Source organism: Kogia breviceps, chromosome 1 (genome assembly GCF_026419965.1).
Source record: "Kogia breviceps isolate mKogBre1 chromosome 1, mKogBre1 haplotype 1, whole genome shotgun sequence".
Taxonomy (NCBI): domain Eukaryota; kingdom Metazoa; phylum Chordata; class Mammalia; order Artiodactyla; family Physeteridae; genus Kogia; species Kogia breviceps.
The window spans coordinates 90,322,212-90,464,483 of NC_081310.1; the positions used below are offsets into that span (position 1 = coordinate 90,322,212).

At 42.0% G+C, this 142,272-nt stretch overlaps 2 protein-coding genes and 2 pseudogenes across 4 annotated transcripts; 2 read left to right on the plus strand and 2 right to left on the minus strand.

The window, feature by feature from the left end:
- Window positions 1-23,342: 23,342 nt before the first annotated feature.
- On the minus strand, window positions 23,343-48,310 carry CD48 (CD48 molecule). The gene is made up of 4 exons (XM_059067474.2): window positions 48,116-48,310; window positions 31,719-32,012; window positions 28,282-28,539; window positions 23,343-25,561 (listed from the first exon to the last, which is right to left on the minus strand). The coding sequence occupies exons 1-4, from the start codon at window positions 48,195-48,197 to the stop codon at window positions 25,482-25,484; spliced, it is 714 nt and encodes a 237-aa protein (XP_058923457.1). The 5' UTR covers window positions 48,198-48,310; the 3' UTR covers window positions 23,343-25,481.
- Window positions 48,311-78,700: 30,390 nt separating this feature from the next.
- On the plus strand, window positions 78,701-80,398 carry LOC131758885 (small ribosomal subunit protein eS1-like; annotated as a pseudogene).
- A 1,876-nt stretch (window positions 80,399-82,274) lies between these two features.
- Window positions 82,275-103,893, plus strand: SLAMF7 (SLAM family member 7). 3 transcript variants are annotated; one of them, XM_067039506.1, is made up of 7 exons: window positions 82,275-82,363; window positions 89,628-89,960; window positions 91,481-91,753; window positions 91,971-92,087; window positions 93,359-93,459; window positions 95,514-95,576; window positions 96,403-99,153. In XM_067039506.1, the coding sequence occupies exons 1-7, from the start codon at window positions 82,309-82,311 to the stop codon at window positions 96,448-96,450; spliced, it is 990 nt and encodes a 329-aa protein (XP_066895607.1). In that variant the 5' UTR covers window positions 82,275-82,308; the 3' UTR covers window positions 96,451-99,153. The 3 variants fall into 3 exon arrangements, with proteins under 3 accessions (XP_066895607.1, XP_066895606.1, XP_066895609.1); XM_067039505.1 differs by having other exon boundaries at window positions 82,276-82,363; window positions 96,400-99,153; XM_067039508.1 differs by lacking the exon at window positions 96,403-99,153 and adding an exon at window positions 103,729-103,893 and having other exon boundaries at window positions 82,302-82,363.
- Window positions 103,894-131,834: 27,941 nt separating this feature from the next.
- On the minus strand, window positions 131,835-138,969 carry LOC131759549 (T-lymphocyte surface antigen Ly-9-like; annotated as a pseudogene).
- Between the last annotated feature and the right edge of the window lie 3,303 nt (window positions 138,970-142,272).

The window sequence follows — 142,272 nt, forward strand, 5'->3', positions numbered from 1 at the left end:
ACCTTTTCTGTGCACTAAAAACTGCCTCCCATAACTTTGATCTACCTTCTTAGACAAGAGTGGTAAATATGACAATAATTTACGCAGTACCCTAGAAACCCTGACTAACCACATTCAGCCTTGTTCTTCCCTCTGTACAAACCTCAAACCAAGGCTGCATCTTTGGCCATTCTAGAAGACTCTTTGGTATATCCACTGAGCACTTTTCCTGCAAAGGCTGGCACAGAGCTGGATTCTCCTCTGTCTCTGAATAGTTCCAGTCCCCAACCAACTAAGGCTTCCCTGGGAGACAGAGACAGCTGGGGAATGAGGGTTGCATGCTCCACGAAGTCATTCAATGATACTCTGAGATGCTCATGGATCATGTATGCAGCCCAGAACAGTGATTCCTGTGCTGTCATGCCAAAGAAGTGGGCTGACTTGAAGTGAGTCCAGGGAAGAGGGAGAAGCTAGGATACTGAGTTCTGAGAAAGTCAGACTCTTTCCTCTTAGCCCCCAGAAATACAGATGTTGGCTGGCCCACTTATTTGACTCTGTATTTATTTCCCAATAAAAGAAGGGCTCTTAAAGGCAAAAAAAAAAAAAAAAAAAAAAAAAAAAAAAAAAAAAAAAAACCCACCAAAACAGAACAAAAAACCAAACAAAACCAAAACAACAAGCTATAGACTAATAAGCTTCAGTGAAGAACTCTACCTGGGATCACTGGAGAGTGCAATGAATTGTGGGGACAGCACCAGATGAAGCATGGTAGAGGAAGTCCAGTAGCTTCCTTTTCTCCATCCACTTGCCTGCCCCAACACTACCCTGAGAAAACCATTCGGTTGGCTTAAAACATAATGACTCCAAACATCCTTTAATGATGTAATCATACAAGGACTAACACATTTAATTATCCACCACTCGAATTACTTTATCAGATATCATTTTTAGTTAAGAGCAGGACATTTAGGATATGGGATTTTTAAATATTAGGGTTCTGTCTCCTCTTTTAAAAATTTCAAATGTAATACAGCAGTGAAAAAAAATTTTAAAGAAAGAAAATAAAATCTTCCATAGTTTTCTAATCTTGTCACAACTGTTTTCAAGTTTGCAAATCTCACGTAAATCTTTGTTTATAAGGTACTAGAGTGACTGGTTCAGAACTCTGGCTCTGTGGTCAGGGAGACCTGGGTTTAAGTCCCCAGTCTGTTATTTATAGATCATGTGACCTTGGCAAGTTATTTAATCTCTCTAAGCCTTTCTTTCTTCAGCAGTAACAGAGTTAAGATGAACCATCTCATAGGGTTGTTGGGAGAAGTAAATGACACTAATGCAAGTAAGGTGTTCAGTGCAGTGTCTGGAGTATGGTGGCCATACTGCATTTGGCATCTGTCATTTTCATTATTTCTGGAAAGTAGGCATAAGTGATTAAATGACAAACCTCATATAGCTGCAGCAGGTGATGCACAGGAAGTACTACCTGTGGTCAAGATCAAGGGCAATACACAGACACCTGGAACAGAATGCCTCAGGCACCCCAGAAAGAGATGTCATTCCTGGGTTTCTTCATAAGACCAATGGTAAATCTGCAACATAAATTAGAGACAAAGCACATCATGGACCATTAAGAACTTTTAGCAATTGAAGACAGAAAGGTAGATCTTCTGCAATCAGTATTTAAAAGCCCTGTTATAAAACAATTGAAAATTCTCAGCACAGACCATCACATTTGATAAAGAAAAATATCAGTGTATAAAACAGAATAAGAACAATAAAATAAAATATGAATCAGAACTGAAAATGTAAAATAGAATGAAAATATGAACTGAACCCTTAGCCACACCTGATTCAGTTTTGCAAAATTCATGTGTGAGAGGATTTGAAGTCAGTATCAAAATCAACAGTATAATAATTGCATTTAGTTTTTATTTTAACTGTAACTGTATAAAATACCTATAGGGTTCTCATTGTAGTGTGGGTTGGTCACCTCAATTTATTCTTTTGCTGTATTAAGAAATGTCAAGTCAAAAATGCCTTTGGGTATCATCATAAGTAAACGTCTGATAATTGGGCTACTTCCAAATAATTACAATCAAGACAGGGTGGAGACAGTGGGAGCGATACTCCTTACTGTGTAGTGACTTAAGTTAAGTACTTTCTTGCCTCAGTGGACTATTTATTCTATAAGCACATATGTAACTAAAACGACTGGTGTGCAAACAGTTTTGTGGTTTTTTAATTTAACGTAATACATAAAATGTATAGTTATATGTGTTGCTTAGTTTATGAACAGAGACTTATTAAAGAATTTCATGTTAATTATCTTGCCTTGAAAAGAGAGCAAAGGAAGAGCAAAGAATTGTTTAAATTGTTAGGTTTTAGAAGGCATTCTATGGGGTAAAAGAAGTACAGACTGTACCCCAAGACAGAGGTTGCCTTCTTTAGTTTTGCTGTTTCTAAACTTTGTGCTCTTAAGCAAGATAACAGAGTTAAAACAGTAAGGAACAATTCCCATCCTATGATATTTTTCTGGACATGAATAAGTCAATTAAGAGGAGGCCTCTAAAAAAAAAGAAAAGGAGGCCTCTATCTATGTTGTCTTATCTTTAAGAAGCCTGGCTCATAGCTCCCAGTTCTGATGACAGAGCAGGAAAACAGACATTAAAATCCTGAATCTTGGTCTCATTGGGCCTCAAGTGGCTGAGATATTAAGTACTACTTGCTCAGATGGCAACCTGAGCTCCAGCTGTCTTTCTCAAATTTCCCACCAGCTAGAGTAGACAGCAGGAACTTCTGCAGATGTTTCCCCCTGAATCCCAAAGTGTCCACTCCTCCCCCTTGGGGAGACTCCCACACTTTCTGGGAGAAAGACAGGCAATCATATTGCTTCCTGTGTTGTTTACTGAACTCTTTAAAGTATAAGAATCTACTTTAAGAGCCTGGGTTCTAAATTTGGTTTGTCCACACAGGTGTGTTAGGTCATGGGCGTGGAAGAATATGAGAATTCTAAAATAGAAACAGCTTATTTCTCCCATGAGCTCTGCACCAGGCCTAGACATTACAATTATTATCCCCAATTGACAGATGAGGAAATTGAAGCTTAGAGAGTTAAGTAACATGCTTGAGGTCACACAGTAAATAAGTAGCAAGTACAGCACTTGAATATAAGTTCTATCACCTCCTGCCACACTGGCTTGGAATACATGCTTCCTAGCAAAGCCATTATAAAAGCCCTTAATGTCTAGGGACAAGAAGGCCACATAAGGAGAGATCAGGGGACGAGAATGGCTATGACCCTATGCCCTCATTCTATCACATTCTTTCTGGGCTCTGTACCCTGTATTCTATATATTTATCCATAAGTATCTATGACTCTTGACTTCTTTAAGACTTCCAGTCCTCTTCGTAGGAACTGCCTCCATTTTGACCTTAGGCTCCCTCTTTCTTCCCCTCCCTCTGTCCCACTCCCATTAACCCTTTGAGCTCTCTAGCTCCCAGGACATTTCTGGCCACTGGTCCAGGTCTGTGATTGCTGCCTTGCTAGCATTTTCAGCTGCCAGTTTTCTACAAAGACTCATTCTGGGCATGCCATAAGCATGGTTCTGCTTTCCTTGTCCTCAGTTTTACATCGAGTCTCCACAGGTCCTGATTCTTACTCTGTCTTTTCTCAGAAATCTCTATCTAGGACTTTCTTTTTTTCAATTGAATTTTTATTTTATTTTGGGGTATAGTTGATTTACAATGTTGTGTTAGTTTCAGGTGCACAGCTAAGTGATTCAATTATACATATACATATATCCATTCTTTTTTAGATTCTTTTCCCATGTAGGTTTTTACAGAATATTGAGTAGAGTTCCCTGTGCTATACAGTATGTCCCTGTTGATTATTTTATATATAGTAGTGTATATATGTTAATCTCAAACTCCTAATTTATCCCTCTACTCCAAGTTTCCCCTTTGGTAAACATACATTTGTTTTCAAAGTCTGTGAGTCTGTTTCTGTTTTGTAAATAAGTTCATTTGTATCATTTTTTTAGATTCCACATGTAAGTGATATCATATGATATTTGTATCTAGGACTTTCAATACTTGACCTCACTATTGCTCAAATTCTTCCTCAAAGAATTAATGTGTGTGACAGCTTATACTGCCACCCAAGTACCTGAGGGTTTGAGTTTGACTTTATGCTAGTGGAAATTTTTTTCCAAATTGCAAAGGTGTATGTAGTCAAAGGAGGATGGAATCAGAAAAATATGAATTTGAACCACAGAGTTTTCACTCACTACTTGTATAACCTCTAGGATAAGTCACCTTGTTGGTGAAACATGGCTTTTCTACCTATAAAATAGTGCACTACAAGTTACTTAGTATATACTGTGATGTACTGCTCAGACCTCCTCAGAACGAAAGCAATCATTCCCCAGTTGCTGGAAGCATTGATGACTGACAGCTCTCAGCTGAGTCCCACTTCTGGAGCTGCCCTCAGCCAGTCCCTTCCCTGAGAGCCACTCACAAGTAACTACTGGTCAGTTGGTCAATGAAAGGATATAGAAGTCCAGTCCCTCTGCCTCAGTGTAGAGCAGCCCTCAGGAGCATCCCAGGTCAAGAGTTCCTCATGGAGCCAGATGAGGTTTTTGCTGTAACTGCATTCAGAGTTCAACTCCTTTGTCTGCTCAGTCCTACATCCTTTGCTTGCCACAGGTGTTGATTTCACAAGTACTCCCCAATAAACTTCCTGCACACACATCTCCATCTCAGTCTATGTTGGGAAGAACTGACGACCTAAGATACAGCATATATTTTTTGAATGTTAAAACAACATAGGGTATATAAAGCACAGTATTTGATATAGCATGGGCACTCAAGAGTTGCTACTTCCCTCCCCTTCCTATCATTCTTTTCTCTCACTGATTCCTAATGATACTTGACCTAGTGGACCTAGTCCTTCTAACAGGAGGCAATGTCCCTCCTCCCACCTGATCAAAACTCCTTTTCACATACAAAGAGTTAAAAACATTCTTGGAAAGTCTTTCATCCTCTTGATGGGAGCCACCAAAAGTTTTAAGTTGGCAGTGACCAGGTCATATTTCTGTTTAGAAAGCTTACTTTGGCCATAGTGTGGGAGAAATTTAGGTAAAACTAGAGCCTGGGAAATGATTAGCAGAAACAATGGTCTCCACTAAGAAGTGGCAATGAGGTGGGAGAGAAGGAGGTCTGTTGGAGACATTTTATAGTTGGGTTTGGTAGCGTTTGGTGACTGTTAAGATATGGGGTCTAAAGGAGAAGGACCTCTAAAATGATATTTAGATTTATGGTGTAGTTTCCAGGCATATAGCAATGTCATTCTCTAAGATAGGAAGTATAAGAGATGGAGATATCTTTGGATTAAAATTGGGAGCAAGGGCATAAGATTACTTTGTTGGCTTGGGATATGTACAGTTGAAGTAGTTTGGGTTCATCCAGATGGAGATTTCCAGGGAGTACTTGAATATATAGAGCTGAATTTCAGAGGAGAGGTATAAGCTGGAGAAAAACGGCAACAACAAAACCAAAAAAACCTTAGAAGCCACCTTTCAAAGTTCCTCATCTCACCCTCAGAAAGCTGAGGTTTAGAGGTTACCACCTCTGAGTGATTTGCCAGAAGCCACCTGGACAGTTTTTGTAAAGCCATGACCAGAAATCAGGTCTCTTGGGTCAGTGTACCCATTCCCTAACTGAGTTTCATTTTGCTCTATTTATATTTCTGTTTCCCCAATCTAATAATGCCTACTATACAGTAAGTGTTAAAAGTGTTTGTGGAATGAACATACTAATTGCAACCATTCTTTGAGGTAGGGCTGGCCTCTCCTTTCCACATCATCACTGAAATTACACCTCAGTGGCATCTTGGAAATCATCAGACCCAGAGAAGTCCTATTTAGCCACCAAATTAGCATTTCCCCAGGTACCTCCTGACCCCTCTTCACTTCCTCTGAGAGCCAAATCTCTGTTGTGCAGGTCACACCCATGGGCAGGGTTTCTGTGGAGTCCACAGACCTGAATGGGAAAATTGATAAAAGCAAGAATAGAAAGAAGATATTATTTGGGGGCACAGAGATCATGTAAACAATTCCTTTTTATTCTGCATTTGGAAAAACTTAGGCTAAGACCTTGTTCTGGATGATTTATTCAGGTTATCTTATTTAATCCTGGTGAAAAGATCATCCACTTTTTTTACCTGAGGAAACTGAGACTAGAAAGTTTACTTTTCCTGAAGTTCTAAAACTGGTGGATTTGGAACTCAAACCCAATACTGTATGGCTCCAAAGGTTATGCTCTTTCCCTTATACCATGCAGCCTTCCAGAGGCTTCCATCGTGTGTGGTTCCATGTCTTAAGTATAAGCATGGATACCAAACATGTCCATTCCAGTGCTTTCTCTAGGTACCAATAGGCCCTTTAATTTTGCCATCTTAGCAGATCCTGCAGAATTCAGTGCTCTGGGGTCTGGGAGAATCCGGGAGACCCTTATGAACATAAAATAGGTAATGGGTCAAGACCAAGGGAGTGCCTAGTGGGCATCAGCAAATCCCAAAGGAAGGAGAGAACATTTTTGACTTCTAACATCAACTCTGCTGGTAACTTGTTACGTGGCCTTGGGCATATCACTTCCCTCTCTTGGTCTTCTAAGATAGAAGAAAATATGGGGAAATGCAAATTTTCTGGGCTTCCCTGCTGATGATTTCCAAGTCTTCTGTGTAATAATCATCTCCATCACACAGGGTATGGAAAGAGGAGATGTATGGGGAAAGAGAGAAACTCATCCTTAAGAAGTGGTTTGGGGGCTTTGGAGAAGCAACAATTAGTTTGAATCTTAACAAATGAGTAGGAGTTTGTTAGGCAAACAAGGAGTGGGAGGGGAGATTCCAGGAAATACAAAAGATTGAGCAAAGGTGCTGAGTGAGTTTGGGGAAATGCAAGTAGTTCAGGAAGGTTACAGCACTTGCTGCAAGGGAGGAGCCAGGTTAGAAATTACACAAGAGACATCCACAGAAGCCAAGTCATGCAGATATTAATTAGTAACCTTGAGGCCCTCTAAACAGTTTATCCTTGAAGATTGTAAGCATGGAGATGTCACAGTCAAACTTATGTTCTAAAAGACCCTTCTGCTCTGATTTCTGCCCTCTACCAGAGAATAGCACAGCAAAGAAAGGAGCTGCTCCTGTTGCCTGGGAACTGGAATGGAAACATATTTGTGGGACAGACCTTCCAGAGCCACAGACAACCTGTAGCCCCTACTTATCTGTTATTCATGACAGCCCTCTTCTCTTCTTGATTGATTTGACAGAAAAATGGTAAGAAGAACACTTTTATCCACACCTCATAGAACTGCAGAATTAATTAATTACCTCTATTGTTTTTGACAAACACCCCCAGGGGAAAGAATTTCACACTGTGTGATTTTATAGCCAGGTTTAATAAAGACAACCTTGCAGGTGGGGTCTTTCAAGGAGCCACCAGACAGATCAAATAATGACAGTTCTCTGGGAATGAGGTTTTGAAAGAGTTCCAATCCCTTTCTACCCCTCCAGTGGCTTCCAGGCTGTTAATTTTCACCATGATTGTGGGCTTTGGGTTTTAAAGGCAAGAGAGAGGCTAGAGAGAGTGGAGTGGGAAGAGGGCAGGTTAAAATGCCACAAAGCTCACTGTTCTTACTGGGATTCAGCCATTTTTCTTGAATAAACATTCCTTGAATTGTTGTAAGCCTTTGGTTAATTTCTAGAATTCTGAAAAAGTTGATTCTGATAATTCCCCCCCCCCCCAGTTTTCTCATTGCTTTTACAGATGAGAGAGTTTTTGGAGATCCATACTCTGCCATTTTTGCTAACATCTACTATTCGGGGGTGTGTGGAATTCTCTTTCTATTAAGGGAATTCTCATCTACTAGGTTGATTTTTTAAATTGTCATAAAATTTTTACATCTTTTCTTTGTTTATTCAAGTGATTGTATGCTTTTTCCCCTTTAATGAGCCATTGTGATTAACTGCATAAATAGATTGTTCAAAGTGAAACCATCTTTGCATTCCTGGGATAAACCTATAGTATATCTTATTGGGTTAAGGAATTCCATTTGTTATTATTTTATTTAGAATTTCTATCTACAAGTGACATCGGCCTATAATACAGAGAAGTAAAAGAAGAGTAACTATCATTTGGACAATTGAACTCAGAAAAGTCAGTAACCATGACGTGACTTCTGTGTACAAGAATTGGCTGTAACTTTTAGTTGGTTCCTCTTGGGAGGTAGGTAAATCCGTTTAGGCTACACATGGCGAATCAGTTAGGGTTAGGATTAGATGAGTTGAAGAAGGCTGAAAAAGAGTGCTTTAAGCAAGATACATGTTTATTATTCCCTCAACTAAACTAAAAGAAGACAAGAGGTAGGCAGTTTATTTTAGTATGGTGATTCTTTGGATATCTCTAGAATATCTGGGATAGCTCTAGGATATGGTGGCTCTACTATCCTTATGTTGTAACCCTTGTTCTCATGGTCCAAAATGGCTACTGAAGCTCCATCCATCCATTTTTGTCCCAGGCAGCAGGATGAAGGAAGAAATGAAAAATACCTTCCCATTCATTCTCAGAAATCCCACACAATTTCTGCTTATATAGCAATGGCTAAAACTTAGCTATGTGTAAAGGAGTTGGAAAATGCACCCTTTGGATGAACGGAACACATTCAACTAAACATCAGTGTTTGTTAGTTTGAGAAAAAAAGGAAGATAAATATTTATTTAATAAGCAATTAGGAGTCTCTGCCACCCAGAGAATGGTTTGATCATGGAAGAGAGGACATATTTGTAATCGGATATATGGGAAGAAGGTGAAGGTGTATGTGCTTGCATGAACATTTGCTTGGCAGTCAAGGAGAATGGGGAGGACATCTACCAACATTACGTGCTCATCTTATTTTCTCTGAGACAGTGTCACAATAGAATTTATCCCTCACATTTATTACAAGTTAAATGTAAGTTTCTTGGTCTAGATGCTAATTTTACAGGTATGTTTACTTTGTAGAAATTTACCAAGCACTTTTCAGAACATATGTAATATTCCAATAAAGAAAGATAATGAGAAATAGTGACTGGGAGAAAATACTGACTTTTAAAGTTTTGTTTCAAATCCTTCCCTAATTTTATCCATTTGAGCCACAACACTTTGAACCTATTTTCTCTCCCCTTTGTATAGAAATATACTATTATTTAGCATATAAATATATTTATATTATTTTATCATATATAAATACATAATAAAATTTATATAAGTATATATATTTATCAGGATCATTTCTGAGGCCCACAGGTCTACCTATAAAACCTTGGTATTGCATTACATTAATTATCCCATATCTAGAAAAAAATTTATAAAATAAAACCAAATTAATATTCAGAATTTTTCAATGAAATATTTCAAATTTCACAATTTTCTAACTTGCCAACTCACCCTGCAGAAAGTTCACATAGAAACACTTCTATCAATACCTGTAACATCCTTGAAATTTCCCATACATCAGCGAGAGCAACCTATCAAAGCACAAATCTGGCTGTGCAACTTTTTGCTCAAAGCCAAGAAATGGCTTGCCAATGTTTTTAGGAGAAAATTCCCAAGACCCTGCATGATAGGGTCCCTGTTACCCCATCAGTCTTGTCTCCTGCTACACTTTCTCTAGCTTTGCCAGACACACTGGTCTTCTCTCAATCTGAATCTCAGGAGTGGCAAGCTTCTCCTGAATTATGGTTTCCTGAATTCAGTTTTGTATCTTTGGTGCTGATGCAAGGCAGGAGGAGGTAGCAACTGGAACAGTGTCTCTATAGGTGCTGGTCTATGGATCTGTCCGATGGTACCAATAACTAACTCCGACTCTACTTGGAAATTCATAAGAGGATGGGGCTGATTCTCCTCCGGCCTCACCTCTCCAGAGCCCTCAAGAGATTGGAGGGGGATCACTGTCTCTTCAGAGTACCTTCTGCCTTTCCAGTTTTTCTCCTAAAAAGAACACCCCAGCCTACTATGGATGTATATAAATTTCTTTACTGATTTGTCCACAGGATCTCAAAAGCCCAGGGAACTTTAGCAAAAACAGCGGTCATAGGAATTTACATATAAAGCAGAATGTCACAAGTCTGCAAACGAAGCTGATTCACCTTGGTGGGGAACCCTAAAATTTTGCCCATTAAATCTTGCCACCTAGATGCCAGTGTTTAGCTTTTCTTTTGATTCTTCAATTTACTCCAAAACCCTTCAGTGAGATTCTCTCCCACCTTTTTTGTTTGGGTATCTTGCGTATAACCAGCTGATACATGAGGCACAGTTTCTGCCCTTTCAATCCTTTCTCATCTTTTGCAAATACAAATGCCCTGGCTTTGCCCTGACATTGCTTGAAATTCTCATTTGCTCAATCAAAGTTGATTTTGAAGTGGAGAAAGGTAAATTCTAGTCTAAAGGGTGAGGGAGAAAATGGGTCCACTCCATTCTGATTGAGTCGCCTTGTCAGTGAAATTTTGCAGCTGATTTTCTCACTAGTATTCCTAAGAAATAAGCAGACAACAGTCACATTAAGAAAATGAGATTTTTTTTGAGGGGGGTGCTGTGTGGCATATGGGATCTTAGTTCCCCACCAGGGATCGTACCTGCACCCCGTGCACTGGAAGTGTGAGTCCCTACCTCTGGACCGCCAGGGAAGTCCCAGGAAAATAAGACTTTTCTTATTGATCTGACCCTGACTTTTGTGAAATTAAAGTCCCAGAATTATTGTGCTAAGGAACAATTGATTCTTTGAGAACTGGTTTATTTTTCAAGAGCCACCGCCCAAGATGGCTCTCTATTTTCCACCTAGAAATGAGGCAATAGTTTATTTTAGATACTTTTAAATTCAGACCTCTCCAGCAACCAGGTTGGTTTTTTTTCTTCCAGAGCATCTCTGCTTCATGCTCCTTTCCTCTTTCTTAAAGTCTCCTCCACACACTCGTCCCTGACCTATCTAATGTCTGCTCATTTTTCAGCTTCTGATTCCAAGGGGAAGTTCGCTCTGAAGCCTCAAAACCAGATCCAGTCTTCCTGGTTTGCATATGCTCAGCTCTCACAAGCTCATCTGTCTAGCAGTTGTCATATCTGACACCTGTCGCATTGTCATAATTGAAATTAAATTACCAATTTTCCTTTGTGCTGTCTTCCAGAGTAGAATATAACCTGCATGAAGGCAAGAACTGTGTCTGTCTTTCTACATGCTATATCTAGAATGGTGTTTGAGCCGTAGCAGCTGCTCTATAAATACATATAACCACTTTTTTAAATAGTCTGAACTTGGTTGTTTGGACACTAACATCAAAGAATGAGCTTTTCCCCCCATTTACATCAGGACTATGTCAAACTGCCTTCTGTCACTTAAGGATGTTTTGGGAAAATCCCTCAGTTTCATTTTTATCACTTCTAGTAACTTAAAAGTACAATTCAATGTAAAACTCCCCTTTAACCTCTTCCTGTCACTCCAGCTCAGGCTTGCCTCATGGTCCAAAAAGTCTATAATAGGGAGGGGGGTATGGTTTAAACTTCCCCGCACCCCTCCTATTTTACCTCGCCCATTTCCAGCTTCTCAAGTGGTTTTAGGTCAGGGAGGAAAGGGCCAAACTCTTTCTTAGTTACTTGGCTTCTGTTGGTTATCTCTGTTTCTCTGGATAATACTAATCCACTGTAGATGCCTTCTCTGACAGATATCTGAATATTGGCTCTTTGGTGGAGCATGGGTTTGAGTGTCTTGGCAGTGGTGGGGGTGAGGAGTTCTCCACTGAAGAGTGCTGATGTGGAAGATGTTCTCTGGCTTTGCCTCTTCCTGCCCTCCCCCGACTCAACTCCCACTGATTATGTACCATACTACCTCCTGCTTCTGAGACCTACCTTCCTGGTGGCCAAGGTGGCAAGACAACTGAAACCTGGTACTGTCTGTAGAGTCCACTGTGGAAACTCATACATGTCAAGCAGTGAGTGTACAGGCTGCTTCCTCATCTAGCTCCAATGTCGTGTTTCTACCTCAGGGAAGATCAATGGACCTACTGCCCAACTAGAGAGTAAGATGTTCATCTACACTTCCTTTGCACATCTTAAATCTCTCATGTAGTATTTTCAGGGCCCCCTTCATCTGGCATTGTGGAAAGGGGACCACACTCCTGACGAGGGGAGGAGAAAGTCACAGGTCTCTCCAAACTCCAACAGTCTTGATCCTAATGATTTTCTCCTCTTTCCCTAGTCTTCTGCTTATATAGAAGGGGGATGAAGAGTGCTGGGGTGATTGCTGGGGTAGCAAAGTCAATTCAGTCACCCCTGACTAAACCTAGACATTGTGCTATCCCAGCTCTATTTAGAACGTGAGGTCTCTTTCTTGTAGCTCTAAATGATAGGCATATGGAAAAGTCCTGCCAGGAACTCCATTACAAATATCTGTTGAGCCAGCCTCCACGGAGGGCAGAGGGGCAGGGGATTGAGCTGCTACCGATGGAAAAGGATTTAATCAGTAGTGCCTAATGGAAGCTCCATAAAAACCCTAAATAAAGGGGTTCCAAGAACTTCTGGGTTGGGGAACCCGTCCACAGTTTGGGAGAGTGGCGGACCCTAAACTCCACGGAGACAGAAGCTCCTGGACTCAGGACCCTCCCGGACCTCGCCCTCCACCTATTTCTCTGGCTGTTCATCCCTTTATCATAAATGGAAAGACCTTCAAGATGGCGGAAGAGTAAGACATGGAGATCACCTCCCTCCGCACAAATATATCAGAAATACATCTGCATGTGGAACAACTCCTACAGAACACCTACTGAAAGCTGGCAGAAGACCTCAGACATCCCAAAAGGCAAGAAACTCCCCCACGTACCTGGGTAGGGCAAAAGAAAAAAGAAAAAACAAGGACAAAAGAATAGGGACGGGACCTGCACCTCTGGGAGGGAGCTGTGAAGGAGGAAAGGTTTCCACACACTAGGAAGCCCCTTCACTGGCGGAGACGGGGTGGTGGTGGGGGGAAGCTTCGGAGCCGCTGAGGAGAGTGCAGCAACAGGGGTGCGCAGGACAAAGCGGAGAGATTCCCACAGAGGATCGGTGCCGACCGGCACGCACCAGCCCGAGAGGCTTGTCCGCTCACCCGCCGGGACGGGCAGGGGCTGGGAGCTGAGGCTCGGGCTTCGGAGGTTGGATCCCAGGGAGAGGACTGGGGTTAGCTGCATGAACACAGCCTGAAGGGGGCTAGTGTGCCACGGCTAGCTGGGAGGGAGTCCGGGAAAAGGTCTGGACCTGCCGAAGAGGCAAGAGACCGTTGTTTCGGGGTGCGCAAGCGGAGGGTATTCATTGTTTCGGGGTGCACCGCCTAAACAAGTTCCAGAGATGGGTGCGAGCCATGGCTATCAGCGCAGACACCAGACACGGGCATAAAACGCTTAAGGCTGCTGCTGCCGCCACCAAGAAGCCTGTGTGCAAGCAGAGGTCACTATCCACACCTCCCCTCCTGGGACCCTGTGCAGCCCACCATTGCCAGGGTCCCATGATCCGGGGACAACTTCCCCGAGAGAACACATGGCGGGCCTCAGGCTGTTGCAACATCACGCTGGCCTCTGCCGCCGCAGGCTCGCCCCGCATTCCATACCCCTCCCTCCCCCCAGCCTGAGTGAGCCAGAGCCCCCTAAACAGCTGCTACTTTAACCCCGTCCTGTCTGGGCGGGAACAGATGTCCTCAGGCGACCTACACTCAGAGGCGGGGCCAAACCTAAAGCTGAACCCAGGAGCTGTACAAACAAAGAAGAGAAAGGGAAATTACTCCCAGCAGCCTCAGGAGCAATGGATTAAATCTCCACAATCAACTTGATGTACCTTGAATCTGTGGAATACCTGAATAGACAACGGATCACCCCAAAATTGAGGCAGTGACTTTGGAAGCAATGATATATATTTTTTCCTTTTTCTCTTTTTGTGACTGTGTATGTGTATGCTTCTTTGTGTGATTTTGTCTGTATAGTTTTCCTTTTACCATTTGTCCTAGGGTTCTGTCTGTCCGTTTTTTTGTTCTTGTTTGTGTTTGTTTTTTTTTTAGGATAGTTTTTAGTACTTGTTATCATTGGTGGATTTGTTTTTTTGGTTTGGTTCCTCTCCTCTTTCTTTCCTTTTTTAATTTTTATTACTATTTAATTTTTTTATATTTTTAATAATTATTTTTTATTTTAATAACTTTTTTATTTTATTTATTTCTTTTTTTTCCCCCTCCCTTTTCTTCTGCACCATGTGGCTGACAAGGTCTTGGTGCTCTGGGTGGGTGTCAGTCCTGTGCCTTTGAGGTGGGAGAGCTGAGTTCAGAACTTTGATCACACCACTGGCTCCACATAATATCAAACGGTGAAAGCTCTCCCAGAGATCTCCATCTCTGTACTAAGACCCAGTTCCATTCAACGACCAGCAAGTTACAGTGCTGGACACCCCATGTCAAACAGCTAGCAAAACAGGAACACTACCCCACCCATTAGTGAAGAGGCTGCCTAAAATCATAAGGTCACAAGCACCCCAAAACACACCACTGGATGTGGTCGTGCCCACCAGAAAGACAAGATCCAGCCTTATCCACCAGAACACAGGCACTAGTCCCCTCCACCAGGAAGCCTACACAACCCACTGAACCAACCTTACCCACTGGGGACAGACACCAAAAACAATGGGAACTACAAACCTGCAGCCTATGAAAAGGGGACCCCAAACATAATAGGTTAAGCAAAATGAGAAGGCAGAGAAACACACAGCAGAAGAAAGAACAAGGTAAAAACCCACCACACCAAATAAATGAAGAGGAAATAGGCAGTCTACCTGAAAAAGAATTCAGAGTAATGATAGTAAAGATGATCCAAAATCTTGGAAATAGAATGAAGAAAATACAAGAAACGTTTAACAAGGACCTAGGAGAACTAAAGAGCAAACAAACAATGGTAAACAACACAATAACTGAAATTAAAAATTCTCTAGAAGGAATAAATAGCAGAATAATTGAGGCAAAAGAATGGACAAGTGACCTGGAAGATAAAATAGTGGAAATAACCACTGCAGAGCAGAATAAAGAAAAAAACAATGAAAAGAAATGAGGACAGTCTCAGAGACTTCTGGGACCAAATTAAACGCACCTACATTTGAATTATAGGGGTCCCAGAAGAAGAAGAGAAAAAGAAAGGGATTGAGAAAATATTTGAAGATATTATAGCTGAAAACTTCCCTAATATGGGAAAGGAAATAGTTAATCAAGTCCAGGAAGCACACAGAGTCCCATACAGGATAAATCCGAGGAGAAACACGCCAAGACACAAAAATAAATATAATAAATAAATAAAATAAAAACTATTACAAGAGACAAAGAAGGACACTACATAATGATCAAGGGATCTATCCAAGAAGAAGATATAACAATTGTAAATATTTATGCAACCAACATAGGAGCACCTCAATACATAAGACAAATGCTAACAGCCATAAAAGGGGAAATCGACAGTACCACAATCATAGTAGGGCACATTAACACCCCATTTTCACCAATGGACAGATCATCCAAAATGAAAATAAATAAAGAAACACAAGCTTTAAATGATACATTAAACAAGATGGACTTAATTGATATTTATAGGAGATTCCATCCAAAAACAACAGAATACACTTTCTTCTCAAATGCTCATGGAACATTCTCCAGTATAGATCATATCTCTTGGGTCACAAATCAAGTCTTGGTAAATTTAAGAAAATTAAAATCATATCAAATATCTTTTCCAACCACAATGCTATGAGACTAGATATCAATTACAGGAAAAAATCTGTTAAAAATACAAACACATGGAGGCTAAACAATAGACTACTTAATAACCAAGAGATCACTGAAGAAATTAAAAAATACCTAGAAACAAATGACAATGAAAACACAATGACCTAAAACTATGGGATGCAACAAAAGTAGTTCTAAGAGGGAAGATTATAGCAGTACAATCCTACCTTAAGAAACAAGAAACATCTCAAATAAACAACCTAACATTACACCTAAAGCAATTAGAGAAAGAAGTACAAAAAAAACCCCAAAGTTAGCAGAAGGAAAAAAATCATAAAGATCAGATCAGAAATAAATGAAAAAGAAATGAATGAAACAATAGCAAAGATCAATAAAACTGAAAGCTGGTTCTTTGAGAAGATATACAAAACTGATAAACCATTGGCCAGACTCTCATCAAGAAAAAAAGGGAAAAGATTCAAATCAATAGAATTAGAAATGAAAAAGGAGAAGTAACAACTGACACTGCAGAAATACAAAGGATCATGAGAGAGTATCACAAGCAACTTTAAGCCAATAAAATGGACACCCTGGAAGAAATGGACAAATTCTTAGAAAAGCACAACCTTCTGAGACTGAACCAGGAAGTAATAGAAAATATAAACAGACCAATCACAAGCATTGAAATTGAGACTGTGATTTAAAATCTTGCAACAGGGTTTCCCTGGTGGTGCAGTGGTTGAGAGTCCGCCTGCCAATGCAGGGCATATGAGTTGGTGCCCCAGTCCGGGAAGATCCCACATGCCGCGGGCGGCTGGACCCGTGAGCCATGGCCGCTGAGCCTGCGCGTTCGGAGCCTGCATGTCTGGAGCCTGTGCTCCACAACGGGAGAAGCCACAACAGTGAGAGGCCCACATACTGCAAATAAATAAATAAATAAATAAAAATCTTGCAACAACCAGAATCCCAGGACCAGATGGCTTCACAGGCGAATTCTATCAAACATTTAGAGAAGAGCTAACACCTATCCTTCTCAAATTCTTCCAAAATATAACAGAGGGAGGAATCTCCCAAACTCATTCTATGAGGCCACCATCACCCTGATACCAAAACCAGACAAAGATGTCACAAAGAAAGAAAACTACAGGCCAATATCACTGATGAACATAGATGCAAAAATCCTCAACAAAATACTAGCAAACAGAATCCAACAGCACATTAAAAGAATCATACACCATGATCACATGGGGTTTATCCCAGGAATATAAGGATCCTTCAATATAGGCAAATCAATCAATGTGATAAACCATATTAACTAATTGAAGGAGAAAAACCATAGGATCATCTCGATAGATGCAGAAAAAGCTTTCGACAAAATTCAACACCCACTTATGATAAAAACCCTCCAGAATGCAGGCATAGAGGGAATTTACCTCAACATAATAAAGGCCATGTATGACAAACCCACAACCAACATCGTTCTCAATAGTGAAAAACTGAAACCATTTCCACTAAGATCAGGAACAAGACAAGGTTGCCCACTCTCACCAGCATTATTCAACATAGTTTTGGAAGTCCTAGCCACTGCATTCAGAGAAGAAAAAGAAATAAAAGTAATCCAAATCGGAAAAGAAGAAGTAAAGCTGTCACTGTTTGCAGATGACATGATACTATACATAGAGAATCCTAAAGATGCAACCAGAAAACTACTAGATCTCATCAATGAATTTGGTAAAGTAGAAGGAAACAAAATTAATGCACAGAAATTTTTTGCATACCTATACACTAATGATAAAAAATCTGAAAGAGAAATTACGGAAACACTCCCATTTACCACTGCATCCAAAAGAATACAAAACCTAGGAATAAAGTGACCTAGGGAGACAAAAGACCTGTAGGCAGAAAACTATAAGACACTGATGAAAGAAATTAAAGATGATACAAACAGATGGGGAGATATACCATGTTCTTGGATTGGAAGAATCAACATTGTGAAAATGACTCTACTATGCAATGCAATCTACAGATTCAATACAATCCCTATCAAACTACCCATGGCATTTTTCACAGACCTAGGACAAAAAATTTCACAATTTGTATGGAAACACAAAAGACCCCGAGTAGCCAAAGCAATCTTGAGAAAGAAAAATGGAGCTGGAGGAATCAGACTCCCAGACTTCAGACTATACTACAAAGCTACAGTAATCAAGACAGTATGGTCCTGGCAGAAAAACAGAATTGTAGATCAATGGAACAGGATAGAAAGCACAGAGATAAACCCACGCACATATGGTCACCTTATTTTTGATAAAGGAGGCAAGAATATACAATGGAGAAAAGACAACCTCTTCAATAAGTGGTGCTGGGAAAACTGGACAGCTTCATGTAAAAGAATGAAATTAGAACACTCACTAACACCATACACTAAAATAAACTGAAAATTGATTAAAGACCTAAATGTAAGGCCAGACACTATCAAACTCTTAGAGGAAAATATAAGCAGAACACTCTATGGCATACACAGCAAGATCCTTTTTGACCCACCTGCTAGAGAAATGGAAATAAAAACAAAAATAAACAAATGCGACCTAATGAAACTTAAAAGCTTTTGCACTGCAAAGGAAACCATAAACAAGAAGAAAAGACAACCTCAGAATGGGAGAAAATATTTGCAAATGAAGCAATTGACAAAGGATTAATCTCCAAAATTTACAAGCAGCTCATGCAGCTCAATGTCAAAAGCACAAACAACCCAATCCAAAAATGGGCAGAAGACCTAAATAGACATTTCTCCAAAGAAGATATACAGATTGCCAACAAACAAATGAAATTATGCTCAACATCACTAATCATTGGAGAAATGCAAATCAAAACCACAATGAGGTATCACCTCACACCAGTCAAAATGGCCGTCATCAAGAAATCTACAGGGCTTCCCTGGTGGCACAGTGGTTGAGAGTCTGCCTGCCAATGTAGGGGATATGGGTTCGTGCCCCGGTCTGGGAAGATCCCACATGCCGCGGAGCTGCTGGGCCCGTGAGCCATGGCCGCTGAGCCTGCGTGTCCAGAGCCTGTGCTCCACAACAGGAGAGGCCACAACAGTGAGAGGCCCACGTACCACAAAAAAAAAAAACTAAAAGTAGAACTACCACAAGACCCAGCAATCCCACTACTGGGCATAAACCCTGGGAAAACCATAATTCAAAAATAGTCTTGTACCCCAGTGTTCATTGTGGCTCTATTTACAGTAGCCAGGACATGGAAGCAACCTAGGTGTCCATTGACAGATGAACAGATAAAGAAGACGTGGCACATATATACAATGGAATATTATTCAGCCATAAAAAGAAATGAAATTGAGGTATTTGTAGTGAGGCGGATGGACCTAGAGTCTGTCATACAGAGTGAAGTAAGTCAGAAAGAGAAAAACAAATACTGTATGCTAACATATATATATAGAATCTAAAAAAAGAAATTTCTGAGGAACCTCGGGCAGGACAGGAATAAAGACGCAGATGTAGAGAATGGACTTGAGGACACGCGGAGGGGGAAGGGTAAGCTGAGATGGAGTGAGAGAGTGGCATGGACATATATACACTACCAAATGTAAAACCGATAGCTAGTGCAAAGTGGCCACATAGCCCAGGGAGATCAGCCCGGTGCTTTGTGTCCACCTAGAGGGGTGGGATCGGGAGGGTGGGAGGGAGATGCAAGAGGGAGGAGATATGGGGACATATGTATACATATAGCTGATTCTCTTGTTATACAGCAGCAACTAACACACCATTGTAAAGCAATTATACTACAATAAAGGTGTTTAAAAAACAAACAAACAAACAGACAAATATTTGTTGAGGGAATGAGTCAATGGGTTTGTTGTGCTGTCTGCTCCATAGGGAGCCTCTGCCCAAGCTGGACTCCCAGGCACAGAGGTTACTGTCCTGGGAGGGATTCATTCAGGAGATCACATTTCTCATTTCATTAAGGAAGGAAAGAAACTATCCAAGGTACTGCCTATCAGGAACTGTACAGACCCTCATTGGCAGATGGTACATCAGAGGCAGAAATGTCTGGGTAAAAAGCAGGAGTGGTGAAAGAAATAATCAGTAGGGTGAGGTTGAACAGAGGAATGAAAAATTAAGAGATGGGAAGATAGTGGCATAGAAAATGAGGGTGACAGAAATCTGGAAAGAGAGAAGATGGAGGAGAGAGGAGAGAAGACTAAGAGGTGGGTGTGATCGGGAGGGGACTGGGCAAAGGGACTGTGCTATAGCTTGCCCAGCTGGAGCATTGGGGGATAGGTAGAGCAGCTGGTGAAAGAGGAAAAGGTCCTGTGGTTACACTTTCCAGCTGGCACAGGTGTCTCTGGGCTAAATCTGTCCCCTCCCCCACCATGCAATCTTCTGAGAAGGTGGGGGGAGTGCGGGAGAAAAGCAGGAGGTTGGGAGGAGAGGAAAACACACCTCTCCAGGTGCAGGGGCTGCGACTTTAACAAATGCACTTAAATATAACCCAAAGGTACTGGAGGAGGTTGATCCTCTTATTCCTGGACAAGAAGTAAGGATAAAGGATGGAACATTTCTACGACTGGTTTGCTCTCAGCAAGAGTTGTGTAAATACACATGGTCAAAGAAGCCATTTAAATCTAAAACCCAATGAAGAATTTGGAAAGACTTCTTCTGCCAACACCCAGCATTTCTTCCTTAAGAAGAGTGTTCAGGAAAAGAGCTTGACACAGAGCCAGAAATATAGACAACCTCCATCAGTGTTAGTTCTTATTAAGCAGCTCCCAACACAGAGCCTCAGTACCCAGCATGACCAGGCACTTTCTAAATATGGGCAGGGAATGAATGAACTCATTGATCCAAGGGTCCAGGTTTAATTTGCCTGGTCCCACCTCCAGGACCAATCCAAGCTGTTCGTGCAGAGTCAGATATGAAAGCTGCATTCTCTCAGTTCACAGGAGCTCCTGGCCTTGCAAACAGTCCATGTGTCACCTTGTGCTGCCTGTTGGAACAAGCTGGCCCCTGGTGGCATATCCGATGCACCAGAGGACTATGGGAACCCGGGAGGGACCAATGGAAATTTTAACTTGAGAAGGGAAGGAGTGTGGTATCCAGGAGCAGAGTAGGGCAGGCAGTGAGGAGAGAACCAAGTCCCATGGACAGACCTAGAATCATGAAGCTAGGTTCAGAACAAGGAAGCTTAGAGACATTTTCTTGTGCCTTGAGGCTCAGAAAGTGGTCCATGGACAGCAGCGTTAGCATCCTGTGGGGGTCTTGTTAGAAATGCAGAGTCTTGGTCTCCACCCCAGACCTACTGATTCAGAGCTTGCATTTTAACAAGATCTCAAGGTGATTTGCTACTGTTAAAGTGAAGGTTAGAGAAGCACTGGACTAATCCAAGACTTTTTAAACTTAAGCTTGGTGCCGTGGAGCCAGCAGAGGGCAGTGCTGCAGAGCTCCCCAGAGCTGACTGAAGGATGACAGGAAACTTGTCTTCAGACTTCAGTTCACATGAGGCTATTCATGGTAAGAACTTTGGGCCAATGCTGGAATATCTTCTTTGCACAAAGACAAATGGCTTGAGTTCACTGATAATCATCCCACTAACTTTTGAAATATATGAGGGTCTGGGGAACACATGAGAATCAGGTTTGATCCCTGTACTAGAACTCTCAGAGAAGCAATTGTCTTGGCCATAGGGTATGAGGCACCCTCGAGGCAAACCTGGCTTCATGGGCATGTGACCTAAGCAATCAAACAGGGCTCTATGCCCAGAAGGGTGCTGCACTTGGTTTAGTACTCTGCTGTCACCATCTTGAAGTTCTTTTTTTTCCCCCTTTTTTGTAATTTAATTTTTATTTTATATTGGAGTATAGTTGATTTACAATGTTGTGTTAGTTTCAGGTGTACTGCAAAGTGAATCAGTTATACATAGAAGTATATCCATTCTTTTCCAGATTCTTTTCCCATATAGATTATTACAGAATGTTGAGTAGAGTTCCATGTGCTCTACAGTAGGTCACTGTTGATTATCTTTTTTATATATAGTAGTGAGTATATGTTACTATATGTAACATAGTGAGTATATGTTATTCCCAAACTTCTAAATTATCTCTCTCCCCCACTTTTCCACCCCGGCAACCACAAGTCTGCTCTCGAAGTCTATGAGTCTTTCTGTTTTGCAAGTAAGTTCATTTGTATCATATTTTTTTAGATTCCACATATAAGTAATAACATATGATATTTGGAGTTGAAATTCTTAATAATTTTCTTTCAACTTGTGTTTTAAGTGAAGTCCATTGAGACAAGGGAGCACACACATGAGCAGGAGATGTGTGCACTCTGCATGTCAATCACTGTTCCTCGTGGCCTCATTCATGGTACCGCATGAGTGCAGAATCCAGTGGATGCACGATGCACAGGGGTTCAGTGAGACTCAAAACAAGTACAAAGGAATTGTGTTACAGAGGCCACTGGCTTCCATAGAGTGCTGGTAGAATGTGTGTGGATGTATGAGCTATGAAATATGAACGGAGTAATTTCAATGATTCTACATACAAAGTAAATATTCTTGTATTTCTTTCAAAACTGACATTGTCCAATATAAACAGGAAAATTCATAGTAATAATTTAAGATTTTAATTTTCCTTTACTTAGAACATCTTTAAATAGCAAGTTAAAAAATACCATCCCAAGTAGAGAGAGTCTGTGGAAGAAAGGAAAAAGCGTCATTTTGGTACATTTAATGTCACTCTTTTCCTGCTTTTTGAACAAGCGGTCCTTCATTTTCATTTTGTATGGAGCCCCACATATTTTGTATCTGGCACTGCCTCAAGGGATGGGAGAGGCAGAGAAGAGTTGCTGCTTGTGACCTAAGCTATCTAAGGTGGGATTTGCTACAAGTTTTTAAGTAACTAGAACCAATAGAAACGTGATGCCTGGAGAGGTGTGCCTGTTCCTTAGCAGCCCAGAAATATGCTGATTTGTGATATAAAGTGACATTTCTTTCCTCTTACTACTTTCCCCAGAAATGCTCTTTTATACCATTCATGTGTATGTGTGCATGTGTGTGTGTGTGTGTGTGTGTTTCTCCCAACAAAACCTCCTCCTCTCCCAAAATAAAGTGAAGGAAGAGGGGAGGTCACTGTTTACAGAAAATAGATCTAGACAACCTGATTGGAGGATGCCAGCTGATCAGAGGTCAATTTGAGATGGGACTGCAGGCTGGGCTGAGAGAGAAGAGAGAGGGTGTCTTAGGGAGCCCAGGCTATCTTGCTGTAACAAACCCAAACTTTCTTGTCATGCATGTCCAATACAGATCAGACAGCCAGCTTCCAAGCAATGGCTTGAACAGAGGCTCGTTGCATTATGTGGTTCCACTTCTGAGTCCCTCACTTTCTGTTACATCAATTCCACCCACATTCTATTGGCTAAAACCAGGTACAGGGCCCCAGTTAGATGAAAAGGGAGCTGGGAAAAAGAGTTTTTCTATTGGCTGATGTATTAGTCAGGGTTTTCCAGAGAAACAGAACCAGTAGCACACCACACACACACATTTAAAGAGATTTATCATGAGGAATTGGCTCATGCAATTATGGAGGTTTACAAGTCCCAAGATCTGAGTTAACAAGCTGGAGACCCAGGAGAGCTGATGGCGTAGTTCCAGTCCAAGTCCAAAGGCAGGAAAAACCAAATGTCCCAGCTTGAAGTCAGTCAGTTAGGAGGAGTTCTCCCATACCTGTGGGAGCGTAAGCCTTTTTGTTCTATTCAAGCCTTCAACTGATTGGATAAGGCCCACCCACACTGGAGAGGATAATCTGCTTTACTCAGTCTACTGATTCAAATGCTAACCTCACCCAGTAACACCCTCAGAGACACACCCAGAATCATGTTTGACACATAAAATTAGTAACTATCAAAGTCAAGAAAGAAAATGAAAGGGTTTGATGAACATACAGTATTATCTCTGCCACAGAGGTGATGAGGGGAAGGGGAGGTAAGGTTGATTTGGTGTAAAGAGAAAGTGGTCTGTGGTGGGACAGTTCATTGAAAGGGAAGCACATCCTTTAGTGACCCTCTCAGTTCCAGGCCCATGGAGAACCTTAGAGGAGGAGAACATACAGCAAAAAATCCAGGTGTTATTTTGATGATGGGCCTGGTAGCTCTTACCTTCCTATAATGAAAGACCCTGGTGACAGTATTTAGTCTATTTGATGGTTTTTTGGATCTCAGGACACAACTAGGACTTGAAGAGCTGCGCACACAGCAACAATGGTGAAAAGAGGAGGAGAGGAAACTCAGCTCCCAATAAGAGGCTTGGGAAGGACCCTCTTTATGTGGTAAAGCTGCATACTCAATATATATGGAATCTAGAAAAATGGTACTGATGAATGTAGTGGCAGGGCTGGAATAGAGACTCAGACATAGAGAATGGACTTGTGGACACAGGAAGGGAAGGCGAGGCTGGGATGAAGTGAGAGTAGCATTGGCAGATATCACTGCCCTGTGTTAAATAGATAGCTAGTGAGAAGCTACTGCACAGAACAGGGAGATCAGCTCAGTGCTTTGTGATGACCTAGAGGGGTGGGATGGGAAGGGTGGCAGGGAGGGAGACGGAAGAGGGAAGAGATATGGGAACATATGTATATGTATAACTGATTCACTTTGTTGTAAAGCAGAAACTAACACACTATTGTAAAGCAATTATACTCCAATAAAGATGTTAAAAAAAAAGAGGGGGGGATATATGTATACGTAGAACTGATTCACTTTGTTATACAACAGAAACTAACACAACATTGTAAAGCAATTATACTCCAATAAAGATGTAAAAAAGGGCTTCCCTAGTGGGGCAGTGGTTGAGAGTCCGCCTGCTGATGCAGGGGACACGGGTTCGTGCGCCGGTCCGGGAAGATCCCACATGCCGCGGAGTGGCTGGGCCCGTGAGCCATGGCCGCTGAGCCTGCGCGTCCGGAGCCTGTGCTCCGCAACGGGAGAGGCCACAACAGTGAGAGGCCCGCGTACCGCAAAAAAAAAAAAAAAAAAAAAAAAAGATGTAAAAAAAATCAGGGCAAAAAAAAAGCTGCATACTCAGTTCTGGGGGAGTAAGCCTGACCCCACATTCCCAGGAAACCTAATAAGTATGTTCCTCACAGAGGCTAGAACAAGGCAAACCACTGAGAAGGAGACCAGAACTTGGTGGGGGAGGAGTTTGAGAGCTGGAACCCCAGGAGGTTTGGCAAGGATATGGAAGCGAGAGTTAGAGACAGCACAAATTACCTCCCAGCCATGTAGGCACACAGGAGACAGTGGTCCCAGGTGCTCCCCTTTGTATCTGTTTGTCTAGGCTAATGGAGCAGGCATTGTCCAACAAATCTGGGGTAACTTTAGGAATCCACTTTGGCAATCATATCAAATATTTATTCCAACAAGAAAACATTGCACAATACATTCTGCCCATTTTTTGGTGGGAAGAATGCATGTGTATATGTATGTTAAAAAACAACTAGAGGATATAAAATAAAATATTACTGTGGTTTAAAAAAGTTAATTTGAAAATCCTTGTAGACATCTCAATACTTTCCCCCATCCTATATAGCCAGAACTTCTGTCCTGGTTAATAGTATGATTACTGATGAGGGCAAGATCTTGCATTCTTGAAGTTTCACTCTTGAGTTAGAAGAGCTTATCTCAGATCCATAGAAGGCCAAGAACAGTGGTTACCATGATCACTAGCCAAGTTGCAGTCCAAGCTACTCCACAGGATGGGGCTGAAAGAGCAAGAAAACACAAAACATTTAGGTGTCTTGATTAATGTGTTGAGAAGGGATAAGGGTACTGGACATTGGCATGGGAGCTTATAGAGCAGGGGAATTGTTTCCTCCCTGAATCCAGACCCAGTGTGCCTAGGACATCCTTTTCCCAGATTGAGCAAAGCTCAAACTCTCAGATGTAAAGCATAAAGAGTACAGAAATCCCTTAAATATCACTGGCTTAGCTGAGTCCTGTACATGAAGGTTACCTTGGCACATCTGTGGACCTGGGAAAGAATCACTCTCCTACACTGGTTAAGTAGGGCAGAGCTTCAGGTGCAGTTGATAATATAATGCTATGCACTAACTTTAGGGAAGGAAGTATTACTTCCCTTCCCTTTTTCTCTACACTACTAACCATCAGTACCAAATAGGAGGAAAAAGGGGGTAGGAAAAAAAAAAAGAAAGGGAAATAAAGAGGTACAGAACGGGAAGGCAAGAGAGGGGAGGAGAGGATACTGATAAATTAGGGAAGAAGAATTAGGGATACTTTTCTAGGATAATTTGGATAGCTAAAAAGTGACAAGTTGGGCTTAGCCCTTCAAAATATAGATGTATTATTGCTTTCATCCTCTCTGTGAATGAGCAGCCACCTTCATTCTATAAAGGATAGGGATTGTTTCTCTTCGTTTTTCTGGATCTCAGGATATGGTGGTGATGTAAAGGTGGTGTTAGAACCACCCAGCCAACTGGTGGTCTTATGGTCAGACACCAAAGTGTCATACTGGGTCTATGGTGGCAGAAAAGCAGGGCATATCAGGAAAGACTAGAAGAGACATGACCAGTTAGTTGGGAAGAATACTGAACATATAGTTTCCATAGCTCATGTGTGGGAGCAGAGGTAAAGAAATCAGCACAGGTGGGCAGAGTAGACTGGATCCAAGAAAACCGTGAAAGAGCCATGTCTCCAGGGGCCATGATCCCTGATTGGGTATGACAGGGATCTCAGGTAAATGTTGGCACCACAGGTATGAGTTATTCTGGAGGGATTTGTACACCAGGGCTTGGGGATATGATTTCAGGTGCGTGGAAAGTACAGGGCCTGGAATGCTGAAGAGGGTGATCCAAATTTATTAAGTGGTTCCCAAATCCTAGTGTCTCTAGAATTAAAAGGATTGGGCCTAAGTTAACTACCATTCATGGAGGATTTGTTAGATACTGTGCTAGGTAGTTATCTGTATTGTCTCATTTAATCCTTATAACAATATGAGATAAGAACTATTATTTTGTCTTATTTAAGAAGGACATGGGGCTTCCCTGGTGGCGCGGTGGTTGAGAGTCCGCCTGCCGATGCAGGGGACGCGGGTTCGTGCCCCGGTCCGGGAAGATCCCACATGCCGCGGAGCGGCTGGGCCCGTGAGTCATGGCCGCTGAGCCTGCACGTCCCGAGCCTGCGCTCCGCAGCGGGAGAGGCCACGGCAGTGAGAGGCCCGCGTACCACAAAAAAAAAAAAAAAAAAAAAAAAAAAAGAAGGACATGACTTGATACATGGTGAAGAAAGTCAGAAAGAGAAAAACAAATACCCTATGCTAATGCATATATATGGAATCTAGAAAAATGGTACTGCTGAACCTACTGGCAGGGCAGGAATAGAGACGCAGACGTAGAGAAAGGACTTGAGGACACTGTGAGGGAAGGGGAGGCTGAGATGACGTGAGATAGTAACTGACATATATACACTACCAAATGTAAAATAGATAGCTAGTGGGAAGCGGCTGCATAGCACAGGGAGATCAGTTTGGTGCTTTGTGACCACCTAGAGGGGTGGGATAGGGAGGGTGGGAGGGAGGCTCAAGAGGGAAAGGATATGGGGATATATGTATACATACAGTTATTCACTTTGTTGTACAGCAGAAACTAACAAAACATCGTAAAGCAATTATACTCCAATAAATATGTAAAAAAAAAAAAAAAAAGGACATGACTTGGAGAAGCTAAGTAACTGATTTAGCTAGTAAGTGACAGTCCCAGGATTAATCCCAGGTGTAACTGACTCTAAAACCTATGCTCATAGCTACCCCACTATGGGACCTGTGTAGGCTTGAGAGAGAACCAGGAGTGATGCTCTAATGAGTGGATCCTCCCAGGAGTCAGAGAAATCTGAAACATGAAACCCAGAGTTTGCTTTTCCAACTTCATCAAGGAGCATACACCTGGGGAAGAACAGAAAGTCTCTACCTTAGGATCAGGCTCTCCTGTTCACCACTTGTTCTTGCTCATGCTCGTCCACTTGGCCCTTTTTTCCTTCACTGCCTACCAGAAATGCCTCTGTGTTGCTGCCCAACAGTATCTGGACTGTTCCCCTACTTGCTCTTTTTCTCCCTGTTCACCCTGAAATCTCAGATTATCCTGCAAGGACACTGGCCTCAGATTCCAGGACCATGCACTGTTAGAGCACAGCAGGAGAAGGGGAAATCAGAGCCCCTGTGCCAACTGCCCTTTGCAGATGAGGACACCGAGCTCCACAAAGCCGAGGTGAGCTGCTGAGAGGCGGTGAACCCTCTCAGCAAGGCAGTGAAACCTTAGAGAACACAAGTCTTCCATGCCTCACAGATGCCTTTGGTATTCTCCACTAATGTCTGTGCCAGGAGGCTGAATAAGATCTCCACACTTTTCTTCCTTCAAGAGGAAACTAGTTACCCTGTGCCCACCTCAGCTCCCCTGGCAGTATCTCTTACCCTGTACACAGGGTGAAGTGAAGTTGACTGTGTCATTTTGGCTGCTCACAGGATTGCTGACTTGGCAGGTATAAGACCTGGAGTAGTTTTGTGGTACATGGATCACTTCAAGCACACTGCTGTGGAACTCTTTTGAAAGGGATTCTGCATACCAGGTGTAGTTTACAGGTTGGTCCTGGGTCACACAGGACAGGGTCAGGTAACACTTGTTCACTTCCTGTGTCCTCTTGACTTTTATGACAGGCTTTGATACAGGGTCTAAAAATGAATACGTTAAGATGAGGCAATGGGTTTATGCATTTAGGAAGCATTTATGCTGGGAGGGTTTAGCCAACAAAGTACAAAAGGAGCCCCAGAGGGCTGCAGGAGCCGTCATGGAGAAGAGGCCCCTGCAGAGAGAGCCAGTGAGCAGCTTTGACCTCTGGAGGCTTCAGACTGAAAGAGCTACTCCTTGGAGTGAAGCTAAGCTGGATCCAGAAGGGGGAGCCATGCACCCAGAAACAAAAATGGGGTTATGGCTTCCCGGGTGGCACAGTGGATAAGAATCTGCCTGCCAGTGCAGGGGACACAGGTTTGATCCCTGGTCTGGGAAGGTCCCACATGCCGTGGAACAATTAAGCCCGCGTGCCACAACTACTGAGCCTGCGCTCTAGAGCCCGCGAGCCACAGCTACTGAAGCCTGTGTGCCTAGAGCCCATGCTCTGCAACAAGAGAAGCCACTGCAATGAGAAGCCCATGCACTGCAACAAAGAGTAGCCCCCACTCACCGCAACTAGAGAAAGCCCGCGTGCAAAAACGAAGACCCAACACAGCCCAAAATAAATAAATAAATAAATAATTTTTTTTTAAAAATGGGGTTATGACCATCTGTGGGCCAGAAAGAACAGCAGAGGTTTAGCATAGAGATCAGCGGGGTTGGACTTGATATCCCAACTGTCTGAGCTGCTCAGGGCCCCTTCTCTAGCAATGGCCCACACTTGGCACCTTGGCCTATCAGTCCTTCAAGAGTTCTTGGGATCAGATTCAGCAAGAGTCCTGGGGTAAGAGGTACCACCCTATACCTTTCCTGGACGCTGGCAGAAATACAGAGAAGAACCTCATGGAATTCCCAGCAAAAGTCAGTAGTGATGAACAGCACTGCGTCAGTTAACTTTGGTATCTCAGTGCCAGCCATAGAGCAGGTATCCTATAAGTATCTGATGAAAGGGATAGGTGGATGGATGGATGGATGGATGGATGAATCAGTTATGCGATACAAAAGACAGAACACTTGCTTTACAGTGAGACCAGCCTGGGTACTGGACTTCGCCCTGGTAGAGTAACATTAGGCAAGATAATTAACCCCTTGAACTTCCTTCTTGCATGTAAGATGACTCTGCTTCACAGCACAATGTTAGTAAGATACAATGCCATTGTCCATGAGGAAGTGCTTTTGCAGGGTGTAAGTGTTACATGCATTTTGGAGGTCACAGCATCATCACTGCTGTCATCCTGCAGCCAGGTTTGTTGAGAGGTAATCCCATCATCTGCTCCTTCCTTGACTAGGACTGCTTGACCTGAAATCCTCTGGGGTCTTTTCCTTCTGGTCAAGGGTAAAACACTTACAGAATCAATGCAGCTCAGATGTCATAGGATTAAAATGTGGCAGAGAATTGACCCAATCATTGCTGGCTTTTGAGTAGTATGTCTGTGAGGGGCAATGGAGACTCTGCCATCTGACCTCTTAACTCTAGATCCATCTCCTCCGTGAAACCCTATCAGATTGCTGGACTCCTCCTGCATACTTTACATGAGCAATCTTCATACTGCTTTTCATCATTTCCTGTGGTCTGGCCTCAAGTCTTGCATACATTCCTCATTTCCCATGGTGAGCAGCACAGCCCTGAGCACATTGTGGACAGAGCCAGCTAGGGCAGACTGGCTCCAAGATGACCCCTTTGAGCTGTCAGAAATTCCTGGGCTGGACTGAAGGATGATTCTTCTGCTAATCACATCCTCAGGGTCTTATCCCTAGGCAAGTGTGCTAAAGCCAAGTCAGCTTGTGGATTTTAAGATACTCAAGGGCTTCCCTGGTGATGCAGTGGTTGAGAGTCTGCCTGCCGATGCAGGGGACACGGGTTCGTGCCCCAGTCCGGGAAGACCCCACATGCCGTGGAGCGGCTGGGCCCGTGAGGCATGGTCGCTGAACCTGCGCGTCCGGACGGAGCCTGTGCTCCGCAACGGGAGAGGCCACAACAATGAGAGGCCCGCGTACAAAAGATATTCAGAAATTTTGCAAACTGGTTGTGAAACCGTTAGCAGTTTGGAGGTGGCTGTGGTGGGAGTATTTACCACAGAATTTGGTAAATGATATAAATTTGGGATTTTTTAAAAAACCACTGTAAGAGTCTTTGAATCTTTCCTGTTCCCAGTACGTCTTGAATTTTCAGGCCATATGACATGGAGGAAGTGAGTGAGAAGGGGATTTTAGCCTCTTAGACCATTCTTCCTCCTCTTCAGCCCTTCTGGACTCTTCTAAACTCCTTGCATTGCTTTAAATAGTCCTAGTTTTCTTTTTTAAAAGAAATTCTCCTTTTTTTTGCTAAAGGTACATCAAATTGATCTCCATCACTTGCCATCAACAGAATCTTACCTAATGGGGCAGAGATGGCAAGATCTTTCTCCAAGTCCACACAGCTAGTAAGTTACTCACCAGGGTTTTAAACCCAGGTCTGTCTGACTCCAAGTATAATGTTCTAGCCCTTACTTCACATATACTGATTAGGCTGGTGCTAGGAGTGGAAGTTTTTTGTTTGTTTGTTTAGGTTTTTTTGTGGTACGCGGGCCTCTCACTGTTGTGGCCTCTCCTGTTGTGGAGCACAGGCTCCGGACGCACAGGCTCAGCGGCCATGGCTCACAGGCCCAGCCGCTCCGCGGCATGTGGGATCTTCCTGGACCAGGGCACGAACTCTCATCCCCTGCATCGGCAGGCAGACTCCCAACCACTGTGCCACCAGGGAAGCCCGGAGTGGAAGTTTATGTCCCACCCATTCTGAAGGGTAAAAACACTATTGAACAGCTCTTGCCCAATCCTTTATCTCTTCTATCTTTTTCCTTATGTTTGATGAAGTCTTTGCTCAGTTATATTATTAAGAAGAGCTCAGAACTGATTTGGGTTGATCACAGGAGAGCATGAAGAGAATAGAGAGGACCATCCTTACTGTTTTCTTTATCTTCAAATCTTAGACTCCTTAATTTCATAAGAGGTTTTAAATGTCCCAGAGTAATCTACTTTGAGTCTGGCTGGCCCAGCCTCACTTCCAAGTGGAACTGGCTCCAGGAGAAATGAATTAAGCCTATCCTGAGGTTTATCACTCCCCCTTCCAGGAAGAGTCCCCTCCCAGTGGTCCATCCAGGGCCCTGGAGTGGGGACTTGCCCTTTGGTTCCCGTAACTCACCAAGCACCACCAGTGAGATCTTCCATTCATCCTCGTCCCCAGTGTCCTTCAGCACCATCAGGAGGTAAGTGCTGCTGTCCTCCTTCTGGACATTATGGATGTGCAGTGTGCCACTTTGAAGATCAAGCCTGGCCCTGTCCTTAAATTTACCATTGAAGTATTTAGGCTGACCGGATTCCCATTCTACAATCTTCTGGTCAGTAGTATAAAACCAGGTTAGTGATTTGTAGTTCCTCGGCAAACTGGAGATTGACAGACTCACATTGCTGCTGGAGATGGCATATTTTGGATAACCTGCCAACGAGAGTCAGAGTGAGTGAGACCTATTTTAGAGAAGACAGAGCTGCCCAGTGGCCCAGGCTTTGGCCTGGGCTGGTGGAACAAAGAAGAAGGAAGAGCCTTTTGCTTGGGAGCAGTGAGTATGATATTTATCAGAGGGCCTGACCCCTGATCAGGAGTTCAATGATAGTCAGAGCTTGAGAAGTGGGCATGAGGACAGGAGATGTGCTTATAATCCATCTAATTCTGTCCTAGATGATAGAGAAAAAGGACACTGAGCCAGCCCTGGCTCTCTCCCTTACTCTCATAACAGGACATTTTCAAAGAAAATGATGACGAGTCACGTCTCCTCTCTGTGCTTGTGTTCCTTGTGGTTCAATTTAGTTCTCCAGCAGTAGGTAAGAAGTAAAGGAGAAACAAGGTTAGAAATGAAAGGGAACCAGAGTTAGTCAGTGGCAAAATATTATAGGAGAGTGAAAGCATTTTACTAATAAAAAATATTGTGCTATTTTTCTGGCTTTTGTGATTTTTGTATTTGTCAGCTTTTTAAAAACCTTTGATACACTGGGCTTTCTTTTCTCATTCTAACTACATTCTTTTTTTTTTTTTTTTTTTTTTGTGGTATGCGGGCCTCTCACTGTTGTGGCCTCTCTCATTGCGGAGCACAGGCTCCGGACGCACAGGCTCAGCAGCCATGGCTCACGGGCCTAGCTGCTCCGCGGCATGTGGGATCTTTCCGGACCGGGGCACGAACCCGCGTCCCCTGCATAGGCAGGCAGACCCTCAACCACTGTGCCACCAGGGAAGCCCTACATTCATTTTTGTTCCTATTTGTATTTACAGTTCTGTTCTCTTTCTCATGAGGGCACCCCAAATTGTATAAGCCTCAGTTCTAAAAAACCTGGTTTCTTGAATGCAAGGAGAAAGAAAAGGTGATAGCCAGAAGACATAAGATGAAGGGAGGTCTGCTAACTCTCTCCGTGGAGGGAGGAAAACTAAGTGTAAATGTATAGGCTGAGAAAGAGCAGTAGAAAAAAGCTAATGGTAGAGGAAAGAAGAAATATGATCTATATCGCTCTTACCTCATATACTGTCACACAAAACTTCATATTGTTTAACATCGTATCTATACCTATTTACTTTCCACATGTCTATCATTTCCAAAAACATTCTTTTCAATAAAGATTCAAAATGCCTGTGTCCCCAGGTCTTTCAAGTTCCTAGTCACTAATCCTTCCAACCATCCATCTATCCATTCAGCAACCAGTTATGGAGCATTTAATCTATTCCTGGTGTGTTCACAGACACACACAGGCATTTATTTCCACAGTGTTTCTGATTGATCCATTCCATACTTTATAATCTCTGTGACATAATCAGTTCAGTCCAAACAACAGTGTTTGAACAATGACTATGTGCCAGGTCCTGTTCTAAGCTCTGACACCAGCAATGCAGAGTCTCTGGCCTCTTGGACCATACAGCCTCTTCAGGAGCATACATTCTCTTCAAGATTTAAAAATTACTAGACACATATTCTAGACTCGTTCTCATTCTGTTACTTGTTTCCATGTGAATTAATAAAAGTGGTGACAATAGACAGCCTAGGTCAGTGTTTTTCAACCTTGGCATTATTGACTTTTGGGGCCAGAGAATTCCTTGTTATGAAGGGCTGTCCTTGTGCATTGTAGGATATTTAGCAGCCTCCCTGGCCTCTGCCCACTAGATGCCAGTAGCATCATTCCAGTTGTGACCATCAAAAATATCTCCAGACAGTGCCAAATGCCCCCTGGGAGGAAAAATATTCCTAACTTCATTCTGGTTGAGAACTGCTGGCCTAGGTCATCCTTGGTAGACTCTCCAACAAGTCTCAGACATATGCTTAGGAAGATAGCACAACCCACAATTAACCTCTTTATTTCTCAGTAAGAAGTCAAAGCCAACCACCAGGATGGCTTTTTTTGAATCATTACACATAGGTGGTGAAGGAAGGAGGAAGGAAAGCCTCAATATCCTGTGCATGTCTATATCTTAGAACTCACATCATATTAAAGTGATCCATTTAATGTCTATTACTTGCCTTTATCACCAGACCACATGCTTCCTAAGGACAAAAAATGAGTCATATGAGTTTAACTCATTTTCCATTGTAGTATGATGGTTAAGTTCATGGGCTCTGGGGACTTCCCTGGTGGTGCAGTGGTTAGGAATCCGCATGCCAATGCAGGGGACACGGGCTCGAGCCCTGGTCCAGGAAGATCCCACATGCTGCGGAGCAACTAAGCCCGTGTGCCACAACTACTGAGCCTGTGCTCTAGAGCCCACGAGCCACAACTACTGAAGCCCACGTGCCTAGAGCCCGTGCTCCACAACAAGAGAAGCCACTGAAATGAGAAGCCTCTACACTGCAACAAAGAGTAACCTCAGCTCGCCATAACTAGAGAAAAGCTGCGTGTGGCAACAAAGACCCAATACAGCCAAAAGTAACTAACTAACTAAATAAATAAATAAATAAAATTCAAAAAGAAAAAGAAAAGATCATGGATTCTGGAATTAGACTATTCAAATCCTGGCCCACTTATTAGCTGTATAACCTTGAGCATTTTACCTAACCTCTCTACCTTTGCTTTAGTATTTATCTTACAGAGTTTGTGAAGGTGAAGTTCATGTGTCAAGTTTACTGAGTTAAAGGATGCCCATATAGCTGGTAAAACATTATTTCTGGATCATCTATAAGGGTTTTTCTGGAAGAGATTAGCATTTGAATCAGTAGACTGAGTAAGACGATCACCCTCACCAATGTGTGAGCGTCATCCAATCTACTGAGGGCCAGAATAGGACAAAAAGGCAGAAAAAAAGGCAAATTTCCTTTCTACCTTGAGCTGGGATATCCATCTTCTCCTACCCTTGGACATCAGTGCTCCTGGTCCTTGGACCTTAGGACTTGGACTAGGAATTAGACAACTGGCTCCCCTGAAGCCTCTTTGTGGAAGGATGAATGAACATGAGTCCACTGAGACTGAAGAACACAGAGCATATAGACTCAAATCATGAGTCTATATATTCTCAGGCCTGTGGATTTGTACTGGAACTACACCTGTAGCTTTCCTGGCCTCCATCTTGAAGACTGCAGATCATGGGGCTTCTCCAAAGAAGTACATAATATGGGTTATGCTTCCATAACTGCATGGGCCTCATAATAAATCTCTTTCTATATATTCATATATATCCTATTGGTTCTTTTTCTCTAAAAAACCCTGACCCAGAGTTACACAAATAAATGCTTAGAATACAATTAAATTAATACAAATAATCAATACACATAAAGTACTTAGACTAATACTTGGAAGATTAGTAAGTATTCAATAAATGTCATGTATTGTTTTATTATTATTACCTACGTTAATTTTGTATCCATAACATCTAGTGCTATGCATTAAGTACTGAGATGTTTAACAACTGCCTGTTGAACTTACTTTAGTGTATCAAAACTGTGGTAAAATAAGGACTAGACTAATGATATATTTTTTTAGGAATGAATGCCTATATGTGAATCTGGAAGAGTGAAGAATGTTGAAGTAGGGGCCAAAAATCCAAAAACCTGTAGCAGCTCCTGAAGAAGCTTTCACTTGTAGGCTAGGTCTAAAAGTAAAAGACATCAGCATGCACAAAAGAAAAACAAAACCAGGTCTTTGGCTAGGACATGTGATGATAAGAAAGAGGCCCCAGCACCATGGTAAGACCAGAGAACTTACCTGAAACTTCCTTGGGGAATGAGGAATGAAGATGAACCCAATGAGGAATGAAGAATACAGAGCATATAGACTCAAGTCATGATCCAGTCCCAGTTATAATACACATCATTTCTCCTTGTGAGAATGGAGTCTGCTTTATAACAATAAGATCTTGTTTGTCCAGGGTATACCCAACATGCTCAAAAGAACTTCAAACTAAAGTGGGAGGGGGAGGGAGAAACTATAACAGACACATAGTCACTAAGATTGTGAGCTTCTCAAAGTCAAAGACCATGTCTTACTCAATTTTCAATCCCCACAATACATGGCTCACATTTGTTGTTTAGTATAGAATGAAAGAATGAATTAATGAATGGCAGGGACAAAAATGCATACATAAGTGTTCCCAGTCATCTCCTCATGACCTCCTACTAGTCACATTTTTCTTATTTTTATTCCCACTTAGCTTTTTTTTGCTTACTTCTTAAGATTGGTTTGGACTGAAAAGGCAGAGAGGAAAGGAGAAGATAAACAGGGGTCACTCAGGTTGGTTTAGGAAATAGGGGTGCTATAGTATTAAGGCTCAAAAGAGTGAGAATCTCTGGGCAGCAGATGAATGAGATGGTTTGAGAAGACTGAAGAGGACAGAAGAGGATATGGTAGGAAATATCACTATAGCTTATAAATTGGATTCCCTTTAACATGCTTTGAGAGACTTCAAGTAGAAATTTGAGTTACTATTTAATTACTTATGACCAATGAACTGTGTTTCTTAAGTATCATAATGTGCCTAAACTGGGCCAGTGAAGCAGCTCTGTCTTATGGTTGGGTCCTGAATAAATGAATAAAAGATGACTATTATGACATAGACAGCAGAGGAGCAATGGAGAAGCTGCCCAGAAACTCTCAAAAGAAACAACAGAAAAGAGAGTTGAGGAGACAGGAGAAGACGGCGGCGGAAGAGTAGGACGCAGAGATCACCTTCCTCCCCACAAATACATTAGAAATACATCTACACGTGGAACTGCTCCTATAGAACACCCACTGAACGCTGGCAGAAGACCTCAGACCTCCCCAAAGGCAAGAAACTCCCCCACGTACCTGGGTAGGGCAAAAGAGAAAAGAAAAAACAGAGACAAAAGAATAGGGATGGGACCTGCACCAGTGGGAGGGAGCTGTGAAGGAGGAAAGGTTCCCACACACTAGAAGCCCCTTCGCAGGTGGAGACTGCAGGTGGTGGAGGGGGGAAGCTTCGGAGCCACGGAGGAGAGCGCAGCCACAGGGTGCGGAGGGCAAAGCAGAGAGATTCCGCAGAGGATCGGTGCCGACCAGCACTCACCAGCCCGAGAGGCTTGTCTGCTCACCCGCTGGGATGGGTGGGGGCTGGGAGCTGAGGCTCGGGCTTCAGAGGTCGGATCCCAGGGAGAGGTCTGGGGCTGGCGGCGTGAACACAGCCTGAAGGGGTTAGTGGACCACGGCTGGCCGGGAGGGAGTCCAGGAGAAGTCTGGAGCTGCCGAAGAGACAAGAGACTCCTGCCTCTTTGTTTCCTGGTGCGCGAGGAGAGGGGATTAAGAGCGCTGCTTAAAAAAAAAAAAAAAAAAAAAAAAAAAAGCGCTGCTTAAAGGAGCTCCAGAGTCGGGCGCGAGCCGCGGCTATCAGCGCGGACCCCAGAGACAGGCATGAGACGCTAAGGCTACTGCTGCAGCCACCAAGAAACCTGTGTGCGAGCACAGGTCACTATCCACACCTCCCCTCCCCAGAGCCTGTGCAGCCCGCCACTGCCAGGGTCCTGTGATCCAGGGACAACTTCCCCAGGAGCACGGCACGCCTCAAGCTGGTGCAACATCATGCTGACCTCTGCCGCCTCAGGCTCGCCCCACACTCCGTACCCCTCCCTCCCCCTGGCCTGAGTGAGCCAGAGCCCCTGAATCAGCTGCTCCTTTAACTCCGTCCTGTCTGAGCGAAGAATAGACACCCTCAGGTGACCTACATGCAGGGGCGGGGCCAAACCTCAAGCTGAATCCCGGGAGCTGTGTGAGCAAAGAAGAGAAAGGGAAGTCTCTCCCAGCAGCCTCAGGAGCTCAGGAGCAGCGGATTAAATCTCCACAATCAACTTGATGTACCCTGCATCTGTGGAATACCTGAATAGACAACGAATCATCCCAAACTGAGGAGGTGGACTTTGGGAGCAAGATAGATTATTTTTTCCCCTTTTGCTCTTTTTGTGAGTGTGTATGTGTATGCTTCTGTGTGAGATTTTGTCTGTATAGCTTTGCTTTCACCATTTGTCCTAGGGTTCTGTCCGTTTTTTGTTTTGTTTGTTTGTTTGGGGGTTTTTTTTTACTTTTTAAAATTTTTTTCTTAATAATTATTTTTTATTTTAATAACTATTTTATTTCATTTTACTTTATTTTATTTTATACTCTTTCTTTCTTTCTATTTTATCTTCTTTTTATTCTGAGTCGTGTGGAGGACAGTCGCTTGGTGCTCCAGCCAGGCGTCAGGGCTGTGCCAGTGAGGTGGGACAGCCAACTTCAGGACACTGGTCCACAAGAGACCTCCCAGCTCCACATAATATCAAACGGCAAAAATCTCCCAGAGATCTCCATCTCAGCACCAACACCCAGCTTCACTCAACGACCAGCAAGCTACAGTGCTGGACACCCCATGCCAAACAACTAGGAAGATGGGAACACAGCCCCCTCCATTAGCAGAGAGGCTGCTTAAAATAATAATAAGGCCACAGACACCCCAAAACACACCACCAGAAGTGGACCTGCCCACCAGAAAGACAAGATGAGCCTCATCCACCAGAACACAGGCACTAGTCCCCTCCAACAGGAAACCTACACAACCCACTGAACCAACCTTAGCCACTGGGGACAGACACCAAAAACAAGGGGAACTATGAACTGGCAGCCTGCGAAAAGGAGACCCCAAACACAGTAAGATAAGCAAAATGAAAAGACAGGAAAATCACACAGCAAATGAAGGAGCAAGGTAAAAACCCACCAGACCTAACAAATGAAGAGGAAATAGGCAGTCTACCTGAAAAAGAATTCAGAATAATGATAGTAAAGATGATTCAAAAACTTGGAAATAGAATAGAGAAAATGTAAGAAACATTTAACAAGGACCTAGAAGAACTAAAGAGGAAACAAACAATGATGAACAATACAATAAATGAAATAAAAAATACTCTAGGTGGGATCAATAGCAGAATAACTGAGGCAGAAGAACAGATAAGTGACCTGGAAAATAAAATAGTGGAAATAACTACTGCAGAGCAGAATAAAGAAAAAAGAATGAAAAGAACTGAGGACAGTCTCAGAGACTTCTGGGACAACATTAAATGCACCAACATTCGAATTATAGGGGTCCCAGAAGAAGAAGAGAAAAAGAAAGGGACTGAGAAAATATTTGAAGAGATTATAGTTGAAAACTTCCCTAATATGGGAAAGGAAATAGTTAATCAAGTCCAGGAAGCACACAGAGTCCCATACAGGATAAATCCAAGGAGAAACATGCCAAGACACATATTAATCAAACTATCAAAAATTAAATACAAAGAAAACATATTAAAAGCAGCAAGGGTAAAACAACAAATAACACACAAGGGAATCCCCATAAGGTTAACAGCTGATCTTTCAGCAGAAACTCTGCAAGCCAGAAGGGAGTGGCAGGACATATTTAAAGTGATGAAGGAAAAAAACCTACAACCAAGATTATTCTACCCAGCAAGGATCTCATTCAGATTTGATGGAGAAATTAAAACCTTTACAGACAAGCAAAAGCTGAGACAGTTCAGCACCACCAAACCAGCTTTACAACAAATGCTAAAGGAACTTCTCTAAGCAAGAAACACAAGAGAAGGAAAAGACCTACAATAAAAAACGCAAAACAATTCAGAAAACGGGAATAGGAACATACATATCGATAATTACCTTAAATGTAAATGGATTAAATGCTCCCACCAAAAGACACAGACTGGCTGAATGGATACAAAAACAAGCCCCGTATATATGCTGTCTACAAGAGACCCACTTCAGACCTAGGGACACAAACAGACAGAAAGTGAGGGGATGGAAAAAGATATTCCATGCAAATGGAAATCAGAAGAAAGCTGGAGTAGCAATTCTCATATCAGACAAAATAGACTTTAAAATAAAGACTATTACAAGAGAAAAAGAAGGACACTACATAATGATCAAGGGATTGATCCAAGAAGAAGATATAACAATTGCAAATATTTATGCACCCAACATAGGAGCACCTCCATACATAAGGCAAATACTAAGAGCCATAAAAGGGAAAATCAACAGTAACACAATCATAGTATGGGACTTTAACACCCCACTGTCACCAATGGACAGATCATCTAAAATGAAAATAAATAAGGAAACACAAGCTTTAAATGATACATTAAACAAGATGGACTTAATTGATAGTTATAAGACATTCCATCCAAAAACAACAGAATACACATTTTTCTCAAGTGCTCATGGAACATTCTCCAGGATAGATCATATCTTGGGTCACAAATCTAGCCTTGGCAAGTTTAAGAAAATTGAAATCGTATCAAGTATCTTTTCTGACCACAACGCTATGAGACTAGATATCAATTACAGGAAAAGATCTGTAAAAAATACAAACATATGGAGGATAAACAATACACTACTTAATAACGAAGTGATCACTGAAGAAATCAAAGAGGAAATCAAAAAGCACTTAGAAACAAATGACAATGGAGACATTACGACCCAAAACCTATGGGATACAGCAAAAGCAGTTCTAAGAGGGAAGTTTATAGCAATACAATCATACCTTAAGAAACAGGAAACATCTCGAATAAACAACCTAACTTTGCACCTGAAGCAATTAGAGAAGGAAGAACAAAATACTGCAAATTTAGCAGAAGGAAAGAAATCATAAAATCAGATCAGAAATAAATGAAAAAGAAATGAAGGAAACAATAGCAAAGATCAATAAAAGTAAAAGCTGGTTCTTTGAGAAGATAAATAAAATTGATAAACCATTAGCCAGACTCATCAAGAAAAAAAGGCAGAAGACTCAAATCAATAGAATTAGAAATGAAAAAGGAGATGTAACAACTGACTCTGCAGAAATACAAAAGATTATTAGAGATTACTACAAGCAACTCTATGCCAATAAAATGGACAACCTGGAAGAAATGGACAAATTCTTAGAAATGCACAAGCTGCCGATACTGAACCAGGAAGAAATAGAAAATATGAACAGACCAATCACAAGCACTGAAATTGAAACTGTGATTAAAAATCTTCCAACAAACAAAAGCCGAGGACCAGATGGCTTCACAGGCAAATTCTATCAAACACTTAGAGAGGAGCTAAAACCTATCCTTCTCAAACTATTCCAAAATATAGCAGAGGGAGGGACAATCCCAAACTCATTCAATGAGGCCACGATCACCCTGATACCAAAACCAGACAAAGATGTCACAAAGAAAGAAAACTACAGGCCAATATCACTGATGAGCATAGATGCAAAAATCCTCAACAAAATCCTAGCAAACAGAATCCAACAGCACATTAAAAGAATCATGCACCATGATCAAGTGGGGTTTATTCCAAGAATGCAAGGATTCTTCTATATACGCAAATCAATCAATGTGATACACCATATTAACAAATTGAAGGAGAAAAGCCATAGGATCATCTCAATAGATGCAGAGAAAGCTTTCAACAAAATTCAACACACATTTATGATAAAAACCCTGCAGAAAGTAGTATAGAGGGAACTTTCCTCAACATAATAAAGGCCATATATGACAAATCTACAGCCAACATCGTCCTCAATGGTGAAAAACTGAAACTAAGATCAGGAACAAGACAAGGTTGCCCACTCTCACCAGTCTTATTCAACATAGTTTTGGAAATTTTAGCCACATCAATCAGAGAAGAAAAAGAAATACAGGGAATCCAAATTGGAAAAGAAGAAGTAAAGCTGTCACTGTTTGCAGATGACATGATACTATATAGAGAGAATCCTAAAGATGCTACCAGAAAACTGCTAGAGCTAATCAATGAATTTGGCAAAGTAACAGGATACAAAATTAATGCACAGAAATCTCTGGCATTCTTATACACTAGTGGTGAAAAATATGGAAGTAAAATTAAGAAAACACTCCCATTTACCATTGCAACAAAAAAAATAAAATATCTAAGAATAAATCTACCTAAGGAGACAAAAGACCTGTATGCAGAAAATTATAAGACACTGATGAAAGAAATTAAAGATGATACAAATAGATGGAGAGATATACCATGTTCTTGGATTGGAAGAATCAACATTGTGAAAATGACTCTACTTCCCAAAGCAATCTACATATTCAATGCAATCCCTATCAAACTACCACTGGCATTTTTTACAGAACTAGAACAAAAAATTTCACAATTTGTATGGAAACACAAAAGACTCCGAATAGCCAAAGCAATCTTGAGACCAAAAACGGTAGCTGGATGAATCAGGCTCCCTGGCTTCAGATTATACTACAAAGCTACAGTAATCAAGACAGTATGGTACTGGCAGAAAAACAGAAATATAGATCAATGGAACAGGATAGAAATCCCAGAGATAAACCCACGCAGATATGGTCACCTTATTTTTGATAAAGGAGGTGAGAATATACAGTGGAGAAAAGACAGCCTCTTCAATAAGTGGTGCTGGGAAAACTGGACAGGTACATGTAAAAGTATGAAATTAGAACACTCCCTAACACCATACACAAAAATCAACTCAAAATGGATTAAATACCTAAATGTAAGGCCAGACACTATCAAACTCTTAGAGGAAAACATAGGCAGAACACTCTATGACATAAATCACAGCAAGGTCCTTTTTGACCCACTTCCTAGAGAAATGGAAATAAAAACAAAAATAAACAAATGGGACATAATGAAACTTAAAAGGTTTTTCACAGTAAAGGATACCATAAACAAGACCAAAAGAGAGCCCTCAGAATGGGAGAAAATATTTGCAAATGAATCAACTGACAAAGGATTAATCTCCAAAATTTACAAGCAGCTCATGCAGCTCAATTACAAAAAAACAAACAACCCAATTCAAAAATGGGCAGAAGACCTAAAAAGACATTTCTCCAGAGAAGATATACAGATTGCCAACAAACACATGAAAGAATGTTCAACATCATTAATCATTGGAGAAATGCAAATCAAAACTGCAATGAGATATCATCTCACACTGGTCAGAATGGCTATCATCAAAAAATTTAGAAACAACAAATGCTGGAGAGGGTGTGGAGAAAAGGGAACACTCTTGCACTGTTGGTGAGAATGTATATTGATACAGCTGCTATGGAGAACAGTATGGAGATTCCTTAAAAAACTAAAAATGGAACTACCATATGACCCAGCAATCCCACTATTGGGCATATATCCTGAGAAAACCATAATTCAAAAAGTGTCATGCACCAAAATGTTCATTGCAGCTTTATTTACAATAGCCAGGACATGGAAGCAACTTAAGTGTCCATCGACAGATGAATGGATAAAGAAGATGTGGCACATTTATACAATGGAATATTACTCAGCCGTAAAAAGAAAGGAAATTGAGTTATTTGTAGTGAGGTGGATGGACCTAGAGTCTGTCATACAGAGTGAAGGAAGTCAGAAAGAGAAAAACAAATACCGTATGCTAACACATATATATGGAATCTAAGAAAAAAAAAAAAGGTCATGAAGAACCTAGGGGTAAGATGGGAATATAGACAGAGACCTACTAGAGCATGGCCTTGAGGATATGGGGAGGGGGAAGGGCAAGCTGTGACAAAGTGAGAGAGTGGCATGGACATATATACACTACCAAACATAAAATAGATAGGTAGTGGGAAGTAGCCGCATAGCACAGAGAGATCAGCTAGGTTGTTTGTGACCACCTAGAAGGGTGGGATAGGGAGGGTGAGAGGGAGGGAGATGCAAGAGGGAAGAGATATGGGAACATATGTATATGTATTACTGATTCACTTTGTTATAAAGTAGAAACTAACATACCATTGTAAAGCAATTATACTCCAATAAAGATATTGTTTTTTTAAAAAGAGTGTTGAGTAGAGCATTCATGGTTTCAGTATCAACAAATCAATAAAAAGCAGCTAAGCGAAAACCTTGAAATATAAACCCAGCAACCTCTCATAGGCTGAGACTCATGCTTGAGAATAGCAAAGGAAAAGTGAGTTTGGGGAAAAGAATCTGAAAAAGAATGAATATATGTTTACGTATAAATGAAACACTTTGCTGTACACCTGAAACTAAAACAATATTGTAAATCAACTACACTCCAATATAAAATAAAAATTAATTTAATAAAAGAAAAGTGAGTTTTGTTATGAAATATCTAATGAAAGGGTGGGCTTAAAAAGCAACATGAACCTAAAGATAGAAATAGTAGAAAGAATGATTGCTTAACCATAAAAAAGGGGAACAAAAAATATTCTAGTCTTCTAGAAGCATTCTTTAATCTAATCACAAGTTGAAGAAAGATGCATTAATATTACTAATATAGATTGCAAAAATTAATGCACAGCCATTGTAGTACAATTTGGGATATCAAGGTAGTGGTTTAGTCTGTTACAGAGGATTGTCTAATATTTTCTTATATATATTTATGTATTTTTTCAATTTTTAAAGTAAATTGAAAAAAATCTTGATTTGCCTTCCTAAAAATTCCATGTTTTTTTTTTTTTTTTTTCTCGCGGTACGAGGGCCTCTCACTGCTGTGGCCTCTCCCGTTGCGGAGCACAGACTCCGGACGTGCAGGCTCAGCGGCCATGGCTCACGGGCTCAGCCGCTCTGCGGCATGTGGGATCTTCCCGGACCGGGGGACGAACCTGTGTCCCCTGCATCGGCAGGCGGACTCTCAACTACTGCGCCACCAGGGAAAATTCCATGTTTTAGAAGTAGAAAACTACTTAAAGAAAAGTACTATTTTGATTTAATTCTATCAAGAAGTAGTAGTTGGTTAGGTGTGTGGATGGTTAGGATAAAGTAACTGTGTTTACCTGTAGTTTATAACAGAAAATGAAGCCGATCTTTCCTGTGCTTACCCATGTTTCTTGTCTGTAGAGAAGCAAAACTAAAACGGGGGGAGGGGGAATTCAGAATAAAGGAAGCTGTAATTTCATACAAAAAGTGTTAACCCAGGAAGGAGAAAGAGGTCGTAAAGGGGAAATTCTGATTACTCTAAAAACAAGTCATGTGATTTCTAGTAAAACTTTGTAGAACTGAAAGAGGTGAGTTTTAAAGATATTGATATAGAGTTACCTGGAGCTCTCTAATGAGATCAACTATTTAACAAACCTGTACAAACCTTTCAAGGAAGTAATTTGTCAATAGATATCAAGACTCCAAATGTGTGTCATGGGGGACAAGATGAACAGAGAGAGTGCCATTTCCTGAGATGTGAAGTCTAATTAGTTTAATCGGCCAGATTGCAAGGACTAAATGGAAGGTGAGGAAGTCCCAGTGTTGTGATGGCTTGTTATGCAGCAGTAGATAGCTGGAACAAAGATGAGGAGTTAGATTTTGGAAATGTGTTTGGATAGTCTGGAGATGTTTAAAAAGCAGTTAGAAATTCAGGTCTGTGGCTCAGGAGAGACTGCTGGGCATTGGAGTTTCCTTATGTTCTTCTCAGCTCTTATCTACCTCAAATTGTATGTGATCACAGAGTTCACATTCTTTATTTCTTTTGATCTTAACAAAAACCCCTTGAAAAAATGGTGAGCATATTGTTATACCCATAAAAGAGTGGAGAAAATTGAGGCTCAGGAAGCTTTCACAATTTATAGAAAGTCCCATGGCATGGAACTCAGAATATAGGTCTTCTGATTCCCAGTTCAAGCTGTTTCCTCCACACTCTGTTGTACTGAAGGTAGACAGGGAAGATGCCTATTAGTGATGACGGGGCCCTGAGGTCAGAGAGCTGAGAAACTCAAGTCTGAGGAGGGATTAAGGAGAAGATTTAAAACTACTTCTTAAATTTCTTCACAAGAGCATCCCTTACTGGGGAGGAGAGAACTACTATACCCCTCGGAAGATCTGGACAGATAACCTGAAAGGAATTTCTTTGATGTCATTCATTCATAGGATTAACAATTATTTATTGAGCTCATGCCATGTTCTAGGCACTGTGCCAGGTTCAGCACTGCACAAGGCCCCTGTCCTCACAGGACTCAAGGAAACCGACTATCAAGCAGTTCACCAACCATAACGTGGATCCTGAGGTTTCCAGGAGGAAGTCACATGAAAATGGAAGGCTAAGGGAAGAGCTGGAAAGAAGAGAGTGAAGGAAATTTTAGGCAGAAGGAAAGGCATTTATACAGACCTAGAGGTAAGAGAGACAGAACCTCCTTCAAGGCAAACAGCAAAGTTAACTTTAGATGAAATGTGGTTATGGGGTGAGGGAGTCATAAATTGGAGATAAAAGGACCATCTGTAGGCATAATCTAGACATAAAAAGATTTAGACTCATTAACCTAAGTCTAGAAAAGTCCTGAAATATTCCAGTTCTCTTGGCATCTCTATCTTTCCCAACAATTGGATGAATACTTCATGCCAGCCCCCACTCGCAAAGTCATATCAGTGTCCTATGAGTAGACTCAGTCCCATGAAGCCCACACAGCCATGAATACCCTGAAGAAATCATGTCTCGGGCTTCCCTGGTGGCGCAGTGGTTGAGAATCCGCCTGCCGATGCAGGGGACACGGGTTGGTGCCCCGATCCGGGAAGATCCCACATGCTGCGGAGCGGCTGGGCCCATGAGCCATGGCCGCTGAGCCTGCGCGTCGGAGCCTGTGCTCCGCAATGGGAGAGGCCATAACAGTGAGAGGCCCGCGTACCACAAAAAAAAAAAAAAAAAAAAAAAAAAAAAATCATGTCTCTAGGCTTACACAGCCTAAGGGAGCAGAATTTGCCACCCTAATATATGTTTCTTTGGCATATTAATTGTTTTAAGCTGGTTATTTTCTAAGGAAAGAGAAGACGTGGTAAACATTCTGAAAACCATGTAGGAGTTACCCTTTTGTAAGAAACATTTATATTTGTAAGGGAAATTTTCATTTGTAAGGGTGTCTCCCTTTCTGTACGGGAAGAGGACAGAGAGGGAGACCAAACCTCTACAAACTCTTATCAACGGAGAAGGCGCTAACTTAAATCTGCCTAACAACCTTACCCTTGTTTACTGTGCTTTTCCTAATAATCTCCCAGAACTGTCACCCTCAACATCCTCTTTTGTCTTTAGCTGAGGATGGTATTTAAGGTGAGGGCTTCAGCCATTATGGCAAGTTACTCAGGTTTTCTGGGTTTCTCCCATGTATACAATATTAAACTCTGATTTTCTCCAGACGTATAAACTCTGTTAATATGTCTCATGTCAATTTAATTCTTAGACCAGCCAGAAGAACTTAGAAGGATAGAGAAAAATATCTTCTCCTAAACCAGTCATAAACCAGATCCAATGTATTACCACCCTGAGAGGCCTTGCATGAGTGGCCAACAGGGTTTCCTTTAAGCATTGCTATCTCATCTCCCTAAAAGTTACATACTGTCATAATTCTATGATGTTATATTTGCTTCCCATATGAACATTCACTTTTACTCATTTTTTTCCATAGTGGTGAGCATTAAAGCCCCTTAAGTGAAAGAGACCTGAGTATTTATTAGGGGAAATACTGAGAAAGACAATAGCTTAGCTCTCAATTCTCAGACAGGTACTGGAGGGCTGGGCAGCTATAATAGGGAAAGGAAAGTTAGCACAGGAGGGGACCAGAACAAGCCCATGGCAGAAGAACGAACCTGAACTCTTAATCAGATGTTTGGGGGTTCCTCTGATACAGAGTCCTCTGCTCAGACTCTCACTCAGAGACCCTAGACAAGTTTCCTTTCCCACAGTTTTGATCTCTCTGGGACAATGACAATATCATTTACCTTTGCTCACGACACAACTCCTTGCATAGACAAAGGTATCAAAGAATGCCTCAAGGAGCACAACAAACCTAAGCATAAAATGTGGTGGCTATCAGAGTAGCTTCCTGTTATTCACAATGCAAGGAGACTTTACAGAGGACAAACCACAGCACTAAATATGAGGGACCTTCTTCCCCATCTCACCAAGGTCCTAATTTTGCCACATCCCCTTGGGGAAAGAGATGGAGTCTGATTCTCCAGGCTAAGGAAGGCTCCCCAACTCACCACAGCCCTGCTACCAGGATGAAAATACCTGCTGCCTGGAGCCCCTACTCCACTTCCAGGTGGAGCCACACCCCATATTCCTGTTTCCGTCTGACAGGGCTTTCAGTGCACAATTAGAGGCAGACAATTTGTGGAAAGTACCTTGTATGCTGGTTACCAGGAACAAATGAGGCAGCAGTAGAAGTTCCAGAGCCAGAGACAGTTCCCACCTTCTGGAGCACATGCTATTCTCCAGAACTTCCCAGGAACTCTGGAGACAGGCCAGAACCAAGCTAGAAAGGGACCGAGGGCTCTCTTGAATTCGTGTCTTAAGGTTAGAGAAGAAAAGCACTAAGCTCTTCTCATGGGTGGGGCCTGGGCACCAGAAACAGGAAGCCCCAATGTTGTTGTTGGGTTTTGTTTTTTTTTTTAATGCGAGCACAACGGAAACGAACCATTTTGTTTGAATGTTTGTTTTGTTTTCTGGTGAGAGGATCCATAGCTTCTACTGGTTTTCAGAAGTGTCAGTGCTCAGAAAAGATTAAAGACCCCTGATAGAGAATATCTGCTTTTGGTTTCCCAGTTAGGAATCACCCTGATTAATCCAGAGGTTAAAATTTGCAGGTACCCACACAAGGGGATTTCTGGCCTGAGCCAACTTTAAATCATGTGAGGAGTAGATCATACGTGGGTAGGTTGAGAGCACAAAGTGTGGGAAATCAGATCTACACAGTTTGAATACTGGTCTCCCACCCCCAGGCTCTTCCTCCCTTATGATAAATTCACTGTATGAACCTTTACATTGGCCTATCCACTGAACAGTAGTAGAAAAGCAAGGTTATTTGACCCAAATGAATGGATTCCACACCCTTGTGATCTAAGAAATTTCAGGCCCATCCCTCTTGTATCTAAATGAATTATTTGCCCACCCAGGATAATTTGGAGACCCATAAGGTAGCCACAGTCCCTGATACAGCATATTAGTAGCTATTTCCAAATTGGGGACATTTCTGATTCTCAAAATGGAGATGACAAATTAAAAACACTGCTCTCCTCAATCTCTGAACTCTTGTCTTGGAAGTAGTTACCCTCCCCAAAGGATCAGCATGGGGAAATGGAGTCAGCTAAATACCGGAAATTTTATATGACACTTGATCATATTGGAGCCCTGTGAGGTGAGAAGGACAGGTATTACTACCTGCATTTCTGAACTGAAACTCAGGGTCAGACTTGCCTGAGGTCATGCTTCAGCTCCAGTCAACCCCAGTTTTCACTCAGCTCTTCCCCCAACATGGACTACTGTAAATACTTGGACTAGAAGATAAGATGAGACAGGAGTAGAATGAGCAATGTTGAAGTGGAGTTAACTAAGGAAAACTTTAACGTGAACCATGAAAAAGAAGCTGAGGAGGAGTAGGTGGAGTCAAATGACAGAACAGACTAAGGGATGGAAGTCAAGTTCATGGGATTCGCTCAGACTGACTCCTCTGAGGATTTTTCAAAAGGGCTGTTGCCCAGTGGGTTGTTTTTGTTTTTTGTTTCTTTCTTGATCTTTATTTTATTTTAATTTTTGAATTTTATTTTACTTATTTTTTTATAAAGCAGGTTCTAATTAGTTATCCATTTTATACATATTAGTGTATACATGTCAATCCCAATCTCCCAATTCATCACACAACCACCACCACCGCCCCACTGCTTTCCCCCCTTGGTGTCCATAGGTTTGTTCTCTACATCTGTGTCTCAATTTCTGCCCTGCAAACCGTTTCATCTGTACCATTTTTGTAGGTTTCACATATATGTATTAATATATGACATGTCTTTCTCTTTCTGACTTACTTCACTCTGTATGACAGTCTCTAGATTCAGCCACATCTCTACAAATGACTGGATTTCATTCCTTTTTATGGCTGAGTAATAATCCATTGTATATATGTACCACATCTTCTTTATCCATTCATCTGTTGATGAGCATTTAGGTTGCTTCCATGACCTGGCTATTGTAAATAGTGCTGTTATGAACATTGGGGTGCTTGTGTCTTTCTGAATTATGGTTTTCTCTGGGTATATGCACAGTACTGGGATTGCTGTGTCATATGGTAATTCTATTTTTAGTTTTTTAAGGAACTTCCATACTGTTCTCCCTAGTGGCTGTATCAACTTACATTCTCACCAACAGTGCAAGAGAATTCCCTTTTCTCCACACCCTCTCCAGCATTTGTAGTTTGTAGATTTTCTGATGATGCCCATTCTAACTGGTGTGAGGTGGTACCTCATTGTACTTTTGATTTGCATTTCTCTAATAATTAGTGATGTTGAGCAGCTTTTCATGTGCTTCTTGGCCATCTGTATATCTTCTTTGGAGAACTGTCTACTTAGGTCTTCGGCCCATTTTTGGATTGGGTTGTTTGTTTTTTTAATACTGAGCTGCATGAGCTGTTTATATGTTTGGGAGATTAATCCTTTGTCAGTTACTTCATTTGCAAATATTTTCTCCCATTCTGAGGGTTGTCTTTTCATCTTGTTTATGGTTTCCTTGGCTGCGCAAAAGCTTTTAAGTTTCATTAGGTCCCATTTGTTTATTTTTGTTTTTATTTCCATTTTTCTAGCAGGTGGGTCAAAAAGGATCTTGCTGTGATGTATGTCATAGAGTGTTCTGCCTACATTTTCCTCTAAGAGTTTTATAGTGCCTGGCCTTATATTTAGGTCTTTAATCCCTTTTGAGTTTATCTTTGTGTATGTTGTTAGGGAGTGTCCTAATTTCATTCTTTTACATGTAGCTGTCCAGTTTTCCCAGCACCACTTATTGAAGAGATTATCTTTTCTCCATTGAATACCCTTGCCTCCTTTGTCATAGATTACTTGATATATATAGGTGCATGAGTTTATCTCTGGGCTTTCTATCCTGTTCCAATGATCTACATTTCTGTTTTTGTGCCAGTGCCATATTGTCTTGATTACTGTAGCTTTGTAGTATAGTCTGAAGTCAGGGAGTCTGATTCCTCTAGCTCCGTTTTTTTCCCTCAAGACTGCTTTGGTATTCAGGGTCTTTTGTGTCTCCATACAAATTTTAAGATTTTTTGTTCTAGTTCCATAAAAACTGCCATTTGATGGGGGTTGCATTGAATCTGCAGATTGCTTTGGGTAGTATAGTCATTCTCACAATATTGATTCTTCCAGTCCAAGAACATGGTATATCTCTCCATCTGTTTGTGTCATCTGATTTCTTTCATCAGTATCTTATAGTTTTCTGAGTACAGGTCTTTTACCTCCTTAGGTAGGTTTATTCCTAGGTATTTTATTCTTTTTGTTGCAATGTTAAATGGGAGGGTTTCCTTAATTTCTCTTTCTGATCTTTCATTGTTAGTGTACAGGAATGCAAGAGATTTCTGTGAGTTAATTTTGTATCCTGCTACTTTACCAAATTCACTGATTATCTCTACTAATTTTCTGGTGGCATCTCTCTCAGATTCTGTATGTATAGTATCATGTCATCTGCAAACAGTGACAGTTTTACTTCTTTTCCAATTTGTATTCATTTTATTTCTTTTTCTTCTCTGATTGCCATGGCTAGGACTTCCAAAACTATGTTGAATAATAGTGGTGAGAGTGGACATCCTTGTCTTACTCCTGATCTTAGATGAAACACTTTCAGTTTTTTACCATTGAGAATGATGTTTGCTGTGGGTTTGTCATATATGGCCTTTATTATGTTGAGGTAGGTTCCCTCTATGACCACTTTCTGGAGAGTTTTTGTCATAAATCAGTGTTGAATTTTGTCAAAAGCTTTTTCTGCATCTATTGAGTTGATCATATTCTTTTCATTCTTCAATTTGTTAATATGGTGTATCACATTGATTGATTTGTGTATATTGAACAATCCTTTCATCCCTGGGATGAATCCCACTTGATTGTGGTGTATGATCCTTTTAATGTGTTGCTGGATTCTGTTTGCTAGTATTTTGTTGAGGATTTTTGCATCTATATTCATGAGTGATATTGGTCTATAATTTTCTTTTTTTGTAATATCTTTCTCTGCTTTTGGTATCAGGGTGATTGTGGCCTCATAGAATGAGTTTGGGAGTGTTCCTTTCCTCTGCAATTTTTTGGAAGGGTTTGAGAAGGATGGGTGTTATCTCTTCTCTAAATGTTTGACAGAATTCACCTGTGAAGCCATCTGGTCCTGGACTTTTGTTTGTGGGAAGATTTTTAATCACAGTTTCAATTTCAGTACTTGTGATTGATCTGTTCATATTTTCAGTTTCTTCCTGGTTCAGTCTTGGAAGGTTATACTTTTCTAAGAATTTGTCCATTTCTTCCAGGTTGTCCATTTTATTGACATAGAGTTGCTTGTAGTAGTCTCTTAGGATGCTTTGTATTTCTGTGGTGTCTTTTATAACTTCTCCTTTTTCATTTCTAATTTTATTGATTTGAGTCCTCTCTCTCTTTTTCTTAATGAGTCTGACTAATGGTTTATCAATTTTGTTTATCTTCTCAAAGAATCAGTTTTTAGTTTTATTGATCTTTACTATTGTTTTCTTTGTTTCTATTTCATGTATTTCTGCTCTTATCTTTATGATTTCTTTCCTTCTGATAACTTTGGGTTTTGTTTGTTCTTCTTTCTCTAATTCCTTTAGGTGTAAGGTTAGATTGTTTATTTGAGATTTTTCTTGTTTCTTGAGGTAGGCTTTTATAGCTATAAACTTCCCTCTTAGAACTGCTTTTGCTGCATCCCACAGGCTTTGGATCATCGTGTTTTCATTGTCATTTCTCTCTAGGTATTTTTTAATTTCCTCTTTGAGTTATTCAGTGATCTCTTGGTTATTTAGTAACATATTGTTTAGCCTCCATGTGTTTGTGTTTTTTACGTTCTTTTCCCTGTAATTCATTTCTAATCTCATAGCGTTGTGGTCAGAAAAGATGCTTGATACGATTTCAATTTTCTTAAATTTACTGAGGCTTGATTTGTGACCCAAGATGTGATCTGTCCTGGAGAATGTTCTGTGCACACTTGAGAATAAAGTATAATCTGATATTTTTGAATGGAATGTCCTATAAATATCAATTAAATCTATCTGGTCTATTGCGTCATTTAAAGCTTCTGTTTAGGGCTTCCCTGGTGGCGCAGTGGTTGAGAATCCGCCTGCCGATGCAGGGGGCGCGGGTTCGTGCCCCGGTCTGGGAAGATCCCACATGCCGCGGAGCGGCTGGGCCCGTGAGCCATGGCCACTGAGCCTGCGCATCCGGAGCCTGTGCTCCACAACGGGAGAGGCCACAACAGTGAGAGGCCCGCGTACCACAAAAAAAAAAAAAAAAAGCTTCTGTTTCCTTATTTATTTTCATTTTGGATGATCTGTCCATTGGTGTAAATGAGGTGTTAAAGTCACCCACTATTACTGTGTTAGTGTCGATTTCCTCTTTTATAGCTGTTAGCAGTTGCCTTAGGTATTGAGGTGCTCCTATGTTGGGTGCATATATATTTATAATTGTTATACCTTCTTCTTGGATCAATCCCTTGATCATTATGTAGTGTCCTTCCTTGTCTCTTGTATCATTCTTTATTTTAAAATGTATTTTATCTGATATGAGTATTGCTCCTCCAGCTTTCTTTTGATTTCCATTTGTATGGAATATCTTTTTTCCATCCCCTCACTTTCAGTCTGTATGTGTCCCTAGATCTGAAGTGGGTCTCTTGTAGACATCATATATATAGGTCTTGTTTTTGTATCCATTTAGAGAGCCTGTGTCTTTTGGTTGGAACATTTAGTCCATTCACGTTTATGGTAATTATTGATATGTATGTTCCTATTACCATTTTCTTAATTGTTATGGGTTTGTTGTAGGTCCTTTTCTTCTCCTGTGTTTCCCACTTAGAGTAGTTCCTTTAGCATTTGTTGTGGAGATGGTTTGGTGGTGTGAATTCTTTTAGTTTTTGCTTGTTTGTAAAGCTTTTGATTTCTCCATCAAGTCTTAATGGGATCCTTGCCGGCTAGAGTAATCTTGGTTGTAGTTTCTTCCCTTTCATCACTTTAAATATGTCATGCCACTCCCTTCTGACTTGTAGAGTTTCTGCTGAGAAATCAACTGTTAACCTTATGGGAGTTCCCTTGTGTGTTATTTGTCATTTTTCCCTTGCTGCTTTTAATATAATTTTTATTTGTCTTTAATTTTTTCCAATTTGATTATGATGTGTCATGGCATGTTTCTCCTTGGGTTTATCCTATATGGGACTCTTTGCACTTTCTAGATTTGGGTGGCTATTTCCTTTCCCATGTTACAGAAGTTTTTGACTATAATCTCTTCAAATATTTTCTCTTGTCCTTTCTCTCTCTCTTCTCCTTCTGAGACCCCTATAATGCAAATGCTGTTGCATTTAATGTTGTCCCAGAGGTCTCTTAGTCTGTCTTCATTTCTTTCCATTCTTTTTTCTTTATTATGTTCTTCAGCACTGAATTCCACCATTCTGTCTTCCAGGTCACTTATCTGTTCTTCTGCCTCAGTTATTCTGCTACTGATTCCTTCTAGTGTAGTTTTCATTTCAGTTATTGTATTGTTCATCTCTGTTCGTTTGTTCTTTAATTCTTCTAGATCTTTGTTAAGCATTTCTTGCATCTTCTTGATCTTTGCCTCCATTCTTTTTCCAAGGTCCCAGATCACCTTCACTATCATTATTCTGAATTCTTTTTCTGGAAAGTTGTCTATCTGCACATCATTTAGTTATTTTTCTGTAGTTTTATCTTGTTCTTTCATGTGGAACATAGCCCTCTGCCCTTTCATCTTGTCTATCTTTCTGTGAACGTGGTTTTCATTCCACAGGCTGCAGGATTGTACTTTTTCTTGCTTCTGCTCTCTGTCCTCTAGTGAATGAAGCTATCTGAAAGGCTTGAGCAAGTTTCCTGATGGGAGAGACTGGTGGTGGGTAGAGCTGAGTGTTCCTCTGGTGGACAGAGCTCAGTAAAACTTTAATCCACTTGTCTGCTGATGGTTGGGTCTGGGTTCCCTCCTTGTTGGTCGTTTGGCCTAAGGAGACCCAACACTGGAGCCTACTCAGGCTCTTTGGTGTGGCTAATGGTGTACTCTGGGAGGTCTCACTCCAAGGAGTACTTCCCAGAACTTCTGCTGCCAGTGTCCTTGGCCTCATGGTGAGACACAGCCATCCCCCACCTCTGAGGAGACCATCCAACACTAACAGGTAGGTCTGGTTCAGTCTCCTATGGGGTCACTGCTCCTTCCCCTGGGTCCAATGCACACACTACTTTTTGTGTGCCCTCCAAACGTGGAGTCTTGTTTCTCCCAGTCCTGTCAAAGTCCTGCATCAAATCCCACTAGGCTTCAAAGTCTGATTCTCTAGGAATTCCTCCTCCCATTGCCAGACTCCCAGTTTGGGAGTGGGGCTCAGAACCTTCTCTCCAGTTGGTGGACTTCTGTGGTTAAGTGTTCTGCAGTTTGTGAGTCACCCACCCAGCAGTTAGGGAATTTGATTTCATTGTGATTGCGCCCCTCCTACCATCTCATTGTGACTTCGCCTTTGTCTTTGGATATGGGGTATCTTTTTTGGTGAGTTCCAGTGCTTTCCTGTTGATGATTGTTCAGTAGTTAGTTGTGATTCTGGTGCTCTTGCAAGAGGGAGTGAGAGCACATCCTTCTACTCCGCCATCTTGAACCAATCTCCCTGTTGCCCAGTGTTTTGCTGAAGCATTTGATGTCTTAGCCAGCAGAGAATAGCAAAACCTATTTGCAACACCCTAGGATGAGGGAGTCTACTTTTGCTGGCTGGCCTGTTACTGGTTCCAGTAGGTGGCAGTAGGTGTCTGAGTAAACTCCAGCTTGGACCTCGGTCTCCAGCGAAACTTAAAGAACTGGAGACCCAGGACGCTATCCTGAGGTAGGTAGGAGGTAAGCTTAATATTTAAGAAACAAGCAGAAGAAAAGGATCCTGAAGAGGAAAATGAGAAAGATCCATCTTATAGACAGGAGTCTAAGAGAAAGCAATGTCTCAAAAAACAATACAAAGAAACAAGGAAAAGATTTTCAAAACTGTATCCATATTAGCAAAAAGTATGTCCAATGCATTTAGTAATTGTGTGGTCACTGGTAACGTTGACCTTGGTGAGCACTATTTTAGTGGAGGTAAATGCCAGATTCTCCTTTCCTCTTCTCCTTCTTCCTTCTATCTATTGGATATTTCTTGAGCTACATCTGAGGATGTAGAAATAAAAACTACACTCTTGTCTGCTCTTAAGCAGTTCACAGTCTCATTGAAGAACCAGCTAGAGAAGCAAAGCATTAAAATGTGGTTGTGAAACTATGGGGTCACTTAGAATGACTGCATAATATAGCTCTGTGTTATCAGAGGAGGCTGCTGAGAGAGAAGTTAATAGGTGTGGTTCCTTTGAAGAACAGGGGAAATATGTTACATAATGAGAATGAACAAGGGTAATATCTGAGAAGCCAGAGAACTTAGCTAGTTCAAGAAACTGAGGATATTTTAATGTGGTTGAAAGAAAAGGAAAGAAAACCAGGTCCATAGTGCTAAGGTTTTAGTGTCCAAGATTAGGAGTTCGGATTTTATCCTGAAGGCTTTCAAGGACATGTAAAGAAAGGATTTGGGCAGGGGAGTGTTATACTTCAATTAACAGGTTAGAAACAAAACTGTTGAAGAGGAGAATGAGACTAGAAGCAAGGAGATATTCCAAGGCTATTGGAAGAAGCCAGCTAAGCAATAATGAAGGCCTTAGTTGAAGCGGGGCAGGGAGGGGGGTGGATAAATGGAAGAAGTCAGATTCAGCAAAACTTGATACCTGGTTTTATATGTGAGTTGAAGGAGAGGGAAAAGAAAGAGTCTGGTTGCTGACTTGGGTGATCAAACCCAAGATAAGAGAAGGGACAAGTTGGGACATGAGAGATAAGTTCAGTTTGGGACATGTTAAGATTAAAATATCTATGACAGAATTTAATATATGGATGTGGGACTAAAAAGAGTCACCTGAGCTACATACCAGATACATGTATAAGCAGCACACAAATTGTGGTTGAAGTCCTGCCATGTACTAGAAGGATCTTTCTTGGAAAGGAAATGTAAGGTGAAAAGGGGGTTGAGGAGGAACATCCCCTGTGGCTTAGTCCATGCCAGCCACTATGTCAAAAATACCATTATCTATATGGCTTAAACAACACACATTATTTTTCTCACAGTTCAGGAGGCTGGGAAATCCAGGATGAGGGAACCAACGGACTCAGTGTCTAGTGAGAGTCCACTTACTGGTTCATAGACAGGCATTTTCACACTGTGTTCTTACATGGTAGAATAGAGGAGGGAGCTCTCTGAGGTCTCTTTTTAAAACGTATTAATCTAGGGCAGGGCCAAGAGAGTGGAGTTGGAAGACCCTGAGCTCATGGACATAATAAAATTATAACTATTTACAGAGCAACTATTGATGTGAAAAACTGGAAGACTAGAAGAAAAGATCTCCTACAACTAGAGATATAAAGAAGGACCCACAATGAGACAAGTAGAAGAGTGAAGACACGGTATAGACAAGACCCATAACCCAAGGTGGGTGACCCACAAATGGGACGACTATTATAATTGTAGAGGTTCTTCCCAAGGAGCAAGGGGTCTGAGCCCCACATTGGGCTCCCCTGCCCTGGGGTCCTGCATCAGAAATATGAACCCCCAGAATGTTTGACTTTGAAAGCCAATGGGGCTTACTTTCAGGGGTGTGAGAGGGTTGTGGGAAGTAGACATTCCAGTCTTAAAAGGTGGCACAAAATTCCCTGTACTCAGGGACCCAGGGAAGAGGCAGTAATTTGAAAGGAGCCTGGATCAGACCCACCTGCTGATCTTGGGGAACTTCATGGAGAAGCAGGAGGCAACTGCAGCTCACCCTGGGGATATAGACACTGGAGGCAGCCATTCTGAGGAACTCATTCTACCATGTGGGAACTGGTGCTGGCAATCACCATTTTAGAATCCTTCCTCTAGCTTATTAGTGCAGGGACCTGGCCCCACCCACCAGCCTTTCAGCACCAGTACTGGGATGTCTCAAGCCAAGCAGCAAGCTGGTCGAGAACACAGTCCCAGACACTAGCAGGGCTTCTGCCTTAAGGCCTCCTGAGCCCACAGCCATCCCAGGACCAGACCCTGCCCATCAGAGGGCCCAGGACCACACCTCATACACCAGTGCACCAACACTAGCCCTGGGAACACCAGGGCCCTGCAATCAGAGGCCCTGGGATCTGGTTGTGCCCACCAATGAACTGGTACTAGCCCCAGGACCAGCCTCATCCACCAGTGAGTAGGCACAAACCCCACGACCTGCTGGCCTTGGCCCTAGCAGGCCAACCCCAGCTTCAAGACACCTTGGACCCCTCACTCAGCTGCCCTAGGATCAGCCCCACTCATCATAGGTCAACACTAATCTTGGGACAACTTAGACCCCAGAGCCAGTTGTGTCAGGAACTGGCTCTGCTCACCAGTAGACTGACAATAGATTTGGAACCCCTGGCCTCACAACTACCCATGCCAGACCTGGCTCTGCCTACCAGTGGGCCAGCACTAGATCCAAAACCCCCTGGGGTCCTGCAGCTATCAGCTTCATGACTCAGCTCTGACAACCAGTGGCCAGCAGCTTCCACAAAAGGCAGGACCTGACAACCAACTGGACTGGGGGCCAGCCACATCTACCAGATTTCCCACTGTAGTCAGCCTGCCACAACAGAAGCACCCACATAGCCCAAATAGGGAGCAACCCTAGAGCATAGAGCTCTGGTGACCAGAGGGGAATACGCTACTGGGAGGCATAAGAGGTCTCCGCCAAAACATCACTTCTCCAAGCACAGGAAACATAACCAACCTACAGATACATAGAAATAGAAACAGCAAATTAAGCAAAATGAGGTAACAGAGGAATATCTTCCAAATGAAGGAATAAGATAAAACCACAGAAGAAGAGCTAAGTGAAGTGGAGATAGGCAATCTACCCTATAGAGAGTTCAAGTTAATTATCATAAAGATGTTCAAAGAACACAGAAGAAGACTGGATGAACAGAATGAGAAGTTAGAAGTTTTTAACAGTTAGAAAATATGAAAAAGACCAGAGATGAAGAATACAATCATTGAAATGAAAAATACACTAGAAGTAATCAACAGTAGATTAGATGATTCAGAGGAATAGATCAGCAAACTGGAAGACAGACTAAGGGAAATCAGTGTAAAGGAACAGAAAAAAAAGAATAAAGAATAAAAAGAAATGAGGGCAGTTTAAGATACCTCTGGGACAACATCAAGCATACTAACATTCACATTATAGGGGTCTCAGAAGGAGAAGTGAGAGAGCAAGGGGCAGAGAACAAGTTTCATACAAGGGATCTCCCATAAGTCTATTAGCTGACTTTTCAGCAGAAACTCTGTAGGCCAAAATGGAGTGGCCTGATATATTTAAAGTGATGAAAGGGAAAAACCACAACCAAGAACACTCTACCCAGCAAGGCTTTCAATCAGATTTGTTGGAGAAATCAAAAGTGTTACAGAAAAGCAAAAGCTAAAAGAGTTCACACCACACCAGCTTTACAAGAAATGTTAAAGGGACTTCTCTAAGTGAAAAAGAAAGGCCACAACTAGAAACACAAAAATTATGAAAGGAAAAATCTCATTAGTAAAGGCAAATATACAGTAAATCAGCCATGTATAAAGTTAAGAGGGAGGGTAAAAGACAAAGGTAATAAAATCGTGTATATCTGCAATAAGTAATTAAGAGATACACAAAACAAAAAGATGTAAAATATGACATCAAGAACAGTTAGTGTGTTGGGGGGAGTGAGAATGCAGAGTTGTCAAATGCATTTGAATTTAAGAGATCAGCAACTTAAAATAACTATATGTGTGTGTGTGTGTATACAGATAGATACAGATAGATAGTTATCTACAATGAGGAGAATATAGTCAATAACTAATATCTTTGTATGCTAGATTTATCGTGGTGATCATTTTAAAATGTATAGAAATACCAAATTGCTGTGTTGTGGCACAGGAACTAACACAGTGTTGTAGGTCGATTACACTTCAAAAACAAAGAAACAAATCATAGAAAAAGATCGGATTTGTGGTTACCAGAGGCTGGGGTTGGGGGGAGGGGAATTGGATGAAGGTGGTCAAAAGCTACAAACTACCAGTTATAAGATAAATAAGTTCTAGGAATGTAATGTTCAACATGATAAATATAATGACCACTGCTGTATGTTAAATATGAAAATTGCTAAGAGAGTAAATCATAAGAGTTTTCATCACTAGAAAAAAATATTTTTTCTATTTCTTTAATTTTGTTTCTTTATGAGATGATGGGGGTTCCCTAAACTTGTAATAATCATTCATGATGTATGAAATTCAAATCATTATGATGTACACCTTAAACTTACACAGTGCTGTATGTCATTTATATCTCAATGAAACTAGAAGGAAAAAAAGAACACTAATCCCATTCATGAGGGCTCCACCCTCCTGAGCTAATCATCTCCCAAAGGCCCCACCTTCTAATGCTATCTCACTGGAGATTAAGTTTCAACAGAAGACTTACGGTGTTGGAAGGGGAGGGGCACACAAACATCCAGTCTATCGCATCCCGGCAATACTAACATTTAAAGAATTGTAAAGGAAGAGACATACACAGAGGAGATTGACAACAACTCACTAGAAGAGTGGGAAGAAAATTAAAGCATTTTAAAGGAGGTCAGTAGGAAATTAGAGAATTTGAAGAACTGGGATATTAACAATGTCAAATAATGCAGTAATGAAATACAATAATGTTATAGGGATGTGTTCATTGCAACGTATATAAACAGGAAATTTATAGAATAAGAAAATGCTTAATAAACATGAAAAATGCACATTCATTGTAAATTAAACAGATATTGATAATATTCTCTATCAAATTGGAAAAAAATAATTAATAGATTCCAGTGATGACAAAATTAGAGGAAACCAGGCACATACACTGTTTATGGAAGTATAAATTGGTTCAGACTTTTTGGAGAAAAATTTGGTGTTACCTGTCAAAATTTTAACTGTTTGATACCCTTGGTACTCTGTTCTACTTGTAACAATCTGTATACACACATACTGGCACAATTGCACAAGGATAAGTGAGGCATAAAACAATGTTCATTACAACATAATTCACAATGAAAAAAGTTGGAAATAATTTACAAATACCAATCAATAGGAGATTGGGTGAATAAACTATGGTATAGACATACTATGGAACAATATGGATCTGTAATACAGAATGAGACAAAACAGAAGGTATTGATCTAAAAGAAATCTGTTATATATTGTTGAAGAAAAAAATTGTAGACAAATACACATGTGAGACTCCTATTTTTAAAATTTTATTTTATAGAAATAAAGTTAATTTACAATGTTGTGTTAATTTCTGCTGTACAGCAAGGTGATTCAGTTATATATATACTTTTTAATATTTTTTTCCTTATGGCTTATCACAGGATATTAAATATAGTTCCCTGTGCTATACAGTAGGACCTTGTTTTTTATCCATCCTATATATACTAGTTTGCATCTGCTAATCCCAAACTCCACTCCTGTTTTATTTCTACCTCTCTGATTCTATTTCTTGTGTTCATTTTTATTACTGGCAGTTCCCAGAATTGTGTCCTTCATCCTTTCTCTTCTCACATATGGTCCCTGAATGATTTACTCTTTTTCTGTTGCTTCATCTATCCCCTGTCATGTTATTTATGATGGAATTTTTCTAATATCAAGAAGATAAAGTTGATATCAGTATAAGCAATTGGCATACCAGTCTAAACATGCATTGACTCTAGCTCAGTCAGTTAAAACTTCACAAGGGTGGCATATTTTTTGTGCATCTGAGAATGTTCCTTCTTTTCCCTTGTACTAAATGATGACTTGAAGTGGAAATAGAGTTCTTGGGTCATCATCTGCACCTTCCTCAACTCTGTAGATGTTATTCAAGTCTTTTATGACATTTTTGCAGCAGAAAGCAGAATTTTCAGGTCGGGTGGTGCTGGTGGTTCTCTCCTATCCAGCTATCTGACGGTGGAAATCACCACCATTTACCTCCTGTATGTATAGTTCCCTCACAGGAGAGTGAGTCTCAAGGCAGGCCTCACCCTTCCCTCACTCTTGTCTGGTCTACACACACAGCTTTATCACTCTAATAAACAAGCTCAGCCAAAGATGGTTTTCCTCCAAGTCTGAGAGGTAATCTCTAAACCCTTGGAATGTCAAGCCTGATAAGAGTGGCTTTGTTTGCCAGGGGAGATTGCACCTGCCAGATAGTAACAATGTGATTTAGGTTAGGGGATTTGAGTCATATCAAAAGTTTGATTCATCGTGGGGACTTCGGGTCATATATATCAACTCAACTTCCTGAAGGGTTGAAAATTGAGATCAGCAATATCGGAGGCTGAATGATGAACCAACACTGACTCTGGACACCAAGACTGGAGTAAGCATCCCTGACTGACAATACTTCGTGTATATTGTCATTCATCACTGCCAGGAAGAGTTAATGCTGCTCATGACTCCATAGGAAGAGGACAATTGGAAGATCCATGTTTAAAACCCTCCTGGACTCTACCACAAGCATCCCTTCCTTTGGGTTATTTTAATCTGTATCCTTTCCCTATAACAAATCATAACCATGAGTATAGATTTTGGTGAATTTTTTTTTACAAATGGAGAGAGAGACCCAGAGAGGTCAGCACAGCAAAGAGCTCACACAGTGGCCAAGTGGCAGAACCAGGATTCAAACCCAAGCCCTGCCATGTGCACTAATCCCCTGGGTCAACTCTGTTCTTGTTTACAGGGCCCTGTGAGGGTGAGGCTCATTTTGCTGCTCTCCAGAACTGCCTGGAGAGCCTGGTATTTCCACCTGGTTACAAATCTCGAACCTTTCACATGAGAGGTGAATTCTAGTGAGTTATCAAAATAGAGTGTGGGACTTCCCTGGTGGCGCAGTGGTTGGGAGTCCGCGTGCCGATTCAGGGGACGCGGGTTCGTGCCCCGGTCCGGGAAGATCCCACATGCCGCGGAGCGGCTGGGCCCGTGAGCCATGGCCGCTAAGCCTGCGCGTCCGGAGCCTGTGCTCCGCAACAGGAGAGGCCACAGCAGTGAGAAGCCCGCGTACCACAAAAAAAAAAAAAAAAAAAAAAATAGAGTGTGGTTTGGGGAAGCCCCTGAGCTTGTAATTAGTGTCAGAAGTGAGGGAGTTCTTAGGAACTGCCCCTAACTTCACAGTTGGCTAACCTTCACACAGAGTCTTTCTGGAGGTTAAGTATAGACTGAAGTACCAAGACCTTCTCCCCATTAGGAGAAAACAGTGGTTTTCTACTTTTCTGTGAATGTTCTGGAAGGCATTAAATTCCATTCATTTATCACACTATTCTCTAGTCACCCTCCACTGCTCCCATTATTTGAGTAGAACAGTTTATAACTGTGTGCTATTATATTCTCAGGAGGTAAATTTCTTGCATGTTCCAGTAAACATGCCATCTCCCTTTAAGATAAAATTGACAAACCTTTATCTAGACTAAGAATAAAAGAGAGAAGACTCAAATAAATAAAAACAGAAATGAAGGAGGAGACATTACAACTCACACCACAGAAATACAAAACATCACAAGAGACTACTATAAACTACAATATGACAACAAACTAGATAACCCAGAAGAAATGGATCAATTCCCAGAAATGTGCAACCTGTCAAGACTGAATAATGAAGAGATAGAAAATTTGAACAGACCAATGACAAGAAAGGAGGTTGAATCAGTAATCAGAAACTTCTCAACAAAGAAAAAGCCAGGACCAGATGGTTTCACTGGTGAATTCTATCAAACATTTAAAAAAGAATTAACACCAATCCTTCTCAAACTCTTCCAAAAAAATTGAAGAGGAGAGAACATCTCTAAACTCATTTTATTACGCTAACATTACCCTGATACCAAAGCCAAATAAGGAAATACAGGAAAAGAAAACTATAGGCCAATATCCTTGATGAATATAGATGCAAAGATTCTCAACAAAATACTAGCACACTGGGGGGAAGCTTCGGAGCCGCGGAGGAGAGCGCAGCCACAGGGTGCGGAGGGCAAAGCGGAGAGATTCCTGCAGAGAATCGGTGCCTACCGGCACTCACCAGCCCGACAGGCTTGTCTGCTCCCCCGCCGGGGCGGGCGGGGCTGGGAGCTGAGCCTCGGGCTTCAGTCGGATCCCAGGGAAAGGTCTGGAGTTGGCAGAGTGAAAACAGCCTGAAGGGGTTAGTGCACCACGGCTGGCCGGGAGGGAGTCCGGTTGAAGTATGGAGCTGCCGAAGAGGCAAGAGACCTTTTCCTCCCTCTTTGCTTCCTGGGTACGAGGAGAGGGGATTAAGCGCGCCGCTTAAAGGAGCCCCAGAAACGGGCGCAGAGCTGCCGAAGAGACAAAGAGACTTTTTCTTGCCTCTTCGCTTCCTGGGGAGAGAGGAGAGGGGATTAAGGGCACCGCGTAAAGGAGCTCCAGAAACGGGCGCGAGCCGCGGCTGTCGGCACGGACAACAGAGACGGGTGTGGGACGCTAGGGTTGCTACTGCCGCCACCAAGAGGCCTGTGTGCGAGCACAGGTCACTCTCCACACCGCCCCTCCCGGGAGCCTGGGCAGCTGGCCACTGCCGGGGTCCCGGGATCCAGGGACAGCTTCCCCGGGAAAACGCACGGTGCGCCTCGGGCCGGTGCAGCGTCACGCCGGCCTCTGCCACCGAGGACTCGCCCCACATCCGTGCCCCTCCCTTCCCCCCGGCCTGTGCCAGAGCCCCCGAATCAGCTGCTCCTTTAACCCCATCCTGTCTGAGTGAAGGGCAGACGCCCTCAGATGACCTACACGCAGAGGCGGGACCAAGTCCAAAGCTGAACCCCAGGAGCTGTGCGAACAAAGAGGAGAGGTGGAGATATCTCCCAGCAGCCTCAGAAGCAGCGGATTAAAGCTCCACAGTCAACTTGAAGTGCCCTGCGTCTGTGGAAAACCTGAATAGACAGCGAAATATCCCAAGTTGAGGAGGTGGACTTTGGGAGCAAGATATACTATTATTTTCCCTTTTTTCTTTTTGTGAGTGTGTATGTGTGTGCTGCTGTGTGAGATTTTGTCTGTATAACTTTGTTTTCACCATTCGTCCTAGCGTTAGACCGACCCGTTTTTTTGTTTGTTTTTCCTTTAATAGAAATTTTTCTTCTTAATAATTATTTTTTATTTTAATAACTATTTTACCCTACTATATTTTGTCTTCTCCTTTTCTTTCTTCCTTTCTTCCCTCCTTTCTTTCCTACTTCCCTCCTTCCTTCCTTCCTTCCTCCCCTCCTTCCTCCCTTCCTTCCTTTCTTTCTTCCTTCCTCCCTTCCTTTCTTCCTCCCTCCCTTCCTTTCTTCCTTCCTTCCCTCCCTTCCTCCTTCCTTCCTTCCTTTCTTTCCTTTCTATTTTTTTCTCCCTTTTATTTTGAGCCGTGTGGATTAAAGGCTCTTGGCACTCCAGCCAGGTGTCAAGGACGTGTCTCTGAGGTGGGAGAACCAACCTCAGGACACTGGTCCACAAGAGACCTCCCAGCTCCACGCAATATCAAATGGCAAAAATCTCCCAGAGATCTCCATCTCAACACCAAGACCCAGCTTCACTCAAGGACCAGCAATGAACAGTGCTGGACACCCTATGCCCAACAAAGAGCAAGACAGGTCTACAGCCCCATCCATTAGCAGAGAGGCTGCCTAAAATCATAATAAGGCTACCAACATCCCCATACACACCACCAGATGTGGACCTGCCCACCAGAAAGACAAGATCCAGCCTCATCCACCAGAACAGAGGCACTAGTCCCCCCAACCAGGAAACCTGCTCAACCAACTGAACCAACCTCAGCCACTGGGGACAGCCACCAAAAACAGAGGGAACTACGAACCTGCAGCCTGCAAAAAGGAGACCCCAAACACAGTAAGATAAGCGAAATGAGAAGACAGAAAAACACACAGTAGATGAAGGAGCAAGATAAAAACACACCAAACATAACAAATCAAGAGGTAATAGCCAGTCTACCTGAAAAAGAATTCAGAATAATGATAGTAAAGGTGATTCAAAATCTTGGAAATAGAATAGACAAATTGCAAGAAACAGTTAACAAGGACCTATAAGAAATAAAGAGGAAGCAAGTAACGATGAGCAACACAATAAATGAAATGAAAAATACTCTAGATGGGATCAATAGCAGAATAACTGAGGCAGAAGGACGGATAAGTGACCTGGAAGATAAAATAGTGGAAATAACTACTACAGAGCAGAAGAAAGAAAAAAGAATGAAAAGAACTGAGGACAGTCTCAGAGACCTCTGGGACAACATTAAATGCACCAACATTCGAATTATAGGGGTCCCAGAAGAAGAAGAGAAAAAGAAAGGGACTGAGAAAATATTTGAAGAGATTATAGTTGAAAACTTCCCTAATATGGGAAAGGAAATAGTTAATCAAGTCCAGGAAGCACACAGAGTCCCATACAAGATAAATCCAAGGAGAAACATGCCAAGACACATATTAATCAAACTATCAAAAATTAAATACAAAGAAAACATATTAAAAGCAGCAAGGGAACAATAACACACAAGGGAATCCCCAAAAGGTTAACATCTGATCTTTCAGCAGAAACTCTGCAAGCCAGAAGGGAGTGGCAGGACATATTTAAAGTGATGAAGGAAAAAAAACCTACAACCAAGATTACTCTACCCAGCAAGGATCTCATTCAGATTTGATGGAGAAATTAAAACCTTTACAGACAAGCAAAAGCTGAGACAGTTCAGCACCACCAAACCAGCTTTACAACAAATGCTAAAGGAACTTCTCTAAGCAAGAAACACAAGAGAAGGAAAAGACCTACAATAAAAAACGCAAAACAATTCAGAAAACGGGAATAGGAACATACATATCGATAATTACCTTAAATGTAAATGGATTAAATGCTCCCACCAAAAGACACAGACTGGCTGAATGGATACAAAAACAAGCCCCGTATATATGCTGTCTACAAGAGACCCACTTCAGACCTAGGGACACAAACAGACAGAAAGTGAGGGGATGGAAAAAGATATTCCATGCAAATGGAAATCAGAAGAAAGCTGGAGTAGCAATTCTCATATCAGACAAAATAGACTTTAAAATAAAGACTATTACAAGAGAAAAAGAAGGACACTACATAATGATCAAGGGATTGATCCATGAAGAAGATATAACAATTGTAAATATTTATGCACCCAACATAGGAGCACCTCCATACATAAGGCAAATACTAAGAGCCATAAAAGGGAAAATCGACAGTAACACAATCATAGTATGGGACTTTAACACCCCACTGTCACCAATGGACAGATCATCCAAAATGAAAATAAATAAGGAAACACAAGCTTTAAATGATACATTAAACAAGATGGACTTAATTGATAGTTATAAGACATTCCATCCTAAAACAACAGAATACACATTTTTCTCAAGTGCTCATGGAACATTCTCCAGGATAGATCATATCTTGGGTCACAAATCTAGCCTTGGCAAGTTTAAGAAAATTGAAATCGTATCAAGTATCTTTTCTGACCACAACGCTATGAGACTAGATATCAATTACAGGAAAAGATCTGTAAAAAATACAAACATATGGAGGCTAAACAATACACTACTTAATAACGAAGTGATCACTGAAGAAATCAAAGAGGAAATCAAAAAGCACTTAGAAACAAATGACAATGGAGACATTACGACCCAAAACCTATGGGATACAGCAAAAGCAGTTCTAAGAGGGAAGTTTATAGCAATACAATCATACCTTAAGAAACAGGAAACATCTCGAATAAACAACCTAACTTTGCACCTGAAGCAATTAGAGAAGGAAGAACAAAATACTGCAAATTTAGCAGAAGGAAAGAAATCATAAAATCAGATCAGAAATAAATGAAAAAGAAATGAAGGAAACAATAGCAAAGATCAATAAAAGTAAAAGCTGGTTCTTTGAGAAGATAAGTAAAATTGATAAACCATTAGCCAGACTCATCAAGAAAAAAAGGCAGAAGACTCAAATCAATAGAATTAGAAATGAAAAAGGAGATGTAACAACTGACACTGCAGAAATACAAAAGATTATTAGAGATTACTACAAGCAACTCTATGCCAATAAAATGGACAACCTGGAAGAAATGGACAAATTCTTAGAAATGCACAAGCTGCCGATACTGAACCAGGAAGAAATAGAAAATATGAACAGACCAATCACAAGCACTGAAATTGAAACTGTGATTAAAAATCTTCCAACAAACAAAAGCCGAGGACCAGATGGCTTCACAGGCAAATTCTATCAAACACTTAGAGAGGAGCTAAAACCTATCCTTCTCAAACTATTCCAAAATATAGCAGAGGGAGGGACAGTCCCAAACTCATTCAATGAGGCCACGATCACCCTGGTACCAAAACCAGACAAAGATGTCACAAAGAAAGAAAACTACAGGCCAATATCACTGATGAGCATAGATGCAAAAATCCTCAACAAAATCCTAGCAAACAGAATCCAACAGCACATTAAAAGAATCATGCACCATGATCAAGTGGGGTTTATTCCAAGAATGCAAGGATTCTTCTATATACACAAGTAAATCAATGTGATACACCATATTAACAAATTGAAGGAGAAAAGCCATAGGATCATCTCAATAGATGCAGAGAAAGCTTTTGACAAAATTCAACACCCATTTTTGATAAAAACCCTGCAGAAAGTAGGCATACAGGGAACTTTCCTCAACATAATAAAAGCCATATATGACAAACCCACAGCCAGCATTGTTCTCAATGGTGAAAAACTGAAACCATTTCCACTAAGATCAGGAACAAGACAAGGTTGCCCACTCTCACCACTCTTATTCAACCTAGTTTTGGAAGTTCTAGCCACAGCAATCAGAGAAAAAAAAAGAAATAAAAGGAATCCAAATAGGAAAAGAAGAAGTAAAGCTGTCACTGTTTGAAGATGACATGATACTATACATAGAGAATACTAAGGATGGTACCAGACTAGAACTAATCAATGAATTTGTTAAAGTAGCAGGATACAAAATTAATGCACAGAAATCTCTGGCATTCTTATATACTAGTGATGAAAAATCTGAAAGTAAAATTAAGAAAACACTCCCATTTACCATTGCAACAAAAAAAATAAAATATCTAAGAATAAATCTACCTAAGGAGACAAAAGACCTGTATGCAGAAAATTATAAGACACTGATGTAATAAATTAAAGATGATACAAATAGGTGGAGAAATATACCATGTTCTTGGATTGGAAGTATCAACATTGTGAAAATGACTCTATTACCTAAAGCAATCTACAGATTCAATGCAATCCCTATCAAACTACCACTGGCATTTTTTACAGAGCTAGAACAAAAAATTTCACAATTTGTATGGAAACACAAAAGACCCTGAATAGCCAAAGCAATCTTGAGAACGAAAAATGGAGCTGGAGGAATCAGGCTCCTGACTTCAGCCTATACTACAAAGCCACAGTAATCAAGAGAGTATGGTACTGGCACCAAAACAGAAATATAGATCAATGGAACAGGATAGAAAGCACAGAGATAAACCCACACACTTATGGTCACCTTATCTTTGATAAAGGAGGGAAGGATATACAGTGGAGACAAGACAGCCTCTTCAATAAGTGGTGCTGGGAAAACTGGACAGCTACCTGTAAAAGTATGAAATTAGAACACTCCCTAACACCACACACAAAAATAAACTCAAAATGGGTTAAAGACCTAAATGTAAGACCAGACACTATCAAACTCTTAGAGGAAAACATAGGCAAAACACTCTATGACATAAATCACAGTAAGATCCTTTTTGACCCATCTCCTAGAGAAATGGAAATAAAAACAAAAATAAACAAATGAGATCTAATGAAACTTAAAAGCTTTTGCACACCAAAGGATACCATAAACAAGACCAAAAGACAACCCTTAGAATGGGAGAAAATATTTGCAAATGAAGCAACTGACAAAGGATTAATATCCAAAATTTATAAGCAACTCAGGCAGCTCAATAACAAAAAAACAAACAATGCAATCCAAAAATGGGCAGAAGAACTAAATAGACATTTCTCCAAAGAAGATATACAGATTGCCAACAAACACATGAAAGAATGCTCAACATCATTAATCATAAGAGAAATGCAAATCAAAACTACAATGAGATATCATCTCACACTGGTCAGATTGGCCATCATCAAAAACTCGAGAAACAATAAATGCTGGAGAGGGTGTGGAGAAAAGGGAACCCTCTTGCACTGCTGGTAGGAATGTAAATTGATACAGCCACTATGGAGAACAGTATGGAGGTTCCTTAAAAACTACAAATAGAACTACCATATGACCCCACCATCCCACTACTAGGCATATACCCTGAGAAAACCATAATTCAAAAAGAGTCATGTACCAAAATATTTATTGCAGCTCTATTTACAATAGCCAGGACATGGAAGCAACCTAAGTGTCCATCGACAGATGAATGGATAAAGAAGATGTGACACATATATACAATGGAATATTACTCAGCCATAAAAAGAAATGAAACTGAGTTATTTGTAATGAGGTGGATAGACCTGGAGTCTGTCATACAGAATGAAGTAAGTCAGGAGAAAAACAAATACCGTATGCTAACACATATATATGGAATCTAAGAAAAAATGTCATGAAGAGATTAGTGGTAGGATGGGAATAAAACACAGGCCTACTAGAGCATGGACTTGAGGATATGGGGAGTGGGAAGGGTAAGCTGTGACGATGTGAGAGAGTGGCAGGGACATATACACACTACCAAACGTAAATTAGATAGCTAGTGGGAAGCTGCCACATAGCACAGGTAGTTCACCTCTGTGCTTTGTGACCACCTAGAGGGGTGGGATAGGGAGGTGGGAGGGAGGGTGATGCAAGAGGGAAGAGATATGGGAACATATGTATATGTATAACTTATTCACTTTGTTGTAAAGGAGAAACTAACACACTATTGTAAAAGAGTTATACTCAAATAAAGATGTTTTAAAAATAAATAAATAAATAAAAATTTTTAAAAAAATACTAGCACACCAAATTCCACAACATATTCAAAGGATTATACATCGTGATCAAGCAGAACTTATTCATGCAATTTCAACACAGGCAAATAAATAAATGTGATAAGCCATATTAAAAGCATGAAAGATAAAAATCATATGATCATCTTCATAGATACAGAAAAAGCATTTTTAAAAATTCTGCATCTTTTATAATAAAAATTCAGCAAATGGGGTATAAAAGGAATGTACCTCAACATAGTAAAGGCCATATATGACAAAACCATAACTAACGATATACTCAGTGGTGAAAGGTTGAATGTTTTCCTCCTAACATTAAGAAAGCGGGCACAGGGCTTCCCTGGTGGCGCAGTGGTTGAGAGTCCACCTGCCGATGCAGGAGACATGGGTTCGTGCCCCGGTCTGGCAAGATCCCACATGCCACGAAGCGGCTGGGCCCATGAGCCATGGCTGCTGAGCCTGCACGTCCAGAGCCTGTGCTCTGCAAAGGGAGAGGCCACAGCAGTGAGAGGCCCGCGTACAGCAAAAAAAAAACCCCAAAAAACAAACAAACAAACAAAAAAGAAAGTGGGCACAAATGTGCCACCTCACCACTCTCATTCAACGTAGAGCTGAAAGTCCTAGCCAGAGCCATTAAACAAGAAGAAATAAAGGCATCCAATTAGAAAGCAAGAAGTAAACTTGTCTAAATAGTTGTAAAGACTCCACCAAAAAACTGTTAGAACTAATAAAGGAATTTAGTAACGTTGCAGGATACAAAATCAACATACAAAAATCAACAGCATTTTTTTAACTAGCCACAAGATTTTATTGTAGGGATCAATACATATATCTTTCTGAGAAATAGTTTGAGCTATTCACTTGATGGTTATGAACACAACAGGATCTGTTTTATTGGTATATTTTTGGTTTGCCTGGCAAGGGAAAATCATGAGTCATTTTTATATATTAACAATGAACTAGCTGAAAAATAAAGAAAACAATCTTATTTGTAATAGTATCAAAAATAGTAAACTATTTAGGAATAAATTTAACCAAGGAGTTGAAAGATTTGTATACTGAAAATCTCAAGGCTTTGATGAAAGAAACTGAAGACACAAATAAGTGAAAAAATATCCTGTGTTCATGAATTGGAAGATTTAATATTGTTAAAATATTCATACTACCTAAAACCATCTATGGATTCAGTACAAACTCTATCAAATTTCCAATGGCATTTTTCATAGAAATAGAAAAATTTATATGGAACCCCAAAAGACCAAAAGTAGTCATAGCAATTCTGAGAAAGAACAAACCTGGAGGCATCACATGTTCTGATTTGAAACTTTATTTCAAAGCTATAGTAATCAAAACAGTGTGGTACTGGCATAAAGACAGGCACATAGACCAGTGGAACAGAATTGAGAGCCCAGGAATAAACATATGTATATACAGTCAAATAATATTTGACAAGGGAGCCAAGAATACTCAATGGGAAAAGTGTAGTCTTCAATAAATGGTGCTGGGAAAACTGGTTATTTACATGCAAAAGAATGAAATTAGATCTCTATCTTATACCAGTCACAAAAACTAAATGGATTAAAGATTTAAGTGTGAGACCCAAAACTGTGATACTCCCAGAAGAAAACATAGCTGAAAAACTCCTTGACACTGGTGTTGGTAATGATTTTTTGAATATGACACCAATAGCACAAACAACAAAAGCAAAAATAAACAAGTGGGGTTACATCAAACTAAAAAGCTTCTGCACAGCAAAAGAAACAATTGAAAAGGTGACCTACTGAATTGGAGAAAGTATTTGCAAACCATCTGATAAAGGGTTAACATCCAAAATATATAAGAAACTCATGCAACCTGCACCCCAATGTTCATTGCAGCACTATTTACAATAGCCCAGATATGGAAGCAACCTAAATGTTTATTGACAGGGGAAAGGATAAAGAAGATGTGGTACATATATACAATGGAATATTACTCAGCCCTAAAAAAGAATGAGATCATTCCATTTGCAGCAACGTGGATGGACCAAAGATTGTCATACTGAGTAAAGTATGAAGTAAGTAAGTCAGAGAAGAACAAATATCATATGATATCGCTTATATGTGAAATCTAAAAAAATGGTACAAACGAACTAATTTACAAAACAAATAGAGTCACAGAAGTAGAAAACAATCTTATGGTTACAAGGAGGAAAGGGGGGAGGGTTAAACTGGGAAATTGGGATTGACATATACACACCACTATATATAAAATAGATAACTAATAAGGACCTACTGTATAGCACAGGAACTCTACTCAATACTATGTAATGACCTACATGGGCAAAGAATCTAATAAAGAGTAGATATCTGTATATGTATAACTGATTCACTTTGCTTTACAGTAGAAAGTAACACAACATTGTAAATCAACTATACTTCAATAAAAAATATATATATGGAACTCATGCAACTCAATAGAAAGAAATATGATTTTAAAATGGGCAGAGGACATGAATAGACATTTTTCCCAAAGAAGACATATAAATGACCAACATGTCCATGACTTATTAGCTCCGTAAACTTGGATGTCAAAATCTCTTTCCAGATTTTGGAAATTCTCAGCCATTAATTCTTTTTGTTTGTTTTTTGTATTTTTTTAGAACTTTCTTATTTTTTTAAACATCTTTATTGGAGTATAATTGTTTCACAATGGTGTGTTAGTTTCTGCTTTATAACAAAGTGAATCAGCTATACATATACATATATCCCCATTACTCTTCCTTCTTGTGTTTCCCTCCCACCCCTCTAGGTGGACACAAAGAACCAGGCTGATTTCCCTGTGCTATGCGGCTCCTTCCCACTAGCTATCTGTTTTATATTTTGTAGTGTATATATGTCCATGCCACTCTCTCACTTCGTCCCAGCTTACCCTTCCCCCTTTCTGTGTCCTCAAGTCCATTCTCTACATCTGTATCTTTATTCCTGTCCTGCCCCTAGGTCCTTCAGAACTTTTTTTTTTAGATTCCATATATATGTGTTAGCATACAGTATTTGTTTTTCTCTTTCTGACTTCCTTCACTCTGTATGACCGACTCTAGGTCCATCTACCTCACTACAAATAACTCAATTTCTTTTCTTTTTATGGCTGAATAATATTCTATTGTATATATGTGTCACATCTTCTTTATCCATTCATCTGTTGATGGACACTTAGGTTGCTTCCGTGTCCTGGTTATTGTAAATAGAGCTGCAATGAACATTGTGGTACATGACTCTTTGAATTATGGTTTTCTCAGGGTATATGCCCAGTAGTGGGATTGCTGGGTCGTATGGTAGTTCTATTTTTAGTTTTTAAAGGAACTTCCATACTGTTCTCCATAGTGGCTGTATCAAGTTACATTCCCACCAACAGTGCAAGAGGGTTCCCTTTTCTCCACACCCTCTCCAGCATTTATTGTTTCTAGATTTTTTGAAGATGGTCATTCTGATCTGTGTCAGGTGATACTTCATTGTAGTCTTGATCTGCATTTCTCTAGTGATTAATGATGTTGAACATTCTTTCATGTGTTTGTTGTCAATCTGTATATCTTCTTTGGAGAAATGTCTGTTTAGGTCTTCTGCTCATTTTTGGATTGGGTTGTTTGGTTTTTTGTTATTGAGCTGCATGTGTTGCTTATAAATTTTGGATATTAATCCTTTGTCAGTTGCTTCATTTGCAAATATTTTCTCCCATTCTGAGGGTTGTCTTTTCGTCTTGTTTATGGTTTCCTTTGCTATGCAAAAGCTTTTAAGTTTCATTACGTCCCATTTGTTTATTTTTGTTTTTATTTCCATTTCTCTAGGAAGTGGGGCAAAAAGGATCTTGCTCAACCATTATTTCTTTAAGTAAGCTTCCTGCCCCTTTCTCCTCCTCTTCTCCTTCTGGGTCTCCAATCATGTGTAGATTGTTTATTTTAATGTTAGCCCATAATTCACATAGGCTTTCTTTGCTCTTTTTCATTGTTTTTTCTTCTCTGAGAGAATGATTCAAAGGATCTGCCTTCTAGTTCACTAATTCTTCTGTTTGGTTGAGTCTGTTGTTGAAGATCTCTATGGACTCTTTCAGTTTAGTTACTGTATTCTGCAACATAGGATTTCCGTTTGGGGATTTTTTGGTTTTTGTTTTAATGGTTTCTATTTCTTTGTTGAACTTTTCATTTTGTTCATGAACTGTTTTCCTAATTTTATTTAGTTGTCTCTCTGTTTTCTTAGAGTTCACTGAATTTAAGAAGATTATTCTGAATTCATTGTCGAACACTTTGTAAATCTCCATTTCTTTAGGGTCAGCCTTTGGAGCTTTATTAGTTTCCTTTGATTGTGTCATGGTTCCTTGATTATTCATGATCCTTGTGACCTTGAATTGGTGTTTGCACATTTGAGGAAGTAGGCACCTCTTCTAGTCTTTAAAGACTAGCTTCAGCAGGCATAGCCCTTTACCAGTCAGCCCATCCAGAGATCCAGAGATCCTGAGTGGGCTTGCTTCTTGAGTCATGGGACTGGCAAGTATGGTGCCTGGGTTCATTTGTGCCTAGGTTCATGGGTTGGGCCTGGAGCCTGGGTTCACTTGGGTGGGTCTGATGCATAAGTCTGTGGTGGAGAGCCTGGGATCTGTGTCCAAATGGGAAGACCTGTCTTCTAGGACCACAGGGGTCAACCAAGGCTACTAAGGCTAGTCAACAAACGCTAGCCTCATAATTTGCCTGTAGATTCCTTTGGATTTTCTACATCAGCAGTAATGTGATCTAAACCAAGGCTACCAAGGTACCAGTGAGATAAGCCTGATATCTGGGTCTAAAGGGACCAGTCAGATGCTGGGATGGGCCAGAAACCTGATTTTGTGGGAGCCAGCCTGGAGGCTGGGGACATGGGGATTGGCCTGGACCTAGGGTGATCCTGCAGCCTGAGGCCACAGCTGCTGGCCTGAAGGTTGGGTCTGAGGGAAGTCATCTGGTACTGGGGCAGACCAGGAGCCTGGGTCTGTAAGAGATTATCTAAAGTCTAGGTCTGCAGGGGCCAGCCTGGCACTGGGGCAGGCTGGTGGTTTGGGGTGTGGTAACATGGACCCAGCTGGAGTCTGGGTTCATAGAAGCTTAGATTCATGGAGCTGGTTGGGAGCTGGAGCCATAATAGTCATGAAATAAGGGAGCTGGTTTGCTCTGGGGTGGTCCAGGAGGCTGGGTTCACTGGAGTCCACCAGGAGCCTGTTGTCACAGAAGCTACCTGGAGCCACTGGAGTTGTTCAAATTCATGTTTATAGGAGGAGATAGGCACTAAAAAATCCTACACCACCATCTTGCTCATTTTACTCCTGTCTCTTCTAAGACTGAATTTTTCTATACACTTGCTAATAACAATACCTGTGTGTTCTTTTTGTGAGTTTTTACTAACTGTAACTGCATTCATTTGCCCAATTTAGCTGTGGAGTCAATACTGACTACTTACATGAGATCAGAGCTAGTCACAGCTTGTCAGGGGCACATGGTAGCAAGTTCTTCCAGTGTGCTTTCTAGTCTTAATATCAATTTGATGTGATTTTCATCTTAATGTGCTAACACAGTCTACCTTCTTTACATCAAAATATAGTATTTTATATAAAAATCACCCTTAATTTCCACAAAATGGCTCCCAAAGTGATTTGTAAATCTGTTTATACTAATTTGCACAGCTGCTAAGTAACTGAAATATGTTGAGCTTCTACCAAATCCCCCCCTCCTTTTTTTGAAAAAGATTTACATTACAGTCAGCCTTCCATATCCATGTTTCTAGAACCCACAGATACAGAGGGTGATTGTAAAGGACTTGAGCATCCAGGATATCTTGGTATGGAGTGGGCAGTCCTAGATTCAATCTCCCATGGATACCAAGGGACTACTGTATATGATTATAATGTCAGAATTTACAATTGGTGGCATGAGCTCTGTGAAAACAGAGACTAGGTGTAGCAGACATCTCCATGTTTGTCAACTTACCCACACCCTCAGTCTCCCACCAACCTCCCCCATCCCTCTTACCTAAGCCTGGCACATGGCACACATATCTGTGCCAGCAGATAGCAGCAAAGAGTTAGGGAATCAAAGATAAAGTATCAGTTAAGAGTGCTGTGGCCTACCTGAAGGGGTCAAGCGGCTTTTATGCAGTGGGGAGGGAGCTGGAACATCAACGCAGAGGGCAGAGGGCCAGTGGAGATGCACAGCAGGCATATGGCTCACCAGCATTCCTCACATAAAGACTGGGACTAGGGGACTTCCCTGGTGGTCCAGTGGTTAAGACTTTGCCCTCCAATGCATGAGGTGTGGGTCGATCCCTGGTCGGGGAGCTAAGATTCCATATGTCTCCTGGCCAAAAAACTAAAACATAAAAACAGAAGCAATATTGTAACAAATTCAATAAAGACTTTAAAAGAAAAAAAAGACTGGGACTTCATCTGTTTATGCTTACGGCCCAAGGCCTGGCTCTTTATAACTGATTAGAAGCTATTTTAAATGAATTATAATTAAAATAATAGCTAATGTTTACTGAGGACTTACTAGGAGGTAATCTTGAACTATGTCAAGATTAGTAAACAAGTGTTAACCTGTGAGCCAAGTTAGAAAAATATCTTGTATACAATATGGTTGTTTGCTGGAGTCCTGTTCACTCCTTTATTAGTTCTCATAATTTGCCTGCAGATTCCTTTGGATTTTCTACATCAGTAGTAATGTGATCTAAAAATATGATAATTTGTGTCTCCTTTTCTAATCCACATACATTTTTATTTTTCTTGTCTCATTGCTTTGGCCAAGACACCAGTTAATTAATAAATAGTAGCAGTAACTGGAGAAATTCTTGCCTTATTCCTGACTTCGATAGTATTGCTTCTAAAGGCTCACTACCTAAATATGATGTGTGCTGTAGTTTTCTACAAATTTTTGCAATTATGAGTGAGTATTGAATTTTACCAAGTTTTTATTAAATCTTCTGAGATTTTACCAATTAACAAGAAGTCATTTTTAAAGATTCCACCATTAGTTCAATGAGAGAAAGATAGAAAATTGATAAATTAGACAGGCTATAAAAACACATGATCAGACTACTCATTCCACAGAAGATGAAGTGGGCACATTTCTCTCTACTTTTCCAAACACAGATACAAACCCTGGACATTATATATAAAATGCAAACACAAGAAGATTCTAAAAGGTGGAGAGAAGAAGTGCTGGTTAGGGACCTCAAGATCCAAGGAATGACATGGTGGTTAGTTCCCTGGGCTTCCTTTTTGTCATGTATATACCTTGGGCTGTGTGTTAAACAAGTCTGTAACCCGGAAATGCCAACCCCAAGAGAACTCTTCTCTCTCTTGGCAAAGGATAAGAAAAGAGATGGCCTAGCAAGACAGAAGGCTTTGGGCAATAATCACCTTATTCTGGACAAATGCCATTGGAAAAATGTGGGACCCCACACCATCAGCAAGGCCAAGAGGAAGGCCTAGACCTCCAACTCTCTTGGCAGTAAGGAGGAATCCCTCCTCTTCCCAACTGGGGTGACATCAGAAAAGGATGAGTGGGAAGACTGAACTTCCATTCCCACCCTGAAGTAATGAGGCACTACTTCCCTCTCTTGCTTGGGGTGTTATTGAGCAAGGACAAGGGAAAATTTGGATTTTCACAACCACCCAGTGGTAATAACATCACCTACCGCACCACCACAGTGTCAAAAATCACTCATCATACTAAAAACCAGGAAAATATCAACTTGAATGAAGAAAAGGCAATCAATAGGCACCAAAACCAAGATGACAGATGTTGGAATTATCTGACAAGGATTTTAAAGCAGCCATCATAAAAATGCTTCAACATGTAATTATAAAATCCTGGAAATGAAAAAAAGACAAAACCACTAGAAAGTCTCAGCAAAAGAACAGAGTATATGAAGAAGAAACAAAGGGAAGTTTTAGAAGTGAATAATACAGGAAATGAAATTTAAAAGTCACTTGATCGGCTTAATAGCAAAATGGAGATTATAAAGGAATCAGTGTACTTGAAGATAGAAAATGCCCAACCTGAACAACAGAAAGAAAATAGACTGAAAAAAATTAACAGAGACTCAGAGCTCTATGGGGGCAATAATAGAATATCTAACATTCTCGTTATCAAAGTCTCAGAATGACAGGAGAAAAAATACAAATGCTGGGCTAAAAAAAGAAAAACTATTCAAAAAGTATTGAAATTTCTCCAAACTTGGCAAAAAGCACAAATCTACAGATTCAAGAAACTGAATGAACCTCAAAGAAACTCAGAGAAATACATACCAAGACACATTATAATCAACCAACTGAAAACTAACAAAAAAGAAAAAAATCTTCATAACAGAGATAAACAACACATTAACTACAGGGGAAAACAATTTAAATGACTGCTGATTTCTCATCAGAAACCAATGCAGGCAAGAGGAGTAGCATAACATTTTTCAAGTGCTGAAAGAAAAGAACTGTCAATCTAGAATTCTATACCCGGGGTTGGCAAGAACAAGCACCTTACAAAAAGTGGTAAAAAGGGAGCCAAGAAGAAAGTGGTTGACCCATTTTCTAAGAAAGATTGGTATGATGTGAAAGCACCAGCTATGTTCAATATAAGAAATATTGGGGAAACACTAGTCACGAGAACTCAAGGAACCAAAATCACATCTGATGGCCTCAACGGTCATATTTTTTAAGTGAGCCTTGCTGATCTGCAGAATGATGAAGTTGCATTTAGAAAATTCATGCTAATTACTGAGGATGTTCAGGGCAAAAACTGCCTGACTAATTTCCATGGCATGGATCTTATCCATGACAAAATGTGCTCCATGGTCAAAAAAGTCAGACCATGACTGAAGCTCACATTGATGTCAAGACTACCTATGGTTATTTGCTTCGTCTATTCTGTACGGGTTTTACTAAAAAACGCAACAATCAGATTTGGAAGACCTCTTATGCTTAACACCAGCAGGTCCTCCAGAACCGCAAGAAGATGATGAAAATCATGACCCAAGAGGTGCAGGCAAATGACTTGAAAGAGGGTAAATAAATTCATTCCAAGCAGCATTGGGAAAGACAGAAAAGGTCTGCCAATCTATCCACTCCATGATGCCTTTGTTAGAAAAGTAAAAATGCTAAAGAAGCCCAAGTTTGAATTGGGAAAACTCATGGAGCTACATAGTGAAGGTAGTAGTTCTGGAAAAGCTACTGGAGATGCAGCAGGTGCTAAAGTTGAATGAACTGATGGATATGAGCCACCAGTCCAAGAATCTGTTTAAAAAATAGACTTCTAATGATGACAAATAAAAGATCTTATTTGTGAAAAAAATAGAATTCTATGCCCAGGAAATGAAGGTGAAATCAAGACATCTTTATTGTGAAGGAAAACTAAAAGTATTTGTCACCAGCAGACCTACTCTAAAAGGGTAGGTCTAAAGGGGCTACCCTAAAGGGGCTTCCCTGGTGGTGCAGTGGTTGAGAGTCCGCCTGCTGATTCAGGGGACACGGGTTCATGCCCCGGTCCAGGAAGATCCCACATGCTGCCGAGCGGCTGGGCCCGTGAGCCATGGCTGCTGAGCCTGCGCATCTAGAGCCTGTGCTCTGCAACGAGAGAGGCCACAACAGTGAGAGGCCCGCGTCCCGAAAAAAAAAAAAAAAAAGAATGGCTAAAGGAATATCTTGAAACAGAAAGAAAAAAGAAGGAAACTTGGAACATCAGGAATAAAGAAAGAGCAATGGAAAGAGTAAAAATATGGGTTAAATATCATGGACTATCCTTCTCCTCATTTCTTTCTTGTTATTGGCTGTACCAGGTGGCTTGCAGGATTTTAGTTCCACCACCAGGGATTGAACCCAGGCCCTGGAAGTGAAAGTACTGAGTCTTAACCACTGGACCACCAGGGAATTCCCTCTCCTTCTCCTCTTGAGTTTTCTAAGTTATATTTGACAATTGAAGCAAAAATTATAACATTACCTGATATGGTTCTCAATATGTGGAGAGGATATAGTTAAGATAAGTTATTAAGGTGTGATGGTAAAGGAATCTTGCAAGGGTAATGTTTTTACATGCTAGTTGAACTGGTAAAAAGCCAACATCAGTAAACCATAAGTTACATATGTTTAATGTAATGCCTTGAGCAGCCATTTAAAAATCTATTCAAAGAGATACACTCAAGATACACTACAGATAAATCAAAATGGAATTATTTTTTAAAATTCAAATAATCTACAGAATGGCCAGGAAAGTAAAACGGAGGAATAAAAAAACAGAAGAAACAAGAAGAAAACAAACAATAAAATGGCAGAGTTAAGTCATAATATATCAATAATTACATTATATAAATCAATGGAACATAATAGGTAGCCCAGAATATACCCACACAAGTATGATCAACTACGTTTTGACAGAGGTATAAAAGCAATTCAAAACAGACAACTAATGAAAACATACTGTATAGCACAGGGAACTTTACTTAATGCACTGTGGTAACCTAAATGGGAAGGAAATCCAAAAAAGAAGGAATATATGTATATGTATAGATGATTCATTTTGCTGTACAGTAGGAACTAACACAACATTGTAAAGCAACTATACTCCAATAAAAATTAATTTTAAAATAAAAAGCAATTCAATATAGAAAGGACAGTCTTTTCAACAAATGGTGCTGGAACAATTGGACAACCATATATTATGGATATAAGGCCCCTGTGGAATAAATGTATTACAGATATGTTCTCCCACTATGTGGCTTGCCTTTTTACTATTATAATGGTTTCTTTTGATTAAAAGAACTTCTTAATTTTGCTGTACTGTACTCTAAGCCTTCATTTTCTCATCTGTAAACTAGGCATTATGGTAGTATTTCACTCACAGGGTTGTTATGAGGAATAAATAAAAGAATGCAGGTACTCCTGGTACTTAGCAAACCTCAAGAGATATTATTATTATCCCCAGTGCCACCCTTTTGTTCTCCATATAACCTTCTATTTCCTTCCATGTTCTCTATTCTGAATCTCTGAAAGGTCACATGGTATAACAGAAAAAGCTGGCCATATGGGGAAAATTAAGATGACTCACTCTCAATCTCATGACCCCACCTACTTAAAATCCTAGCAGGGGAAGAGGTATAAGAGGGTGACTACAAGAGGGAAGTGGGTTCATTTTAGTGGCTGACATCCAAAGAGCAATATGCTTGTTTCCCCAGCATGCTTCATCTTCATCTTTCTCCTCTGCCAGCTCACAGGTGAGTCCAACAAGATCCTCCTGCTTTCCTGACTGCCTACCCCATCCTGCATGTAGCTCCAGGCTCCTGGCTCCACTCTGGGTCTCTGGCTCAACTTAGGAGGCTCTGCTCCCTCATCTAATATTGCTTTTTATATCCTGTGGTCTCTGACTCACAGAGGACAGGAAGAGACTGGAGGGAGAGGAGAAGGAATGACTTTGGGAGTTGACTGCCTTTCTGACTGTCCCAGGGAACAAAGGGCTGAAAGAAGTGGTGTTGGGTGTCAGAAAAACCTGTGTCCTAATCTGGATTCTGCCATGAAATAGATGAAGAATTTCATCTTCCTCGGACCTCAGCCATCCCTCATTTTGAGGGTAATTTTAAAAACAAAATGAGATGGTTCAGGTGTATATTTATTTACTTAGAAATATATTTTTTAAATATTTTAATTTAAATATATTTATAACATTTATACATATACATCTATGTTTTATATTTATGTAAATATAAATATGTATTATTTAGAAAAATATTTTAAATTATTATGCATTTAACAATCATACTGATGGCAGAGAACATTTGAATTTTCTCTCTTAACCCAAGTAATCCAATGAAGGTTATGCCATGAAGGACTGAGAACTTTTCTACGCCTGTCACAGGTATTCTAGTCTTTCAAGATGTTACTATCTTCGGGGCTTTCAGGAAGGACCAGGAACCCCATAAGTTAGAAATATCTCTCTGGTCATCAAACTCATGGAGAGCCACAATGAGGTCTCCCTCTGAGGATTTGGTGTGCTGGTTCATTTATGTGTGTCCCAGGCCTGCCAGAAGAGACCTGCCCAAGCCCACATAGTAAGTCAGGCCCCCCAATCCTCTCCTCCCCGCCACCTGGCATCCTGAACTGTTCAGCGTAGCATCAACAGACTCTCGGGTGAGAGACTCTCCGTGAGTTCGTTAAAAGTTTGCATTTTTAGGAAGCACCTGGGCCTGGAAATGACCCTTACTTTAAAAACCACTCCCTGAACGGAAATGGTGATCAGAAGGGGAACTTGGAGATGGTGAAAAGGGGGAGGACATGGCAGGACTTTTCAAAACCCAGGTGCCCACCTGAAACATGACCTGGGGCAGCAGGGTGCAAGTTGCAAGTGTGCACCCTGCACCAGGAGGCTGTGGCAGCCTGCGTGCTATTCCTTCTGTGATTGAAAGAACAACCTGAGATTGTCGGAGAGCCTCCAGTGGACAGGATTGTGAAAGCAGTGTTGGCCCTGGAGAAGAACTCCTGGGTTTGACTTAGTAGCTATATTATTGTGGATAAGTTTCTTAGCCTCTGAACCTTGGTCTTTAAAATTATGTAACAGAAAATGAAACTTAACTTGCAAATTATTGTGATGTTTTAAATAAGATATCAAATGCAAAACAATATAATAATAATCACCATTTAATAAGCTCCTATTACATCCAAGGCATTTTTCATACAATCTCCTCACAAGTCTACAAGATAGATATTATTATCCCCAAAACTTAGGCTCTGAGAGGTCAAGTGTCTTAGGCGAGATTACACAGCTATTAAGAGGTAGAACAGGGCTTGCCTGGTGGCGCAGTGGTTGAGATGCCGCCTGCCGATGCAGGGGACACGGGTTTGTGTCTCGGTCCGGGAAGATCCCACATGCCGTGGAGCCGCTGGGCCCGTGAGCCATGGCCGCTGAGCCTGCGCGTCCGGAGCCTGTGCTCCGCAACGGGAGAGGCCACAACAGTGAGAGGCCCGCGTACCTAAAAAAAAAAAAAAAAAAGAGGTAGAACAGAGACTGAGTTTCCAAAGCCAGTGTTCATTTCATCACACCAAACTAACGGCCTAATAGTGTACCTTCAGAAAAAGTGCTCAATGAATGTGTATTTGAGATGAATCTTCCCCAGAGATTCCTTCCCTCTCCAGGTACATGAGGCCAAGGTAGGCACTGGAAATGCCGAAGAGGAGTAGGGAACTCCATTTCCAGGACGTGAATGCACCAAAAAATCACCCTGGCCAAATTCAGAGGGACCAAGGAACAACTCTTGCAGCCTCAGTATTCTCATCTGGAAAATGGGCACAATTTTATGATGATTATAGGATAGAGTAGGGTTGAGGAGACAGTTTATAAAAGGAAATCAGAAAAAGTGGGTGAGGAGGTATTGGGGAGGTGTTGAAAAAGAGCAGAAGAGACAAACAAGAGGAACGTTTCGGAGATGAGTGAGGGGCAGAACAGTAGGGAACTTGAATATGAATGTTGCAGGTTAGAACTGAAGTGTTGGCAAAGGTAGCTGGTGAATTGTGAGGCTTGTCTGTTCCATGTACATCTTACATGGTACTGATTGTAAATGCCCTTTCCAAGTACATTAATTAAGGGGAATTTGTGTAAAGAGCAGTAGTTTCCAAAGTCGTTTTTTTCTTTTTTAAGCAGTGGTTTCCTTTTATAAAAAGAAAACTTACACAGAAACAAACAACTCTGATGCATAGAATTGAAGCCTCCCTGATGGAGTGGGGGGAGTTCCATAGCCTCCACCCCATCCCCTACCCCCTTGACCTCCATCTAAGCTCCCAAGAAATACACTGAGGCACTGCCACAGACCTCAAAGGTAGCAGGGGCACAGCTTGGGAAACCCTGCCTTAGGAGCCCTTGTTACTAATCCTGGCCTTCCACTCACTTGACACACATCGCTATAATCTTCAGAGCACCAGACCCTTCATCTATAAAATGGGATTGGACTAAGTAGTCCCTAAAATTCCTCCTAGCTTTGAGATGCTCTGGTCCTTGGTTTCCATGGTGAGGGTGGCATGACACGCTGGTGCATTCTGATAGAGGCACCCAGTACTGGAAGAGGTGCTCAGGGACTGGGCTGGCAAGCAGGAGGTAGGCTTTACACACTCTGCTATGCCGAGATCTTCCTCCTAGGTCACTATTCCTTGATTCTGGCTGTACTGATGGTGTCCCTTCCTCCTAATTTGGCTCCTTCCCTCAACACATGAGCCTTGGGGGAACAGGTTAAGGGGAGGAGGTGACAGCCAAAAGGAAAGGCAGGTGGCAAAAGGGAGGAGCTGTTGTCCGTTCTTGTTATGAAGAGCATCTTAGGGCTGAATCTCTTGGTGCCAAAAATACCTGAGACTTGGCCAGGGCAGAAAGAAGAGTGTCTCCTGCCCCAGCTCCCTCAACCTCCAAAAGTAGGTTGGTGGGGATGCTTGCTGTAGGAATTATCTCCCTGCCTGGTGAGTGGACTTACTCTCTTGCTGTGGATTAGCCAGTGACTGATGTATAGGTGTTAGGGTCCAGACCACCTTCTAAGAAGCTTACCTTACTAAGAAGCCATCCAAAGAAGTTTTGGGAAATCTCACTTTTAGCCATTCTTGCAGAAATGAGACCAAAAAGTGGGAAGCTTTCTCAAAGCCTGTCTCTTATAGCACTACTGCCTGTCGTTCCCTCTTGCCTCCCACCGTGTCTCAGACTGCTCTGTACTTCTCAAAATGTTTTCACATCTGTATTCACCCTTCATCCTTCCCTAAATCCTGGTGAATAAATGTTATTCTTTTTCTCCTATGAGAGGTGAGAACACTGAAATTCAAAGTGGTAGTGGGAGGTAGCAGTGGAAAGAACACAGGCCTCTAGAGGAGATGGGGGAACGAACTAGCTTCTCATGTCACATCTGCCACTTTCCAGTTTGGATCCTTGAGAAAGTCACTCAGCATCTTGGAGCCCCAATGTCTTCATCTATAAAGTGCAGCTTAAAACCTTTATCACATAGAGTTGACTTGAGGATCAAGAACGGGAATACCCATTAAACCAAGTATTCATTGCTGGAGTTATTACTACAGAGGAACCAGAATGGAACCCAGGTCTCCTGACCCCCAGTTAGGCCAGACCTCTAACTTTTTTACACTGCTGCATGTTGCCTGGGAGAAGGGGCCATCTCCACCCATCCCTGGTTGAGACCCCAGACCCCATCACCAGGTGATCTGGAACCTAATGCCTGTAGATCAGTGATCCGCTAACTCACAGCAAAATGGCATGTCCAGTCACCACCCAGGGGAATAGCTCCTCATGGGGAATTTAAAGTGGAAAGTGAAGTGACATTCATGGTGGAATTTCACGGGGTAGGTGTGAGAAAGAGTTGAAGACTTCCACAGGGAAGGGCTTTGAACTAGGATTTATGGGTCTTAAATAAGATTTAGGTGGACAGAGAAAAGGATAAGGCACCAATAAAAGGGTGAGTTAGGACATAAACTGGGGATAAGCTGAGGGAGGAGCCCTGGCTGCTTGTCTGGTGGTAGTAAGTGGGTGGCCATCCAAGGCTTCATATCTTCCCACAGCATCAACTTTTGCTGGCCTAGGAACAAAAACCCTGGGTTTCTCTCAGATACAATCAACCTGGGACATGTGATACCCCTGAACTAATTACTATGCAGAGGAAGGCTACCGCTTGAGTTGAGTTACCCAAACCATATGGCTGCTACAAAATGAGGAAGGACTGAAATGGATGCAGAGGAGGCAAGTTACAACATTCACCACATTGATCCAGGTGGTAGGGTAGATGAGTCTCATGGGGCCCAATCCTCCCTGGCCTTGTAGATAGGTGTTAGTAGCTACTCATTCTCTAGGGCCTTCTGATCATACAGGTCATGTTACATCCCCCACCCCCATCATGTATTCCCTAAGTACTGTCATTTCCCCTTTCACGGCACATGTTGTTACTTATTTAATGACTCTCTCCCAACTCCATGAGGGCAACGATCATGACTATCTTGCTCCCCAGTTATACCCTCAGCTCCTAAACAGTGCCAGGCACAAGTATGGAACCAAACAAATTCTTGTTAAAGGAAGGAATGACTGAATGAGCAGAGCATGACTTACCTAGACATGGCAAAACCCTGTAGGGCCACACACCACAGGTGGAGAAGCCATCAGAGAAAGGGGAGCTTCGGTTCAGTCTTAGAAGCTGAGAAGAGAAGTGTCTTGTTTTCTGGATCCACTTTCACAGTGAACTGGGAAGAGGAAACAAAACTGGTTAGGACTTAACCAACCCAGGCCCTTAACGTCTGAGCTCACATTTAGGGAATGGCATGGAACTACTTTCATCTTTTATGACTCTTCTCCTCACCCTGAAGATACGATAAAGATAGAACAATATCCTCCATCTAGGTTCATGTTGGCAATTTGCACTGTATTGTCCCCCAATTTCATTCTAACAACAAACAATGAATTTGAAGATATTTTCTTGTATCTCCACACAATTAACATTTCTTAAAATGTACCCTAGGAAGATAGCACCATGTATATAAGATGTGAAAAGAACAATTAATTATTCATGGCTTAAGTGCATGTACACATGTTAAAACACTAAAGCTAAATCCTACAATTTTGTCACCTCCTTGACATATACATGTCCCCCAAACCTCACATGAAAATTTAAATACTCAAAGGTCCCCTAATCCAAGAATTGCACCTACCTGGGGGCAAGTGCTATCCAATCTTTATTTGACTGCAAAATATTCACGCCTTCCATCTCATGGTTGAAATAAAAGAATGAATACATTAATTGATAAATCAAAAATTCAAATAAAACTCATTTTGTCTATAACATTTACTGGAAATATTTTGACACCCCATGAGATGATCAAAGAGAGTAATGAAAAACCATCCTCCCTTAGCATTCGAGAAGCAGGGAGGGCAGCTTTTTGGAAAATCAGCTTACTCAACAGGATGATTTGATAAAGGCTTGAGTGATCCAAAGTATATATGCATATATCTAAATTATAGGGGAAAAATGTTTGAAAACAGGAATCAGCTCCTAAAAGGCATTTACTCAGGAAGAGAAACCAGTACTTTTAGAGATAAATTTAGCAAAAAATTTGGTCAAGATCCAAGACCTGTTATCAAGGGGCTAGGTCAACATTTGGTAGCACCAGATTCTCTTACTCTGGGGGCACTGCTAGAGCAGCTTGTACTTGAAGGAAGGTCACCAAAAGACTTGAATGGTAAATCGGGATTCCATGAGACTCCAGGGCTTCAGAGTTGACACCTGAGCCCTTGAGGGAACTGAAGAAGGGGACTAATAGAAAAGGCTGGAGCTGGTACAAATGCCAAGGGACCTTCAAACTGAGCCATAGTAGAAAGAGTCCAGGCTCCAGGGCTGGAGTGACATTGGGTTAAATCCTCAAATTATCACCTGCTAGCTTTGTGCCCTTGGAAAAGTTACTTAGATTTTTTTGAATCTCAGGTTTGTTTTTGTTTTTTTAATAAAATCCGGTTAACAAACTTTTGCTGTTAAGGGCCAAATAGTAAAATTTTAAGTTTTGCAGGCAGTATGATCTCTGTCACAACTATCCAACTCAGCCTTTGTAGTGGAAAAGCAGCCATAGACAATGTGCAAAGGAAAGAACATGGCTGTGTTCCAATAAAACTTTGTTTTCAAAAACACGGGGCAGGTCAAGTTTGGCCCATGGGCTATTTATTAGGTTGCTGCTCAGTTGACCAATTCTGGAAGCTTTTTCAGCAGCCATTCTTAACTGTTTTTCACCTAGAGCCACAATATCAGTGATGGTTGTTTCCAAGTCACGCTTTCTGAGGTGAATTAAGATTGCAGTGAAACAGAAATTTGGGAGGCAGGAAGCAGTGAAGCCCTACTACAATTCCTGATAGTTCAGGTTAAACATCACAAGGTAGCCTGGGCATATTGCAGAGCTCCCAGTCACTCACCCTTTTCCTTTCCACTCAAGGAAGGATATTGGAATTCAAGTGAATGAGAACCTCATTTAGAGATGATCTTGAATTCACTCCCATCCACCATAAAATAGAAAGATAAATCATCCTCAAACTTCTAAGCTGTAAAGACTTACCGCTTGCTTCCCAGTGCCCTGGTTTGTGCTTAAGAACCTCTGTCCCAGGTCAGATAGACTGCTACAAATCAGCTCTCCCAGGAGCAATCTGGGAGTCCTAAATGGAGCTTGGACAGTAACCTCCCCTCTTGTCACCCCACAGGAACTTGTCAAGGATGCAGCTGACCTCATGGTCTACCTCAGAGCTTTGTTTCAGCCAGATATCTCTGGGAATGGGGTGGGTTCACCTGTAGTCACCCCTTTCAGGCAGAGAGTTCTGACCTCAGTGCCTTTGTGTGAGTGAGGTTCCAAAGGGTTTCCCAGGACTGGTTGGGTTAGACTGAGAGGGTTTCTTGGGACCTTTCCAGGACCCAAAGGGAATGAGTAATTGGTGGCAAAGGCAGGAACTCAGGTTTATTTTATGGTTCTCTGTTTCTGCAGGGCCAGCAGCCTCTGGAGTACCGAAGAAACTAGTTGGTGCCCTTGGTGGGTCTGTGACTTTCCCACTGACTCTCTCAGTAGATCCAATTGACAGCATTATCTGGGTCTTCAACACAACCACTCTCGTCACCATACAGCCAAAGATGGCAGACAAAAAAGCCCTTATCATAGTGACCCAACATCGTAACAAGGAAAGGGTGAGTTTCCCACATGAAGGCTACTCCCTGAAGCTCAGCAAACTGAAGAAGAATGACTCAGGTGTCTACCGCGTGGAGATACACGGCCCAACCCTCCAGGATCCCCTAACCCAGGAGTATGAGCTGCGTGTCTATGGTGAGCAGAATCAGTTCCAAAGGTGGATAACTGCCTTCTTAAAATGGTGAACTCCCTGATATTGGAGCTGTTCAGACAAAGGCTGGATAAACCCTTGCCAATAAAGTGCAAGAGGGAACTCGTGCGTGGATGAAGTAGATATAGCCAACCCTTGAAGTTCCCTCTTAGATAGTCTGTAAGAAGGATTGTGGTGCAGCTGATAGGCGTTATGAGAAGTGACAATCACGCAGGTCAAATGTTGGCTTCTCTACTTACTAGTTACATGGCCTTAGCCAAGTTACTTGATCTCTTTGAAACTTAGTTTCCGTATCTGTAATGGGAAGTAAAGTGATACCTATCTTAGAAAGATTATCAGGTATAACTATCAATCACACCTCTTCCCGTGAAGATTCTAACCAAATGAGAAATAGACACAGGAATCAGAAAGGAAGATAAAAATATCAGCTTTATTTTTTCTGGTAAAGCTGGATAATAAAAATACTTTCCCCCAAGTCTAGACTTTGGTGCCTATTCAGGGAAAATGAACTTATGAAACAATTACTCAACTAGCTAAAAGAATAGCTGCCTCTCTCACTGAGCTGCAATATCAGAGACACCAGGAGATGGGCCTGCAGGTTTGCTTGTAGGAGGTAGACCATGCACCTTGATCCAGGTGTGTCCTCCATATAGATATAGTTGAAAAGAATGGAAGACATGCATTCTGCAGGCAAACTAGCAGGGGAGGTGGGTGAGGGCAAACCACATTTAAACAACAATCATAACAGCTCAAACATGTAAATAGAGAAATGTAGATGAGGGAGGTCAGACTCACCATCTCAGCAATGAAACAATTGCTCATCCTCTGAAAGAGTGAACACAAGGTAGAGAGGGGAACCAGAAATGTTGCTCCAATACCTTTGTTCTCTTCTAGAGAGTAAAGCGAGTCTCTTCAAGGAAGTCTGAGGACAGGGGAATAGGGAGCCTCCAAAAAAGATAAAACTAATGAACATCTAAAATGCTTTTAACACAGTGCTTGCCATATGCCTGCGCTTAGTAAATGGCAGCTCATTCTTTTTTTTTTTTTTTTTTTTTTTTTTGTGGTACGCGGGCCTCTCACTGTCGTGGCCTCTCCCGTTGCGGAGCACAGGCTCCGGACGCGCAGGTTCACCGGCCATGGCTCACGGGCCCAGCCGCTCCGCGGCATGTGGGATCTTCCCGGACCGGGGCACGAACCCATGACCCCTGCATCAGCAGACGGATTCTCAACCACTGCGCCACCAGGGAAGCCCCCAATGGCAGCTCATTCTTGTTGCATTGTAATTATTTCTATTACTATTGTTGTTGTTTTATGACTGTGAGCAATCTGACCTAGATAGTTCTCTTCCCCAGATAAGAATGAGAATTCTGCTCTGAATTGCTGTTTCCTTTCCACTCTGTAGCACACCAGGGAGATTCAGGTCCAAGGTTTACAAGAATAATGCAGAAAAAAGGAGGGCTATGGGCATAATTTCCACACTTGGTTGTCTATTTCTCTTTTACAGGGCACCTGTCAAAGCCCAAAGTCATCATAGGTCTGCAGAACAATAAGAATGGCACATGTGTAACCAATCTGACATGTTCCATGGAACAGGGAGGAGAGGATGTAACTTACAGCTGGCAGTGCCTGGGACAGGCGACCAATGAGTCCCATAGTGGCTCCATCCTCCCCATATCCTGGAGGCAGGAGAAAAGGGAGATGACCTTCATCTGCATAGCCAGAAACCCCATCAGCAGCAACTCCTCCAACCCCATCTTTGCCTGGAAGCTCTGTGAAGGTGACTGTCTCTCCTCTCTCTCCAGGAGCCCCTGGTCTTAGGACCTATATCTTCTTCAGCTCCTGGTCCCCCATGGGAACAAGCCCTTTGTGAAAACTGGAAGCCCTGGGGAAGTCATCAGACTGGGAGGAAGGTTGCAATTCCTCCAGAAGTTGGGTCATTTTCCCTAGCTGACCCTTCTCCCTGCCCTGTGCCTCCACCCATTCTCTCTTTAAAGGTGTTGCTGGTGGCCTGGTTACCTCTGTGATCCTCAAACTCCTGTTGTCACTCATCCTGCTCTGTTTCATTGCACTGGTGCCAATTATTTTGATCATACGAAGAGAAAGAAGAAAAGGTAGAGCATGAACTTTTTTTGTCTTCACCTTCAATCATGCATTTTCTCCTTCATTCATTCAACAGTATGTTGGACTGTGTGCCAAGCTTGGTGCTAGGCACTAAGGATGCAGAAATGAAGAAGCCATCATCTCTGTCCTAAAGGACAGCACCATCCATCTGTACTCCTTAGTTCTGGAGTGGAGAGAATACCTGAGCCTTTAACTTCTCTCCTAAGGCCAAGGTTCTCCTAGTTCCTTCTCCAGCGCCTATCCTTCTCCTTCCCCCCAGAGGGAATTACTAGTGTATCCCTCCTGCTGACACAGGTCACACACTGCTGACTCTGCTCCCCTGACTGGGAGGCCATGGCCTCCAACTCTGAGGTCCACAAACCAGCACCATCCATTTAGCCCATCCCTGTCAGAGCCCCCAATCCATCCCAGTTCTCTCCATTAGATCAACTCCAGAGACTTCTCTCTACTCCCCACCTCAATCTAGATACATTACTCCTGGAGAAGCCTTTCTCTGTCTTTCTCCAGGCTGTACCCCATGCTCTGTGTCCCTAAACCCTGCTGATTTGTCTTCTCAGGTTCCCACTGATACTGTCCACTCAGGGTATTGGGGAGGGATCTAAGTGTTGGTTGGGTAAGAACTGCAGACTTTGAGATATTCTCTCCCTCCTGGAAACACTGTAAAAGCATTTCTTTTTTTTTTTTTTTTTTTTTTAAATTTTTTATTTTTTTATTTTTTTTAAAATTTATTTATTTATTTATGACTGTGTTGGGTCTTCGTCTCTGTGCGAGGGCCTTCCTCTAGTTGTGGCAAGCGGGGGCCACTCTTCATCGCGGTGCGCGGGCCTCTCACTATCGCGGCCTCTCTTGTTGCGGAGCACAGGCTCCAGACACGCAGGCTCAGTAGTGTGGCTCACGGGCCTAATTGCTCCGCAGCATGTGGGATCTTCCCAGACCAGGGCTCGAACCCATGTCCTCTGCATTAGCAGGCAGATTCTCAACCACTGCGCCACCAGGGAAGCCCCTAAAAGCATTTCTGATGTCCTCTGCTTCCTCTTTTCGCTGGCTTTGTCCAGAAATTGGGAAGTGAAGTAATGAGGGTGACCAGTTCATCTTGGGGTTCCTGGGTTTAGCACTGAAAGTCTCATGTTCTGGAAAACCCTTCAGTTACAGGGAAATCAGGGTGGTTGGTCACCCTAAGTGGGTCATCCAGATGGTGGGCCAATGGGGGTGGCCAGTGGAAGGAGGAGCCAGCTCTGATTCTCTCCCAACTTGGTTTCAGAGTCCATTGAAGAGAAGGGACTGAACCTTCATCCAGAAACTCTTAACTACCCCCCTGCTTTGGGAGAGACCTTGGAGTATGACACAATCTCTTACTTTAATGTGAGTTCTTTCCCATCTTTCCTGGGGCCTGATTCTCCTCTCTGAAGCCCTCCTTGTTTTACTTAAGATTTTTCCATGGATTTGGGCAACATGGGAAGTGAAAATGTATAAACCTTTAAACCCAGTGTACCTGTGTCTCCCCCAAGTCACCATGGATTCTCTCTTGTGCAGGAACTGGTGACCTCTGGAGCATCTGGTTCTGACCTAGCCAGTAAGGCTCACACTGTGATCTATGGAATCACTCCTTCCCCTCCACTGTTCAAAATGGCCACTCAACAGACCCAATTCCTTTTGCATAGGATGGCGGGTAGAGAAATGTGACTTTGACATGATGTTTGAGTTATGGTGTCAGAAAACTGGCTTTAGAGATGCCATTCCCTCTGAGGCAACTCAGGGAACCATCAGGAGGGGTCTCAGAGGGTCCATGGTGGCTCTGGGCCCTCCCTCAAGGCTTCCCAAGTATGGGTCGCCAAGCTGCAGTGAACAAACACAAGGTTAATTCAAAGAAAACTCTTTGAAAAGAAAATCCTAAGACTAAGGTTTAAAGGAATACAAAATACAAGAGACAGTTTGGAGACAAGAACTAGGTAGACAGCTTCAAAAGGTCCACGAGCAAAAATCATTGCAGCCGAGGCTAGGCTTGCTCTTTAGGGGTCATAGTTCCCTTTCCACACTGGCCTACTTAATGAAGGAATAAAAGCACTTTGGAGCTTCAAAAATCTCAGTTTTACTCCAGTCTTCAGTGTCTCCTTATCAGGATGCATCTTCTTACACTTATCTACAACTTTTCCAAGAGGAGATATTATGTTTTCTCTTCGAAGTTGTTGGTATTCTGAGAGCTCCTTCCTTCCTTAAAAGGGCCACCTCTTTGTGCTTCACTCAGCCTGGCTTCTGTCAAAATTGATCACTTTATCACCAGCCTCCCTCTTCCCCTGCTCAAGACACATTCCCTGGAGACCACGAGACTATCCTAGATGTTCAGGAATAAACTTCACTGACCCAGGATATTTTTCTCCAGCCTTGAAGGAGCTTTTTTTTTATTGCTGTCATTGTTTTGTTTTGTTTTGTCCCTTTAGTCATCATTTCTGATTTGCTCCATAAGCTCTTTTGACTGATGGGAAAGTTTATTTCCAACATTGACAATATGATTTCAAATTATCCTTTAATCACCTTAGGAGGCTCATAGCTCATGGGACTTATATATCTTATATATTTATTAAGTAATTTAAACAAGATACAGTTTTAAAATAATGCAATTTCTTCTTTTTTAAAATTTATTTATTTTATTTATTTTTAGCTGCATTGGGTCCTCGTTGCTGTGCACGGGCTTTCCTCTAGTTGTGGTGAGCGGGGGCTACTCTTCATTGCAGTTAGCGGTCTTCTCGTTGCAGTGGCTTCACTTGTTGCAGAGCACGGGTTCTAGGCATGTGGGCTTCAGTAGTTGCGGCTTGCTGGCTCTAGAGCACAGGCGCAGTAGTTGTGATGCACGGGCTTAGTTGCTCCGAGGCATGTGGGATTTTCCCAGACCAGGGCTCAAACCCGTGTCCCCTGCATTGGCAGGTGGATTTTTAACCACTGTGCTAGGAGGGAAGCCCGCAATAGCTTCTTGAAAAAAGTCATTAATAATTACAATAGGGCTTCCCTGGTGGCGCAGTGGTTGAGAGTCCGCCTGCTGATGCAGGGGACACGGGTTCGTGCCCCGGTCCGGGAAGATCCCACATGCCGCGGAGCGGCTGGTGCCGTGAGCCATGGCCGCTGAGCCTGCGCGTCCGGAGCCTGTCCTCCGCAACGGGAAAGGCCACAACAGTGAGAGGCCTACATACCACAAAATAAATAAATAAATAAAAATAAAAATAAATAATAATTACAATAGCAGTCACTGACAAGAGCACTTCCCACTCCCCCATTCCGGCTCCAGAACACTCTCTTCTCTCTCACCATCTCCTCCCACTTCTGTTTCCCCTTCTCTGGATTCTGGATGTCTCTTTGGACTTGTCTATGTGACCCAGGGGGTTGGTGATGATTTCTTTTGTTTGTTTTTTGTTTTTTAACAGAGCACTGTACCAGAGGAAAATGTAGTAAATACACTTTATTCCACTGTGCAAATACTCCCAAAGGTAAGAAGCTTTAGAGCTGAGTTTTATCTTAGCTGTTCTTCTTCTTCCTGTTTCAAGTTTAGCTAGAATTTCTTGGGCCCCAGAGATCTCATTTTCCCTGTTACTAAAAGGCACACACCAGGATACCCATTCCCTTTGCTTAAGGTTACACAAGTATGTGGGGAATAGAAGAGAATTGTGTTTTAGGAGTGAAAATGGGGGTAATGTGGAACAGAGTAGGAGACAGGTTCCAGGTGGGATCAATAGGGAAAATCACCAGGATCCTGACTGAGGGCATGGGAAAAGTTCCATGGCTTAGGCTGTGCCTGGGAGAAAGGGATGGCTGGGGAGACAACTCTGGCTTGTTTCCGAGCCACTAGTAAACTGGAGGCAGGAGAGTGTTCCTCTTCTTTTCCATGGTCTAGCTATGTTACATGTGATTTGCAACTTCTCCCCAGTCAAGCTACTAATGTAGTAAGCTTTTAAAGCTTATTCCTTCACAGATCACACTTGGCAGAAGCAGGGATACCTTCCTGTCTCCTCTCCCAACCACATTAGAAAAATAAGGATAGGTAAAGCACTTTACCTAGTAATAGGAAAGATTGGTTTGGGATAGATTATTAGAAGGAAAGTTGAGTTCATTAAGCATTCAACAAGATAAATGTGGGTTAGGCTTGAGGAGTCATTTTTCTAAGGTCAAAATTATTAAACAGTGGGAGCAAGCATAGCGAGAGGTTTGGGTTGGGTACCCTTGGCAATGAAGAGTGTCTGGGATGGTGGGGTCTCCTGGGGGGATCCATAGCTCTGCTCCTCTCCAGTGTTCTGCATCCTTATGTCTGCCCAGCAGGTGGAGAAATCCCACTCACAGCCCACGTTACCAGACACACCAAGGTAATTTACCCATGAGAATGTCATCTAAGCAGCCATGTGCTCCAAAGAAAATGGTCAAAAGAATTCACTGACTTGACAAAAAACATCAAGGAAGAATGAAGGACACTGACTTCCTTCCAGAATAAAGTACCCCTTAGGCTCCTTCAGATTTAAGAGTTCCTAATCTGGGAATTTCCTGGTGGTCCAGTGGTTAGGACTCTGTGCTTTCACTGCTGAGGGCCAGGGTTCAATCCCTGGTTGGGGAACTAAAATCCCACAAGCAGTGTGGTGAGGCCAAAAAAAAAAAAAAAGAGAGAGAGAGAGAGTTCTTAATCCTACCCGCTGCTGAGAAATCTCTTCAAATCCAGAATCCCTCCTTGAAATGTGATTGGGAATTTATCAGCCAACTCAAAGCAAGGGCTTAGAAGCATCTCTGTTGAAATGTAGATGCAGTTTCACACATTTGAATGACAGCTCCCATTCCAGAGTCTGGAGATGAGGAATATACCAAGGGTTTGGTTGCCAAGAGGGCAAGAACTTCAGAGCAGCCAGCGGATGTTCCCCGCTGAAGCAGAAGCCAGCAGTCAGAAATGGATTTATTTACTGACTCATCAACAACGTGCCTGGCACTGTGCTGAGCTTACTGTGATTTCGTCACATGTGCTCTCTGTTCTCCTGAAACTGACCCTTCATGAACTTCTTCCGTGGGCAGTGGCAGCAGGCCTGGCCACTGATTCCCAATACCCAGGGGGTCAGGTGTGGATCCACAGGACTTGGGAGTCAAAGCGCACAAGGACAGAGACGCCAGGTAGAAGACACAGTTTGGCTGAGTGGAAACTCAGAAGTGTGACTGACCACTGCCCCAGCTTCATTTATACTTTAGTGCTGCAAGGGAGAAACCCAGGCCTTAGGCCTATGCAGGAGCCCATCTCAGTGGAAGAACTGCGCCTGAAGACATACTTTGAATCTATTTATAGGAGACTTGCAAACATTTAAAGTTGTTTAATTCATTCAATGAATATTTATTAGGAACCCCTGTTAGGTCAGTCTAGCAAATAAGACAGACATGATCCCTGCCCCCATAGAGCTCACCTTTTTAATGAAATGAGAAACATGTGGAGGGAGAGGGTTGCTTTGGATGTCTTCCTGGACACACATCTTGAATGGAAATGTTGGAAAGGGATCTGAGGTCTCAGGTCTAGGAGTGTGAAGTGTTTCCTTTATTCAAGGGAAAACCACTTCTGGATTGGGGGAGTACAGTGCCTCACAAGCAGTGCAGCACTCTTCCTGAGGGATTTTGGACAAGAATGAGTTTTATAGAGTTTTAGAAGAGGAAACTTAGGAACAGGGCATGATTGGCTAAGAGGTGGGGATTTCCCTATAAGTTCTAGTTTCTAGAGTAAGGTGAGCTAGGGAAAGCTGAGTTGGAGGATTGTGATTAGTGGATGCTGGGTTCCTGGACAGGTGTTTCCCATAAGTGCAGGCTGACTTAGGCTTAGGTTCGTGATGTGGGCTGGACCACTGGGGCAGCTGCCATTTTGTGGGTCCAAATATATGAATTATTAGAAATAAGGTGAAGGAATATGTGTTAAAATTTGTGAAAGGAGATAATATCTGCCCTGTGTGGAAAGGCCCACATGGGAGAAGAGCAAGTCCACTGGCTGACAGCCAAGCTGAGCTTCCAGCCAGCAGCCAGCACCAACTGCCAGCCACAAGAGTGAAGCCATTTTGGATATTCCATCATTCTTGGCACCTCAGCCAATACCACTTGAAGCAGAAGAACCAGCTAGGCAATCCAGAGAATAGTGAGAAATTTAAAAATTGTAGTTTTAAACCATGAGGCGGGGGGAGGGAGGGAGGGAAGGAGGGAGATGGAGAGAGAGAGAGAGAGAGAGAAAGAGAGAAGAAATATCTAGAAAAAAAAAAACCTTCAGATATAAAATGGCCAATGTAAGAGATAATAAGCCTTCAAGAAAAAAAATAAAAGGGAGGGGACCAAGAGAACAGTCTGAGGCTGATTTGAGGGGAAACAAATGTTGTGAGTAGGAGGCAGTCCCCCAGCTCTGAGGAACCTGGAGGAGGGCCCAGCCGGCCTCCACGTGGAGCCGTGCAGATGTAGATGAGAAAAAATAATTTTCCTCTGCCCTTCTGGGTTCTTGACTGATATCCCATAATAAAAAGATTAACAGAAGTAAAACCAACATGTTTAATAACAAGTATTCCTCCTACATACGTGTGAGATACCCAGGAAAATGGAATAAACCTCCCTGAAATGGCCTCTTCCATCACCATCTCCAGACAAAAGAAGGCGGAGGTGGGGGCAGTTATGGCAGGTTATCAGGCAAAGCACAGTACCACATGGTTGTTATGCAGTTTTAAATCACTGCCTTCTCCATTGACGAGTTTTTAGAGATTTAGTCACCCCCCTCCTCTTGGTACAGAGGAGACACCCTTGCAAATGGAGATTTCTCTTGTAAATGTAAATGTCTCTTACAAAAGGGTAACTTCTACTCATTTTCAGAGCTCTTCCTATGTCTGTTGTTTCTTAAAAGTAATCAGCATAAAATAATCCTTATGCCAAAGAGACATATTTTTGAGGTGATGAATTCTGCTCCCCTTCACAGATGTGTCCTTTCTGAGACACCACATCAAATAGAGTGTGATTCACATATAAATATTGTAAATGTCTGTATTTATTACTACAATTACTGTTTAATAAAATAAGCATATCTTGAGGAAGATTTTGTTTTTTCTAATTCTCACAAAGATTGGTGTGGGGTGGAGTGGGGTGGAGTGTAGCTATAGCAGCATTTGGAGGGGAGAGTGATCTACATTGGAGCCAGAAGGGGAAGCTACCAACTGAGTATATGTGTGACCCACACTGATGCCACCTCAGCTGTACCACTGTACCACACTGTACCACATCTTCATGGCCTAGGATTAAGCCAGGGTGGCATTCATCATGGCACAAAATTTAAGGGAGCACCAAAACACTCAGCCATCAAGGTAAATAATATTTTTGTGCAATATTTAGAAAAATCAAAATTAATGCGAAAAATCCATTACAGATGAAGGAGTGTTTCCCTTCTTTCCCCTCTTAGTTCTTTTGGCTAGAAATTAAAATGACATAAGGCAGATTAACAGGAGAAAATCAAATATATTACATGCACAGTAGGAATCCATATAAGTATGAAGAATTTCAGGGCTTCCCTGGTGGCGCAGTGGTTGAGGGTCCGCCTGCCGATGCAGGGGACGCGGGTTCGTGCCTCGGTCCGGGAGGATCCCGCATGCCGCGGAGCGGCTGGGCCCGTGAGCCATGGCCGCTGAGCCTGCACGTCCGGAGCCTGTGCTCCGCAACGGGAGAGGCCACAACAGTGAGAGGCCCGTGTAACACACACACACACACACACACACACACACACACACAAAAGGAATTTCAAAAACAGCAAGACAAGGTGAGGTGTGTGTATATATTCTGGACTAAGGAGAAGGAGGTAGGGCTCTGAAGTTTCAAGGGGAATAAGGTAACTCACAGGAAGATAAAAAGAGTTAATGTTTGGTAAACAAATGTTTACTGGGCCATCAAAAGATAATGGGACACAGGACTTTGACCAAATGGGCTTTGCTAGGTTCTACCACTGTCTGCCACTCCTAATACTTTATATAGTTATCTATGGTGATAGCATCTTCCTGGACAGGCCCCCTATCTTAAAGTCTTTTAGGCAGTAAGGGGTAAGTTCAAGGTTCTTTCTGAGACACCAAGATCTGCAGCAGAGAAAAGGTTTATTCTTGAGGCAGCCAAGTGGAGAGACAGGAGAATGAATCTCATATCCACCTCCTCAAAGGTGAGGGGCTCAAGTTATTTATGGGGTAAGAAAGCAGGATGGTCTGAAGCATGGGTAATGTGGGAAAAGGTGAATGGAAATAAGAAAAAAAGGTGAGATAATCATCATTCTGCACACTGCAACTAAACTACAGGCTTCTTCATAGGATGCATATTCAGAAAGCGGCTGCATGCATGTCCTAAGGGTGGAGTTTTAGACCTTCTGATGTTAAAAGGTCACCAAGAGGACACTCATGCATGCCCAGTTGGAGGGCCAGAGGTCTTAACTGGCTCAAGCTCCAACTGAACATAGCAAACTCCAAATTCCTGAAAAACAATTAAGGCAAACATCTTATCATTTAGGCTACATGACTCTTGGAGAACATGAAAGTTTTTGTAAAAACTATTAAAGCAAGCTCGATCAGTTAAGGCAGGTTACAAGTTTAATGGATCTAACTGATGACTAACCTTGGTAATTTTCAGCTCAAAATAATCTGCATGCCAGAATGGCACATCTTGGGGTGGTCTGCTCTCTGCCCCATCACTGTGATAGACAAAATATCAAAATTTTAAATAAAGAAGTGCCATGCCAAGTCAGATTGGAGACTGAAGGGAAAGGAAAAATTAGTAATACTGATTCTGTCTTTAGTCAAAATTTTAATAACTTTGTTCTCTGAGCTGCGCTGTTCTCTCTCCTTCAGCCCAAAGCCAGGTGGGTCTTTAGGCAAGAGTGTGAGTCCCCCATTATTCTAAGTGGAAAAAATACTAATTTACAGTATTCCCTAAGCTGAGATGACAACCTCTCTAGGTGTTTGCCTGACTCCACTGGAAAAAATGTGTCATTGAGATTCCACTAGCATTTTGCACCCACCTAAACCTCCCAACAACAAGTGAGTCTTCTAAGACTCCCTTCTCTCCCCACACATTCCCAGCCTACAATCCCTTGCTGGGGACCAGTTACTTTCATGTAAATTTTGTCCCATGGGTCCTCATATGACTCCTGTGGGACCAGTGTCTGGGGTATGTCCAGTTTACAGATGTTGAAACTGAAACTAAGATAAACTAGGAAACTTGCCTGAAGTTTCACACTTCAGTATGCAACCAAAGCTAGAACAAAAGTAGTGCCCTCTCCACCACCCATTATCTACTGCAGAGGAAGATGGGGCTCAAAGCTTGAGAGGGGTGGTCCCCCCTCTTCCCAACTGTAGGTGGAGGAAAGGACATAGCTTTGGAGACTGTCAGGACTGGGGTTGAGAGCCCTTACTAGCAAAGTAACCCTCACCAAAGACTTGGGTTCCATGAGCTTCTAGTTTCTTATCTCTAAAACCCTTATAGGGCTTGCAATGTGAGGATTATATGAAACAAGTGCTTGGCCTGTAGTTGGAGATTCACATATGGTACATGATGCTTAGGGGAAAAGACAGTACATAAAAAATGGTTAACTTCCCTAAAGTCAACTCAGAATAAGGTAACAGAAGCATTAAAGTGGAGACTCAGCCCTTAAAAGAGAAGTATCTATTGTAGCGGAGAAAAAATTTCCCTTTTTTACCATCTAGGTTCTTTGGCTGGTATAATAATTAGATTGATGGAAGACAGAGTAACAGGAGAAAAACAAATTCAATTTTATACATACAGGAGACCCATAAGAATATGAGACTCAAAGGCAGTCAGACAATTAAAGCCTATATACCATCCTGAGTTAATGAAAGGAATGGGGGTCTGGGACTTCAGAGGGGTAGAAGACAACTCACAGGAAGATGAGAAGAGCAAATGTTTGATTAACAGATATTTGCCCTGCCATGCAGATAAGTGACTCAGATGAAAAAGTTGTCTCTGGTAGTAGCTCTCTTTCTGGCACAGACCTCATTTCTAAATTCTTTTAGTCAGTTTAAGGGATGGTAAAAAGCTTTTTCTCAGTTGGTTCTGTCTTGATTGCCTTCAGCTCAAAATAATCCACCTGCCAAAGTGGCACATTGTGGGGTGGAATATTCTCTTGTTAATCTTTGATTAAGGGGAAGGTCTCAGTCATAGAACCTAGAAAGGTAGAGGGCAGAAGATTGTTTTCCCTCCCCTACAACATCACAAGTAGAAAAAAGTAGAATGTAAATTTTAATATGCTGTATAATTAAAACTGCTTTTTAAAAATGCCTATGCAAAAAAATTGTCGTGAAAAAGTTAATCAATAGTTGATCTAAGGAAGAAATGGGAAATTTTATTTGAGCCAACCTGAGGATTATAAACTGGGAGACAGTCTTTCAGAAAGCTCTGAGGACTGTTCAGCCCCTTAAAGGCCGAAGCACAGTTATATATGGTTTTCAGACAAACGGTTATAGTCAAATGATGGATTATTGACAGTTTACACAATCCAGCTCTATGCGTACAAAGCAAGTAGTGAGTCATGGGTCATGACCCCTTAGAATATTAAGAAGGAAGGTTATCTCCTAAGGAGTTATGACCCTTTATGAGATTAAAAAGGAATGTTACCTCCTAAGGAGGTCTGGTTATTGCAGATGCACAATACACAGTAACGGGGAGGGAGGAGGCCAAAATGGGCAAAGAAAAATTTTATGTTTAAATTTTTTTTTGTCTTGCCATAAAATATGAATTTATTTCATCAGAAAAGAAAAACATCAAAATATTAACACTGGTTTTTTGGGAGTTGGTGATAGGTTGCATGGTTTTCTTACTTGTCTTCATTTATCAAATGTTCTTTAATGAGAAAGCACATATTACATAATGGAGTGGAAGAATTTTGTTTTCTTAATTTATTTATTTATGTATTTATTTTTGGCTGTGTTGGGTCTTTGTTGCTGCGCACGGGTTTTCTCTAGCTGCGGCGAGCTGGGGCTACTCATCATTGCGGTGTGTGGGCTTCTCATTGCAGTGACTTCTCTTGTTGCGGAGCACGGGCTCTAGGGTGCACGGGCTTCAGTAGTTGTGGCACACGGGCTCAGTAGTTGTGACTCTTAGGCTCTAGAGAGCAGGCTCAATAGTTGTGGCACACAGGCTTAGTTGCTCCACGGCTTGTGGAATCTTCCAGGACCAGGGCTCGGACCTGTGTCCCCAGCATTGGCAGGCAGATTCTTAACAACTGCACCACCAGGGAAGTCCAAGAGTGGAAGAAAATTTAAAAAACATTCCATGAGGAAAAACAAAGGTGATGCCCACTATAAGGGGCAAGGGAAAGTCTGAGACCCACATGTTGGGGGTGAGGTGGAGGAGGATGGAAAGTGCCTCCTCTGAGTGAAGATGGGTGGGGAGAGGTGAGGAATCACCTCCACTATGTTCAGAGGAAAAGATTACAGAGAGGTTGGCTTGAGGTTGGAGGAGCTTCAAAAGGGGTGAAGATTAAGAGGGGGAGAACTGTAACTGCCAGCTTTCAAATGCATCCGTTCCCCCACCCCCTCTCTCCACTGAGTCAGTTTAGATGGTAAAACAATTAGAATTACTCTCCCCCTTCCTCTTTTTTTTCCCCACCAGTGATGAAGTTGGGCCCAGGGATAGCAACAGATCTGGAGTCTGGACACTAAAGATCTTTCCTAAGGTCAGATGCAGAAGGAGACCTCATCTCAGCAGCTCAACCAGCAGGCAAAGGAAACCACCAGCTGGTTAGGTGAGAAGTCACATTTCACGTCAAGGTCCAACACTTGCAGCCCCCAGAGCTGTGTGGTTTGGGGCTTGTGAGCTGTAAATACCAGGTTCTCAAATATAGAAATACAGAAAAGGAGTCTACCATTTTAGGCAGGTATTCATTTGTTCATGCATGCCTTCATTAATTACTCATTCAGCAGGGCTTAATGAGCACCACTCAGTGCCAGGCACTGTGCTGAACACAGAATATAGCAGTGAGCCCAAAACAAAATCCCCTGCCTTCACGGTACTTAACATTCTAATGAAAGAGGCTGTGATATTGTGATATAATAAAAAATATATATTGGTCTTACACTTTCTTTGCACACAGTGCCAAAAACCCTTGAAATCTTCAAAGTGAAGTGATTTTTTGTGTAATGAGATGACTGGGGGCAGGAGGTGCCTGGATAGCCTCAGGATGTTGGCTGGTTGCCAGGGAAACGAAGCAAGTGATTAGAGGGTTGGAATTTCAACCCCATCTTCCCCCAACTCCCCTACTCGCCCACCTCCAAACTCCAGGGATGGGAGAGGGGCTGGAGATAGAGTTCTGTCACCAGTGTTCAATGATTTAATCAATTATGCCTTACATAATGAAGCCTCCAAAAAAATCCCCAGCCAAGGGGGTAGAGAGCTTCCAGGTTGGAGAACACATGGAGGTTCTGGGAGAATGGTGAGCCTGGAGAGGACATGGAACCTTCACACTCCTTCCCACATAACTTTGCTCTGTCCATCTCTTCCATTAGTTTGTTCCCAAAATGTATCTTTTATAATAAACCAGTGATGAAATAAAAATTCACTTTTTAAGGCAAGACAAGAAAAAAATAAACATAAAACTTTTTCTCTGCCCTTTGGCCTCCTGCCTCCCACCCCTAGTGTGTATTGAGTAGTGGCATTATGTGTTATGTGTTAACCAGACCTCACCAATGGCAGAAATACCTACTCAACCATAAAGATCAATTTTTCTCCTTCTGGCACCAGCCATGTCACTCCTTAGATGATAACATTATTGGGCCGCTACCCTAAAATACCCTCAGAGTCAACCATAATTTTCACCAGGCAACTTTTAACAACTTTTTGCTTTTATAAGTCCCTGACTCTTTCTCTTCATTGGAACACTCTTACACTCTCTTGGGGTTACCCAAATCTATGTCTCCTGAATTTTAATTCTTAAGACTCTAAATAAACTCTTTTTTTTTTTTTTTTGGCTGTGCTGTGTGGCATGTCCTGCAGTGGAAGTGTAGTCTTAATGACTGGACCACCAGGGAAGTCCCTTAAACTCTTTTCTTATTTGCAGGCTCCTGCATTATTTTTGGTTGACACTAGGCAGAACAAAAACCAAGGGGTAAACTGGCTTAGAGCACCAGGGAACAAAATTAAAGGATTCTTAATTAAAAAATGAGAAAGGAAAGGAAAAGTCTATGTTCCCAAAGGTTGTTAATCACTAATCTGAATTACTTTTGCCACCTTGAAAACTGGGATGAGAGAAAGAGAGAGAGAGAGCGAGAAAAGCTCTGAGTATTATATATCTCCTCCTGATCCTCTAACCATGAGCAACGAGCTTAGCTTCTCTGAATCTCAGTTTCCTTATCTAGAAAATATAAATAATAGTTTCTACCTCATAGGTGTGTAGTGAGATTAAAGGTTATACGTAATCATACATGAAAATCGTTTAGCATAGCATTTGTTACATAATCGTTCAACAAAAGTTACCTAGTATTAAGTAGGTCACTGCCTGATCATGCACATTCCATTTGGAACTGAACCTCTACCTTTAAGTATAAAGAATAATTGAAGACCTGGGAATAGCTGTTAATCAAATAATTAAAATATTGAAGCATGTCATAAGAGGTGGCAGACCAGTGCTCACAGATCAAGTGATGTACCTAACACTCTCCAGCAAATCCCTTGTTGTTTCCTGCGTTGCTTGTTTTCTGGTCAAGTGCCTACTTGTCAAGCAGTAGTCTGAGGCCCTGTGCAGCCCACACCCTCCATTCTTCACACCTTCCACATCACTGTGGCAGCCACAGGGCTCTGGAAGTTCCCACCAGAATGTAAGCCTCATAAGGGTGGGGAATTCTTGTCTGAAAACTTCTTTGTTCTGTCCTCAGAGCCTAGATCAAAGACAAACTTCTCCTATTTAAACCTTACACACAGAATTATGGAGCTGGAAGAGACTCTAAGGATCACTCAATGCAAACTCTTCATTTCACAGATGACAAACAAAGACAGAGAGAAAATGAGGAAACCTGGTCTGAAGTTCTGGGTGCAAGACCTGTGCATGCAGCACCTTCTGAGCAAGTGAAACTAGACTAAGCACAAAGGAAAAGAAAAAAGCTGTTCTTCAAGTGACAATTCCACTTAGCAAAGTAGAACTCAGTGTGGGTGAATCTTAATTTTTCACACATACAGCAATTGGTGAACCTGAGAACACAGATTAGTATAATCCTCAAGGAGAGAAGATAATTTCAACACAGAGGGTAGTGGTGCAGAAGGAAGGTATTAGGTCACGATTAACCATCTACATTGCAAATATAGAAGATGAATGGATATATCTTTTTGAGCAACAGATACCAAAGGACAGACATAGGAAGCCACCGTTGTTTTGGAAATTTACCAAAAACTCACTTTCAGAGAAGTGGTATCTCCTCAAAAGTTCAAACAGAAGAGAATGCCAAAGTGGTGTGCCAAGTTAGCAGTTCACCTGCACCTGTTGTCAGCTGGTTGTATCATTACAAAGAAGTCACTGCTACTCCCAACATATCCAAGGATGAAATGATGTGAAGCTGGAATTCCATCATGGTACTCCTTTCCTTGGTCCTACAGCTTTGAACAACTTTTCTAACTGCTCTGTGCCTAATTCACATTCTTCATCTGTAAACAATAAATTACTATATGCATTTTGAAAAAGGAGATTGGTTCAAGATGGCAGAGTAGAAGGACATGCACTCATTTCCTCTTGTGAGAGCACTGTAATCACAACTAACTGCTGAACAATCATCAACAGGAAGACACTGGCACTCACCAGAAAAGATACCCCACATCCAAAGACAAAGGAGAAACCATAGTGAGGCAGTAGGAGGGGTGCAATCACAATAAAATGAAATCCTATAATGGCTGGGTGGGTGATTCACAAACTGGAGATCACTTATACCACAGAAGTCCACCCACTGGAGAGAAGGTTCTGAGCCCCACGTCAGGCTTCCCCTGGGGGTCTGGAAACAGGAGGAAGAATTCCTAGAGAATCAGACTTTGAAGGCTAGCGGGACATGATTGAAGGACTTTGACAGGACAGGAGGAAACAGACATTCCACTGTTGGAGGGCACACACAAAGTAGTGTCTGCATTGGGACCCAGGCGGAGGAGCAGTGACCTCATAGGAGACTGAACCAGACCTACCTGCTAGTGTTGGAGGGTATCTTGTGGAGGTGGGGGGTGGCTGTGGCTCACCGTGGGGACAAGGACACTGGCCACAGAACTTCTGGGAAGTACTCCTTGGCATGAGACCTCCCAGAGTCTGCTATTAACCCCACCAAAGAGCCAAGGTAGGCTTCATTGTTGTGTCTCCTCAGGCCAAACAACCAACAGGAGGTAACCTAGCCCCACCCATCAGCAGACAAGTGGTTTAAACTTTTACTGAGCTCTTCCCACCAGAGCAACAGCCAGATCTACCCACCACCAGTCCCTCCCATCAGGAAGCTTTCTCAATCCTCTTAGATAGCCTCATCCACCAGAGGGCAGACAGCAGAATCAAGAACTACAGTTCTGCAGCCTATGGAAGGAAAACCACATTCACAGAAAGACAGACTAAATGAAAAGTCAGAGAACTTTCTACGAGATGAAGGAACAAGATAAAACCCCAGAAAAACAACTAAAAGAAGTGGAGATAGGCAACATTCCAGAAAAAGAATTCAGAATAATGATAGTGAAGATGATACAGGACATTGAAAAAAGAGTGGAGGCAAAGATCAAAAACATGCAAGAGGGCTTCCCTGGTGGCGCAGTGGTTTAGAGTCTGCCTGCTGATGCAGGGGACATGGGTTCTTGCCCTGGTCTGAGAAGATCCCACATGCCACAGAGTGGCTAGGCCCGTGAGCCATGGCCATTGAGTCTGTGCATCCAGAGTCTGTGCTCCACAACAGTGAGAGGCCTGTGTACCGCAAAAAAAAAAAAAAAAAAAAAAAAAAAAAAATGCAAGAAATGTTTAACAAACACCTAGAAGAATTAAAGGACAAACAACTAGAAGAATTAAAAAACAAACAAACAGAGATGAACAATACAATAACTGAAATGAAAAATACACTAGAAGGAATCATTAGCAGAATAACTGAGGCAGAAGAACAGATAAGTGACCTGGAAGACAGAAAGGTAGAATTCACTGCCATGGAAAAGAATAAAGAAAAAAGAATGAAAATAAATGAAGACAGCCTAAGAGACCTCTGGGACAACATTAAATGCAACAACATTTGCATTATAGGGGTCCCAGAAGGAGAAAAGAGAGAGAAAGGACCCAAGAAAATATTTGAAGAGATTATAGTCAAAAACTTCCCTAACATGGGAAAGGAAATTGCCACCCAAGTCCAGGAAGTGCAGAGAGTCCCAGGCAGGAAAAACCCATGGAGAAACATGCCTAGACACATAGTAATCAAATTGACAAAAATTAAAGACAAAGAAAAATTATTGAAAGCAACAAGAGAAAAATGACAAATAACATACAAGGGAACTCCCATAAGTGTAACAGCTGATTTCTCAGCACAAATTCTACAAGCCAGAAGACAGTGGCCCGATATATTTAAAGTGATGAAAGGGAAGAAACTACAACCAAGATTACTCTACCCAGCAAGGATCTCATTCAGATTCGATGGAGAAATCAAAAGCTTTACAGACAAGCAACCAGCTAAGCGAATTCAGCACTAACAAACAAGCTCTACAACAAATGCTAAAGGAACTTCTCTAAGTGGGAAATACAAGAGAAGAAAAGGACCTAAACAAGAAACCCATAACAATTAAGAAAATGGTAATACATACATATCGATAATAACCTTAAATGTGAATGGATTAAATGCTCCAACCAAAAGACACAGGCTTACTGAATGGATACAAAAACAAGACCCATATATATGCTGTCTACAAGAGACCCACTTCAGACCTAGGGACACATACAGGCTGAAAGTGAGGGGATAGAAAAAGATATTCCATGCAAATGGAAATCAAAAGAAAGCTGGAGTAGCAATACTCGTAGCAGATAAAATAGACTTTAAAATAAAGACTGTTACAAGAGACAAGGAAGGACACTATGTAATGATCAAGGGTCAATCCAAGAAGCTATAACATTATAAATATATATGCACCCAACATAGGAGCACCTCAATACATAAGGCAACTGCTAACAGCTATAAAAGAGGAAATTGACAGTAACACAGTAATAGTAGGGGACTTCAACACCACACTTACACCAATGGACATATGATCCAGACAGAAAATTAATAAGGAAATACAAGCTTTAAATGAGACAATAGACCAGACAGATTTAATTGATATTTATAGGACATTCCATACAAAAACACCAGATTACACTTTCTTCTCAAGTGCACACAGAAAATTCTCTAGGATAGAGCACATCTTGGGTCACAAATCAAGCCTCAGTAAATTTAAGAAAATTGAAATCATATCAAGCATCTTTTCCGACCACAAGGTTATGAGATTAGAAATCAATTACAGGGAAAAAAATCGTGAAAAACACAAACACATGGAGGCTAAACAATATGTTACTAAACAACCAAGAGATCATTGAAGAAATCAAAGAGGAAATCAAAAAATACCTAGGGAGAAATGACAATGAAAACACGATGATCCAAAACCTATCAGATGCAGCAAAAGCAGTTCTAAGAGGGAAGTTTATAGCAATACAAGCCTACCTCAAGAAACAAGAAAAATCTCAAATAAACAATCTAACTTTACATCTAAAGGAAAGAAGAACAAAGCACAAAGTTAGTAGAAGGAGAGAACTCATAAAGATTCAGAACACAAATAAATGAAATAGAAACAAAGAATACAATAGCAAAGATCAGTAAAACTAAAAGCTGGTTCTTTGAGAAGATAAACAAAATTGATGAACCTTTAGCTGTACTCATAAGAAAAAGAGGGAGAGGACTCAAATCAATAAATTTAGAAATGAAAAAGGAGAAATTACAGTGGACACCACAGATACAAAGCAGCATAAGAGACTACTACAAGCAACTCTATGCCAATAAAATGGGCAACCTGGAAGAAATGAACAAATTCTTAGAAAGGTATAACCTCCCAAAACTGAACCAGGAAGAATAGAAAATATGAACAGACCAATCACAAGTACTGAAATTGAAACTGTGATTAAAAAGCTTCCAACAAACAAAAGTCCAGGACCAGATGGCTTCTCAGGTGAATTCTATCAAACATTTAGAGAAGAGCTAGCACCCATCCTTCTCAAACTCTTCCAAAAATTTGTAGAGGAAGGAACACTCCCAAATTCATTCTATGAGGCCACCACCACCCTGACACCAAAACCAGACAAAGATACTACAAAAAAAGAAAATTACAGACCATTATCACTGATTAATATAGATGCAAATTCCTCAACAAAATACTAGCAAACAGAATCCAACAACACATTAAAAGGATCATACACCATGGTCAAGTGGAATTTATCCCAGGGATGCAAGGATGCTTCAATATATGCAAATCAATCAATGTGACACACCATATTAACAAACAAGAATAAAAACCATATGATCATCTCAATAGATGTAGAAAAAGCTTGGGACAAAATTCAACACGAATTTATGATAAAAACTCTCCAGAAAGTGGGCATAGAGGGAACCTACCTCAACATAATAAAGGCCATATATGACAAACCCACAGCAAACATCATTCTCAATGGTGAAAAACTGAAAGCATTTCCTCTAAGATTAGGAACAAGACAAGGATGTCCACTCTCACCACTATTATTCAACATAGTTTTGGAAGTCCTAGCCATGGCAATCAAAGAAGAAAGAGAAATAAAAGGAATACAAATTGGAAAAGAGAAGTAAAACTGTCACTGTTTGCAGATGAGATGATACTATACATAGAGAACCCTAAAGATGCCACTAGAAAATTACTAGAGATAATCAATGAATTTGGTAAATTAACAGGATACAAAATTAATGAACAGAAATCTCTTGCATTCCTATACACTAACAATGAAAGATCAGAAAGAGAAATTAAGGAAACAATCCCATTCACCACTGCAACAAAAAGAGTAAAATACCTAGGAATAAACCTACCTAAGGAGGTAAAAGACCTGTACTCAGAAAACTATAAGATACTGATGAAAGAAATCAGATGACACAAACAGATGGAGAGATATACCATGTTCTTGGACTGGAAGAATCAATATTGTGAGAATGACTATACTACCCAAAGCAATCTACAGATTAAATGCAATCCCTATAAAATTACCAATGGAATTTTTCACAGAACCAGAACAAAAAAATCTTAAAATTTTTATGGAAACACAAAAGAACCCAAATAGGCAAAGCAATCTTGAGAAAGAAAAATGGAGCAGGAGGAATCAGACTCCTTGACTTCAGACTATACTACAAAGCTACAGTAATCAAGACAGTATGGTACTGGCACAAAAACAGAAATATAGATCAATGGAACAGGATAGAAAGCCCAGAGATAAACCCGTGTACGTATGGTCAACTAATCTATGACAAAGGAGGCATAATATACAATGGAGAAAAGACAGTCTCTTCAATAATTGGTGCTGGGAAAACTGGACAGCTACTTGTAAAAGAATGAAATTAGAACACTCCCAAACACCATGCACAAAAATAAACTCAAAATGGATTAAAGACCTAAATTTAAGACTGGACACTATAAAACTCTTAGAGGAAAACATAGGCAGAACACTCTATGACATAAATCACAGCAAGATCTTTTCTGATCCACCTCCTAGAGTAATGGAAATAAAAACAAAAATAAACAAATGGGACCTAATGAAACAAAAGCTTTTGCAAAGCAAAGGAAACTACAAACAAGACGTAAAGGCAACCCTCAGAAGGGGAGAAAATATTTGCAAATGAATCAATGGACAAAGGATTAATCTCCCAAACATATAAAGAGCTCATGCAGCTCAATATTAAAAAAACAAACAACCCAATCCAAAAATGGGCACAAGAGCTAAATCGACATTTCTCCAAAGAAGATATACAGATGGCCAAGATGCACATGAAAAGCTGCTCAACATCACTAATTATTAGAGAAATGCAAATCAAAACTACAATGAGGTATCACCTCACACCAATTAGAATGGCCATCATTTAAAAATCTACAAACAACAAATGCTGGAGAGGCTGTGGAGAAAAGGGAACCGTCTTGCACTGTTGGTGGGAATGTAAACTGATACAGCCACTATGGAGAACAGTATGGAGGTTCCTTAAAAAACTAAAAATAGAATTACCATATGACCCAGCAATCCCACTACTGGGCATATACCCTGAGAAAACCATAATTTAAAAAGACACATGCACCCCAATGTTCATTGCAGCACTATTTACAATAGCCAGGTCATGGAAGCAACATAAATGCCCATCAACAGATGAATGGATAAGGAAGATATGGTACCTATACACAATGGAATATTACTCAGCCATGAAAAGGAACAAAATTGGGTCATTTGTAGAGACATGGATAGATCTAAAGACTGTCATACAGAGTGAAGTAAGTCAGAAAGAGAAAACAAATATCGTATATTAATGCATATATGTGGAACCTAGCAAAATGGTACAGATGAACAGGTTTGCTGGGCAGAAATTAAGACACAGATGCAGAGAAGAAACGTATGGACATCAAGGTGGGAAAGTGGTGGGGGTGGGGGTGATCATAGGATGAATTGGGAGATTGAGATTGACATATATATACTAATATGTATAAAATAGATAACTAATAAGAACCTGCTGTATAAAAAATAAATAAAATTAAATTTAAAAATTAAAAAAAAACAAAACAGAGAGGAAACAGTGAAAGCAAGGTCACAATGCACAGTAGTGACTTCAGGGTTTTCCATCAAGTCATTTAGAAAGCCCTGGTTTAGCTCACTCCTGCTCCCTCCTGGTGCCAGCTGGCAAATTCAGCCAATTTACTAGTCAGTTGGGGTTTTTTGTTGTTTTTGTTTGTTATAAATTTATATTTTTAACATCTTTATTGGAGTATAATTGCTTTACAATGGTGTGTTAGTTTCTGCTTTACAACAAAGTGAATCAGTTATACATATACATATGTTCCCATATCTCTTCCCTCTTGCATCTCCCTCCCTCCCACCCTCCCTATCCCACCCCTCTAGGTGGTCACAAACCACCTAGCTGATCTCCCTGTGCCATGTGGCTGCTTCCCACTAGCTAACCACCCTACGTTTGGTAGTGTATATTTGTCCATGCCACTCTCTCACTTTGTCACAGCTTACCCTTCCCCCTCCCCATATCCTCAAAACCATGCTCTAGTAGGTCTGTGTTTTATTCCCGTCCTACCCTTAGGCTCTTCATGACATTTTTTTCTTAGATTCCATATATATGTGTTAGCATACAGTATTTGTTTCTCTTCTTCTGACTTACTTCACTCTGTATGACAGACTCCAGGTCCATCCACCTCACTACAAATAACTCAGTTTCGTCTCTTTTTATGGCTGAGTAATATTCCACTGTATATATGTGCCACATCTCCTTTATCCATTCATCTGTTGATGGACACTTAGGTTGCTTCCATGTCCTGGCTATTGTAAATAGATCTTCAATGAACATTTTGGTACATGACTCTTTTTGACTTATGGTTTTCTCAGGGTATATGCCCAGTAGTGGGATTGTTGGGTCATATGGTAGTTCTATTTGTAGTTTTTTAAGGAACCTCCATACTGTTCTCCATAGTGGCTGTATCAATTTTATAGATTTATTTATTTATTTATTTTGGCTGCATTGTGTCTTTGTTGCTCTGCGTGGGCTTTCTCTAGTTGCTGTGATTGGGAGCTACGTTTCATTGTGGTGCACAGGCTTCTCATCATGGTGGCTTCTCTTGTAGTGGAGCACAGGGTATAGGTGCACGGGCTCAGTAGTTGTGGTGCACGGGCTCAGTAGTTGTGGCTTGCAGGCTCTAGAGTGCAGGCTCAGTAGTTGTGCACATGGGCTTAGTTGCTCTGCAGCATGTGGGATCTTCCCAGACCAGGACTGGAACCTGTGTCCCCCTGCATTGGCAAGTGGATTCTTAACCACTGCGCCACCAGGGATGCCCCTTCTCTCTGAAAGTTTTGAGAATATTTTTTCTATTCCTCTTCTTTTTCTATGCACGATCTTGTGGCTGGAAGTGGGTGTTTTTCATTTATATTTCTGGGAATCAGATGGGCCCTTTGTGAAAGAGAAAACCACAGGCCCAAAATGATGTCACTGTGCTAAAACCCATGCCCACAAACATAGATTTAATATCTGACCTAATTGTAGTTATGACCTTCCCCAGGGACATAATCTTAATTAGCCAGTCTGGAATTTTCTGGTCAGTATCAGTGAGGTATTCTGTCACACTTGTTCTCTCCATCACCCTGTCAAAGGAAGAAGAGGTAGTCTGCATGACAGACCCTCACCTTCCTCCCAAAAGAAAGCGACCCAGCCTGAAACCATTCTTTCTTTTCTTTTACTGACAAATTCTTTGCCCAACACTCCTATAAAAACCCTCCGTTTTGTACAGCTCCTCAGAGCACCCTTCTATTTACTAGATGGTATGCCTATCTATACATGAGTCATTGAATAAAGACAATTAGATCTTCAAATTTACTCGGATTTTGTTTTTTTTAACACCTTTCAATTGAAAAACATGTTTTTTAGCTCTAAGGGGGAAAAATTGTATTATTTCTTTCTTAAATTTCTTCTCTCTGTTTTCTTGACTCTTTCTGGAACTTGTATTATTCAGATGTTAGGGTTGCTGGGCTGATTCTTTAACTGTCTTATCTTTTCTCTTTTATTTTTATCTCTTTGCCTTTTGCTCTGCTTTCTGAGTTCCTCAACTTAATTTCCAAAAATTCCATTGTTTTTTATTTATTTCTGTTATCATATACTTTTATTTTCTAGAATGTTTCCTTATTTTCTGATTTTTTCAGTTTTTCTTATTTAGCATTCTATTCCTTTTTTTTAAGGTTTTATTTTATTTTTTTCTTCCAGTTTTGAGATATAATTGACATACAGCACTGTATAAGTTTAAGGTATACACCATAATGATTTGACTTACACACATCATGAGATGATTACCACAATAAGTTTAGGGAACATCCATCATCTCATGTAGATATAAAATCTATTTTATAGAATTTTATTTTATAGAAAAATATAAAATGTTCTCTTTCTAAAGAAATAGAAAAAAAAACTTTTTTCCTAGGGATGAAAACGCTTAGGATTTACTGTCTTAACAACTTTTACATATAACATACAGCAGTGTTAATTATATTTACCATGCTATATATTACATCCCTAGTACTTATTTATCTTATAACTGGAAGTTTGTACTTTTTGACCACCAATTCATTCAATTCTCCCTCCCCCCACCTCAGTGTCTCGAGTAACCACAAATCTTCTCTCTTGAAGGAAGAACAAAAAAAACCCAAATTTAGCAGAAGGACAGAAATCATAAAGATCAGATCAGAAATAAATGAAAAAGAAATGAAGGAAACAATAGCAAAGATCAATAAAAGTAAAAGCTGGTTCTTTGAGACGATAAATAAAATTGATAAACCATTAGCCAGACTCATCAAGAAAAAAAGGCAGGAGACTCAAATCAATAGAATTAGAAATGAAAAAGGAGATGTAACAACTGACTCTGCAGAAATACAAAAGATTATTAGAGATTACTACAAGCAACTCTATGCCAATAAAATGGACAACCTGGAAGAAATGGACAAATTCTTAGAAATGCACAACCTGCCGAGATTGAACCAGGAAGAAATAGAAAATATGAACAGACCAATCACAAGCACTGAAATTGAAACTGTGATTAAAAATCTTCCAACAAACAAAAGCCCAGGACCAGATGGCTTCACAGGCGAATTCTATCAAACATTTAGAGAAGAGCTAACACCTATTCTTCTCAAACTCTTCCGAAACATAGCAGAGGGAGGAACACTCCCAAACTCATTCTATGAGGCCACCATCACCCTGATACCAAAACCAGACAAAGACATCACAAAGAAAGAAAACTACAGGCCAATATCACTGATGAACATAGATGCAAAAATCCTCAACAAAATCCTAGCAAACAGAATCCAACAGCACATTAAAAGGATCATACACCATGATCAAGTGGGGTTTATTCCAGGAATGCAAGGATTCTTCAATATACAGAAATCAATCAACGTGATACACCATATCAACAAACTGAAGGAGAAAAACCATATGATCATCTCAATAGATGCAGAGAAAGCTTTTGACAAAATTCAACACCCATTTATGATAAAAACCCTGCAGAAAGTAGGCATACAGGGAACTTTCCTCAATATAATAAAGGCCATATATGACAAACCCACAGCCAGCATTGTTCTCAATGGTGAAAAACTGAAACCATTTCCACTAAGATCAGGAACAAGACAAGGTTGCCCACTCACCACTCTTATTCAACCTAGTTTTGGAAGTTCTAGCCACAGCAATCAGAGAAAATAAAGAAATAAAAGGAATCCAAATAGGAAAAGAAGAAGAAAAGCTGTCACTGTTTGCAGATGATATGATACTATACATAGAGAATACTAAGGATGGTACCAGAAAACTACTAGAACTAATCAATGAATTTGGTAAAGTAGCAGGATACAAAATTAATGCACAGAAATCTCTGGCATTCTTATACACTAATGATGAAAAATCTGAGAGGGAAATTAAGAAAACACTCCCATTTACCATTGCAACAAAAAGAATTAAATATCTAGGAATAAACCTACCTAAGGAAACAAAAGACTTGTATGCAGAAAACTATAAGACACTGATGAAAGAAATTAAAGATGTTACAAATAGGTGGAGAAATATACCATGTTCTTGGATTGGAAGAATCAACATTGTGAAAATGACTCTATTACCCAAAGCAATCTACAGATTCAATGCAATCCCTATCAAATTACCACTGGCATTTTTTACAGAACTAGAACAAAGAATTTCACAATTTGTATGGAAACACAAAAGACCCCGAATAGCCAAAGCAATCTTGAGAACGAAAAATGGAGCTGGAGGAATCAGGCTCCCTGACTTCAGACTATACTACAAGTCCACAGTAATCAAGAGAGTATGGTAGTGGCACCAAAACAGAAATATAGATCAATGGAACAGGATAGAAAGCCCAGAGATAAACCCACACACATATGGTCACCTTATCTTTGATAAAGGAGGGAAGGATACACAGTGGAGACAAGACAGCCTCTTCAATAAGTGGTGCTGGGAAAACTGGACAGCTACCTGTAGAAGTATGAAATTAGAACACTCCCTAACACCATACACAAAAATAAACTCAAAATGGGTTAAAGACCTAAATGTAAGGCCAGACACTATCAAACTCTTAGAGGAAAACATAGGCAGAACACTCTATGACATAAACCACAGCAAGATCCTTTTTGACCCATCTCCTAGAGAAATGGAAATAAAAACCAAAATAAACAAATGGAATCTAATAAAACTTAAAAGCTTTTGTACAGCAAAGAATACCATAAACAAGACCAAAAGACAACCCTCAGAATGGGAGAAAATAGTTGCAAATGAAGCAACTGACAAAGGATTAATATCCAAAATTTATAAGCAACACATGCAGCTCAATAACAAAAAAACAAACAACCCAATCCAAAAATGGGCAGAACTAAATAGACATTTCTCCAAAGAAGATATACAGATTGCCAACAAACACATGAAAGAATGCTCAACATCATTAATCATTAAAGAAATGCAAATCAAAACTACAATGAGATATCATCTCACACCAGTCAGATTGGCCATCATCAAAAACTCTAGAAACAATAAATGCTGGAGAGGGTGTGGAGAAAAGGGAACACTCTTGCACTGCTGGTAGGAATGTAAAATGATACAGCCACTATGGAGAACAGTATGGAGGTTCCTTAAAAAACTACAAATAGAACTACCATATGACCCAGCAATCCCACTACTGGGCATATACCCTGAGAAAACCATAATTCAAAAAGAGTCATGTACCAAAATGTTTATTGCAGTTCTATTTATGATAGCCAGGACATGGAAGCAACCTAAGTGTCCATCAACAGATGAATGGATAAAGAAGATGTGGCACATATATACAATGAAATATTACTCAGCCATAAAAAGAAATGAAACTGAGTTATTTGTAATGAGGTGGATAGACCTGGAGTCTGTCATACAGAGTGAAGTAAATCAGAAGGAGAAAAACAAATACCGTATGCTAACACATATATATGGAATCTAAAAAAAAAAAAATGTCATGAAGAGATTAGTGGTAGGATGGGAATAAAACACAGACCTACTAGAGCATGGACTTGAGGATATGGGGAGGGGGAAGGGTAAGCTGTGACGGTGTGAGAGAGTGGCAGGGACATATACACACTACCAAAAGTAAATTAGATAGCTAGTGGGAAGCAGCCGCATAGCACAGGGAGTTCACCTCTGTGCTTTGTGACCACCTAGAGGGGTGGGATAGGGAGGGTGGGAGGGAGGGTGACACAAGAGGGAAGAGATATGGGAACATATGTATATGTATAACTAATTCACTTTGTTATAAAGGAGAAGCTAACACACTATTGTACAATAGTTATACTCAAATAAAGATGTTAAAAAAATTAAAATTAAAAAATCTTCTCTCTTTTTCTATAAGTTTGTTTGTTTGTTTTTGAGGTGTAATTGACCTACAACACTATGTTAGTTCCTGTTACACAACATAGTGATTTGGTATTTCTATACATTTCAAAATAATCACCAGGATAAGTCTAGTTACAATATGTCACCATTCAAAGATACATAGTTATTAACTATATTCTCCACACTGTACATAACTATTTATCTATCTATCTGTGATTGTTTTAAGTTGCTGATCTCTTAAGTTCAAATACATTTTAACAACCCTGAATTTTTATCCCCTCCTCACATTTACTGTTTTTGACATCATATTTTACATTTTTTTGTTTTGTGTATCCCTTAACAATTTATTGCAGGTAGGGATGATTCTACTACTTTTGTCTTTTACCTTTCCTACTCACTTTATACATGGCTGATCTACTACCTTTATTGTATATTTGCCTTCACCAATGAGATTTTTCCTTTCATAACTTTCATGTTTCTAGTTGTGGCCTTTCTTTTTCACTTAGTGAAGTCCCTTTAACATTTCTTATAAAGCTGGTGAGGTGTGAACTCTTTTAGCTTTTGCTTGTCTGTAACACTTTTGATTCTCCATTAAAACTGATTGAAAGCCTTGCTGGGTAGAGTATTCTTGGTTGTAGGTTTTTCCCTTTCATCACTTTAAATATATTGGGCCACTCCCTTTCGGCCTACAGTGTTTCTGCTGAAAAATCAGGTGATATATGGGAGTTTCCATGAATGTAACTTGTTGCTTTTCCTTGCTGCTTTTAATATTTTCTCTTTATCTTTAATTTTTGACATTTTAATTACAGTGCATCTTGGTGTGTTCCTCTTTGGGTTGATTCTGTTTGGGATTTCCTGGACCTGTGTGTCTGTTTCCTTTCTCATGTTAGGGAAGTTTTCAGCTATTATGACTTCAAAAATGTTCTCTGCCCCTTGCTCTCTCACTTCTCCTGAGACCCCTATAATGTGAATGTTAGTCTGCGTGGTATTGTCCCAGAGATCTCTTAAACTGCCCTCATTTCTTTTTATTCTTTAGTCTTTTTTTCTGTTCCTCTACACTGATTTCCCTTACTCTGTCTTCCAGATCTCTGAATCATCTAACCTCTGCATCATCCAGATCTCTGTATCATCTAACCTACTGTTGATTCCATCTAGTGTACTTTTCATTTCAGTTATTGTATTCTTCATCTCTGTTTGGTTCTTCTTCATATTTTCTAACTCTTTGTTAAAACTTCTAACTGTTCACTCTGTTCATCTATTCTTCTCCTGAGTTCTATGATGATATTTCTTTTTTTTTATGTTTATTTGGCTTCATCAGGTCTTAGTTGTGGTACATGGGATCTTAGTTGCGACACGTGGGATCTTTCACTGTGGTGCATCAGCTCTCCATTGCAATGCGCAGGCTTCTCTCTAGTTGCAGTGCACAGGCTCCAGAGCATGTGGGCTCATTAGTTGCAGTGCGTGGACCCTCTAGTTGTGGTGCATGGGCTCCAGAGAGTGCAGGCTCAGTAGCTGTGGTGTGCAGGCTTAGTTGCCCTGTAACCTGTGGGAACTTAGTTCCCCAACCAGGAATAGAACCCATGTCCCCTGCATTGGAAGGTGGATTCTTAACCACTGCACCACGAGGTAAGTCCCTATGATAATATTTCTGATCATTACCTTGACCTCTTTATTGGGTAGATTGCCTATCTCCACTTCACTCAGTTCTTCTGGGCTTTTATCTTGTTCCTTCCTTTTGAACACATTTCTCTGTCCCCTCATTTTGCCTAATTTGTTGTTTTTATTTCTATGTATCCAATAGATTGGCTACATTTCTTGACCTTGGAGAAGTGGCCTTTTGTAGGAGACATCCTATGTGTCCCAGCAACACACTCCCTTCTGATCACTGGAGCTATATGCTTTAGGGATGTTCCCTATCTGGGCTGTGTGGGTCCTTCTATTGCTGTGGTCTGACTACGGTGGGTGATCCTGTAGGTGTGACTGGCCCCCAGTTGATTGCCAGGTCCTGTCTTATGCAGAGGCTGCCAGCCACTAGTGGGCAGGTTTTATCATGAGGCTGCTGGCTGCAGGACCCCAGGAGGCCCAGTGGCTAGTCTTGGCCCACTTAGGTAGAGCTGGGTTCTGGAGTGTATGGTTACAGAACCAGGGGTCCCAGATCTAGTGTGGGCCTGCTGGTGAGTGGAGCTGGATCCTGGGGCAGCTGGCTAAGTGGTCTAAGGTCTCTTGGAGCTGGTATCAGCCTACTAGCAGGTATACAGCCTACTAGGCCCTCCTGGGCCTAGTGCAGGCTCACTGTGGGCAGAGCTGGGTCCCAGGTCTCTGCCATCAGGGCCCTAGAGATTCCCAGAGTTGGTGTTTCAGGCCACTGGTGGGCAGGGCTGGGGCGCAAGAAGTCCTGGAGCTGATGCCTACCCACTGGTGGGTGAGGCTGGTCCCAGGGCGAGTGCCAGCCCACTGGTGTGAGGGGCTGGCTGGGTCTTAGGCCCTCTTGTGGAAGTGGCTATGGGCTCAGGGGGTCTTTAGGACCAGGCCTGCTGGTAGGTGGGGCTGTGTCCCTGCCCAGCTAGCTTCTTGGCCTAGGGCATTCTAGTACTGTTGCCAACAGGCTGGTGGGCTAGGCCAGGTCCCTGCACTAATAAGCTAGAGGAAGGATTCCAAAATGACACTTGCCAGGCCAGCACCAGTGCCCAGATAGTAGAACAAGTTCCCTAAAATGGCTGCCACCTGTGTCTATGTCCCCAGGGTGAGTTCCAATGGCCTCCTGCTTCTCCAGAGGCTCTCCAAGGTCAGCAGGTAGGTCTGATGCACCCTGGGTCCCAGAGTACGTGAGATCCTGTGTGTCCACTTTAAGAGTGGAGTCTCTAAAAGGAACCCTCCTACACCATTGGTGGGAATTGGTGCAGCCACTATGCAAAACAGTATGGAAGTTCCTCAAAAAACTAAAATTAGAGTTGCCATATGATCCAGTAATCCCACTCCTGGTCATATATCCAGAAAAGATGAAAACTCTAATTTGAAAAGATACATGCACCCCAATGTTCATAGCAGCACTATTTACAGTAGCGAAGACATGGAAACAATCTCATCAATCGTCTCTCTGTAGTTATAATTTTGCTGTGCCTGTGGGAGGAGATGAGCTCAGGATCTTCCTACTCCTCCATTTTCCATTCTATTCCTTTTTTGTGTGGGGGGGGTATAGTTGTTTTACAATGTTGTGTTACTTTCTGCTGTACAGCAATGTGAATCAGCTATATGTATACATATATCACCTCTTTTTTGGATTTTCTTCCCATTTAGGTCAACACAGAGCACTGAGCAGAGTTCCCTGTGCCATACAGCAGGTTCTCATTAGCTACCTATTTTATACATAGTAGTGTAAATATGTCAGTCCCAATCTCCCAATTCATCCCACCCCCCCTTTCCCCCTTTGGTGTCCATACATTTGTTCTCAACATCTGTGTGTCTCTATTTCTGCCTTGCAAACAAGTTCATCTGTATGATTTTTCTAGAATCCATATATATGCATGAACATACAAAATTTGTTTTTCACTTTCTGACTTACTTTGCTTTGTATGACAGTCTCTAGGCCCATCCACATCTCTACAAATGACCCGTTTTGTTCATTTTTATGGCTGAGTAATATTCCATTGCATATATGTACCATACTTTCTTTATCCATTAGTCAATCGATGGGCATTTAGGTTGCTTCCATGACCTGGCTATTGTAAATAGTGCTGCAGTGAACATTGGGGTTCATGTGACTTTTTGAATTATGGTTTTCTCAGGGTATATGACCAGTACTGGGATTGTTGGGTCATATGGTAATTCTATTTTTAGTTTATTAAGGAACCTCCATACTGTTTTCCATTGCGGCTGTATGAGTTTACATTCCCACCAACAGTGCCAGAGGGTACCCTTTTCTCCACACCCTCTCCAGCATTTGTTGTTTGTAGATTTTTTAATGATGGCCATTCTAATTGGTGTGAGGTGATACCTCATTGTAGTTTTGATTTGCATTTCTCTAATAATTAGTGATCTTTTCCAGCACCTGTGGCCAACTGTATGTCTTCTTTGGAGAAATGTCTGTTTAGGTCTTCAGCCCATTTTTGGATTGGGTTATTTGTTTTTTTGGTATTGAGCTGCATGAGCTGTTTGAATATTTTGGAGATTAATCCCTATCAGTTGCTTTGTTTGCAAATATTTTCTCCCATTCTGAGGGTTGTCTTTTCTTCTTGTTTATGGTTTCCTTTGCTGTGCAAAAGCTTTTAAGTTTCATTAAGTCCCATTTATTTATTTTTGTTTTTATTCTCATTATTCTAGGAGGTGGGTCAAAAAAGATCTTGCTGTGATTTATGTCAAAGAGTGTTCTGCCTATGTTTTCCTCTAAGAGTTTGATAGTGTCTGGCCTTACATTTAGGTCTTTAGCCCATTTTGAGTTTATTTTTGTGTATGGTGTTAGGGAGTGTTCTAATTTCATACTTCTACAGGTAGCTGTCCAGTTTTCCCAGCACCACTTATTGAAGAGGCTGTCTTGTCTCCACTGTGTATCCTTCCCTCCTTTATCAAAGATAAGGTGACAATATGTGTGTGGGTTTACCTCTGGACTTTCTATCCTGTTCCATTGATCTATATTTCTGTTTTTGTGCCAGTACCATACTGTCTTGATTACTGTAGCTTTGTAGTATAGTCTGAAGTCAAGGAGTCTGATTCCTCCTGCTCCATTTTTCTTTCTCAAGATTGCTTTGCCTATTTGGGTTCTTTTGTGTTTCCATAAAAATTTTAAGATTTTTTTGTTCTGGTTCTGTGAAAAATTCCATTGGTAATTTTATAGGGATTGCATTTAATCTGTAGATTGCTTTGGGTAGTATAGTCATTCTCACAATATTGATTCTTCCAGTCCAAGAACATGGTATATCTCTCCATCTGTTTGTGTCATCTGATTTCTTTCATCAGTATCTTATAGTTTTCTGAGTACAGGTCTTTTACCTCCTTAGGTAGGTTTATTCCTAGGTATTTTACTCTTTTTGTTGCAGTGGTGAATGGGATTGTTTCCTTAATTTCTCTTTCTGATCTTTCATTGTTAGTGTATAGGAATGCAAGAGATTTCTGTTCATTAATTTTGTATCCTGCTAATTTACCAAATTCATTGATTAGTAATTTTCTGGTGGCATCTTTAGGATTTTCTATGTATAGTACCATGTCATCTACAAAGTGTGACAGTTTTACTTCTTTTCCAATTTGGATTCCTTTTATTTCTTTTTCTCCTCTGATTGCTGTGGCTAGGACTGCCAAAACTATGTTGAATACTAGTGGCCAGAGTGGATATCCTTGTCTTGTTCCTGACATTAGAGGAAATGCTTTCAGTTTTTCATCATTGAGAATGATGTTTGCTGTGGGTTTGTCATATATGGCCTTTTTTATGTTGAGGTAGGTTCCCTCTATGCCCAGTTTCTGGAGGGTTTTTATCATAAATTATTGTTGAATTTGTTGAAAGGTTTTTCTGCATCTATTGAGATGATCATATGGGGGGCTTTCTGTGTTTTTTTTTGGGGGGGTGCGGTATGCAGGCCTCTCACTGTTGTGGCCTCTCCCATTGCAGCGCACAGGCTCCCGACACGCAGGCTCAGTGGCCATGGCTCATGGGCACAGCTACTCCACGGCATGTGGGATCTTCCCAGACCAGGGCACGAACCCGTGTCCCCTGCATCGGCAGGCGGACTCTCAACCACTGTGCCACCAGGGAAGCCCCGATCATATGGTTTTTATTGTTCAATTTGTTAATATGGTGTATCACATTGATTGATTTACTGAAGAATCCTTGCACTCCTGGAATAAATCCCACTTGTTCATGGTGTGTGATCCTTTTAATGTGTTGTTGGATTCAGAGGCTAGTATTTTGTTGAGGATTTTTGCATCTATGTTCATCAGTGATATAGGCCTGTAATTTTCTTTTTTTGTGACACCTTTGTCTGGTTTTGGTATCAGAGTGACGATGGACTCATAGAATGAGTTTGGGAGTGGACTGGTCCTGGACTTTTGTTTGTTGGAAGATTTTTAATCACAGTTTCAATTTCATGACTCATGATTGCTCTCTCTCTTTTTTTTTTTTTTTTTTTTTTTTGCGGTACACGGGCCTCTCACTGTTGTGGCCTCTCCCGTTGCGGAGCACAGGCTCCGGACGCGCAGGCTCAGTGGCCATGGCTCACGGGCCCAGCCGCTCCGCGGCATGTGGGATCTTCCCAGACCGGGGCATGAACCCGCGTCCCCTGCATCGGCAGGCAGACTCTCAACCACTGTGCCACCAGGGAAGCCCTGGTCTCTTCATATTTTCTATTTCCTCCTGGCTCAGTCTTGGAAGACTGTACCTTTTTAAGAATTTGTCCATTTCTTCCAGGTTGTCCATTTTATTGGCATATAACTATATGTAGTAGTCTCATGATTCTTTGTATTTCTACAGTGTCAGTGGGAACTTCTCCTTTTTCATTTCTAATTTTATCGATTTGAGTCCTCTCCCTTTTTTTCTTGATGAATCTGGTTAAAAGTTTTGTCAATTTTGTTTACCTTCTCAAAGAACCAGCTTTTAGTTTTACTATCTTTGCTAGCATTTCCTTCATTTCTTTTTCATTTATTTCTGCTCTGATCTTTATGATTTCTTTCCTTCTGCTAACTTTGGAGTGTGTTTTCTCTTCTTTCTCTAATTGCTTTAGGTGTAAGGTTAGGTTGTTTATTTGAGATTTTTCTTGTTTCTTGAGGTAGGATTGTATTGCTATAAACTTCCCTCTTAGAACTGATTTTGCTGCATCTCATATGTTTTGGGTCGTTGTGTTTTCATTGTCATTTTTTTCTAGGTATTTTTTTATTTCCTCTGATTTCTTCAGTGATCTCTTGGTTATTTAGTAACATATTGTTTAGCCTCCATGTGTTTGTATTTTTCACATTTTTTCCAGTAATTTATTTCTAGTTTCATAATGTTGCAGTCAGAAAAGATACTTGATACGATTTCAATTTTCTTAAATTAACCAAGGCTTGATTTGTGACCCAAGATATGATCTATCCTGGATAATGTTTCATGAGCACTTGAGAAGAAAATGTATTCTGTTGCTTTTGGATGGAATATCATCTAAATATCAATTAAATCTATCTGGTCTTTTGTGTCAATTAAAGCTTGTGTTTCCCTATTTTCTGTCTGGATGGTCTGTCCATTGGTGTAAGTGGGGGTGTTAAAGTCCCCCACTATCATTGTGTTACTGTCAATTTCCCCTTTTATGGCTGTTAGCATTTGCCTTATGTTTTAAGGTGCTCCTATGTTGGGTGCCTATATATTTATAACTGTTTTATCATCTTCTTGGATTGATCCCTTGATCATTATGTAGTATCCTTCCTTGTCTCTTGTAACAGTCTTTATTTTAAAGTCTATTTTGTCTGATATGAGTATTGCTTCTTCAGCTATTTTTTTGCATGGGATATCCATTTGCATGGAATATCATTTTCCATCCCCTCACTTTTAGTCTGTATGTGTCCCTAGGTCTGAAGTGGATTTCTTGTAGACAGCATATATACGGGGCTTGTTTTTCTATCCATTCAGCCAGTCTGTGTCTTTTGGTTGGAGCATTTAATCCATTTACATTTAAGGTAATTATCAATATGTATGTTCCTATTACCATTTTCTAAATTGTTTTGGGTTTGTTTTTGTAGGTCTTTTTCTTCTCTTGTATTTCCAACTTAGGGAAGTTCCTTTAGCATTTGTTGTAGAGCTGGTTTTGTGGTGCTGAATTCTCTTAGTTTTTCCTTGTCTGTAAAGCTGTTGTTTTCTCTGTCAAATCTGAATGAGAGCCTTGCTGGGTAGAGTAATCTTGGTTGTAGGTTTTTCCCTTTCATCAATTTAAATATATCCTGCCACTCCCCTCTGGCCTGCAGAGTTTCTGCTGAAAAATCTGCTGATAACTTTAGGGGGATTCCCTTATATGTTATTTGTTGCTTTACTCTTGCTGCTTTTAATATTTTTTCTTTTTATTTAATTTTTGTTAGTGTGATTAATATGCATCTCAACCTGTTTCTCCTTGAGTTTATCCTGTATGTGACTCTGCGCTTCCTGGACTTGATTGATTATTTCCTTTCCCATGTTAAGGAAGTTTTCAACTATAATCTCTTCAAATATTTTCTCAGACCCTTTCTCTCTCTTCTTCTTCTGGGACCCCTATAATTCAAATATTGGTGTGTTTAATGTTGTCCCAGAGGTCTCTGAGACTGTCCTCAATTCTTTTCATTCTTTTATCTTTATTCTGCTCCATGGCAGTTATTTCCACCATTCTATCTTCCAGCTCACTTATCCATTCTTCTGCCTCAGTTATTCTGCTATTGATTCCTTCTAGAGTATTTTTAATTTCAGTATTGTGTTGTTCATCACTGTTTGTTTGTTCTTTAGTTCTTCTAGGTCCTTGTTAAACATTTTTTTGTATTTTCTCCATTCTATTACCGATATTTTGGATCACTTTTACTATCATTACTCTGAATACTTTTTCAGGTAGATTATCTATTTGCTCTTCATTTATTTGATTTTGTGGGTTTTTATCTTGTTCCTTTGTCTGCAACATATTTCTCTGTCTTCTCATTTTGTTTAACTTGCTGTGTTTGGGGTCTCCTTTCAGCAGGCTGCTGGGATGTAGTTCCTCTTTCTTCTGGTGTCTGCCTCCAGTGGGTGAGGCTGGTTCAGTGGCTTGTGTAGGCTTCCTGGTGGGGGGACTGGTGCCTCCGTTCTGGTGGGTGGAGCTGGATCTTGTCCCTCTGATGGACAGGGCTGTGTCAGGTGGTGTGTTTTGGGGTGTCTATGAGCTTAGTATGGCTTTAGGCATCCTGTCTGCTAATGGGTGGGATTGTGTTCCTGTCTTGCTAGTTGTTTGGTGTGGGGCATCCAGCACTGGAGCTTGCGGCCCCTTGGGTGGAGCCGGGTTTTAGTGTTGAGATGGAGACCTCTGGGAGAGCTCTCACTGATTAATATTCCCTGGGATCAGGGGTTCTCTGGCGGTCCAGTGTCCTGGACTTGGCTCTCCCACCTCAGAGGTTCAGGCCCAAAGCCTGGCCAGAGAACTAAGACCCCACAAGCCACGTGGCTTGGAAGAAAAAAAGGAAAAAAGAAAGTCAACGAACAGACAAACAAAACCCCAAGTCAAATGGTAAAAGCAAAACCAAACAGGCAAAAACACACAAAGAAACGCATGGACACACAAAAACAGAAAATAAAAGGAAAGAGAGATAACTAAAAAGAAGAGAGCAACCAAACAGTAAATGAACCTGAAAACAAAAACAAACAATAAAAATGAAACTAACAAAGACAAAAAAACAAATAAAAAGCAGAAAGTAAAGTAAAAAAAGGCAAAGTAGCATAAAACAAGCACACAAAAAAGATCAAAAAATATAAAAACAAAAAAAGAAATAAGAAAATAAAAGGAAAAAAAAACAAGATAAAAGTCAAGTAAAAATAGAAAATATAGTTTAAAAAAGAGAAAATCAAAGCCAAACAAAGAAAAAAAACAAGGAAAAAACACAATATAACAAAAAAGTAAAGTAAAAATAGAAAAAAATTAAAATATATTAAAAATAAAAGCATAAAAAATTAAAAACATATGTAAAAAATAAAAGAATAAGAAAAAGGACAACAACAGAAAAAAAAATCAAAAATAATTGTAAAAATGATAGCATTTTCCTGAGGCTTCAGCTGTCAGTGTCCTTGCCCCTTCAGTGAGCCATAGTGAATCCCCGCCTCCACCTGAAGTCCTCCAAAACCGCTAGGTAGTTCTCTGGAACAGCTGTAGGCACTTTGGGGCCAGCTCAAACTCCGAACTGTCCCAACTCTTGCGTGTCCTTGCCTCCAAAGTCCTCAGTTACCTGCAAAGTCCACAGCCTTAATTGTGGGAACACTTGTCTATTCAGATATTCTATAGATGCAAGCCGATTGTGGGGATTTAATCAGCTGCTCCTGAGGCTGCACAGAGAGATTTCCCTTCTTCTTTGGTTGCACTGCCCCTGGGGCTCAGCTTTGGTTTTGGCCCCACCTCTGCTTGTGGATCACCCTCAGGCATCTGTTCCCCACCCAGGCAAGAGGGGGCGAAAGCAGCAGCTGATTAGGGCTCACTTGCTCACTCAGGCCAGGGAGAGGGAGGGATACGACAGTCACAACTGGGATGTGTGAGGACTGCCTGTGGTGGCAGAGGCCAGCAGGAAGTTGCAACAGCCTGAGGTGTGCTATGAGCTCTCCTGGGGAATTTGGCCCCAGATCGCAGGGCCCTCGGCAGTGGCAGGCTGTGCAGGCTACAGGACCCTTGGTGGTAGGGGCAGCAGCAGACCTTCCTCTGGGGTCCAAGATAGCAGCCGCAGCTCACGCCTGCCCCTGGAGCTTGTGTAGGCGGTGCCCTGCCACCTGTGAGTGCACAGAGATAGAAGCTCCTATGGCAGGCCTGCTCCTCTCCTTGTGCACCCCCCCAACAGTGGTCTCTTCCTCTCCGGCAGGCCCAGCTTTCTTCCCAGACTCCCTCAGCTGTAGCTCACTAAGCCCCCTCAGGCTGTCTTCACACAGCCAACCTCAGACCTCCGAAGCCCGAGCCTCAGCACTCAGCCACCACCCACCCCAGCGGGCAAGCAGACAAGCATCTCAGGCTGGGGAGTGCTGGTCAGCACTGACCCTCTGTGCAGGAGTCTCTCTGCTTTGCCCTCTGCACACTTGTTGCTGCGCTCTCCTCTGAGGATATGAAGCTCCCCCCTCAATCCCCGCCAGTGAGGGGGCTTCCTAGTGAGTGGAGACTTTTCCTCCTTCACAGATCCCTCCCAAAGGTACATGTCCCATCCTGATTCCTTTGTCTCTTTTTTTCTTCTTTTTTCCTTTGCCCTACCTGGTTACGTGGAGATTTTCTTGCCTTTTTGGAAGTTGAGGCCTTCTGCCAGCTTTCAATGGAGGTTCTGTGGGAGTTGTTCCACATATAGATGTATATTTGATATATCTGTGGGGAGAAGGTGAGTGCCACATTTTACTCCTTTGCCATCTTGAGAAGCTCCTCACTCCTTTTTAAAAATGTAATGTCTTATGTGTTTCTAAGAATATTAAATACAGGTTTAGGGGCTTTTATTTCATTTTCTCTTGCTCCCTGCATTATCTCTCTTCCAAGTTCCTTTCTTTTTTTAAATTGATTCTGTTTGTTTGGAGACTGTCTTTCTCAACTGAGGCTTTCCTCAAATATCTTGTGATTCCAACAACCCATTTATATTTCAGAATAAATCACTAACTACTTGATCAGAAGATTTGTGTGTAATGGGTGGAGTTTGTCAATCCTCATTGTAAGTGAAATAGGAAGCAGGGTAATCAGCTGAGAGTGAAAAAAGAGAAGGAGATGTTCAAGGTCTCTCTCACACCTAAATTATGATTTTGGCTCCATTGTTTATATATGGTTCAAACTCTAGATCAACCTATTTAGCACTACAGAGCAGCTTGCTGTCAGAACCTCCTAGAAAAGACTTCCTTGTTATTTTAACTTCTTTCTTTTGCTAGCTGTTGAGCACTCAAGGAAATTTTAGGCTAAAGATCCCATTTTCTTCTTCCTTTATCAAAAGCAGAAAGAAAAACACACACACACAATGGTATAGGTCCCAGATTTTTATGAAACTTCCTGGTAGTCTTCAAAATAAGAATGTACTCGGGCTTCCCTGGTGGCGCAGTGGTTGAGAGTCCGCCTGCCGATGCAGGGGACACGGGTTCGTGCCCCAGTCTGGGAAGATCCCACATGCCGCAGAGCGGCTAGGCCCATGAGCCATGGCCGCTGAGCCTGCGCGTCCAGAGCCTGTGCTCCACAACGGGAGAGGCCACAACAGTGAGAGGCCCGCGTACTGCAAAAAAAAAAAAAAAAAGAAAAGAATGTTCTCAACTCTAATCCATCTAGTTATATTCATGCATTAGAAAGTATTGAAATATCTACCACAAGCAAGTCAAGAACTCTATTACCCTTTGGGTTTACAGTTGTAAACAAAATAGATACAGTTCTTGTCTTCATGAGCTGAATGTCTTGTGGGGGAGACAGACAATAAACAAGTAAACTAATGTGGTGCTCCAAGGACAATGATGCTTCAAGGATAAAGGACGGTGCTGCCTGAAAAAGTGTCAGCGTTACACCCCCTACTGGACTCTTAATTGCCCTCCCCACCATGATTTAATGGTTATGAAAATCCTGAGCCCACCTGGGCAACAGGACCTGTCCCAAATAAGGAAAGGCATATGTCCTGTCCCACTCCCACCCTATAGAAGGAAGGTATATGTGCCTTGACCAATCAGTAAGTGAAATTTTCACCTTGGACCATTCCTCTGCTTTCTGGCTATAAAAACTGATCAATAGCACATGTTCAGGCTTGACTGTCCCAGACTGCTAGGAAGTCGACACGCTGTTCTGGCAGCAACGCTTCCCTCCAATAAATTCTATCTTCTTTACATTCTGCCTTGTGTCTAGAAATTATTTTCCAACCTGCGTTCAGACCACGACAACTAACAAATAAATATATATTTACAAATTGTGATAATTTGACAAAACTGAACTGGGTACAATGACTATGAATAAGAAGTAAGATCCTCTTCAATAAGGTGGTCAAAGGCTACTCCAAGGTGATGAAATTTAAGTTGAATCTGGGCCCTCTGAGCCTATTTACTTAAATTTTAACAAAAAATAATGTATATGCACAAAATTTAATAGTTTTATTAATTATGTTTTATCATTATATATTAACTATGTTTCAAACCATTCAATTTTTCTTATGTGAATAAGCCCACTTTTCTTTCTGAACACTTTAAAACACAGTTAAACAAGACATAAACAGATTATTTTAAACTGAAGATATGTAACAGTTTCTTGTTTGTTTTGAACTCGGTTTGCAAAAGAAATCAGTTTTACACTTAATCAGAATCGATGTCTCCCTCTAACTCACACCAGGAGATGCTGGTATCAGGTCACACACCTCTCTCTCTGTGTAGATTTCCTTATCTCTGTGTCTCACAGGGTGACCCTCTTCTCACATTCTTCCTCTTGGCTTCTCCACATGTCAAGGTGAAATCTATTTAATCTGCGAAGCTCCCAGGATCAAAAAGAGAAGAAACTCTTTCCTCAAGGAGCAGAGTAGGAAGGAATCTGAATAAACAATGATCACAGGTTAGGAATTGGGTAAAAGGAAGAGAAGAAAAGAAATGGGAAGACAGGAAAACAGGGGAAGGAGTATTCCAGGAAGAAAAGTCAGAGGTGTGAGTGGGCTGGAGACCCCTTGAGGAAGCTGGATCTGGGGGATGGAGCTGAAATGTCCCCCAGGCTCCATAGAGAAGGAGGGAGAATGTTAATGTCTGAAGCCAATTATCCTGTTTCCTTGTGTCCCATTACACTCCGCATAGGCTGCCCTTTAAAATCTTGTCAGATTCACACTTCAGACACCTATTACATGCTGTGTATTGGAGATGCAGAGAAGGGTAAGTAAGCATGGGCTTTGTCAAGGTTCAATGGAGAAGACAGACACATGCACAAAGGCCATTATACAGCATGCTCAGTGCTCTCCAAAAGTCATTTACTAGGGTTAGCCGCAGATCGTGATGATTGTAACGGTGAGTTCCCCATGGGGTGGGAATATATCCAGACCTCTTCTTCACTGTATCTTCAATGACTAGAACAACACAGGGTGCCTTAAAAAGGCTCTGTAAATGCATGTTGCTTAATGAAGAAAGAGGTGCAAAAATATTTATACCTTAGATAGTGGGCAGACATCATAGGGTTTTAAGCGAAAAGAAACACAAGCATTGCTTTCATTTAGAATTAACCCCCTAGCAGCACAGTCAGGAGGATGATTGGGAGGGGAGGGGAGTTAGGAGACCAGGTGAGGAATACGTGAAGTGAGGAAGGTGTGAGCAATGGCTGGTAGCGTGAGGAAGACGAGGGCTCTAAATAACCAGCTTTCTGCCTTTGGCAACAGGAAGAAAACAAGGGGCGTGGGGAGAGGCATGGGCATGGGGCAACACCGGTCCTGGGAAGGACTGTGACCCAAGAGAAGAGGTCCAGGAGAGAGCAGCCCACGTGGCTGAGGAGAGCAGGTCGAGGGTAACAGAATTGAGGAGTAGCCCCTGAGCTTACCTATCAGGATGCTACTGGGGCAAACCAGTCACAAGGGGTTGAGGAGTGAATGGCTGGTGAGGAACCAGAGACAGGGAACAGAGACAACTGTTTCAGAGGTCAGTGGAGAAGAGGAGAGGGACAGGTGTGTTTGGACCAAGGCAGTTTCCTGTCATGGCCTGTGGAAACCAGGAGAGGCCACACTTGCCCACCGGAGGAGCACAGCCCTGTTACCCTCTCGGAGCAGCTCTAGGCAGGGGTAGGGGCTGAGGCTTCTCTGAGGACATAGGCAAGGAGGTCTGGGAGCCCTCCTCGGTGGGCTCTGCAGGACTGAGTGGGGATGGGGGAAGCACCTTCCCTCTGGGCGTCCCAGGAGTAGCCAATACCCAGCTGAGTCTGCTGCAAGTCCAGGCATGGGGGTCTGGGGTCAACAGAAGGTGGGCAGAGCAGGAAAGTAGTGCCAGAGCCCTCATCTCCTGTCACCCCAGAGATGCTCTCTCCTGCAAACTAATCCTGCCCTATTTTTCTTTAACCACTCCTAGAACCTTGAGGAAGGCAGGCAGGGATGCTGTGAATCTGGACTGAGTCTGCAGTGAAAGGTTCTCAGAAGGAAGCGGTTACCTGAGCAGAGGGGCCTGACAGGGATGGAGCTGGAGCTCTGGCTGATGGGGTTCTTGGCAGTACAGCGATACCTGTCACTGACCCCAGATCTCCAGGACACGCTGAGAGTGGTCCCCCCGTGAGACACACTGCCCGCTGGCCTTGGGGGTCCCAGCTATAATTAACATCCTCTCCAGCCTGGTCCATCCAGCAAGCCAGGGTGATAAAGCAGGTCCCATCCTTCATGATCTGAGAGCTGGCTGTGATATTGGGCTCTTGCAGACTCTCTGTGCCAAGAAGGGATAGTTCAAGCTATGAGAAGGCTCTGGCCTGGCCAAGCAGAGGAGAAGAAAGGTCAGAGTTCAAACGTAGGCCCTCTGCACCCCCTCACCATAGACGCGCAGGGTGAAGTCCTTGGTGATGTTGATCGGGGGACTCTGCAGAGTTATCCAGGCTTTATAGGAGCCAGAGTCCTGCAGCCTCAGGGAGCTGATCTGAAGGGAGTAGTCGTGGCGGAGGACATTCCCTCTCCTGCTCTTGGGTCCCTGAGTCCCAGCAACCAGGATTGGTTTGCCTTCCGGTCCTGGTTGCAAAATATCCACAAGCCCTGGAGAGCTTCAGGTAACCTTTTCAACCTCCTGCCCCGCCGGGATCTCCAGGGACAGAGTGGCTGACTTCCCAAGGGTGCTGATCACTATCTCCCCTACTGATTCCCCTCCCAGGATTCCTGGTCTTGCAGATGGAGAGAGAAAACCACAGCTTCAGCGTCAGGGCCTCCCTGCCCACTTGGGGCAGCCACAGGTCCCATCCAGCCCCTCCTGCCCAGACCCCTCCAGCCTCCCCATCAGCTCCAGCAGGTCTCCTCCCTCTCCACTGACCACACGGACCAACCCTGGCACCCCCACTCTCTCAAGGATGTTCTCCCCTCTCCCCAGGGCCTGAAGGGGACAAGACTCCTTCCTCCAGCTTCCGTCCACTCCAGAGCTGCCAAGCAGGATGCCAAGCAGGATGCTTGTGTTTCAGGTACCTGTGCATGAGGACGGCACCAAGACAGGGAGGGAGCTGCTGTTGCTGACTGAGTTCTTGACCACGCAGGTAAAGTTCAGAGCACTGTTCCCAGGTCTCAAAGAGACACTGAGGACAGACCCTCCATGGGCCACAACAGTCTGGGGCCCCAGGGGTGTCCAGCTGTAGGTCACAGTGCCCCCTCTGCTTTCTGCCATGCATGTTAGGATGACGAGGCAGTGTCCATTCCCACTCATCCTGGAGCTCATTGTGACATGGGGCCGGGCCAGCTGCTCTGTGTGTGCAACAAAGAACCAACGGAGGACTGGAAAACTGCTCTGGGCCTTCCCTTCACAGTGCAGAAGCAGGAGGCATAGCTGCCAAGACCCTGCACCACCCTGAATACACCTAAGGAACAAGAGAGGCAGAAGCTGGCCACGTCTATTCTCTAGCTTTGGGCTTTATAAGGCATGTCTCTTAATATCTCCTCAGATACCCAGAACAATCTTATGAAGTACGTAGGGAAGGTGTTATATCTACTCTATTTAAGTTACTTGCCCAGGGTCTCATCGATCCCACATCCAATGGATCTGACCTCAAAGCTGAATTCCCACCCTGCACTGAGTAGAGACGAAGGCTGTCTGTACGGGCAAGCAAGGAACCGTGTTGTAATTACATCTTTCCCCAGTAGGGGGCTCTGCAGTATACACTGAGCTTCCAGATGCTGAACCAGGCTCCCAGAGGATGTGGCCCTATGCCTTTGAGGTTTCTCCTACGTCCTTGCATTCCCTTCCGCCTCCACTCCATCCCTTCTTACCCCAGGACCAGGCACCCAGATGCTCTCCTTAAGGTATCCATAGTCTCGTTATTTTCCCACCTGCCTCCCCAGGCCAGAATCAGGATGGTTTGAAGGCAGCAGCAAGAGCAGTTGCAGACAACAGACAATCAGGACAGGCAACAAAGTCACAAGGCTTGGGAGAAGACTGCTCTGCTATTGGTCCTCTGCCCTGGGGTCCACCTGACAGTAGCCCCAGGGGCAACTCAACTGTGCAGAATAGGACAACACAGCCCGGAATGTCCCCCAGGAGAAGGCAAGCTGGACATGTGCACTGCTGGGTAACTTTCTGCTGCCTCACTCCAGTGTGCCTTCCATAGACCAGGCCCTGGGATCCAAACCCTTCCCCCTGTGACCCCTCCTGCAGGCCCTTGTCTCCTCAGTGTCCTCTCAAGCTCAGGAAGATAAATACAGGGACATATGAGAAATCCAGGGTGTGGCATTGGGGTACCTGAGTTCGACCCAGCCCTCTGCATCTTTCTAGCTCTCTGTCACAGGTATGTCATTTTTTTTCTCTCTGCGACTCAGTCTCCTTAGCCTAGAAATCAAAACCCCTTTCCTGCCTGCTAGCAAGGCTGTCACGAACCGCCAGTGACTTGGGAAATACCCTGTGAAGGATGAAAGCCTGGCCCCTTATCATCACTTTTGCCCCAGGAGCCCTCTCTGGAAAACCCCACCTCTGATTGGTTAGCACAAATTTATATCCTGCCCAGAATCCACACTGAGCTCATCCTGCCAGAATGACCATCAACATAGTGAGAGGGCTCTCCCACCACCCCTGAGGTGAACAGTCCTACCCCTGGTCCCAGCAGCCCCTCACCCAGTGTTCCCTTGCCCTGTCTGAGGAACGGGCCACAGCCATTCCCGGCCAATTTATGGCAGAAGTGCTTTCTCCCCAACCATGTGAACCTGACCGTGACAATTCCATCATCCCTGACTTAAAAAAAAAAAAAAAATGCCTTCATCTATTAGGAATATTTCCTGTCACATAACCCAGGAAAATGTCGGAGAAGGTTCTCCACTTTCTCTCCATCATTTAGCTTCCTGTGTTCATCCTCACTCATCATTGGTACCTTTCCTGCTACCCACTGTAGAGGAACAGCTCTGCCATGGCATCATGGTGACCTTGCCTGGTGAACTTGCCATCCATGGCATCCTTGTTCCTCAAGCAAAGACTAGAATCGCAGCTAATCCGAGGCTTACAAAAGGCCTTGTGATCCTCCCAGAACATGACAGGAGGGTGGCCTGTGAGGAATTACCTTGAAGCCATTTCCCACGGGCCTCCCACTTGTCCCTCCTGGGAGGCTGTCATGAGCAGTTTGTCATGAGGTTCAGGGCTTCCTGCTCCACCCCCGCAGAACAGAGCTGCTGACTACAAAACCTCTTCTCTGCAGTCTAGAATTTCTTTCTCAGCAACCACCATTATGTTCATCCGATTCCTTTTTTCTCAGTGTCATCATTTCTGGGGTGTGGGATGAGGACCCAGGGATCTGGGACCTTTGGCCCCTCTCCGTCTCTCTACCTATATAAGTAATAAGCTGTTTGAATCTAAAAGTACCTACCTGGGGCTTCCCTGGTGGCGCAGTGGTACAGGCCGATCATGCAGCTGCGTATGCCCGGCACCCCCCGACTCCTTGTCCCCTTTGTAGTTTCCCCTGCTAAAGCAATCGTTTAAATTTCCTTAATGAATATGATAATAGTGTTCTCGTACATCTGTACAGAGCTTTAAAAGCTCTTTCCCATGAATTTTATTCTCACAGAAGGTAGTGTTCCTATTTAGCAAGGAAGAAGCTCAAGGCCACACAAGTAGGTTGTGGCAGAAGCCAGTTCTCAGGGCCTGAAATACCATTCTCTGCCCAGACCCAGCGGTTCTGCTGCAACTGATCTGGGACACGTCCTGGGCCCCGAGATTTTTCAGGATATTCTCCCAGGTAACTCTACTTTCCATGTTTTTCCCCAGTGAGCACATGTTAGCCTTGTAATTAGAAAGAAAATTATAAATGTAACCAAAAGGGAAGTGAGAAAGGCTATAAAGATGACTGAAAGACAGTCACCACACACACCCACCTGTTGCCTTTCCCCAGACACTCACCATAGACGTGCAGGCTGTACTCCCAGGCGTGGGTGATGCAGGAACTCCACAGATTAACATGGGCTCAGTAGGACCCTGTATCCTCCCAGCTCAGGTGGTTGATCTGCAGGGAGCAGCCTGGGCCCACCACACTCAAACGACCCCAGTACTGCGTTTCTGCCTGGTAAAAGGTGTCTGGCCCTCCAGCTTCTACCAAGGTTACCTTGGCTATTACCCCGGGGACCGAACGACAGACACATCCAGGAGATGCTCTCCACCTGCTGTCCATCCTGCAGCTGCGAGGGCAAAATGACAGACCCCTTAGGGTCCCTGTTACCACCATGGGGGCTGAGTCCTCTCTGGAAGCCCCTGGTCCTGCAAACACAGAACAGAGGCTTCAGAGGCAGCCTATTACATTGGAGGCTAACAACAGGCCTGAGAGAGAGAGTCAGGGCCATGATTATTATTCCTATTTTATAGGTGAGAAAATAGAGACCCACAGAATTTAGGTGCCTTGCTCAAGACTACATAGCTAGTTAGGGATAGAACTAGAACACAACTTGGTCACTCCTCCACACCAAAGTGGTCTCCTTCAGCATTTACATTAATTAACATATAAGGAAATAATCAGTAAAGGCTGTCCTGAGGGTTGCAGGTACTAAGTGTCATGGAGAGTAAGCAGAATTCTTGGGAGGGGCCTATGGGGGCGGGGATCTCTGCTGTTTCTGTGAGTCACTCTCTTGCTGATTCAGGGAGCTTAGCCCAGCTCCACCCACAGCAGGAACTGCTTTCCAGCATCCCCCATAATTGCTTATTTGGCCACTTCTGAAACAAAAGCCAGTTCCTCTGAGGCCCTGCCAGGAATCTGGAAACATATCTTTCCAGAGCAGGAGGGCTGGTGCTGTGCTAGCCAAGCCAGGTTAAGTGTGGTCAGTGGGACAGTCATTTGGATACCAGCCTATGCTGCCCTTGAGAGAAGAGTGTAACACCAGGGCACCAGTCAGACTGCCCAGGTTCAAGCCTTTGCTCTACCAGGTGCTAGCTGTGTGATCTTTGGCAGGTTACTTAACCTCTCTGAGTCCTGGTTTTCTCACCTGTGAAACAGGGAGTGCCATCTTCCAGGATCTGGTGAGCGTTAAATGAGATAATGCAAGTAAATGCCTCGCTATGGTATTATTAAAGATACTTAACGTCACTGAAATAAGTTGGTGACTGCATCTTGTTTGCATCCTTACCAAAACTAGTCAGTGCTCTTGCAGAGAAATGTAAAAAAAACACTCCTAAGTAGTGCAACCCACCTCTATTTTTGCAACACGGACACAGTCCCAGGAGGCAGAAAGTCTGAAACTGACTCAGGTCTGCTGCATAGCTGTTTAAAGAGAAAAGGCTGCCTGGCCCAGGGAGGGAGGATTCAAACTGGAATCCAGAAGCACTGGCTGCATCACTGATTCCCAGGCCTGGTGGTGAGATTTTTCTGCCGAAAGTTGAACTGAGAAGCCACGTGATAGTAGCTGTGGTGACGAGGAGCAGGAGAGTGGTTGCTGTCTTGTGGGAATTGGGGATTCCACACTGGGGGATGTACAGCATCCTGTGTGCCCATCACAGAATCCACTTCACGGCTTGGTGTTCATTTCTTCCATGGAGCTATTCTGGCTCCACTTGGAGGATAGTGCAAATCGGCTGGAAACATGCCAAAGCAGTGCTGGCACCAGATGGATCTTTCTCATCTCAAGTTGGCCCAGGACCTAAAGTCTGGCCTGGAGGAATTCCACCTTGACCGAGCAGCTGTGCTCGCCCTTGCACCCTCGAGTGCAATAACTTGTTAAGCCTAGTTCAAGTGCTGCTTCCTTTCTGGAGCCTTTGCTGAGCCCCATACTTCCGGTCTGGCCATGCCTTCCTCCTAGTTTCCTTCAGCCTGTGCTTTTGTTGGCTTGTTTTGTTTAAAGCTTTTACTTCATTCTGCCTCATACAACTAGCTGGGTTGTTTGTGTTTCCCCATAGTTCATGAGCTCCCCAAGGACAGGAGAAGGTAGAAGGGAATTAGTATCTGAGCCATAAAATTAAGTAAGGCTGATATTTTAGCCACGTGGTTAGGTGCAGTGGGATGTGTGTAGAGCTTCTCTTTCTGAATCCTGTTTCTGGATTCAATAAGGGAAGGAGACACAAAGGGATCAGATCAGTACATGAAACCCCAGTTCCAGACACTGCTGAGTACGTTGAGCACATTATTTTATTTAACTTTCCCAGCAAACTAGTAAGGTCCGTATTCTTAGTCCCACTTCACAGATGAAGACCATGAGACTCAAAGAGCTTAAAAAAATTACTTGCCCAGAGTCACCAACTAGGAAGCAACAGAGGTCACATGAAACCCAAGTTCGCCTGACCCCGAAGCTTATGCTCTGTAGACGACACTGTGCTACCAGCAGCAGAATTGCACCTAATTCCTCCCTGTGCGCCACTGACCCCTTGCCCCACCACGCACACACAGCACAGGACCAGCACACAAGAGGCCTCAATAAATGTTTCTGGAATTGAACCGAAGAAATATGAACAGTTTTTAAGGCAAGACCTGTCTCACCCATTCTTTTGCCACGTGCCCTAGGGATGTCCCTGTGAACAGTGACCTCCAAGGGCCTGGCCTGGATGCCACAGAGGAAGGGAATTATGTGCTTGCTTCGTGGAGGGATATGAAAGTGGAGGCAATGGGAAGCTTCCAGGAATCCGGCCTCTGAGTTTCAATTCTGTGATGTTGGTTGGGGACACTGTGGTTCTCTGAGTTTCTTTGCTAGTGCTGCATTCCCACAGCTGGGCCGTGCTGACTTCCATTCTCACAGATCACCAGCTGTGTGCCAGAAGGTGTCACCTAAACTCTCAGTCCATCCTCTGTAAAATATGCTTAATACTATCTGCCTTATCTATTTCACAAGATTGTTGTAGGGATCAGATTATTTTATTTATTTATTTATTTATTTAATAAATTTATTTATTTATATTTGGCTGTGTTGGGTCTTCATTGCTGCGTGCAGGCTTTCTCTAATTGTGGTGAGCGGGGACTACTCTTCGTTGCGGTGCGCGGGCTTCTCACCGTGGTGGCTCCTTTTGTTGTGGAGCACGGGCTCTAGGCACACGGGCTTCAGTGGTTGTGGCGCACGGGCTTAGTTGCTCTGCAGCATGTGGGATCTTCCCGGACCAGGGCTCGAACGTGTGTCCCCTGCATAGGCAGGTGGATTCTTAACCACTGAGCCACCAGGGAAGCCCGGGATTAGGTTATTTTAAATTGGAATAATAGTTCTTTATAAACTGCCAAGTTTTAAACACATTGAAAGCATTCTACAGCAGGCTTAGGGGACACCCTAAAGGCTGGGGTGGTGGCCACCCTGAAGGCAGGTGACTCTGATAACCAGTGCAAGCTGGCTTCCTCCGAAATGAGGATGAAAGCAAAAGACTGAAACTCTGGAGACTGACAGCAGAACCTGGCCCCTCACCATGGGTTTCTTGAGAGCTCTGTTCCTCTGGCCTCCAGTTCTCAAGTCTGTTTCCTGCCACCACCCAGGTCCTTGGGGGCATGCGAGTGAGCAGTAAGAACCCAGAGGGACGGGAACAGCCACAAGGTGCCGGGTTTGAGATCCCCTACTGAAGTCATTTATGCCACAGGAAAGTCCAATTCACAGTAAAGGTGACTCTCAGAGGCTTGGGGGAGAGAGACTTAAGAGGATCATGCTTGAAATAGCAAGATGCAAACGAGGTCCTGGAACTGGCTGTGGCAGATCTCCTACCTCATGCATCCACCATCGGTCTGTCTGGGGACGGCCAGGGTCCTTGTGACTCACTAGCAGAAGAAGTGTGAAAGTGACAGGACACAATCTGGATTTGCATGGTCTGAGATGATAGCACACGCACCACTCATACACACACACCCCTCACACACACACACACACACACACACACACAGCGTCTGGCTCCCAGCGAGGCAGCATCTTCAGTGAAAATGACCCATTGCTGGAGAAACCCAACATGCAGGCAGGTAGAGTTGCCTGGGAGGCAGTGGCAAGGACAAGAGAAAGGCCCATAATATGCAGCAGACTGGCCTGCCTCACGACAGCTGATGGACAGTGTGCATGTAAATATCAGCCCACACTTCCCTGGTGGCGCAGTGGTTGAGAGTCCGCCTGCCGATGCAGGGGACGCGGGTTCGTGCCCCGGTCTGGGAAGATCCCACGTGCTGCGGAGCGGCTGGGCCCGTGAGCCATGGCCACTGAGCCTGTGCATCCGGAGCCTGCGCTCCGCAAAGGGAGAGGCCACAACAGTGAGAGGCCCGTGTACCACAAAAAAAAAAAAAAAAAAAATATCAGCCCACAAACATTTCCCATTTTTAGAGTTCACTGCTTTAATCACATGTAGCTTTTGAGTCACATGATATGAAAATAAGGGGCTATGAAAGAAAGAAGTGTGAGAGGCAGCAGAGTGAGCTATTTAAAAGCCAAAGCTGACAGTGTTGCAGCCTTGCTGTAAACCCTTCTAAGGTCCCCCATCCCCTACAAGGTAAAGTCCAGGGTCAGTCCTGACAGATGAAATCCTTCAGGATCTGCTGGCTTCCCGACATGAGCTTGACCTCATGTTGTCACCGAGTCTCACACTTGGACTCCTCCGCCACATACCTTATGATTTCTCACTGTTGCAAATTGACTCCTGCGATTAGGCTTACAGGACTACCCTAGTCCCTTGCCCACTGGCTCACCTGTCTCCCTCTAATATCCTCCCATTCCCCGACTAAATGTCACACTAGAACAACTGCCCTCTTCTGGGCCTCTCAGTTTCCCCCTACTCGCCACTATGGTAACACCCATCCTGCTGTACCATAAACATCTGCTTACTTGCATAATCTTTCTA

Coding starts and splice junctions, on each gene's coding strand:
- SLAMF7 (XM_067039505.1), top strand. CDS start 82,309: ATGCTTGTTTCCCCAGCATGCTTCATCTTCATCTTTCTCCTCTGCCAG. Junction 82,364..89,627: donor TCTCCTCTGCCAGCTCACAG/GTGAGTCCAACA, acceptor CTGTTTCTGCAG/GGCCAGCAGCCTCTGGAGTA. Junction 89,961..91,480: donor GTATGAGCTGCGTGTCTATG/GTGAGCAGAATC, acceptor TCTCTTTTACAG/GGCACCTGTCAAAGCCCAAA.
- CD48 (XM_059067474.2), bottom strand. CDS start 48,197: ATGTGCTCCAGAAGGTGGGAACTGTCTCTGGCTCTGGAACTTCTACTG. Junction 28,540..31,718: donor GATCTCACTGGTGGTGCTTG/GTGAGTTACGGG, acceptor ATTCATTTTTAG/ACCCTGTATCAAAGCCTGTC. Junction 25,562..28,281: donor CACTTCACCCTGTGTACAGG/GTAAGAGATACT, acceptor TTGCTCTTTCAG/CCCCATCCTGTGGAGTAGCT.